Here is a 144,179-nt window from a genome sequence, read left to right as displayed (position 1 = left end):
AGTTTTTTTGAAATGAACAATGATAATGATGAGTCTAAGTACCTTATTCAACCTTTTACTTGGGAGGAATTCGTTATAAGTTTGAAATCTAGGAAAAATACTACCCCAGGCTTGGATGATATACCATATTTGCTTATAAAAAAACTACATATTAACGGTCAAAAAGTTTTATTAACAATTATGAATTTACTTTGGTTACAAGGAAAAATACCCCAATCTTGGAAAACGCAGTGTGTAATACCGATTTTAAAACCAGACAAACCACCTAGTGAGGCAAATTCATATAGGCCAATTTCTCTATCTTCATGTGTTGGTAAAGTTTTTGAGAATATGATTAAAACTAGACTTGATTGGTATGTGGAGGCCAACAACATATTGCCTTCATTTCAAAATGGATTTCGACGAGGTAGAAGCTGTTCTGACAGCTTTATATCTCTTATATCGGACTTAAAACTAGCAAATTACAACAAGTCACATGCTGTTTGCATATTTTTAGATGTACAAGGAGCATTTGATAATGTTGACCCTACAATTTTAGTAAAAGTTCTGTCCAATTTTAATATCCCAGGGAAACTTTGCGAATGGATTTTTAATTTCTTAGATAATAGAGAGCTGTATGTTAAATTTAATAACATATTACACGGACCACGACAAGTCTTCAAAGGCACTATGCAAGGAGCAACGCTGTCTCCTCTACTGTATAATTTATACACTAGTGAGATTAACTCATTTGTAAATACTTCTAATGTTAATATACTGCAATTTGCAGATGATCTTGTAATATATTCTATTAATTCAAATTTAGATGTAGCTAAAGCTCATATTAATGATGCGTTAAATCAACTTTATGTTTATTACAACAATTACTTACATTTAAAAATAAATCCAGACAAAAGCAAGTTATTAATATTGAGCAAAGATACATCAAATGTAAATATTGTATATAATAATGAGATAATTAGAGAAGTTCCATCCCATAAGTTTTTAGGTGTAGTCATAGATAATCATTTAAATTTTAGTTTACATGCTAAACATATAATGTCTAATTCCATTAAAGGTTTAAATGTTATGAGATGTCTTGCAGGTATATCTTGGGGCGCTGACCCTCAAGTACTGTCTTTACTATATAAAACCCTTGTCAGAAGTCATTTCGACTATAGTTTTCTTGTACATATGAATACCTGTCATACACATAAGTTAGAAATAATTCAAAATAAAGCAATGCGAATAATATCAGGGGCAATGTGTTCAACCCCAATAAGAGCAATGGAAGTAGAGACCAAAACAATGCCTCTACCAGTCAGATGGGTGCTGTTAGCTTACAGATTTTTAATTAAGATATATGCTAAAAACAATCAGAGTATAATTAAAAGAATAAAGAGTCATCCCCAACTCACTAAGCTAACAACAATACTCTTACAGGTGGAAGCTAAATTTTCTAATGTATATAAAAATGAAATCTGGCCATGTTATGAAGATAATTTTAATAGTAAAGTTATAAACATAACGGTATGTACTAAGTCTATCAATAATAATACTGACTTCCTAAATTTCTTATCGCTAATTCCTAATTATTACAAACTTTACACAGATGGTAGTAAAACTGAATCTCATGTGCGAAGTGCAGTGTATGATCCGCAAACTAAATTTGTACAGAGCTTTAGGTTGCACGATTTATGTTCCATATTCACAGCTGAAGCTTATGCAGTATTTGAGGCCCTGAAAGTTATAATGAGAGTGTCAGAATATAAACATTTCTTTATTTTTACTGATTCACTTAGCTTAATTTATGGATTGCAAAATAATCAGTTGCATTACAAGGATAACTTTATTTTGTACAAAATTAAAATGATGCTATTACAGTTCAAAAATGAAAATGTACATATAAATTTTATGTGGATTCCTTCCCACACCGGTATAACAGGGAATGAAATTGCTGACAAAGCTGCTTACTCAGGGATCCATGAATTGGATATTAGATGTGTCACTAGAGTTCCCCTGACGGATTGTCAGGCCTCTGTTAAAACTGATGCTGTTGATATATGGATGGAATTATGGACCAGAGACAGGGAAACAAAAGGAAGATGGTATGCTAGTATTCAATCTGAATTACCTGGAAAACCTTGGTATGAGAAGATGAAGATGGGAAGTCGAAGTTTTATAAGCACCATAAACAGATTAAGGTTTGGTCACAATCGTGCACCAGCGCACTTAGCCAGATTTTCAATAATAGCCGATGGTACATGTCCTCACTGCCAGAATGGTAGTATTGCAGATGTGGAGCACCTTATATTTAAATGTCAAATGTTTGCATTTGAAAGACTTATCCTCGCAAGTGAATTAAGTGAAGTGTTTAATAATAATGTCCCCCGCCGCCTTGCCGACATTCTCAAAAACGTTGACAGTTACGTTCCGTTGTACAAGTATATTAAAAATACCGCGCTGAAGATTTAAACAAGTGAAGTGGTTTAAAACAAATTATTAGTGCATAATATGCCATAAAACTGTTTAAACAAAGTGCTTTAAACACAATAAAACAAAGACTTGGCTTAAAGGACTCGCATCCAGGCCATAATATTAAAAAAAAAAAAAAAAAAATCGAAAACAACATTTTCTGACGTTTTAAGTATGAAGGCATAAAGTTCAATATGTCAGTGATTGTTTTGACATGCAGTAAGGTTCGAATTCGATGACGTCACTGCCTCGCTGACAGCGTTTTCGGTAGCCAAAATAAATAAAAAATTACATACATTTTTAATCGAAAATACGTAGTCATACGCTTTTAATACACAAAATCTATACTTAAATTTTGTTTATTTTTATGTCAAATGCTACAGAAGACAATCATTTATCGACATCAAACGGGTATCGAGTGTCTCGATGTCTCTGCCCAACAGATAGACAGAGTTCAAACATCTTGGTCTGGCAAAATAACGTAATTTGTTGGTCACGGTTGCCTGTCAAAATAATGTCGCAATTTGAATTTGTTTTCTTGGAATTTGTACGAAATTGAGTATATTATTGTTTTTTGGATAGGAATATTAAATAATGGCAGTTTTTGTCAAAGCACTGTTTTAGTAATTTTCCTTATGACGATGCGATGAGATATTTACCAAAATTGTGCTACTTCGTTTGATTATTATGAGTCATTAGAACCGAAAGCGCCCAACTTTGATTATAGATATATCTATAGTGTTAATGTTAATATCCACAGCAGCGAAAAATGGTGACTACTTTTACACAAAAAAATGTCATGTGACGTCGTCTCCTTTTCTCTTAATGTATTGATCAACTTGACAGACGCATACATGTATAAAATGACTATACAAATAAGTATTCCAGAGACATACTTACATATGGATAAGACATTATAATTTTGCTTTATTCTGGTCGATGAAGAAGTTGGTAAATGAAAAAATGAAATGAAAATGAAAATCGTTTATTGGTCACAGATATTGTGTTACAAGGTAAGAAAGGGTTGGGACCTCCTATTAAGTATATCAATACTTGTAGCAGGAGACCCCGCTCTTCCAGCGGCAAGGTAGGGGTCTACAAACCAATACAAAACTCGTTAAATTACGTTAGGTACAGAAAAATTAAGTTAAAAGTATAATATTTCTCAATAGTGAGACAGTCTAAAGTCTAGGCGAAATAACTTTCTTACTACATGTTGGTAATAACTAATACTTAACATAGGAAAAACAAAAATGGCTATTTACATGTGTATATAATATAAGGAACAAATTATAAGTGTATAAGTAGTGTGTATTAGATATATTATGTGTGTGTGTATGTGTGCGTGTGTGTGTGTGTGTGTGTGTGTGTGTGTGTGTGTGTGTGTGTGTGTGTGTGTGTGTGTGTGTGTGTGTGTGTGTGTGTGTGTGTGTGTGTGTGTGTGTTTGAGTGTGTTTGTGTGTATGTGTGTTTGTGCATTCATGCGATACAGATTGAGTTTAGAGCAAAATATATGATGATTACCTAGTACAGCAATTTAATAATGACTCTGTTTGCTCATAGTCTAAATTATGTATCCAATCCCGAACAATTTTTTTACATTTCACTGTTGTAAGTGGATGGATAGAAAGTTTGGCATCAACTACGTTATACAAGTGAGCTGCTTGTGCAATATATTGCCGCTTTGCGAACACCGAGTTTAGCTTTGGAATGGGGGCAACTTTGGGTTTTCTCCTACGTGTTGTTTTAGGTGGTTTGAATTTGAGAGATTTGTGTAATTTCAATATGGTATTTAATATATACAATTTGCGCATAGAAAGAAGATTTGATATTTGATAAAGCTCAGAAGTGGGAAATCTGTATGGTTTTGAGTACATGACTTTAAGTAAACACCTTTGTCCTCGTTCGACGTTAATGAATTTAGTTTTACATGAACCTCCCCAGGTAGTAATACAGTATGTCATAATAGATTCTGCTAAAGTAATATATATTTGTTTTAATAATTTATGAGACGCGATTTGTTTTAATTTCTTAAATAACCAGGTTAATTTTCTTATTCTACCGTTAACATATTCCACGTGGCCATACCATGAGAGACGCTGATCTAGAATAACTCCAAGATATAATGGATTCAACCTTTTCAATGCTATTACAGTGACAAGGTTGAGTATCTGTTAGGTTACATTCGTGAACTCTTAGTACTAAGTTGTTAGATGGTTGCGTGTTATTGTATTTAGTAAAGCTTTAGATTCATTTAGTGTAAGTAAATTAGATCTTAGCCAAGTATTTATCTTATGTAGTCCTTTTTCTGCCTTTGCATACACTGTGTCCCAAGTGACTCCACTAAAAACAACAACAGTGTCATCTGCATATGAAATTATGCTACCTCCATCAATTTCAAGATTGGTTAAGTCATTGATGTATGCCAAAAATAATGTGGGACCAAGAACACTTCCCTGAGGAACTCCATACGAAATAGACTTCTCATCACTAAGGTAAGAACTAATCTTGACTTTCTGGGTACGACCATTGAGATAGCTATTTAATAGGTCAAGTGGTTTTCCCCTGATTCCCATAAGCTCAAGCTTGCGAACGAGAGTGGGGAGAGAGACGGTGTCAAATGCCTTTTTTAAATCAAGGAAAATAGTTAAGCATTTACGATTTTTATCAACAGTTTCCGTTATCATCGTCGTTAACGTCATAACCGCATCCTCCGTAGATTTGCCTTGTCGAAACCCAAACTGATTTTTAGATAAAATTTCAAATTTGTTAAAATAATTAGTAAGTCGCGTGTTTATTAATTTTTCGATTATTTTTGAAATAGCTGGAAGTATAGAAATGGGCCGGAAGTTATTGACATCATCCCTCTCCCCACCCTTGTGCACAGGAACAACAATAGCTTGCTTAAGTAGTCGTGGAAATACTCCCTGAGCGAAGCTAAGATTTGCAAGCCTGCTTATAATCGGGACAACAATGTTTCTAGCCAGCTTTAAAAAGCGAGTAGGAATATCATCCCATCCAGAAGCACTATTCGATTTTAAATTCATAAGTATACTATCTACTTCGGATTCATCAGTATCAAGCCAAACGAAAGAAGACGGATTAAAGTTGTGTGTTATGTTAGGAGTATCATTCTGAGCTGGATTTGTTAAAATTTTCTCCGCGAGGTTTTTACCCATGTTAGAAAAAAACTCATTTAAATTGTTGACAACACCCAAGGGGGTTTGGTCTGAATTGAAGAGCGCCGATGTCTGATTATTTGATGTTTTATAATAAGTTATGTTTCTTATGGAAAATAAATTTAAATAATTTTGATTGATACGCAATATTTCCTATTTCCTATAAGTATACCGTATCAGTCCTAACTAGGAATCCTAATCACCACTAGGCACCATGTGTTACGCGACACAAAAAGTGCTTCTACACGCTCTCTGGATATGTTACTGTGAAACCTCGAATACAGCAGTTCTAGGTTTGCCTAGTCATACCTATCTAGTTAATTCTCAATTTTGACATGTCTTCTTAGTGTGCGTTTATGATAATTTGAGCCATAAAACAATTATTTTGTCTCTGCTGCATTTTATTTCCAATAATGACAATAATTAAGTAATCCGCTCTTTTGCTTTCTATATCACAAAAAAATCTAGCATTCGCAGATCCAGGGGGGCTCTGAGGGTTATACCCCCCCTCCTCACCCCTTCCCCGCCTGCAGCCCAGGTTGACCATACAAATTGACTACACACATGTGATCCCTGAGTGAAATAATAAATAAATAAATATTGAGGACACCTTACACAGATCAACTTAGCCCCAAACTAAGCAAAGCTTGTACTATAGGTGCTAAGCGACGATATACGAGTACATACTTAAATAGATAAATACATACTTATATACATAGAAAACATCCATGACTCAGGAACAAATATCTGTGCTCATCACACAAATAAATGCCCTTAGCGGGATTCAAACCCAGGACCGCGGCTCAGCAGGCAGGGTCACTACCGACTGAGCCACACCGGTCGTCAAATCTAGACAAACCTATGAACACGACAACTTCACTGTTCAACAGCAGCAGATTTAACTCTTACAGGAGCTATAAGCCACAATGGGCAAAAACTACGTCAATTACTGCGCTTCGATATCGCTGACTCAATCGGCAGGACGGTACGGCTTATGACTACACAATTACAATCCATTATATTCCCTGAGACCTTTTACGGGACGACTAACCAGCTAAGTTGGTGCGCTCCACTGGAATCCATCCTACATTTCTGATGGTTCTTCTACCTTTTATAGGACACTCTTGAATTTTATACTTTTGAAATTATTACCCTCTTTTTTTTCTTATGCAAAATCTATAGTCTAGCCAGCGAGATGATGTCAGTAGAATGACATCAACGGGGCAGGCTATTACAGAGATTGTGGTATGACCTGAATAGCTACCTAAACAACTGGCCGGAGGGAACACCAAATCGGGAGTCATGGAAATCAAGGGGAGAAGACTTTAGTCAGCATTCATCATATCAATATCAACCCTTTATCGCCCACTGCTGAGGACAGGCCTCTCCTATATTACGCCACTTCTCATTGCTCAGCATTCAGACACTAGAATACGAGTAGGCTAGGACCTAAGTATTTCAGTACTTTAAGAGTAGTTTGTATAGGTATCTCTAGTTCTAACTGATAAAGCTATCTATTAAGAATTTAAAAAAAACTTTGCTTAATAGGTACATATTTACATGAATTATGCTTGTGTAGTAAACGGAAACCATTCGACTCTCGGAGACTACGAGAAATGAGCCTAATTATACCGGTATGTAAGTTTATATGCATACCATATTAGCAAGATTGCAATGTTACACAGTTCTTGATTAGTTTACCGCAATCGGCAATGTAAGGCTGAGCCTAGTATTAGTTTTTTTCTCAGCTAAATAACAAGCCTTAAGGCAAGGCATGTCGACCTAACCATAAATTATCTTGACAAAAACAACCGCTGTTCTAGGTAAAAACTTAGGCTAATGATATTGTTACGAAAGAAGGTAAATACTTAGGTACAGAGCGATTATGCATATTAGACTTTTGGACGAGCAAGCGCAAGCCATACCGCCCTAAGTCGACTTGGCGTCGGTCTCAGCAAGAGTTCAGGGTGCATAGGGATGGGATGGGAGGAGGTTACCCAAACTGCCCAAGACCGGAGTAAATGGAGAAATATGATTCGAGCCCTACACCCCAGCAGAGGGTAACAGGGTAACAGAGATGCATGAATCTACCAAATCGAGAATCTAGACGTATGACGCCGTGGCTTGCTTGGACGACGGTCGCGCGACCGTCGCCGTGGCGTCGCCTATCATCGATAGTTTATCGACGTCGCTCACCACATTTCTATAGAGATCGAAGGTTTGATTTCGTCGCGTCGCATCGCAGTCATGCGCCCGTCGTCCACGCAAACCAAGGCGTGACACTACAGTGATTCACATTGCACATCTTCTGTCACATGCAAGACTGTGTAACCTAATCCGTTAATCCTTAATTATTTATTAAATTCCAGTCATTTAATGCAAATCCTATACCAATATTTGGCGAGCTGAACTACAGGATCGTAACGGAGCACACCAGCAGATAACAGAAATGCGTCGGCTGACTCCTGCAACAGAGGAGTCGGTGTCGTTACAGCCCGGCCCGGCGCAGCATTATGTCCCGCCGCCAGCATTGTTTGTCACTCACGCACTACACCGACAAATGGCCCAGCGAGGAATGAACACGCCATCAGAACACAACACAAAAACTGGTGCATTTCTCAACCCAAACGCCATCAACAAGATCTCGCACCGTGACTGATCGAGAGTCAATAAAATTTCACATTAAACACCATATCGGTGCTACCCAAATCGTGTATGCAAAAGTGAGTGTAAAACGAATCAACTTCTGTGAAATTAGACCGATGTAAAAGTGTATCAAATGGCAAACAAACGCATCACTATAAATAAACTCTATCGGGGCCGCACGCTTTTCGTCCCGTCATAAGTAATATTTTTTATACAAACACTCTGGGAGAACGCTTAAAGATAATAAAAACATCAACGTCCCAGATGTGACGAAAATGTGCGATACGTTTTACGGTAATTAGTTACAACGATATGCCTTTGAAGTTGTCGATTAGGGCGGCCGTGGCCATTAAGTTATCAGTACAGCCAGTCGTCATGCTCGTTTAAATGTAGGACTTGATAACAGCAAAGCAAAACAAAGGCTTAAGTAGGTGCCGCGAAATTACGCCGCTTAAAAATAACTCAGTGTGACTCAATTAAGATGTAACAGACCCTATTCAAGTAAAACATTCTAAATAGCTCTGACCAATTGTTAGGCAATAAACTGTAGCGATTTGCAGCCTAAAAGGCAGAGCGAGTGCGTACCGAATTGCGTCCAATTTCCCCTCACAATTGCTGGATTAAGGCTGAATTTATATGTCTGGCTTTTTCAAATTAGACGGTTATTCCCCGGCTTAATTCTGTCTGAGGACACTGCGCTGTTTGTCGCCTAAACTGGCCCTATTACTAACAATTGGTCGCCCTAAGCCTGCCGTAAAAGACTACATCCGATTACGCTTGGCGACTTTTGATTACTCATTTGCCACTTACCTAATGAAGTCGCATTTCACGTGGATTCTGCAGATTAAAAAACGTGTCTACTCGAATTAAGAGGATGATAACCTCTATCTTAACTGTGTAATTATTGGAGATAACATTTTCTAAGACTAATGTCTATCTCTGCATTAATATCACACGTTTCAAAATAAGCTTTATCTAGAGGAGTTGGGCTCTATGTTGGAATGCGGTCGAAGCCGAGTCTGTCAAGTTTCGCTCGACCCGGCGTCTTCGTATCGGTCTATAATTAAGAAATAAGTTAAGATACGGTTTTTTAGCCAAGTTTTTTTTATTAGGCATCGTGCGAGGCGCAATTAACTTGCCTCGTAAATTGAATGTTTGCTTTGTAGTGATTAGCAATCAAGTTCGTTTTTTTGTGAAGTAAGTACTTGGCTTATTCGCCGTTGGAAAAGTGAAGCGTTCGGTTAATAATTACTATCAAGCTGTACTGTTCCAGTGGAATGGGTACGAGGTATTTTTATTTATAGACGATCATTGAATAATAACTTGTGACTTCTTGCATGTGCACATTTATTACAATAATGAAGACGTTAATGAACTAATTTTGCTTTTGGTGCAAAAAAGCTTAGAAAGGTTTTATAATTATAAATAATAGAATCATAATAATATCTATAGCGGGAATCCATTAAAAAGGCAGTATAGCAACCCAAATGACCACGACTACTCTGAAAAAGGAATACAATTAAAAAGAAGATCACTATATCTGTTTTCTGGAACTTACGACGGTTTAAATGCTCCTCGACATATAGCAAAAATACTGCGTTTCTTGACAGTTCTCAACTTCTCACCATTAACGCTACCCATACTCGTAATACTAGTTTTTGATCTTCTCCGTAGAAATCTCATCTTGAGTTTATATTTACGGTTCTATTGAAACTATAAACGCCATCACTAGTATCTAGGGTACAGTCAGTCAAGAAAGTGGTTTACCACTTTTCGACTATTTGAAACACATATGGTCGAAAAGTGGTAAACCACTTTTTTGGCTAACTGTACCTAGCCAACGTTAAACTTGGGTAGCTTAATTCATACTCGGGTGAATTTATTCTGATTTAAGGTTGATTATTAAGTACATATAAAAAAATATCTGAAAGATAATTAACTTTATAGCAGAATGGAAATTACCCGAGTTTGAGGTTAAGCGACACAATTGCTTACGATAATATCATTGTCTCTATCGCGCCGCGCCAATAAGAGTGATAGAAAGAGAGCTAGTTACGATAACAATGGTAAGGTTGGCTAGGTACAGTCGGCCAGGAAAGTGGTCTACCACTTTTGACAAAAGTTTCTGCGAACTCTAACGATCGCTAAGATTGACTTGACACATGGCATGTCGTAAGTATCATATATAGAGAGAGAGAGAGCAATTGTCACTCACATAATATATTTGCAAGGGGAAATCGACCTTGTTGTCTCATGACGTTCAAACGAATCTCAACCGTAGGGTGGTAAACCACATTTTTGGTCGACTGTACCCCGGGAGTTTTACTGTAAACTATCGCTTCGCAGCGATTCACGAAGCACATATTTCACAAGCGCAGCTAATAGCTGCAGTCGGAAGATCTGTCGAACACAATAATCCCGGGCGGCTCTGTTTGTTTAAGGTTGCCGTACATTTCTTCACATTTTGCGGACATTAGATTCCATGGCAGCTAGATCCACTTTTGTGCATGTTGAAAGTTTATAGGATTGCGTTATTTCCACATTTACATACATACATACAATCACGCCTGTTTCACATAAAAGGGTAGGCAGAGCACAGGAAACTGCTTAAGTTACAGTGCCACTCTTGGCAAATAAGGGGTTGAAAGAAAACGAAACTGTGACATTGCAGTGACAGGTTGCCAGCCTCTCGCCTACACCACAATTTACCCCATATCCCACAGTCGCCTTCTACGACACCCACGGGGAGAAGGGGGGTGGTGAAATTCTTAACCCGTCACCACACGGGCGACATTAAAATGTCAGAAGTGATATTTGAGTAAATATACCAAGATTGATGAGTACCAATAATGTAATTTTGACACTGACAGTTTGGTATCGAGCTGCAGCGACATCTATTGCTTACATGCACACATCTGTGTTTTTTTATATCTAGGTATGTAATACACTTGACAGTGGCAAAGGCCCACGAGGCTGCCATACTAAACAAATAAATACAATATATGACATCTCGTTACTTATAATATAAAGCTTATAATACTTATATTACTAGAGTTTACAATCATGTGAAGGTAGCAAGGAAGTTTTAAAAAAAGTTTAAAGATGTCGGGAAATCCATCCACAGTAATAATTTTTTTTAATGGAATATACCTATAAGTTGTGCAAAAACTTATTACTAGTTTAAAAAAAGTAACATGTGGAAAATGTCTTAATTTTCTTTGCAAACTTTCTGTAAGGACATCAATAAGTGAGCGCCAACCCTAATCCACCCGGCTCCATTTATTTATTTATGGAGATTATTATCGTGCGTAATAATTCACTAAGTTTCAATTGCATAATGACGGCGGACAGGCTACCAGTTGACTTGAGGACGAAAAACGGCATAAGTGCAGTAAAAGTGTATGAATTTACTGCGTTTTATAGAAGTTTGTAGTACTAGATAGCTGCGCTGTGGACGTGTTGGTAGGGCAGTGGAATTCGAGTAAACTGCAATGAAACTGCAATAGATCGAGAACTTTGCAGAGTTTCTTAATTAATTCTAAGGTATAAAATGTCTGAAGATAACAATATGAAATAATAATGTATGATGCTACTAAGTTTAATTTTGAGACACAGGACGCTGATATGAGAGCAAGACTAGAGAGCGACGTATGATGGTACGGTGAATCCATACATGTATGTCTTGAATGTATTTTGACGCGGAATCAGCAAAATCCATTTTAAAAACCTTTAAAATATTTATACGCAATAAAACCGAAAAAGACGTCATCTCGTCGGCAGACGTCGAGCGACGCAACTGAGCCGAACGACGTCATTTTGAATGAATGAATGAATGAATGAATGATTATTTTATTTGCATAAAACAAGCGTATATACATAGGTGTTCAAAAAGAATATCCACAGCACGATTCTTGTTTTGCCCCGACAGGCGTACAAATATTGTTTACTTATGAACTAACAAAACTTAACTAACTATATACAAGATGTATACACTATAATTATTCATGCAGTTCTGTACATAAAACATTTCCAAAACAGCATAGCTCGCAACAGTGACAATAAATTAATTATATATAAACATTTAATTTGAATTTACAATAAATAATTAGTATTAAATAATTGATTATAACGACGATTTCGTGACGTTTTATTGCGTAGATTTGCTTTTATCTATGGGCTGGCTATTGCCGATTCAGCATCGATATGTGTGGGGTGTGGGGGCTCCGTTACACCTTTTATGGTTTCAGTTAGAGTTTGCCTTTATAAATATACGATGGATTCAAACTTATTACGATCCACCGGGGCAATTTTGACTGGGGGACAATTCCAACTAAGCAAAATATTTTTCACATTTAAACTCTTAACTAGAGTGTCAAATGTGTCTCCCTGGTCACTTAAGGGACGCGTGTTTAGTGGACACATTTCAATTAAGGTACAGCGGGACAAATCTCGACTGGGGGGCAATTGTAACTAATCCATTTTTTCCATTATTACACTATGATGTTGAGTTCTACATGTATCCACTGAACACGCCTACCATATATAACCGGTGGACACTCTATTTAATAATGCAAACATTGTAAAACAGAAAAGATGGACCAGTTACATTTGCCCCCCAGTCGAGATTTGTCTCGCTGTACTTAGTAGAAATTCACCTACCATCAGAAAATTAGCGTTGGATTTGTCATGATCAAAAATGAAGTTTTTAAGAGGAATCTTTACTTCTTACGGCTTCGCTCGCGTTAGAAAGAGACAAACCGTAGCCTATGTCACTCTCCATCCCTTCAACTATGTATCTCCAATTAAAAAATCACGTCAATTCGTCGCTCCGTTTTGCCGTGAAATACGGACAAACAAACAGTCTTTCCCATTTATAATATTAGTATGGATAGTCCAGACTTAATAATTTTACAGTTTTGACGCACTTATACTATAAAAGTTGGTCTTCATCTTCTCTCACGTCAGTGGTTTATTAGCAGAATAAGGCGGTAGATAATCTAGCGAGGACTGTTATTAAACGGAGGGCTGTCAGAGGCCCTAGGCCTCCTAGCGAGCAGCCCGCAGACATAACCTACTACTTTTAGACACACTAGAAAAAAAAACGTTAACGTACTTAATAATAATAATATGTCGTGTGAGTGTGTAGAGAGAATTATATGCTACTAGATTTTTCCCGCGGCTTCGCTCGCGTTAGAAAGGGACAAAATGTAGCCTATGTCACTCTCCATCCCTTCAACTATCTCCACTTAAAAAATCACGACAATTCGTCGCTCCGTTTTGCCGTGAAGGACGGACAAACAAACAGACACACACACTTATCCCATTTATAATATTAGTATAGATATAAACCTGTCACTGCAGTATCACAATTTAAGCTTTCTATCTACCCCATTAAAAGTAGCTATGAGTGCTACTCTTTAGATTCGGTCAAGTTTTTATGAGCATTATTTCTTTCATTGACAACTTTTTTCTAAAATGTATACTTTCTCCAAAATTAAAAAATAAACTGAATTTTGGGACTAAACTCAGGGTAAAAGGGGTGTTGCGTCAGGTGTCGGGGGTGGGACGCAAAGCAGTAGTGTGCGCAAAGCACCTTACCCTAAGGTATCAAACCGCATTTCTTTTTATTTGGTTTTTTTTTTTTCAAAAAACAGTTTGACCCAATCATTTATCTACTCTCTATCTAATTGTCTATGTTTGAAATAACAGTCCTAGGTCATCATGACGCACACATACATACTTTGACACTTACTGCAGCGCCATCTTGTCTTCTTGTTTACAACCATTCGAAAACCTTTTTTTTTTTTTGATAGGTTTAGTAATTATAATGTGATGATGATATTACGATACAGCGAGGACCTGTCACCAGCATCCTTGATACAATGCCTCAAGGGTCTATTTTAGATATTAGCTAGGTTTAAAGTTTAGTCTCAGTTTCTTACATAAGTATATTTTTTTATTATTATGAATGGGCTTACTCTTGACCACAGTTCGTGTAAATAATAGTTATTTGTTATACAAGGGGGCAAAGTTGTATTTTAACGCCGAGTGTGGAATTGAAAAACGAGCAAGTGAAAGGATTCTATAGTTAAACCACGAGCGAAGCGAGTGGTTCGAGAATAGAATCCTGAACTTGCGAGTTTTTTAACACACGAGAAGTAAAATACATTTGCACCCGAGTGTAACACAAAACTTTTCCCCTCACTAATAGCGAGGAAACTACAACGCAAAAAATGCGTTTATCACTGCTTCCAGTAGTTCCACAGGTGGTAAATCATCTTTATTACTAGATTCACCTTCTTTTATCAATTTTAAAGCAGTTAATTTGACTTATTCAAGGTCAAATTACTTTACCCACTAGTGGATAAAATGCGTTTTTACCCGCTGGTATTAAAGGACAAAACACGTGTTTCCGAGCTAGTGAGGGGAAAATAATATTTAACAGATGGCAGTATTAAGTTATTTCTTTTTGAAGGTTTGAAGGTCATATCGAACTACACCATAGGCGCCAGCTCATTCCACAGTTTACCCACAATAACAGCATACATAACGCCTACAAAGCATTTATGAGTAACGTCGTACCATAAATATGTAAACCTGGGTATTGTTATTGAAATCGCTGACAAACTCGATCGATTATTACCGCAATACGAAAGATAAACGATATTCTGTAAGTGAATTTTCGCTGGATAAGCTCGCCTGCAATAGATCAGGGGATGTGTTGAGAAATTATAATAATGACAATATAATTCCAATCAAATACCGATTTGACGTCAGAGGGTGGAGCCAAGTATCAATCTTTTATAGAGAATTTATTTTTATATTACGTATGGAATCGTTAGCATTTTTTCACACGCAAAGCAAAAAGAGATGTTGGAAACTTGACACATTTTGCAGCGACTAGCAGAAGCTTGGTCCGAACAGTGATATTCATCTTGAATAAATGAGAACGATTTTAAGGATTACTTTGTGTCGATTTGTTAATTCATATTAGAACAGGGAATTATCAGGTTAATCAATTTATATCGACCTAGGACTATAAAGTATGATTAAAATTTCTTTGAGTAGGCCAAGACTGATCGATGCAGCATCGCAAGTCCTGGCCATACATTGTTTAAGCAAACCTTGTCACGAGAAAAGAAGAAGAAGGAATCAATTTGATAACTGGAGATAGGTATTCGTGCAGCATTATGCGTTCGAAATAGAGATGCACCGAATATTCGGTTACTATTCGGTATCCGGCCTATTCGGCTCTTATTTTAATATTTGGCCGGATACCGGATAGTGACGTACTATCCGGCCGGATACCGGATGTGCTACTTTTGATTGAAATATTTTGGGGTAAACAAATTAAATGTAAAAAAAAACAGTTACGGTTATAATACTTATAATCATAGCCCTTTATTATTAAAAAAATAAACATTTAAACAAAAACGGACTCCGCGCGAAGTTCACTACGAAACAAGTCAAAACCCTGCTTAAATTGTAGGTATTGTAAGTAAAATTCTGCTGTCAGAATATTCGGCGTCCGGATACCGAATATTCGGCCGATGGTTGGGCCGAATATTCGGTATCCGGTATCCGGCCAAAGAACTATACGTTGCATCCCTAGTTCGAAAGCTACGAGTAAGTTACATAATATTATGTGCGTAAATTGATGTTATATTCTTTATTTCCGAATATGCTCCCAGTCAGTCAACCACGAGGAACAACGGGTTTCTTACTAAGAATTCTTTGCTGTGCATTTAAGGTCATTGAATATGCCTATCTAGCTTACCTAGCCTCACATAGTCATAGTAAAGTTTTACTCAAAAACATTTTTTGATCTATCCATCCATTTTTCACTACAAAAGAAGTACATGACTTTCATACGGATCTAGTACATATCGTCACTACTTTAAAAAAAATCTCGTATCTCACGCTGTTGCTCAAAGTTAAAACGCAGTAAGTCTAAATGCATTCCATACATACATACGTAAGTACAATTTTCTTTTCATTGACAGACGAAGATACAAGTTTTTTTAAAAGTAGTGACGATATTTGTGTAGGTTTACGTAAGCTACCTACCAATTAGATATGTTGGCAACTGATTTTTTTCAACAAATACAATCGAAAGTCGTTTCCAACTGTTCCAAGCATTCCATTTCGCCACCGACTCCGATGCTGTAACAATCGTTCATTTACCCCACAATTCGAATCGATCCAAAAACAAAACCATTCGGATCCACTGGTTAATCCGTGACAAATCTATTATATCGAGGAACGCGTAAAACTCGCCATTACACGGAACAAAGAACAATACCGGAACAAGAACGTTATTGTTCTGGACTGCCGCTTTAATTTACTCCGCTGTAGAACAATCGGACGGCAAACAGAGCTTGCAACTGGGACATGTCTTATGCATTCGGACAAGTCGGTATGGCAAGTGTGTAGCTTGCGAACTTGGCAGAATGAACTTGGCGTTAGAACAAATTGTATTAATAAGTTGCTCTTATGAGAGGGAATATATTCCAGAAACTAGACCTCTTATTTCTTTTAATATTCTGGCAACTATATTAACCTCAGCTCAATATACCCAGACAGACTTTGACATTAGAAAAAGGTGCAACAAGGTTCTTGGGGTCCAACCATGCGCGCTTATATTTTTGACAGAAAAGACGATAAAAGTGCAAATCTCATACTCGTATACATGTAACCCCCAAAAGATAACATAGCTAACTTTTGTGAACCAACAAGAAATTAATTAACTCTTAAGTTACTACATGTTACCGTGTAGCAGTGTTGCTCTACACAAGTTAACTGCGGCATTTTAATATTTAGCATCCGCGAGCTGGTAACAGTACAAGTGTGATGTGGACGCGCTAAACTTAACGCATAAATCCACAGGGGGGCTAAAACGTGGGAGGCAGAATGTGGCTTCTTAGCATAATCACTAATCTTTGACACCAGCGAATAGCCAACAATCTACAAACCTGACTAATGACGTTGTAAACGTCCCGCGCTAATTAAAATCTTTGACGCAGTAAACCGTGCAACAATACGCGATGTTTTCACAGCTTTTTGCGATTTCTAATCAACATTCTCGACATTTTATAGTTGCCTCCTGAAGGAACCATTAGGTGACGAACAATAGGTGGCATTTCCCAGCGTCAATACTAACATTTACTCAATCTAAAAGAGCTTAAGTGACTAAGAATGTTTGAGTATGTTATCCCTTTTTGAGTAAGCGGGTCACAAAATTAGTCGACCTCTCTCGAACGGGACCGTTAGCCAAACAGATATTAATCATAATTTTCACTGATGCGGCCTCAACAGTTTTAGATGATGGTTATTAGCTGTTTTCGGTTCTAAACGCGTTGCGTGGGCGCAGCTACTGGAAAATTGCCGTGTGACAAGTCCGGGTAATGGATTTAAAACTACGAGACACCTAGGAGCAGCAAAATAATCACTTCCTGGCCTATTACGGTTGACGACGTTGATTTAAAACTTTCTGCGTGACATTGATGCTGATTCTTTATGAGTTTCTAGTTTTGGATGACACGCAAGACATAAGTAGGTAAGTACGATTTCGACTAAAACTTTGATGCTTTGATTGCGGCATCTTGTAAAACTCGCTGATTTGAAATCAAAAGACGAACAACTGATTGATTTTTATTCTTAACTATTGCCAATTTCTTAGATCAATCGGGTTTAAGTTTGATTAGGTAATAATTTGTAGGAGCAATCTTTATTTATATTATGGAATATAACGGAATATAGACATACCTACAAACAACCCTCCAACGTACTGATCCAGAGCTCATTCGAGCGAGCTCAGTTTCGCTTTCTGTAAAGTGCAAGACAATTAACGACTTTTGGACGAGACAAACGACAGACACGTAAAAAAGCAGTCAAGTAAATTAGAACAAAAGCCAAAGACTATAAATAGACCCAGAGCCCAGGCCCGCCAGACCTTCCTCAAATTCTCAAGGATGAAACTTTGGGACAATGTAGAGTTCATATCGGCGGTTAATGTGTGCATATTTTCTAGTTCGGCCCATCGGCCAATTTTTTGCTATCAAGTGATGAAGGTGAAAAAAAAAAGTGCTTACTTTCCTTAAATTCTCAAGGCTGATTTTTATATATGTGTTAGAGCACGTTGTTAGAAATTGGTTATCATCAATGCCAGACCGTTTCCGCCGGCCATAACTTTTACCAGACGCGACAAAGTTGGCAAAAAACGACTCTAACTTACCTCATTTTCTCAAGCCTGATTTTGATATATGATACGCAGGGACCTGTAACTAGACCGTTTGTAAGCAGCCAGACCAATCGGATGGACCCAACCATCCGCCAGACGGACTTAAAGTTTCGATATGAGCATAGTAGATTTGAAATATTCCGGGTCTATAAAAGCTAAAAACTTGAATTTTCTACATTAAGCTACGTGTATATTGTATACTTGACGTAATAAGCGACTTTCAAAAATTTTACTTCTAAGGAAATAAAAAAATGAAAGTTTATATGTGGTGCAAGATTAATTTTAAGCTATGAATTTTATTTACACTGCGTAAGTACATGTGTATTTTATTATAAATATAACTTTTACCAGACGCGACAAAGTTGGCAAAAAACAACTCTAACTTACCTCATTTTCTCAAGCCTGATTTTGGTATATGATACGCAGGGACCTGTAACCAGACCGTTTGTAAGCAGCCAGACCAATCGGATGGACCCAACCATCCGCCAGACCGACTTAAAGTTTCGATATGAGCATTAGTAGAATTGAAATATTCTGGGTCTATAAAAGCTAAAAACTTGAATTTTCTACATTAAGCTACGTGTATATTGTATACTTGACGTAATAAGCGACTTTTAAAAATTTTACTTCTAAGGAAATAAAGAAAAGAAAGTTTATATGTGGTGCAAGATTAATTTTAAGCTATGAATTTTATTTACACTGCGTAAGTATATGTATATTTTATTATAAATATAACTTTTACCAGACGAGACAAAGTTGGCAAAAAACGACTCTAACTTACCTCATTTTCTCAAGCCTGATTTTGATATATGATACGCCCCTGCGTCATTTTTTTATTTCCTTAGAAGTAAAATTTTTGAAAGTCGCTTATTACGTCAAGTATACAATATACACGTAGCTTAATGTAGAAAATTCAAGTTTTTAGCTTTTATAGACCCGGAATATTTCAATTCTACTAATGCTCATATCGAAACTTTAAGTCGGTCTGGCGGATGGTTGGGTCCATCCGATTGGTCTGGCTGCTTACAAACGGTCTAGTTATAGGTCCCTGCGTATCATATATCAAAATCAGGCTTGAGAAAATGAGGTAAGTTAGAGTCGTTTTTTGCCATCTTTGTCGCGTCTGGTAAAAGTTATGGCCGGCGGAAACGGTCTGGCATTGATGATAACCAATTTCTAACAACGTGCTCTAACACATATATAAAAATCAGCCTTGAGAATTTAAGGAAAGTAAGCACTTTTTTTTTTCACCTTCATCACTTGATAGCAAAAAATTGGCCGATGGGCCGAACTAGAAAATATGCACACATTACACGCCGATGTGAACTCTACATTGTCCCAAAGTTTCATCCTTGAGAATTTGAGGAAGGTCTGGCGGGCCTGGGCTCTTGATCTAAAAGAGACGACGCTGTTGATCAAGACACTTAACACGCTAATTCGAACTTACACCAACATCAGAACGATATCTGAAAGATGTTATTCAGTCATGTCGTTTTCCTCGCACCAATACAGCTATGGGCAGGCACAAGCGAGATGTAAGATATCCGAATGACATCCTTCAGTTGTTCTTGTGGTATCAGTGTAAGAATTGTCCTGTTGATCGATGCCGATTGTAAACGAGTCTCGTTTGACTCGACGATTGCCAGATTTGTTCGGGGGCAATTACACTGAGGTTGACATCCTTAAACTGTTTCAATTGCTACTACCGGCCGGATTCAAAATGTCATATGTAGCACCTGCACATAAGAATTCGAAATAATAGGTCCGTAGATAAAATGTCAATCGCTCACGTTCTGGGGCGTAGGTACTAAACGCAACTGTTGATATGGAAACGCTATTAATATGGAAAAATGATTGAGAGGGATTCATTGTAAAAGCGACAGTTTTTGTGACCGTGGCTATGCCAGTAGCATAGATATATATAAATTGTAACAATGACATTATTACATTAAACAATCTGTTTGTTCTAATCATCATACATTTATATTGTATTGTAGTTAATTAGAAATTATTATTGACGTGTAAATTGGTTTTACAAATAAATTATTATGATTATTATGATTATGATTATTGCAAAACACGTCAATTCACATCAGAAAATCACCTTAGGAAGTAAGGATCTATGAGAGTTTTCTCAACTATGGCGGGTGACGGCTGTATAACTAGGACTCCATTACCACCAATTATGGAATTTTGTAAATATTTTATACGTGATAATAGCAAGTAAGGAGCATTAAAAAGGCACTTATTGAGCATTTGAACTTCGAGCACCCGCCTTTCATAACTTCGAGTAAGTACTGGCCTTTTTTTTATTAGGTACATATTATGAACTCACTCTTGACCACAGACTAGCCAAAGGCAAAAACGTGGCCTACGATGGAGTGAGCTCGCCCAGAAGATTTCAACAAACCCTATCAACCGGCCAGTACGGTAAGTATTTATAAATTTCAAAAACCATGACATTTTCATTTAGGTCAAATTCGCTTAACCCCTCAACTACCTTGTTCCAGATCTGTCCCAGACAATTTAAACTGTAATTAACAGATTGAAGGTTATTAATTCAGTAGCAAATTTTTGACAACGGCGTTCCAGGGGTTAATGTGATAGCTGATGAGATATCTTATCACGGCTCTTCATTTTGGCGTTGGTTTTATTTAGGGACAGCCGGTATAGGTAATCTTAGGTATTAAATCACATCAGTCACATCACATTTGAAGTACTTTTTAAAGTCCCTATTCCATCAGCCTTTTCAGAACCAAAGACGATCCATCTGAGCGGAATGGCCCGATGTGACCACTTGATTTAATTGAGACAATTTGCGGTCAGTGGCGATCCTGTTTCGTTTCTTGTTGCCGGTGGATGGGAAGAAATTAGATAGTTAAAGGGTAATGGTCGGACAGACAGACGTTCGTTAGGCGAGGACATGATTGCTGATGGTCCGAGCGTTTATTGCTTCTGAGAGTTCTGGGGAATGGTGGCAGGGTACAGAACAAGTGAAGGTTCCAAGTAATTTGTTTAGGTTTGAAGACCGGTCTGGATTAATGAATCCAATGGCCCCATGCTCGAATCCCGGTAAGTACATTACACGCGCAATTAAAAATAAAATAAGTTAGTAAACAACCGTCTATCCTTTGCATGTGGCGAGGTTAGGTTGACAATTCCCAAGACTACGAAATCTTTAAAAAGAGATGACCCAAGTAAAACTTTCAGAAGCAGAAAATTCGGCCAGACCAGTCGGGTCCATTGTGTATTGAGAAAAAAACGCTTGACGATGTATTTGATAAAATTAAATTATTAGGTACTGGCGTCGTCATCGTCATTAAATTACTATTCATTAAAATGTGCACATAAGAGGCATAGTAAACCACCATCGTGCATCTGAATATTCTGAGTAATATGTTACAAATAGTCTTGCAAAATAACACTTCTAAGAACACTGCCTCTGCGCGTTTCATGAGAAATATGTGATATTCCATATCTAAAGGCTCCTTAAAAACCTTATGCTTCAAATTATAAAAAGGTCCTTTCTGTACCAAATTAAATACATAAATAAGTGGGACATTCTTACACAGACTGACTGAGTCCCACGGTAAGCTCAAGAAGGCAGATGTTGTGGGTACCCAGACAACGATATAGGTACCAGTGACCGCTGGTGAAAATTTCTGCTAGGCAACACTGAGCAAAAGGAAACCTACCTTAACATTAGGTACTTTACTAGTAATCAATTTTAGGCAAGCCGCTGGGAATCGGCTTGTATGGACCAGCCGCTGCTGATAGGTACATAATATACAAATACGTAAACAAATAGAAAACATCCATGACAGAAAAACAAATACCTGTGCTCATCACACAAATAAATGCCCTTAGCAGGTTTCGAACAAAGGACTGTGGCTTTTTGAAAAGAAATCCTGTCAAAATAGTCCTGCGTATGTATCAAAAGGACCCTACAGACATAGAAAGCCACATAGCGCCGTAAAACCTGCCAGAGATAGTTTATGAATTACAAAACGAATTAGCGAGCCAACAATGCGCCGCGTCGCGCCCTAGGCCGTAAACCTCCCAATTTACGTCTCCAATTGTCCTTTCAATATTAATCGCGGGCCGACAAAGCTGCCCTTACTGTACTAGTAATATTAGTACGAGACACGAGCTATTGTTTTTGTTTTTTACAGCATCCAGGAAAATGGATGTGACGTTTTAAATTCTTTACAAGTAAAAGTTACACAATGTTTACGCGAAGTCGTAAAGAGATGTAACTTATTTCACTTAAGCTTTTTCGTGATTTATTTAGAGGTTTGTATTGCTTAGAGTAAATCATCATCATCAGCAGCATTTCAGCCGTTAATCGCTCGCTGCTGAGAATATGCCTTCGTGTACACCACTTATCCCGGTCCTGGGTAAATGCATGCTGGGCGAATGGCACAAACGCTCACGAAACGAAACGCTCGTAGATATCTATCTCCATCGCTCTTGCATATTGGCGCGACAGAGCTAGACTACCTTTCGCGGCGTTTCGTTTTCGTTTCGCGTCGTAGAAATGCCATTCGGCTACGGGGGCTGGAATATTCTCATCCAGAGGTGCCCCGCAGATTTTCGAATCCACCCAACGAGCCAACTTAAGGTAAGTGCCTTACCCATAACCGTCTATAACCTATTTTTTGAGTAATGAGGTAAAACATTTTTAGGATTTTATTAGGATTCCTCACGGATTCCTACGTTGCTCTTACCGCGAGTAAAATCTTATATAATACCTTTAAACGAGCAATTCTTGTATTTTATTTATTTATATATGTATACCGACGATCTCGGAAACCGCTCTAACGATTTCGCTGAAATTTTTACACAAACGCGTATTTTCGAGTTTTCATGCGTTTTTCTTTCGCGTTAGTAAACGTAAAATATGGTCGTTAATTTCGCCGACCGCGCGTCGGTTCCGCGTAGCTCAATCGTACGAGGTCGGTCTAATGTTCGCAGACAGATCGCTAGTGGTCAGGGTTTAGAATCCCGGACAATAATAAGTTTTTTTTTGTTTTTTTTATTTGTATTTATAAGAGTTTTTTTTATCTATAACGTGATATAATAAATATGTAGAACCGAGCGAAGCTCGGTCGCCCAGATATTGAACTATAGTATGTCTAATAGTCTTGTCTCTTGTCTTAACCCACCACTATTATTTTATTTATTTAGCGGTAGGTTTCACTAACTCCACTCTTGAAATAATTTAAAAGAACCCAGTGAAATAAATAAAAATTAATAAAGGCCGGCAATCATCGTGCATATAAACATTTGTGGCGGATAAGTCTATTGCCCGCTGTTAGTTTTTTAATTTCCCCGCGGCTAATGCTCGCCGAGGCAGCTGCTATGATAATTGTAACCTTTGAGACCATTGAATTATTTATAACTTCGTAAGAACCTGGCATACGAGCAAAAATAGTACCAGCAGCATAGCAGTGAGACAGCGATGTGCACGAATGCGAGCCAAGCTTCTTCCATTGGGGGCCAATATTTGAAGGAATTTTAGAAGAGCCAGATTCACACCAAAAATGCACTCTTGGTACAGTGCTGGCCATATCACGCACTATTTTGATGGTCCGGTGATGGCGGCTCGATAACATCCTTTCGCGGGCCAGAGTTGACCCGCAGGCCGTAATTTGCCCACCACTATGAGACCACTCGCGCAAATCACATTAACTCATCAACCACATTTCGCGATCCACATTTGGGGACACGCAGTCAACGTATTCATCAATCAATGTTGTAGCATTCCGCCAAGGTGCAAACGAGAACGTTCATTCGAAATTATATCATCTGCCATATCCTTACTTTGAAAATCTTTGCTTGCGGCGGTAAAATGTAAGAAATCACTTAGGCATATGCATGTTTCAAGACTTTGAAGCAAACATTGTAATACTTTTCTACAATAATAGTTTTAGACATGAGAAAGAGGCCAGGGGCCCGTTTCTCGAAAGGTACAAGCCTTGTATTACAAGTGCGCGAACTGTCAAAACGTATGGGTTGTCATGGAAACACACTTGTAATACAATACTTGTACCTTTCGAGAAATGGGCCACTGGTTGCAGAAAAAAAATACTTATGTAATATGTATCTACAGTCAGCAACCAAGCTGTGAATACAGACAAAGCGACAATATACATCATCATCGTCCTTGTTATCCCGGCATTTGCCATGGCTCATGGGAGCCTGGGGTCCGCTGTGACAACTAATCCCAAGATTTGGCGTAGGCGCTAGTTTGACGAGAGCGACTGCCATCTGACCTTCCAACCCGAAGGGTAACTCTAACTAGGCCTTATTGGAACACACAATACACCTTGATGTACACAGGCAATAAAGTTCTGTATATGTCTGGCACTTTGGGCTGTATTCATAGCTTGTACAATGATTTTCTATTTATTCCCTGGTATAATTTTGTGGTTAACGTTAGTAAACTATTGTTTCCTTTTACTTACCCACATAATTCACGATTTTGCAGTGACAGTCACCAAACTTTAACCTATATCCCTGCTTCTACGACACCAACCGGGGGAAAGGGGGTGGTAAAATTCTTAAGCCGACACCACACGGTCAATCTTTTATATATGTAATAAAAAGCTAATAATTGACTGTCAACTAGTTTAAAATCGAAATAAGTTGTCATATATTAAACAAAAAAACCTACTGCTTGCCCTGAGAGTTGGTCAAAGACGCCTAGTCTTACAAAGATGACATATAGAAGAGAAATTTCGACAGCTTCCGCTGTGACGGGGTGGCCTAGGGGTTCATGGCGTTAGCCCGGATTGCTAAAGACGCCGGTTCGAATCCGGCCTTCGCCACTGGTGGTATCCATCATTTTTTCTTTAATATATGACAACTTATTTCGATTTTTAATTTATATATAGTAGTGTGACTACTTCAAAACACAAATCAAAATATCTGTTAAAATAATTTGATTTGTTCCCATAGTTGCGAGTTGCGAGTCAACTATGTAGTTGTTCAGCCTTGACTTCGTCATAAAGCTAGTAGGTTTCATGTTTCACCTAACTTGTTAAAAATCGCAAAACAAAATGTCCCCTCAAACTACCTCGTATATTAGTTTTACAGGCATGTAAACTAGCAAAAAATATGGATAAATTAAAACGTCAGAGAAATAATTAGAGATGCGAATATTCGGAAACGTTTCGGTATTCGGCCTGTTCGGCTAATTTTGCGGAATATTCGGTATTGGGCCGAAAATTTCATACTGCATATACTAAAGAAAAAGAAAAAATATAACAAGTACTTTCGCATGCGCAATCAATACTAAATTTAATATTTAAAAAGTATTTGTGATAATTTGTGTTGTGACATAATAAGACCCTGTTTCTAAATTAAGTACAAAGAATTTTATTTTTATCATGGTAATGATTTGATTGAGTCTTTCATGCGCTAAATCTGAGCAACAAAATTTAAATCATACCAAACGCTGTGCTAATATTGGCAAACAGTTTTCATAATAAATGTGACTCCATATCTATCAACATATACACCGTGTTTCACTTAACACTAAAAACCTGAAAACTGTTTGTTCAGAATCGAGAGTAGAATCGATTGAGGTATATCTTGATGGGGGTAATATTTTTTGTTTTAATTTGTATTATTAGTTATTGTTTACGTGCCCATTCTACAAATTCGTAATACAACATTGTGCAATGTGCATATCATATTTTTAGAGGTTGTATACCTTTTTCAGTATTTAAGGGTATTAATACTGGCTGGTTACTTGGACGATTTTTTTTTCTGCTACGAAATAGACGTTGTGCGTCAGTTTAAATTTAAAAGTTATCATACGTCATCACAAACTGAACTCGTACCTAATTACAACCTTGTCATTTTGAATTTTAGGTTTAAATTTGCTTACTGAGTCACCTGTCCAATTTGAAGTTTACTGTGAGACAGGTTAAAGTGCTTTACATTGCCATAGCTGTCTATTGGTAAACCTTGTGTCGTTGCAGTAACGTACACAATTAAACAGTTTGAAGGCTTATGATGGTAGCTAGCAATTATTTTATTGAGTGTAGAGTTAAAAGCCGAGTAGAGCTGCACAGAAAATTAAAAATTCTATTTAAACAAATAATAATCATCAGATTAAAAAATGAACATTCTAGATACGTTTAAAAAAATAAAAATCAGTTGGGGTGTCTGAGGTTTTGAGTGATACCGGAAACACGGTGTATTATTCGACCGCCAAATACATAGGTATGTGGTATTAATATATACTAGATACCGAATATTCGGTATCCGGCCAAAACAATTCGTGGCATCTCTAGCAATAATGAGTAAATAAAGGACGCATTAATCCTAACACACGTATCCGTTGGGATCTTAAGCGCGGCCGATAAAAACATTACTCAACGCGGCCAATAAATACACATTACTGTCCCGAAGCATTCTGGTTTACATTCCGTGCGGTTGCGACGGGTTTTGTAAAGCTGCGTGTGCGCCAGACCGCTGACACGAGACTCCGCATGGGGGGAATTGTAGGTGAAAAGTTTGCGGGCACTTTCGCACGGTTTGTCTATGTCGGTCGGAACGGAACGTTATTTAGTAGAGTCGATGATCAATGCCAAATTTCTTGGAAAACATGACACTTTTACTAGTATGAGACTTCCTTAGTCGTTATCTTCAAGTCGGTGCAAATTAGCATAAACGAACTACGAGTACCTAGGTATAATGATACCTCCTACAGTTCTAGTCAAACTTTTACGGCTAGAGTAAGCAATAAAAGTATAGTTTGAAATACATGTATACATATATTTATTGTTACTCTTAATCTATTCTTTTGTTTAGCTGCTAGACAAGAAGTTTTGACGCGTACTCTGACGATCGAACTCTGCGCCAATACTATTGATGCTGATATTGCTGATTGTACTACATATATACGTATTTATTGATTTACTTTAAATACGTTAAACAGCTTAACAGTAGAAACCAAAGCACTATGAAACTAAACATACGGAATAAAAACACAAAAATAAGAAAAAATAAAAAAAAACCGGCCAAGTGCGAGTCGGACTCGCGCACCGAGGGTTCCGTACAAACCTGCAAGGTTTACAAAGTTCGTTTTTTTTTTTCGTAACTGAAAATTTAAGGTTTTCGGAATTTTTCCTTTATGTGTGCTATAAAACGTTGCTTCATGCCAAATTTCAAGATTCTAGGTCGACTGGAAGTACCCTTTAGGTTTTGATTCCCTTGCGAGTACTTGCGAGTTTCAAAATATGCAGCTTAAATTGCTGTTTCTTTTGATTGCGTTGACATAGAAGTTTGATTTTGTTACAGCTTAAAGGTATTATAGACCTGAGTATTTGGTATGAATTTCAATTTAATACCTCTACGCGTTTATGAGGAAATGGGTAGTAAGGTTAAAATTATTAAAAAAAAATATATTATGTGATGTAACTAAAAATTTATGGTTTTCGTAATTTTTCCTTTATCTATGCTATAAGACGTTGCTTCGTACCAAATTTCAAGATTCTGAGTCTGTAGGTTTTGATTCCCTTGCAAGTGTCGAAAATTTGCGGCATAAACGGCTGTATCTTTTGATTGCGTTGGCTTAGAAGTTTGATTTTTTCACAGCTTCAAGGGACAGTAGACCTGAGTAATTGATATAAATTTCAGCTTCATACCTCCACGCGTTCCTGAGAAAAAGGGTCTTGACAGACGGACGGACGGACAGACGGACAACAAAGTGATCCTATAAGGGTTCCGTTTTTTCCTTTTGAGGTACGGAACCCTAAAAAAGAGATTAGGTGACAACGTATCGTCGAGGCTTCGTTTCGTCGTCTGTCCCGGCGTAGAATTCGAGAGGTTGCCCCGGAACCGTCGAAAGACCCTTCGGCCAGAAGCCTGCGCTTGCGATGGCGTCCTGCAGCGGCCGCGGCACGCGCACCACATACGAGCTGAAGTAGTACGTAACGCGACTGCAGCTGACGTATGTAGACGTGAGCGAGACTGCAATTTCTCCCGCACTTCACCTGGTAAAGTGATCTGCGTGAGGCCCGCACACGCAATTACAAGCGCAGAGTAGTGCTACAATCAATATTTATTCACTTGTGAGAGAATGCGCGATATATTAACTATACATCGCTCGGACTCCGGAGCGAATCGCCATTTTGTGAGCGACCTAGTCCTCAATGCAAGTGCAAAGTGTGCATAAACTACCCACTGTGCACTTAAAAGTATCTGTTTAAATATAAAAAATATGTATGGTTTTGATACGACCCCAGACGTCTGCGTGGTTGCATGGTTGTCAGAAGCATTTCCGACAATCCAATATTACCGGTCACATATAGGCCTTAGCGTCTATTTCAGACGATTTATGGTGCAATGTCCGCGAAACATCGCTTTTGGTGGCTATAGACCTATGCGAGAGCGACATACTTTTCCACATAGCTGACAAGGGAAGCTTGCAACCGATTGCGACGTTTCGCTATGGTGTCTTCTTTCCCTTTTTTTTGCAAGTGCCAGGTCTGATCGACAAACTTGCGACCACCTCCAATGCACTTACACCACTCCATTTTCGTTACGTCATAATGTTTGGTCGATTGACCGGATATATTGTATTAGGAATGAAAATGACAATTCTTGAACTTTGTAACCCGATACAGAAGAACCGCAACACATTTGCAGCTTGCAAGATAACTGACTGCACGACAACTGTAGGCCCGAAACGTCGGCGTGCATACCATACAGTCCGTCTGTGGCCTCACTGTGGGTAAACTACCTCTCCCAAAATTACCAAGTCAAAAGTTTGTTAGATTGCGTTGCAATAGACGCTTTACGCTGGCGTAAGACTCGTCAGGATATTCGAACGAGATGCCAGATGAAACGACATTGCATAATGGTGCTACTACACTAGCTGTTATAAATGTTATATAATACATGTGACAAGGACAACGTAATATCAGGGCCATCGCGCTGTCCCTGATAAACAATGTTAATATAACATTTATAACAACCAATGTGCACCTTAACCACAGAATATATAATAGTACAAGTACAGAAGGCTCACTCCTTTGATGTTCACAAAATGCCGCCATTCTAAATTCTTACCTACATTAACAAACGGACCGCACGCGAGCAGCCGACATTGAATTCTAATGCGCGGCGCTAAGGTTGTCACCACTGAATGCTCGGCGAAAAAATCGCGGAGTGAGCCGCCCCTGCCTTAACGCAAGCAATATCGTGTCAAAACCACAAAAGTTTTCAAGATCTGAATACAGCTCCAAGTTAATGATATTGCGCATCGACTGGCATCGAGTCATTTCAAATCACCTATTTCACATTTCAAATCTAGTCCGATGGGAATCGATAACGGACAATCGTGCGGTTTATAGTCGATAAAGGGCGGCTTTAATTTCATGTTTTATGACTTGACATGAACAAATGCAACCAGTCATATTTTTTACACCCTGGGTGCGTAGCCGAATGGAACAAACGCTCACGAAACGCTCACGAAACGCTCACGAAACGCTCACGAAACAAAACGCTCGTAGATATCTATCTATATCGCTCTTGCGTATTGGCGCGACAGAGCCAGACTAACTTTCGCGGCGTTTCGTTTTCGTTTCGCGTTATAGAAATGCCATTCGGCTACGGGGCCCGGTTTGTCTGTAGAAAAAGCAAATAAAACAATCAAAATATTTCATCTTTTTGGAGAAAAAACAGTTTCCATGAGCTTTCGAACCTTCCCCTTCTGGGACCTTCGGGATCATGTCTTTGTCTACATCACATTACTCATTAGGTTTTAGGCACAAAAAAGCGGCACATATTGCAACCCTTCGAGCTAGTCAAGACCCAAAGATTCTGGAATGTCCTAATACCTATTTGCGGGCATTAGTGTTTAGGGCATCTTTAAACTTGGTTGATGTGTCTCTCAAACAACACCACACGTGCGTATAAAGTAGGATTGCACAATGCATAATTGCATTTGTCTTCACATCATCAACCTTGGACTCAAATACTCAACGCCCTATATTTCTATTATATATAGCCTATAGGGAAAGCAGGCATGTAGCGTAGTCAAAAAGCAACACATATTGTAAACCTTTGAGGTACATTCAGGACTCGAAGATTCTGGCATGTCCTAAAAGCGGGCATTAGTAATGAAACGCCACACGTACCTATACAGGAGGAGTGCACAATGCTCAGTAGGTCCTCAGTCCTCACATCATTGACCTTGGACTCAAATACTCTGCACCCACCTATATTTCTAATACAAGCCTATAGATAAAGCAGGAGTCGAGTGCGCATGCGCACGTATGTCCTAACATGCTCGTCCTTGGCCTCGCATGCGCTGCGCCCGCTCAAAGGGCCGCCATGTTTGCGTTGCATCGCAACCTGTGTTTAAGTTGACTCGGGAATTATATCGCCGATTAGCGTAATAACTGGTTGGATGGGAGGCTTTTTCTCGTTTCAGGCCGTATTGTCAGTCTGCGCCAATTCGCAGGGACCGGCTGACCAGTCTAAGTGCTTTTGAATATTGGTTTTATGGGTACCGTCCCAACTTCTGACAGACTTCAACTGTGTGACAGATTATGGTCACCTTGAAAGGGTGGGTGCATGATCGAGTAGGTATTTAGTCAAAAGAGCCTACTTGGGAAGACCGAATGGACGCCGTCCGGCTGGTCACCCAAAATATCGTTGGCAGACCTACGTGAGCTCGGCGTCGGCGAAAACTGGCGCAATACCGCTCAAGACCGAGCGAAGTGGCGTGCTCTTGTATTGATGTTGCAGGCCAAAACCCAAAACTCATTTTGTGAATTAAATGGCATAAAAGTAAAACATCACTTTCAGACGAAGGTTCACTTTCAATTTTTCAGGTATATTCTTCTCTGTCTCTTACGATAGAATTCTAGTTCAAATGACAGCAAATACACATTAAACTAAAGCTCACATGCCTCTAACTCGGCAAGCGCTGGCAACACACGAGCGCTTTCACTCGCGCATCGTTCGATTGTTCTGCCTCATTGTTTCCGCGCTATAAAACTCGCCGTGATTTTACGATTGGTTTTGTTTAACTCGTGCGGGCTGCACAAGCTTGTGGCTAAAATGACGTTAGAGATGAAGAAACTGAAATTATAAATATAAGATTTTTTAAATAATTTTATGAACATTGGCGGAGAAACTCTTAAAGTCCATCACATCAGTACTAATATAATTAAGTACATATTTTTACTGGAGTACCTAACTGATGCCAACTGACATTTGAATTTCCAACCCAGAGGAAAATAAATCCTGTTTGTATAAAGTAGGAAATCTTGGATTGTTAAACAAAATGTTAGCCATAACCCTAACCGCATTTTTTTTGGATTAGTGACCTAATACATAAAATATAATTTTATCAGAATAGTCGCAATTAAATTCGCAATAGACCTGATAAAATCATTCAATACATCAGACGTATGTATGTGAAAATGCATTTTATTTTCATCTTCAAATTTATTTCTTGCCAGCTCTCCTGCACAGCCCTATCCTCACGCACTGGATGTCCTTGCATCTTCAGTCTAATTGTAGCTATACTTTCTACTAACGTATATTTAGTTTAGTTTTTAAGTTATTACTAACATAATATGGATGTATTGTTGTCCGAAATAAATGCTTTCATTTCATTTCATTTCTCCATCACTTCCATTAAAAAAGTCTAAAACAACAGAACAAAAAGCTTTTAGCGCACGTTGAGAATCACGAACAAATCAAACCGCTCACAACATAATAAAGAGAATAAATAAGCGGCTATCTTGAAATAGTTATCTTAACGACAGGAGGACAAAACGCTCGAGCGCCCACGCCGGGGTTCAAACTAAAGGGCTTAACGTAGTACTGGTTTCGTTGGCGCTTATGTCGTTTTGTAATGTGCGCGTGCGCTGTTCCATCAAACTGTAGTCGCGCTTTATCGTTTTCGCGCCGGTATTGTAAATGTAAGGGTTGCGAACGGTTGAGAGGACCAGTGGAAATGTGACCTCTTTATAAAATTAACATACATACAATCGAACCTGTATAGTAACTTATTATTGTTAATCTGTGCCTGTATCCTATAAAGGGGTAGGCAGAGCATATAAAACTACTCAAGTTTCAGTGCCACTCTTGGCAGATAAAGGGTTGCAAGAAAACAAAACATTGTGACATTGCAGTGACAGGTTGCCAGCGTCTCTCCTATTAGGTACGCCACAATTTAACCCATATCCCACAGTCGACTTCTATGACACCCAAGGGAAGAAAGGGTTTGGTTTATAGAATTAAATAACACTAAAACGGATAAGTGTGCCTGGAGGGGCTCAATTCTCTTCCAGAACCAGATCAGATAAAGTAAACTGATCCAATCAGTAAATGCAAGTCAGATCTTTCTTCCATGCAACCCGATGGTTGAGCAAATTCCAGAAGTATAGAACCAAGCAGCATTTTTTCTGTATGGCCATTTGACTCGAACCCCCACTTTACATATAAACGCGCTTGGAGCCAAATCAGAAAAGAGAAGCTTCTGCCGCGCTGTCCTGTGGTTATCAGGTTCACCTGTTCGACTAACCGCTCAGCTCTTCAGGCGGATGGAACACCTCCCAGAACAAAACGGCCCGGAACTTAAGATAAGATATATGCGTTTTTTGTTACAAGAAGAATCGAGAAGATAACGAGTAAGCTTAAGTGCGACATTCGCGATCCGAACACTCGCGTTAATGATCCTATATCCATAATGGATAATTAATTGGATGGGGTAGCTTTGTTTATTTGTTTAAATATTTATTGCAAACAATAATGGTTAATTGTACTACATACATATAGATTAAATAGGTATTTCGTATTTTCTATACATTACTGCAGTTTCACATTATGTCGATATTTGCAGCGTTGAAAAATTCATGATAATTACTTATTTTATAGAAATAGAAATAGATTTTTTTTTTATTCATGGCATAACATTGACAAAAGATATACAGTTACACGTACAGAAAGAACAACAGAAAATTATTTACAAAAAAAAGTTCAAGTTGGTAGATATATATTTGCCACGAAATGGTCCTGACTCAGCATGGTGTTAGCCTGGGAGGGTCAACGCTGATTTGCCGTCAGGGCCATATCGAGTGAAAGCGCGGAAAGCGCACACATTACAAAGAAATTATATATGAGATAGTCAAGATAATACAATTCTAAATAAATAAAATCAGACTTAATAATAAAACATATATAATTCATATTGAAAACTTTTGTGTTTACTTACTACTTGTAGTATTTATCATGAACTTTTGAACATGATCTCTTGAGACATGTCTCAGTATTCTGGACTGACAGCATTACAGATATAAACAAGCTTGGCACAATAATAAAAGCGCAAAATTCAAATTTTCCATGGAAATTCAACTTTTAGTACATATTCAATAAAATTTTAAGTTCATTGAAAATGTAGGGGATACATTATAAAGACTATTGACCGGTGAAACCTACATTCAAAGACGCCTTTTTAGTGCCATGATTTTGTTGAACGTCTATTAATTTAACTTTTTGTAACATTCGTATACTGTCGATGCTGACTCTATTAAGTCTTAAAATTCTCGTTCAGTCTAGACTTGTGCCTAATAATGCCAGCACTGTAATCACTATCATACCTCACTCATGAAGATTGTCAGTTTACTGAATTTACTGTTATTACCACCATTCCCCGTTGTGCATTCATTCAGATTCAAACAAATAGCCTTTATAAATACTGAATTCCTACTTGTCCTGTCTTATATAATTGCATCTTGGGAATGTCATTACTGTCCAAAACAGAATATCATCTATTAAACCGGCAATTAAAAATGGTGTATCTTGAAATTATTTATATGTATTTTAATGTATGACAGGAGGCAAACGAGCAGAAAAATTGGCAATGAATTACAGGCGCTTAAGGACATCTGCAACTTGATTAGTTGCAGTACATTGTCAGCCCTTAAAATAGGGGTAGGTAAGTTCTTTTCTCGGAGGTTTGAAATCGGTCAAAACTACCTCGTGCTGTCATTACAGTTTTTCCACGGTGTAGCTGTTCGTAGGTTCCTTTCTAGAAACCCAGTTGCGAGCTGCTAATTAAGTGGTGAAGATGGAAATGTCACCCAATGTGGAAGCGGAAAAAGCGGTAATTTCTCCTATACGATATACTTAAAATGAAAACCTATAAACACCTATTACCTATAAAAACTAAGACTGACAACAAAGATGGACAAGATCTCATACATTTTGTTTGAGAGAAAGCTTATGGTTGTTTTTGTAGGAATCTTTAAGGAAGCGAAGCCATTTAAACCAGCATCGGACTTTCCAATACATTGACGATGGGATTAAAACTTACTGAGAAAGGTAGTTGAAGTACGACTCTAAAAGTAAGATTCCACGTCGTAAATGACTTACATTGCTCAACACTAACCTACTTTACCCGAACTCAGATTATTACGGAATATTTGTGACACATAGCCTATAAGATGACATTTATGGACATTCTGATACCACAATATTTATTGGCTTAGAGCAAATTAAAATCGTCTATTAATTTAAATGTTAAGCTTAAAACCACTATTATTCTGACACCAAAGTACCAAAGCTCGTTTCTTATTGGTCGGACCTATTCGTATTCGAGTCACCCGGTGTGAATTTAAATGAATTTTACCTTTCAAAGCGTCTGTTTCAAGTCTATTCAAATCAAAATAGTTTATAATACGAGCTTAGTTCGTTTTATGATTAAAATTATAATACAAATTTAATTGTAAATTGCATGGAATGGTAAAGCCGTTGGATTATAACTCCCAAATGGCAATAAAACCGTAATCAATTGGAGTTGAGGTTGTGAGATTTGAATACAAATAACCTATAAGTTAAACATAATCGAGATTAGACTATGACAACATTGCTACTTCAGAGTGATGTCATGTTATAAATCTACTGCGCTAACAAAACTAGTCAATATTAGTCACGTATTGTTAAAAAAATGTAAACAAATCATAAGAATAGGTACTCTAACAAAACATCACCAGGCAAATTCATCTGCAAAACAGTGACGTAACACATACAAACTAACATGCTATCCTAAACGGATTATATAAACCATTCAAGTATTTAGAGTGTGACACAAGCCATCCACGATTTGCCCCAAATGGGACGAGTGAAGATTCGCTAAGCTGTCATGATGCAACTGCTAACGAGTGCACACTGTACAGTTGAAGTTTTTTTTAACACGTAACACACCTTTCCCTATTAGTTGAACTTTTTGTGCTTAATGTCGCAAACGTGATGTAGCATTTGCGCAAATAGTGAACTCTTTTTACTGTTACACCAGGAAGCCGATGTTTCGCATTTCGTGCGTGATTTCGGCACTCGAAAGTTTTTTGGAAATGGCGAACTTCTATTATTGAAATACCGAATACTGCTAATACTGCACTCACTCATTTCGAAGTTTTTGCAAAATGGCGAAATTCTATTGTGATATGTAATTGCAACCACTAAATAAAACCTACGTTACGAGTATCCTTATGTTAAAGTGATTCTGTACCTACTGCGTAGTATGTACTTACGTAAGACTCATATTTTCTTGGTTGCAATGTCTTTTCTTTCTTTCTTTCCTATTATTGAAATAAGTAGCATAGGAAATGGGGATCTAGGGGTATTGACTTAACTACACCTTTCCCATCCTAATTATTAGTAGAATAAAAATTCCTATATCAATGATATATAAGTGGTACCTATTACTGAAGAGAGACACTGACATAAAATAGAACGCTCGCAATCAAAAATACTTACCGGCGCCAAAAGGACGAGGTAATTCTCTAAGTAACCCTTTTTACCATTTACGATAATAGTAAGAAATGAAGAGCAAAGATGCTGTACAGCCGCCCTAGCCGAATGGCAATATTGGCAATCGTTGACTAGATGCTGATCGAATCGATCGCCAATCATTATTAAGAGACAGCTGGCTACGATCACGATATTATCGTCACCGTTTGTGTATTTCCCTACGTACACAGTACAGATATAAAATCAAAGAACCAAACCCGGTTAAATGTTCCCCTAACGAAGACTGTCGGAGCCTCGCTGTGCGGACAAATGGGCCTCCGTACCTCGATAAAAGGTCTCATCCCGGGACCTCCTAGTGTCGAGACGTTAAAAATTAGGTAATTACACGTACGCTTTTAAGGGCCGCTGTTAAAGGATACCATGATTCGTTTAACCCCCCACAAGGAGGGACAACCCATGTTTGAAAGGGTAACCCTGAAAGACAGATACAACAGACTTATGGCCTTTTAAGCGGTTCTGAGCCTGTATCATGAGTTTATGAAGTTTTTAAAGACGTTACTGGCTAGCGTAAACATCATGGAAAAGGTAGTAGACCAAAAGTAACAAAACACTGAACAAAATCGACAGTCTTCTTTGGACATAAAATTATCAGTTTTGGTTGATTACTGGGTGTACCCGAACTATCACAAGTGCAACACACAAGCAAAGTAACAATCGAATTAAATAAAAATTTTGTAATTTAATTCGAAATTGGTTTATTGAGAAATCGTCCATATAACCATATAACGCATAATCCAGAAAAACAAACTTGTTTTAAACGCCTTTGCGTACAATGTTCATTGTAAGTATGCAAAAGGTAAACAACCCCCAAACAACAAACATGCATGAATAAATCAATCATTTCATATCAATTCAAATCAAATCATATCATTTGAAATGGTTACTTCCTCCAACGAAAAATTACATTATATTTTTCCGTGCCAGTTAGCCCGTTGTCACATTATCCAATCCGATATCGGATGTCGGAAGGATTTCTATTAAAAAAATCCAAGATGGCGCCTGTAATGTATAGGATATAAAAACCCGTGGTAGCAGCTCTGTGCACCAAATATTTCACCTGCATATTAAATGTCATTGCTCGTATAAATTGCTATCCGTAATTGGCCTGCGATCTTACACGATTCAGCTGATTCAGCAAAAAGATAAGTATTTCGCAATTATCTTGAGTATACATTGTCATGGATTATTTTTTTAGTAATTTATGGCTGAAATTAAATTAAATTGGTGGTTCTTTTAATAGTTCTGTCGGCCGCTATTAAGAATTCCTTGCTTGTGTTTTTTTATCTTTGAAATAGTGGTAGCGTCAAAACATAAAAAAAATAAAGACTTTGAACTTTTTTCTAGATCTTTTACGAGTAAAAAAATATAAACCATATTATTTTAGCAATAACGTCAAGTTGTTAATACTTGTAAATAAAAAAAAATTGTTTTTGTGAAAAAAGTATGACGAGTTCTTTTAGACCTAAGTATTGGACTGTCGTCGCAGAAATGTCGTCTAGCTCTGTCGCACCAATACGCACGAGCGATAGAGATAGATAGCTACAAAAGAGATATTATCGTGATTTGTGCATTCGGCTACGCACACTGAACTCCACTACTTACGCAAGAAAACCTAACACACACGTCCTACCAGCCGGGTGTTGTATCGCCAACACCCTCTCGTGGCGACATCCGGCACTAGCTCGCCGCTGAAGCCTGAAAGCTCGTTCATTAGTTACAGCTCTGCTGAAGTTTCAGCGCTCCAGCGTTCTTGTGCGTTAATTTCTAAAGACTTATCAAGGGCAACACGGTTCGTATGTTCGTGAATGGAATACTGACTCTGAGCGAATTCTTATTTTATTCAACATTTTTGCAATTACTATTCGAGCTATGTTAACTGTAATTTTAACAAGACAAGTGTACTTAAACCTATGCAAAACAGCTATCGAAGTCGCTGTTAAAGTCAATCAATCTTGGTGCAAGTCTAAACTAAGTGCATTGGATAAGCTTCTATCCACCGTTGTGCACGCTACAGAACTTTTACTAAACTTATAGAAAGGTAGGTTTTTTTTTTGAACCGGCCTAGGGTAAATAAAAATCGTTGTGCAATTATTTACTAGATTACGCATTACTAAATCTAAAGTGGGTTTGTTAACTTTGTTATAAATGTGCTTTGTTGAAGTATTATAATAACGTATCCTTATAGATACGATAGATAGACGAGTTTGGGCAATATACTATACTACATTTCCGCTTTCAATATAAATATTTTGAATAAACGAATGTTTATCAATGAATATTATAGAACTGCTATTCTAAACCTCAAATATATGACATTTTAAACGTTTACGGAACAAAAACATCAGAAGATTCTCACATCAATGCACAATATTGAACAATTGAATGTAGAACCAAAAGCGCAATGTTTCTGCAAAAAAAAACTTATTCATTGGCCGCTTCTGAACGCTAACTTAATACTAAAAGGGCGTACAAACCAGTGTTATTCATACACGTTTAATGCCTACTTCGACGGAGTGTTAAGTACGATATACAGGTGGGTCTCTCCGAGGTCTCAAGTTACACCCGATTGTGATTTGTGATTCACCACGGAGCCTTTCCGGTCGGAACTCCAACACGCCCATTCTAATCCATTGTGCTCGAGCAATACCGAGCATTAATTGGCCCCAGCCGCAGTCATTTAATATCCCTTAATACGTACAAAAAACCCCAAAAGAGCGCCCCATAATCTCCCGAACTCTGAACATCCGCGATATAAAGAACGTAATGTGATATTTTTAAGCGCGATTTGTACAGTTTTCTTTAGAAATATCGGAGCACTCGCGGTGCTCAAAATCTGATCACGCACTCTAATACCTTAACAATAGAGACGTACTCAGATACATATGAGCACTTCGGGCGCTTAGATATATCTGATGCCAATTGCAAGTAAGTCGCAGATGGGAGTCCTCAAACAGGAAACGACAACTTGTTACTGCATTTGTTTATTCTCGTTCAGTGTTATTTGTCGTTGTAACGCGATACTCTGCGTATCTACTTATTAAGTTTGATGAGGACCGTGCGAGTTGTTGAATGCTGCAATTCATTGTTCATTCAGGAACAGACAGTTTTAGACGTATGGTTTAATGTATAATATGAAAAGAAGCAACGCATAGTACATTGTTTCCAGAAAATCCTACAGGCATATCTAAAATCGGTAAGTAAATAATAATGAGAAGTAATGATTTTAATGATGTTACATTGAATTATAAAAAATCTAGTTGAGAGTTACCTATTAATGATATTCAGTTGCTTACATGATGAATGGTGTCAGTGTGTGACAATAGGTTGCTAATAATAATATTTCTTTAACATATTGAAAATGCTACAGATATTTCTAAAATTAGCAAGTTAATAATCATGACAAGTCAAGACTTTCATGATTACGTTAGGTTTAATTTACCTACAGTTGATAACATTTTTTTAATGATATTAGTTCGTTTTCTTTCAACCCCTTATTTGCCAAGAGTGGCACTGAAGCTTTAGTAGTTTCATGTGTTCTGCCTACCCCTTTATGGGATACAGGCGTGATTGTATGTATGTTGTATGTATGTATGTATTAGTTTAGTTATACATGAATATGTGACAATAGGTTGGTAATGAAGCTACCTACTCGATTACGCGTCACATGGCGATCGTATTTCTGCAAGCTACTGGGAATTAGAATCATTCGCTGCATAAATAAATAGAGTGTATTTCTGTAAAATTAAATGGCAGCATTCTTAGAAAAATATATCACTTAGCTCACGTTTATATTGATACATAACTTATCAAAACGAAATGAAGAATTTATTTAAATATTTATAATTTAATTTTAAATATTTTAATCGACAGTGGCAACAAAAAATGGGGTATAAGACTTTTAAGTTAAGCTATTATTTTATTTCATCTTTATTTATATTTTATCTGAATTGCAGTTAACCCTAACTAGGTATCTGACATGGCTCACAAAAGTCACAATTTTTTTTCTTCGTTGATTTTTGAAATGAAGGTGACGCAATGATTTCATGTTTATTTAGATTTTTAGCTGAACTGCACTAAATCTACCTAGATGCAAAGGTAGCATGGCTCACAAAAATCATAGACAACAAAGATTTTTCACTAAATAACGGAAAAAACGAGAGTGCAGTCTACAGAGAGGGTGGCTTGTCTATGTCTACCCTCCACTCTCCAGTGACTAAGAAACTTAATACCAAAAGTATGAAAAAACCCCCGAGCTTAACGTGCCAACAGAACGGTACTAAAAGCCAATGTGTCAACATTAAAAATGTAAATCCACACTTAAAACTATTTCCGTCTATTTATTTTAACGGAACAAATTCCTACTGTCTCCAACTTAACAGGTAAGATATTTTTTCAGTAACAGAAATATTTTTTCAACCGTTCCCTTCGTGCCGAGGGCACACGTTGCGGGATTATTATTTGTAACATCTGTACATGCTCTAACTAGATACTAATAGATAACCGCGGATGCTTTTTATGTTCGTTTTTTATCCTTTTGTTACCAAATGTGCACTTTATTTATGGGATAAAGAATTGGGGTGCCGTACGCACAATAATAACATGTTTGTACGAAGGTCGCGCGCGGGACGGGACAGAACGGCGATCGCTAATGGGGTTAGCGGGTTGATAAGTCCTTTTGCGCTGAACGGTGAGCCTTGGCCACTTGTTATTAATTGATTTTTTACTGGGGCCGGCAAGTGCACGCAATTAAATACTGGCTGATAACCGAACCAATTTTTTATTAATACGGCAGTAACTTTTCGTAAAGGTCACAACGGGAACGCTACAAAATTGGGGTTGTTAACGCACTAACGACATACGTGACGAATAAATATTTCAGTGGGGCAGTGCTTAATCAAAGGTTCGGAGCTAATTAGTGGCACGACGCCCTCTTACTCTCGATCCGCAGATTTGAGCTCGATCACAATGAGGTTGAACATTTATTTGAGTTCGAGAGAGTTAATGAGAGCGTAACCATTTACGAAGAATGTCTGTTTTCACCAAGAAACATGCATTTTAATTATACATTTTTCTTTATTTATAACATACACACATATTAACCGCAATAACTTAACCTTCTTTACACCTTTTCGTAAAAGAAATAAAATGTTAGGTGTCTTTCTGGAAAATGCCTCATGGTAAAACCGGTTGAATACCCACGTAAAGCGAAATATCAAACAGATACATCTACATTTTCACCTATAAAGAGAATAATATATTACTCATGAATTATATTAGTTGGCCCTTTATCACAAAGTGACAGGTTACCCCTTAGAGCCGAAAAACCTCTAATTACGTAATTCAAGGACCGTAACCAACGTAGTACCTAAGCGTAACCGTAAAATCGAGGGCTGGACACATTGGCATAATATTACTGTAGTGTTTGGCTCGAAGGCATTATAAGAAAGGTATTCAAATATTATAAAATTGTCATGTACTTCACGAATTAAGAAAATTTGTCAGATTGGTAATGCAGGTAATTTAAATTAGCCCTTGAACAGTGCAGCTTCATATCGTTGCAAAATTACAAGTATTAGCAATCTAAGCAATTGCTTAGAGCAGGGGCCCATTTCTCGAAGCTACAAGTTACACTTTAAAAGCGGTTGTCAATGTCTAATATGACAAGTTGGAAAAAGACTTCCGCTTGTAACTTGTTACTTTGCGTTTTGAAAAATGGCCCCCAGGACAAAGGAAAAACCTAGAACCAATTAAAACGTATAACACGACACGAAGCAAGCCTAACGTCATAAAGAAATGAGAAAAGGCTTTCCATTAGGACTACACAACCCGAATAATAATTGTAACAAGGCTAATATGAACTCCCTGCGAAGGGACCGCTTCCTAACAAAATTAACATAATTATATACATTCGTAACAAAGAAGGGCCAAATTATGACAGAAGTACAACAAATATACTTCCTAAACGTATTATTATCACATCATGAGACGTCAGAAGTCAGAACCGCCATTAAATTCACTGGAGTGTGACGAGCCGCTTCGAGATCTAAGTCGAAAATTAAAAGTACGTCGTTCACGTAATAAACTTATCCTGACAAAATTTATGCGAGGTGGGTTGAGGACGGTTTGTAACTTTGTAAGTTGAGTCAGATTGTCTATTTAGAGAAAAATTCATTTATTTAGAAAAGGAAAAAAACAATAATTATGATATTTACAGTAAGTTTCTTCAATTAAACAAATGGAACAGACGTAATATAAATTCTACACAATAGAAAATTACTTCAAAACACTACATACCAATAGGTGTGAATATATTTTTTCCCCTCACTAGCTCGGAAACACGTGTTTTGTCGTTTAATACCAGCGGGTAAAATAAAAACGCATTTTATCCACTAGTGGGTAAAGTAATTTGACCTTGAATAAAGTCAAATTAACTGCTTCAAAATAGATAAAAGAAAGTGAACCTAGTAATAAAGATGATTTACCACCTGTGGAACTAATGGAAGCAGTGATAAACGCATTTTTTTGCTTTGTAGTATCCTCGCTTTAGTGAGGGGAAAAGTTTTGTGTTACGGTGCAAATGTATTTTACTTCTCGTGTGTTAAAAAGCTCGCAAGATCAGGATTCTATTATCGAACCACTCGCTTCGCTCGTGGTTCAACTATAGAATCCTTTCACTTGCTCGTTTTCAATTCCACACTCGGCGTTAAAATACAACTTTGTCCCCTTGTATAACAAATAACAATTATCTTATCTACCCAGTTTTATCTAAAGCTTATTCTAAGAGGTCCATTTCAGTTTTTTATTTCATGTCTAGGTACTACTTACGTACTTACGTTATTAATTCCTTCATTAACTTATCATTTCTACATATTTTCTTATCTTTTTACATATGGCCATTTGATGTTAATAATTAGCTCTAATAAGTTACAAGAAATAAACTTATGAAATGTTTTTCTGTTATATAAATAACATAAGTCAAATACATTCCTGTATGTATAATCAAACCTGTGTTTACTATTATAGTCCTAACGTTACTCTTACCTATTTGGTAATCATGACATACCGTCCGAAACAATTTTCGATCAAAAACCCAACCCCAAAATGTCTTTTAATATTAGGTTCCTTGCCTTAATCTTAGGGTCATTTTAATGAACTATTGTATAACGAGAGGGGCACGTATCAGCATAATATTTAATTCAAGCCAATTATTATTTTTTGACAAGTGCAACCCCAGCCGCATATGGCGGGGTTTCTCTGTCCTTTTTATTGTGGCTTGTTAGGACGAGTGGTGCCTTAAAATAGTATTGTATTGTTGAGGGCCACATGTCAGATTTTCTCATTACTCCTCCTTTTTTGCTACTTGATATCTATTTGTAACAAGTGAAGAATTTTTATTTACTTCATTTAATTAAAGAGCAAAAAGTATACCATACATACACATACATACAATCACGCCTGTATCCCATAAAGGGGTAGGCAGAGCACATGAAACTACTAAAGCTTCAGTGCCACTCTTGGCAAATAAGGGGTTGAAAGAAAACGAAACTGTGACATTGCAGTGACAGGTTGCCAGCCTCTCGCCTACGCCACAATTTAACCCATATCCCACAGTCGCCAAAAAGTATACCATGTATAAAAATTATCTTCGTAGGCCAAGACGTACAATTTTTTGTAGCACTTGCTTGCTTGTTGCTTTTGAACTACATAAAACCATTTGAATCCTTATATTCTGAGGTAAGTACCCCTACTAAATATTGTACTATACCCACCGTTGCAACTTACCACAATAGAATCAGCTTAATAATAACAAGCACTTTAGTTCAAAATTAGATGTAAATCAAAAAATATAAATACACAATTTACAATTTGTCTATCGAGTAACATAGATTACGTAAAACATGGTAGTAGACCATATGCGCCCCCAAGGGCCCCAAGCAGTTACTTAGTTAATTACTAGAACCAAAATTTCAAGGTACATTTTAATGAAAGTATTATCATCAAGACCACATGCTTAGCTCGGTTAGTTTTGAAGAGAACCTGTGCTGTAATGTAATAATTATGCACTCGGCAGGGAATATTAATTTGTTGTACTCAGCGGTGCACCAGAACAGCTTTCCCCGAGGTTGAGCATCTTGCTGACCGGTTAACACTGCTAACCTATATTCTTAGGTAGTTACAGTCAAAGAATTTAGTTTAACATCTTTTCACAATAGTATGAGGTTTCTTGATCTTCATATTGATTGTTATGATCTGAATTATACTCACTCGGTAAGAAGTAATAAAAAGTTGAATGACCGATCTGTCTTATCTAACTACGATTAGGTACGTCAATTGACGCCGTTATTTATCTCAACGACAGTATCTTTAGAGATTAAGATTAAAGCGCATATTTTATAAATATGAACTACAGAACAGCAATCATCATACACGTCTCATAATTATAATAATAATTGAGCCTATATATACGTCCCACTGCTGGGCACAGGCCTTTTCTCAGGTATGAGAGGGCTCGGGCTGTAAAAAGTACTCTATTCAGCCACAAAGTACATATAAATAGTAAAACGGTTTCTCGTTACGAGTTCAAAAATGCAATGTAATATTGATCGTCATTGCGCAAATTAAAGCGAATATTTGAAGACCTCTAGGTCGCTCCCGTCGCCGTAGTTATCCTTGAAGCTTTGCGTTTAGTTCCAACAGTCTCCATGCTAGCCCAATGAGGATTAGGGATTTCACATACACCATTGAATTTCTTGGGAGATTTCAGGTTCCCTCACGATGTTTTTCCTTCACCGAAAAGCTAGTGGTAAATGTTAAATTACATTTCATACATTAGTTCCGACAAACTCATTGGTACGAGCCAGAAATTGAACCCGCGACCTCCGGATTGAGTCAGGCGTCACGTTCATAAACATAGCTATTAAAAAACCGGTTAAAAATACCTGCGCAAAACCCGAGTTACCCACACCCCTTAAACCAAAGATAAAAATTCCTCCTTAATGCCAGGATTTGTATGACTAATGGCCGCCAGATGTTCCCGTATAAAAACGTATTAAAATTAGAAATTAGGGGTTTCAAGCTCACTGATCAATGATAACAATTAAAAAGAAATCGCTTATCAATTCCATCTCTAGAACCACCCAAGAGGGTTGCGCTGGATTAATTGACCAAATCTAGAGGTTGAGAATAGACCTGCCAAAACAGACGTGTTTGGTGATCATTATTTTTAATTAGCATCTGAGAAAATAATGTTAATTAAAAAGATTCCGTTATTGCATGCCGGAGCAGTGAAGATGCGAAAACAGAGAGGTATAAATGAAGAATTTGTGTTTGACTTTCGTTTGAAAACTGAACTCAGAACTTTACTGTTCCTTTTATTTAGCACAATAACAAAAAGAGCAGACAAAACTATAAGTATAAACAAAACTTTTAGATTTTTTTAAAAACAAGAACAGTGTCCATTTTTGGCACTGAAGGTCTAATGAAATGGACCATATAGTGGACACGTAACTTAACTGAATCAATATTAGTCCAAGTCCAGACGCGACCGGTCACCCGGCTCCCATTCACAGTTATAGCACCAAACACAAGAAAGATAACATTTGTCACCTGTGTGTCTACCGTGAGTCTTAAGTGCGTTACTCGATAGCCTAAACGTCACGGAAAAGGACATTCATTGTAAGGTAGGAGTACCAGTGCTCGACACGCTAATGCCCAAGCAATGACTTAATATTGAAAGTGGCATCTACTGGGATACTGTCGAACCGGTACTTACTTTTACCTTCTGGAGAAAATAAACCGTACCCACAAACGGCTACTTGCTGGAATAAAAAAATCACATCTTTTTTCATAGCAGTCAGCCTGTCACAGATAACATTTAATTTTGTCACCTGACAGCAGTCACTTGGTAACTTTTGGTGCGTTTCGTATGAATGACACCTAAGGGAGGCAGGTGATCCTCTATCTGATTTCCGAAATCGACAAAAACCGCAACCTAAACAGTTCATTACGACATATGCGCTACATTCCTCGCCCTCAACACATCCCTACCGGCCAGCCTAGACAAATGACAATCGTTGACGCCGATCGAAACGCAGTCTGACTCTGTCGCGCCAGTACAGAAGAGCGATAGAGATAGCTAGCTACGATAACGATAATATCGTGAGCGTTATGCATTTGGTTATACGTACCCTGGTGAATTTAAATTTGTAATCCCTCGACCAATAACAGCAGAACATTTATTTAAAAAAGCCAAGCCCCGCCCCCGACGGAAGCAGCTGCGGACTAATAATTACAAACCTTGCCTATACCCAGCAACTTGACTCGTAGAATACGGTATTCGCCATCTTTGCATCGATAATAACATATGAGGAACAAGGACATAAGGAAAGTCACTCTAAAATGGTGAACAAATATTATATGACACCTGATACCTAAGCGTTGGCCTTTGATGGTAATCTTTGGATAAGAAAGGAATCGCAAATGTGGAGTAAATAAATCGATATAATTTTACAAATGATAGTCCTAAGTCAACATAGATATCAGTTTTCCAACTGATCCTAATACAATTGAAACCAGAGCCCCTAACCCATGTATAGTTAGAGTAAATCCGTGAAATATGATCTCGTGAAGTACGCTTATGATTCCATCAATTTCCACCTAGTCACATCAACAGAAATTCACAGCTTTATTTCTTTTAACAATAGATTTACACCCAAACGCCATCGCATCGGAAATGTCTCAATTAAACGTGAACATTATCGCCCTAGGGCCAGAATATCGAATGTCGTGTAGTTTGGCCGGGTTCTAAATCCACCGGTGCCCGACCGTGTCCCTACATGCAGGCCATCCATTTGCGCCAACACTCTCCTCAGTCGAACACTCATCACCTTTTTTCTCCGTGTAACATGATACCCGATCGTTTATAGGCGTCGACTATCCACAACCAGTTCTAAATCGATTCGAGATTTGAAAAGGTGGGAAATCCTTGTGACAATTGATTATATCTGTCCTTAAGACAAAAGTGGACGGTCGATTAGTTTTGTCGCGAGCGTAGGCTTCGGGACAATAGGTTTGGTTTATGATTCTAAAACGTTTATGTCCCTATAAACAGCGTTTTGGCTCTCCGCGGAGTATGGAGTGATGTTATCGGGACGGGTTTATTGCCGCGTTGATGGCCTTTATGAAAATGAATAAAGATATCATAGGCAATAAACATACGGTGTTAAAATTTCGCATTCCTAACGGCTCTTTTATTACAAAAACTTTTTATACCCAAAACACCTACCGGGCGAGTAAATATGTATATCCCTATTGACAAACTTATTTGAGTTATGACAGCGTAAAATTTATTGTTAAACTAATTTTATAACGTAATTCAATAGGCAATTAAATTATCGATGTTGACTTCTAAACTTCGTAATAACGACAATATTGATATCCGATCCGTAAACAAATTGTTATGTTTCTTTTTACAATCTAGCGTAGGTGCACATCATAAACGATTGTAATAAAAAAAAAAACCCTGATGGCTTTATCTGAAACTTAAATTGTGTGGTTTAAGTTTCTGACGGTCAGAACACCCGGACAGCTGACAAGAGGCTTATTGCTTATTACAAAGTAATTATAATAATTAAATTCCGTTTGTGGTAACAGAGCAAATCAAATTATAGGCAACTACACAGGTGAACCAATAAACATTCCTGGTTCAAGTAAACAGCCAATGGCCTGAGATTGGTAATTAGTACTAGTTGACCTAGATAGTGCAAGCCAATTGACTGTAGTCAAATAATAGTCCTGTGGCTACTGGTAAATTGGTAGTTGTGATGGTGAACCAATCTTTTGATGGAGTGTCAAAACGAAAAATAAGCGGTTAGATCCTTCGAAGATTAGGCTTAGGAGTTGGTGTTGGCACAACACTGATTATGAGATCATAAGCAAATCGTCGTGTATAGTAATAGAAAAATGCACTTCAAGCTAGTTGCAACTACAAGGAAAAATAAATTATAGTTTCAGAAATCCCTTTGTGTGTCTTTGTATGTTGCAATCCATCATTCCAAAGCATGAATATTCTTTACAAAAAATAACGTTTAGACCCACTTGCACCAACCACTTAACTCAGGGTTAGTGGGCTGACATCTGTCAAATTCCATATAAATTGGTGGGTTAACCCTACATTTTCATTGGTGCAAGTGGCCCTTAGAAAATACAGCAAAGACTCCTGACCTAAAACTATTTCATTATTAAAGACTTGTTTTTTTTTTATACTTACCTACTACGAGTATAACATAAGTAGGTAAAACTAATTCAAGATCACCGATCAAACCATCCCGTACAACTTTAAAAACAATATTTAACTCTAACCATCATCACATAAATGGGATGCGCTGTGGTAGGTCGAGACCGAGTTAAGAAATTGATAAGCCTCATTACTAAATTATACGATCTTCGCGCAGCCATGTTACTTCGAAGCTTCACGTATAAACTTACATGAGGAAATCAACACATGCTGAGATGTGATATGTCACACTTCCCGCGTTTCTTATTAAATTGTGAATCAAGCACTTGAAAGACGGACATAGGTACTCGTAGTTTTAAGGTTCTGTGTGGTTCTGTTGTGCTCCGGTTCTGCAGAAAGTTCAGGTATCTATAAGTATATCCTTACAAGTATGAAGATTGAGGAAATCAACACATACTTATTGAGATAGTGTGATGTGTCGCTACAGGCATTTCTTATAAAATTGTGAATCAAACACTTAAAAGACGGACATAGTCTTAAGGTTCTCTATCTTTATCATGAATCGATCAGTTGTTCTCCTGTTTCGAGGTAATGATGAAGAGACATCGTACCTACTCAAAAGTCTATACATATTACTTAAAAGGTTTACGTGTAGTGTGTATGTACTTATGGGCATATTTTTATTTTGTTGTCGATTTCACGTTTTTTTATTTCTGGAAATTTTTGCACTTTTTCTACTCACAATCTACTAGGAGAAAAAAAATGTCCCAAAATGTTCATACATTTTTTGTCTTCCTCTGAGTTACGATCAAACAAGTTGTATGAGAAATTGTAACTCAGGGGAAAAAAATTGTGAGACATTTTTTTCACCGAAATCGAAAGAGCTCATGATTCTGAGTAGAAAAAGTACGAAATTTCCACATTTGGAAGAAAAAGTAAAACAGACAAGAAAATAAAAATTTGCCCATATATCCTTACATGAGGAAATCAACACTTGTTAAGGTAGTATGATATATCGCACGTGAAGTATTTCTTATTAAATAGTGAAGCGCGGAAACAGTTTTAAGGTTCTCGCTCTATCTTGATCGTGAATCAGTCGGTGCTCCAGTTTCGAGGTAACGATGAAGAGACATACTCAAAAGTCAATTAAAATGCTGTTTATTCATCCGTCTTGGGTCAGATGATTTATAGTTGCGCAGCGGGCCGCGGCCGGCGCGAGCGCTGTCGCGCCCGCTTTTTAAATTAAAATCGTACCGGCCAGCATGACTGTTCACAAAACAGCTTCTACTCGTGTATGGACTAATATCTAGTCTAGTTTGACCTCTAGATGCATACTTACTATCTATAATATCAGGCGAAGTTCAAGCTGGTGTGAAACTCGTGAACAACCGGGCAGGGCGTGATCTTATCCAGCTCGATCACTTTAGATAAAAATAAATATTTATACATTTGTCTGTGGATGGGCGAACAAAGCGATTCGGTAAATTGATTAGCTATGCCGATGAGGTTTTTTGAGACTCTATTCAATCATCTCCGCTGATGCTAGATAAAGTTATGGACTTAACAAACGTATATGTTTATTATTAGTTAATTCGGAATGCTATGTCGTCACATCGTTAGGAGAGATATGAATTTCAAGAAACTGCCTCATAAACAAAAAGGAAATGAGCGCTTATTGAAATATCTTCGCGGACGGGATGTTATCAATCAAATACGGAGAATTAGATAAAATATCGTTTTATTTATACTCTGCGATTGGAAGCGTAATAAATACGAAAATTTTCATAGTCTAGCTAAAAATTACATCACAAATTATGTACTTATTTCTATAAAAGTAGCTATTTACAATTGACTAGGGTACAGTTCAGTTCTTTAACAACTCTGGTTGCATTGTTTCATACATACCGTCTACAAACACTTCAGTCATAAATTTCTGTATCTTCCCATAACATTCTATATACAATTATGTTTGAAACAATCCAACCACACACCTAAAACTATTTATACATTCTCGTTATGCTACAACACTCGTCTCACTTGATTTCGTAGTCTTCCACATTAGAATAAGTACCTAACATTATCACAAATATCGTTACAACCTGTTTCTTATACCAGGATTAAATTAATCAGGAACCTTAAAATACCAGTTACGATCATTACATTACCAGTTACAAACATTATTCAATACAAAGACAGGAATGTTAGGCTCGACAATAAAAATGGTTTTTCGATGTTGAGGAAATAAAGCTGACAGGTACAAATACATTTATAAATGCGACAAATCGGTACGATTAAATTTTCCCGTCATTCCGTTACCACAACTATTAAGCCGAGAGAAACAATTTTATAATGGTCGCTTATAGTTTTATACAGCACCAACATTTGCTAACTAAAATGTATACAGCTTAGGTACTTCAATTAATCGTCCGTTATTTTAAATATTTTACAAACTATATTTACAAATTTACATGATTCCTATGTATAAATAGTTAAACAAAGTAAGTCTTTCTCATGTTGTTAGGCCTAGTGTTAGACATGGGTATTTGTTGCAGGGGCCTGAGGGGCCGCTCCTCGCACTGGTGGTTGTCGATGGAGACGTAGCTGTGGTGGTGCGGCAGGCCGTCGGGGCGGCCGTCGCTGCTCGCCACCGAACACGTCTCGTCCTCCGTGCTGCGCGCAGACACCTCCGCGCTCGCGCTCGTCGAGTGCATCGGGCTCGACATCATCAGCACCGGCGGCGCCATCCCGTACTTGTACCACGGGTCCTGCGACGTCGGCGGCGCCGTGTACCGCAGGTTCCCGTGCCGCCCGAAACCTTCCCGGTTCCCCGTTTTCATATTATTAGCGTTATGAAGTGTCCGATTCGGCAAAGTCACGTCCACATCCGGTAACCGAAAATTTAGCTTTTCCCAACAATTTCTCTCCCCCCACACGATCACTGTACACGTTTTGAGCAACACTTTTAGGTCCGGATCTATGTTTATGGCACTTAAGTCCGTCGTCACTAGGAATATTATTTTTTGACGCCGATGTCTAACGTTCACTGAGTTTATAGCACTTTGTACGGCCGCTCTCGACTCGCCCGCGTACCACTCCTGCTGTAAAAAGTTTATCGATAACACTATTATTAGTCTCTTGGAACTTTCCGATGCACTCACTAAACTATCGCCGGAGCGTCTTTCAATTAACTGCAAGTCCCTGTGCTGTAGACACAACGAGTGTCCGGAGTTTTCTAACTCGGAACTAACTGCGCGAGTCACGAAATCCTCGTCCCGCGGATTGTACACAAAGAAAGCGTCGAAGCGCTTGTTTTTGTTGTCGTTCATGTCTTTGGGCGTGGAACTGAACACTCGCACGCCGTACCTCGAGTGCATCCATAACTTAAAGTCCTCTCGGAACATGAACAGCAGAGCGCACATTAGTAAAAGAATAATTGCTATTATGAGTACCACCGCGATATATGGAATGTAATTTTCTACACCGTCATTCGAGTCAATGAATAATCGCTTTAGGGTCTCGGTCTCTGTTTCTTCGGTAGCGGTTTCTGATACGCATTCCTTCGCTACAGTCGCTATAGTTTTGTTCATAGGCTGGCCGTGAGCGAAGTAGCACATCATGGTTTCGGTGTCTTTAGACTTTTTTATAAGCCATTGATTAAGTTGAGCGACGTCTTTGCAATCGCAGAGCCAATTGTTCCCGTCGACAGAGACGCGAGTGCGCGGGTTGTTCTCGGTAATGACTCGCCACGGCATGTAATCAACGTACCCGTTATTGTCAAGGTTCAGAAGCTCCAGCGACGGCAGGTAATTAAACGTATCATTTTCTATGACTTTGATTTTGTTGTCGCTTAAGTAAAGCTCATTCAAATTCTGTAGGCGCGTGAACTGCGTGTTCCTCAAAACCTCCAAGTTGTTGTTTTCCAAGTGGAGCACTCTTAAAGACTCGATCCCGTTAAATGTTCTATTTTGTATTGTGTTAATGTTGCTGTTATTGAGATACAGAACTTGGAGCCGTTTTTTACCAATGAAAACGTGATTGCCTAATTCCTTTAGATCGTTTCCATCCAAGTATATTTCGGTCGCGTCCATCGGTATTCGGTCCGGCACGTGATCGTAGTCGGCGGCCGAACAATCGACCACGTTGGAGTTCCAAGTGAGATCATGATAACACGAGCACCTATCTGGACAAGTCATCTTGCAATCACAGGCGTCAAAGTCACAACAATGGCACAACGTGAAACAGTGTGAATCATACTCGCACAGAAACTCTGAAGATTTGACCTCGAGTAGAAGCACGTCCATTTTTGCTCTTGAATGAGTTAAAGAGCACCTTACACTTTCTAAATCCATTACTCGCGGGCGCTGCCGCAGGTCACTTAATTGGTTAATTCTCTGGAGCCACTCCATTGTGCAGTCGCACACGAATGGGTTCTCGCTGATATAGAACTCGGGCAAATCTTTCTCCTCGGGAACAGCTGATATCGCAAAAGCGCCGACTTCGAGTGTTTTTATCTTATTTGAATAAATCATGACTTTGTTGAGGTTGTACTTTTGAAGGAAAGTGCCGGGATTTATTTTTTCGATATGATTATTATTCAAAACGAGCGTCTCAATACTGCTCGGGAATGAGAATTCGTCGATACTTCTTATTTTATTGTGACTGACGTCGAGCATCTTCACGTTACAAGACTCCTTCACGCCGTAAGTGTCCTCCAATTTCTCTATCTTGTTCTCGTGCATGTCGAGCCACTCGAGATTCGAGGGAATGTGGCTGTAGTCGAACCAAAGCAACTCATTATTTGATACGTTAAGCCAAACAAGGGGCTGAGTATTTGTAAATATCCCTTTTAAATCCACTAATTTGTTTCCATCTAATCCGATAGCTTTCAGTTGTTGGTTCGACGCAAAAGCTCCGTCGTCGATCTGATCAATGTTATTTGAGGCCAAGTTCAATATTTGTAGAGACGGCAAGGCAACAAAAGTGTCTTTTGATATCTTCTCAATTTTATTTCCCACAAGTCGTAAGCCGTATAAATCGTCTAGGCCCTCAAATTGCGTGGTAGTAACTTTAGTAATTCTATTCATGCCTAAGTCCAGAGATGTCAAGAATCTCAACGTCTTTATGGCTTCCGGTACTTCGGATAACTGGTTTCCACTGAGGCCTAAATCGTGGAGCTTCGTTATGTTTTCGAACGAGCGTAGGTCCACTTTTGTTATTCGGTTCCCGTCCAGGAATAATTGATTCAGTACATACAGATTCGAAAAATGGCTGCTGTCCACTTCGATAATGTTGTTATGAGCCAACGAGAGCGAGTGAAGATTTTTCAAATTAGAAAACGCGCCATCTGCGATCCGTGCAATGTTGTTGTACTCCAAACTTAGAAACTGTAAGTTATTCAAATCTTGAAATAGTAGCGCATCAATTTTAGTTATTCTGTTATGGGATAAGTTCAGAACTATAAGGCGAACTAATCCTGAGAAAGTGTCTCTGTTTACCCACTCGCTAGTCAACTCGTTTACGGACAAATCCAATATCTGTAGTTGATCTAATCCCTCCAGGAGTCCAGGTGCGAGCACACTCAGTGAGTTATTGTTCAAATATATCTGTTTAATGTCTCTCGAGGACTGGAACATTTCTGGCGGTAATCCAGTCAAGGCGTTTGTAGACAAATTCAGTATTTGCAAATCACTCAAACCGACGAAGGCACGATCTGCGACGTTAGATATTCTATTGTTTTGCAAGAACAGCTTTTGAAGAGCGCGCAGGCTCGATAAGCCGTTATCTGGCAGCGCGCTAATTTCGTTGTGCGACATTTCCAGCGTTTCCAATACAGTATTGCACGACTTCCCGGGGGCGGTGGGCCCGTTACCCCAGTCCGAGAATCCCAGGTTAGAGATGTCTTGCAACCTGTTCTGTGTCACATTCAACTCTTTCAAGTTGTACAGCGGGCAGAATATCTCTGACGGCAACACCCAAATGTTATTATCACCCAAGTCCAACGATCTGAGATCGGTCAGTCCGCGAAACGTGTCCCGATGGAATTCCATTGACATCGCAGACCAATCCGTATTATGAGTCCGTATGCTCAACGCACGTAAACCACTTAGCGGAGAAAGCACTGCCGACGGAACGTATCGTATTTTACAGGATTCTATTCTCAGTTCTTTCAAGTTGTGGAACCGGGAGAGGAGTTCGGTTCCTTCCTCTTTTCTTCTGCCGACGTCGAGCGAGCTCTCGAAGAAGAGCGTGTCGGTGCAGTGGAGATCGAGCGCGGTGATGCGCTGCGCCTGCGAGGAGCTGAGGCCGGCCAGCAGGTCGGTGGCGCCGGCGGCCGTGCGCAGCGAGCACGCCAGCTGCACGCGCGTGGGCTCGCCGGGCCCGCCCGACACGCGCTGCCACTCGCACTCCTGCGGCGCCTCCGCCACCCGGCTCGTCAGCGAGGCCCCGCCGGCTCCCACCCAACTCCAACTCCATACGGCCACCGCCAATAATCCCATTGACAACATTTTTAACACTTTTCAACTGTCACTCAATTCAAATCGTCACTTGTTTTGTTGACGCGCACATTTTCCGAGTTCACGAGTTTCCCGTCAAACTTGTTACGAAGTAGACATAACGGGCCGTGCGGAGAAGCGTGGCGACCGCTCCCGACGGCGAGTGGGCATCGACTGAGGCCGGCGTGCGGCGAGTTGAGCGACCGGCTCCCCGCTCGCTCGCTCCTCCCCCGACAGAGAGGTCCGATGCGGCCTCTCGTTTGTCTTCAAAGTTCACAACGGCAACAAGTTGCCGGCCGCAAGATTGGCATGAACAGAAGCGAGCTTCGCGAGCTTTTATAAACATGGCGGTACTTTGTTTGTATTGCTTTAATCAAAATTTCAATAGAGTCGCCACTGAAAAGTGTGGACAATGGGTTGTTTTCTTAAGTCGTGATTAGCTGTATGTGGTTTCGCATGATGCTCTTTTCCTTTTTGTAAAACTGGTTTGACTAGTTCTAGTACAAATAGAGCAACATCAAATAATGCAGCAGGCAGTTAATCACTAACTTTTGGTTCATTATTTTATTATTTACGTAGGTAAAATTATGGAAGGTACGAGTATTTATAATGGTAAGTAATATTAGTACGAGACGAAGAGTACCTAGGTACGCTTGGGTTGCGATTCTCACGGATTTTTATACTAATTAAAAACTATAGAAGCAGGTATTTAGATGCCTAGTTGTTCAGGTTCCTAGTTGTTCACTTCTTGTAGGTACCTGAGACATTAAATTAATAAACTCATAAACTTAATACATAATACATTAACAGGCTCATTATTGAAACCGACAACGGGGACAATATTATCTAACCAGTCAACTTCATTTAATGTACCCTTTATGTCATAAAACATAATTATACATAATTATAGTGATAGTCCCATGTTTCTTGATACAGTATAATGGATTGCTTCTGGTCTGGTATACCAGTACCTACCTACAAGAGAGGTAATATTAATAATTAATATAGATATTTGATATTTAATAAACGACACTTTTCTGCACTTCTAGACATTTCTTGTTCAAAAATGTGCAGTGTTAGAAGCCTAGCGTAGTTTAGATTTTGTTTCAAAAGAGACATTGATTCTTCTAGCAGAATATCCATGTCACATTTCCCTAAATAGGCCATGGAGATTGAAAAGTGATGAAAATTTTTCTCAAGTACAACATTCTGTAAACATCCAGTATGTGTGTAATTTCCAAAAAACTATCATAGATAAAGTTGATTCACTCTTATCAGTCACCAGAATATTGCACGCGATGACACAACGCACGGAAGTTCATAATCCTTTGCGTGCGATCCTCGCCTAGCGCCAGATTATTTCTTATCTGTGCTTTGTTCGTCTACCTGCAGATAAGGCTTATCTGCGGACCTGACTGTTACACACTATGACGTCATCGCTTAAATACCTCGTTAGGGTAATGTGTTGGCGCTGGTACTTATTAAACCCCTACTATGAATTTTTGAGTAATCTAGAAAATATGATTAAATCCCAAAAATGTTACCAATATGTCGTTTTCATTTTGCGAAATTACATTAATGTTGATATTGTGACATTCGGCCATCTTTAATAGGTTTTTTTATTTGGAATTTAAAAAAATGCGCTTTTCGATAGCGGCGTTTAAACTATCAAAAACGTACTGTACAACGTCTAAAACTCAATAATTAAATAATAGGCTTATTGTTATAATTGAAATTGTTAACAGTTCTGCATTCACATCCAAGAATTTCTATTTTACCATAATATGGCTGACTGGTAGAGAACCGCTTAAAATTTTAAGTCCGCCATTTGTACTGCATTTTGTTTTTTAGCAAATCCGTACTAATATTATAAATGGGAAAGTGTGTGTGACTGATGGTTTGTCCGTCTTTTACGGCAAAACTGAGCGACGAATTGCCGTGATTTTTTAAGTGGAGATAGTTGAAGGGATGGAGAGTGACATTAGCTATTTTTTGTCTCCTTCTAACGCGATCGAATCCGCGGGCAAAAGCTAGTAATAAATAAAATCTCATGGTAGAGTTTCTGTAGGTACATGTTGGTACATGCTGGTGATAATGGTTTGACCATTTGTTAATGAAAGGTACCTACTAATGGATAGATAGCAAAATTCATTGACGACTTGTCATGACGTGACACGTTAGGACAGCTTTTGTATGAAAGGGTCAAAATTCTTTACATAACAAGTGTCCAGTCTGTCACAATCCTTCCTTTTGTTATGAAATAATTTGTTAATGGACGATTCATTCAATATAGCTTATCTTATCAGGGTACTTAATCAAGCGATGTAAATGCCTCTGTTATAGTAAAATGCTTTTTTATATATGTGCTAAAATAGTTTTATGGTGAATCAAAATAACATTAAACATAAGTAATAAAATGTTATTTGATCTGTGCTATGGGATTAAGTATCTGTACTAGTATTTTTTCATCTGTGGTTAAAACTAAATAAAATACAAGCACTTGAACTTTAGGTACATACTTTCAGATCAGCAAGTTTATAATAAATTATTTATAAGGTTTATAATAAATAAATTACGTATAAATATCTTTGGCAAAAAAAATATAGGTCTTTAACTGACCATCTTAAATTATAATACTCATAATCAATAATTATGTGTGTATGTATGTAAACACTTTATTGTACATAAGACAAGTTAGGACATAGAAATACAGCATAGTTATGGAGTACAAAGGCGAACTTATCCCTATAAGGGATCTCTTCCAGTCAACCTTTGAGCGAATTGAGAGGAAAAAACTAATAAAAACATGATAGACAAACGAACACTATGTACAGAAAAGAAAAAATTATAGTTCAATTATTACCCCAGTAATAATTAGAACCTAAGTATTAAGTTGTTTTCGGTCGCGTTTACTAAATAGTGACTACGATCGAATCGAACCCGCATCCGATGTTCGGATAGTCTGAATGTGTCACATCATTAATCATTTGTCATGACACTTAAGTTACCTACAGTTATTTTATTAATGGATTTTATTCAAAATGTTTTGACTTCCTGTACTTAATAAAATACGTTTCTAAGGATATTGTCAGAAACCACTTCCCTCTGGGGATATGACTAAATATGTAGAAAGAGAATTTTGGTTTTGTAATAAGAAATATTTCCATTATTATGAATTATTATTATGAAATATCTTGACTAGTCGGAATAATTAAGTCCAAACAAAGATAGGTATTTAAAATCGAAAATAAATATAGCTGGTTAATTGAATACACCAGCACTATGTACTTATATCTATTGTACTAAATACGCAAGTACATTTTTGCAAACATCTATAAAAAATTGCACATTCAGAAATTAAAAGTTTAGATACCTACTAACCTCCTTAATCATAACCCCTTCTATCACACCAATACGTCGGAAAATAACAAACCAGCAATTCCCGTCAACTTTGTACAAAAATTAAGGGAAAAGTTAAATTTGTTTTTATTAATTCCTATAAGGGGGTAAGTGAGTTATTCTAACTTACAATTATTCAGACACACGCGTATTTAAATAACAAACTGTTTATTATAACTCAACCCAAATATTTCTAAGAAACAAATATCATTTTTCAACATGTCACAGGTCGCGGCGTCCGCTGTAATTCTACTAATTACAAGTATAAGTGTTCCTAGTAACCTCAGTTTATCATCAATGTTTTGACTGAGATAACCTCTAAATAAAATAATACCGCATTTAGTAATGACCTAATTTGTTATTCAGTAGACATTTGCTTACTTAGAATATGGATTCACTAATGAATATCAATAATAATTAGAGTGGCTGTATTTTCATAAATCGTTAGGTGAATAAGTAATGTGCTGTTATTATCAGCAATAAAGCATAATTTAGAATTTTGTAACTAGAATTCAAATGTTTAATTAATTACCTATTTGGTTTTTATTTTTTTCCTTTCAGTTTATTCGGTTGTAATATAAAAGGCGCAGAATATAAAATAGGTTTATAGGTATACACCTACTTACGCAAAACATGTAGGTATGTACAATAATAGGTAACACAACACTGGTACATCCTAATTTTCATGAATATAAATGACCATAATTGTGTAAGTATTATGGGGAAATGTTACAAAATGCAACCAAATAGTCCCACAAAAAGCTCAATAAGGCTTACATTGTGGGGTTAAATGTCACATCAAATCTCTACTTACACATTCACATCACGCACATTTCTGAACAAGATGATCTTTTAAACCGCAGAACCAACATCCGGCTTACTGGCAAATAACTTCAGTTCAAAGTGCATTTCATTTTTTAAAAGATATAAATCAGTCACTAAAAGTACGATTATCAAAAAGGGCGGGGAACTTGAAAGCTCTTTATTGGCTTTCTCGCAAAAATTACGATCATTTTTAGGGTAAAGACAAATGTCTATAGGTTTGGAAAGAACTTGCGACTTTTCTCTTTTGGTGCGAGTTTTGCTCTTTGGAAATGCCGCCAGTCTGTGCAATGCATTCTTGTGTGAATATTTTATTTGTTATACGGATTAGGTATGTAGGTAAATATTTTATTACTGAATGTCGGCAGTCTCTACTGTTATTTCCCTTCTGGCTTACTGACTGTAAGTATAACTACTTACATCTAGAGGTAAGGAAAGCTACCGAAGATCTTCTCTAACCTATACGAGTAATAAAAGTAAATAAAATACCGTTTCTTAATTATGAAAACATGGAAAAAAACCGAGCATCTTTTTTTTTCTAGGTACATTTTGTCTAATTAGGTAATCTCCACCTCGTCTAATAAGTTAGTGACTGAAAATAAATCGATGGAAAATACTTATAAGGCTAATTAACAAGAATTTTATTAAAATTATACTAGCTATTTGAGTGTGGTTTTTAAAGGGTATTATTTTTAGATTAACATTGCAAAGTGATTAAATGTTTTCCGATTACAATTTAACTACTGTATACAAATGTTTGTATTAAAATTTTACTGGAGATGCCGCTATTGCCCTATGAGGTATATTACTGTAACAGTATTCTATAATTATAAGTGACCACCTTAAAAATAATATAAAGCTGTGTCATAGTTAATAAGTTAGTCTAAGTACAGACATGGATCTTATTGCATAATAAAATACAAGCTGATACTATTAGTTGTCCATTTGTATGTAAACTCACCAATCGTATTATCTTGCAGGTATTTTATTGCGCAACCCTGCAGGTTACTACTTCGCCTGAATCCACAGTACTATTATTTAATTCTCCATTCTCCGCCATAAATTATCTTCCGAACTTACACACATTCCCGCAGTCATTGTCCGAAACACTAAAACGTACGTAAATCTCCTATGTGTCAGTATGTGCCAATCTTATGTGCTATTTACCGAGGTCGTACGAGTCGTGAAAGGAGCTCAACCAGTGTAGGCAAGTCCCCTGTAAAAATGTTTTCACATCTTTGTTGCGCTCCTACCACCACAAAACTTTCATTTTGCCATCCTTCTTATATCCGATATCATATCGTCGTCAACGTCGTCACCCAACAGCTTAACAGTCAGGAATCTAGTAAATACAGACATATATAGATGCTAAGGTCCTTACACTGGTTTTTCTCAAGACAACTCAACTGCGCTCAACCAGCAACACACACATTTGTCTTTGACCTCCCCTGGTCTTTACAATCCTAAGAAATAACACAAGAAACACTCAACAGCTTATAGACGTACATAGATGCCAAAGTCCTTACACTGGTTTTCTTAAGACTCAACTCAACTACGCTGACAAGCAACACATACACTTGTTTTTAACCTCCCCTGGTCTTAACAATCCTAAGAAATAACCTTAAGAAACACCCAACAGCTTAAAACAATAAATATAGATATATATAGATGCCAAAGACTTTACACTGGTTTTTCTCAAGACTCAACTCAACTGCGCTCACAAGCAACAGCCACACATGGCCAGCGCCATCAAACGTCCTCTGACTTAAAATCTGACCTCTTCTGGACTTGACAATCCTTACAAATAACATAAGATTCTCCAAACAGCTTGAGGCAGTCAGGGATCTAATAAATACAGAAGTATATAGATGCCAAGGTCTTTCTCAAGACTCAACTCAACTGTGCTCAACAAGCAACACACACACTTGTTTTTGACCTCCCCTGATCTTTGCAATCCTAAGAAATAACCTTAAGAAACACCCAGCAGCTTAGAACAGAGATACTTATATATAGATGCCAAGGACCTTTACACTGGTTTTTCTCAAGACTCAACTCAACTGCGCTCAAGCAACAGCCACACATGGCCAGCGCCATCAAACGCGCCAACACCGCCAAGCAACGCCCGCGCACTCAGGAAGTTATAAATCACAATACCACGACTCGTCAACCGATTCTTACTGCTCACCACTCCAATCTGACCTCTTCTGGCCTTCTTGGCCCAAGGAATTACATATAAAACACTCAACCATCAGAGTTCAAGTAAAACTGGAACTGAATACACTGAAGATGTTAAATCTAAGTTTTACTGCTGAAACTTCCTTGATATCTGATGGAAATATTTTTCGTCTGTCGCGTATGTGTCCAAATTAATCACTTAGTCACCTACCAAAGAGATCTAAATGTTATCTTATTGAGATAAAAGGACTACCGATTTGGGATATTTCTCATTCTTGACGGAGACTAAACAAAGCAGTGTTTCTGGCATGATTGTTATCTTTGGATGTCGTTGGTTTGTCGAAGAAGATTGATTATTTGGACATGTTACATAATCAATTTGTTAATCACTATGACAGTCTGTTAATTCTTAACGCAACATGATTTTGGTACTCGTATATTGGATTCTTTTTGCTAATGTATGTATTTCGATCCCACAGTCAAACCGTGAAAACTGTTTTGTGGGACACTGTTCTATGTAAACTGTTTATTTGTGTGTTAATAAATAAATAATAAATAAAATAAATAATTTGTTAGCGATGTTATTCCCAATTTATACACACCGTTTTTTGTACCCACTTATGTAAGCTCTATTGAGATAAGTACCTACTACATATTTACTAAAAAATATTCTTGTAACACTAGAATAAAGTGTTACAATTATTACTAGATAATCCCATAACATTAGTACGCCATTAAAACCAGAAACTCCGAGTGAATCGGACATGACATGTGATTCTGATCACCATAGCTAACCGCATTACCAAATGACTCGATTCCCGCCAAATGTTCAACCACCATTATCGACAGATAAATAGACTCTATTGTTAGAAAAAAAAACATAAATCGAATCGATCTTCCTAGCTGTCTACTCGCTTTGTCACACACACACACATATACAGTCGGGCTTTTCACATCCCCAAGGACCCATACATATTTTGTCGCCGTAAATGTCAAAATATTTTGTATCAGTTGTGCTAATGGCCACACTTTGTAAGGTTGGCATTAATTCATAATTGTGGCTTTATACGGGGATATTGTGGCCAAATGTGCATCTTTTTGCAATGTTTTTCATCGCAGTCCCAGTTTTATTTCTGGAATGTTACATATTTGAAAAATATAAATAACAGAAAACTACGCCTTAGCTTATCTTTTTAAATAAAATCGAGTAAATGTGTATATATATATATATATTGAAAATGTTCATAAAAGCTCTTCATTTTATGTGTGAAGTAACAACACATCTGTTTAAAATTACCTAGGTATTCGTAATTATTTCACATATCCATATCCTAAATACTTAAATTCAGGAAGCGACTAAGAATATTATAGACATATCTACGTTTGAAAATGGAAATCTCCTTTCAAGTCGTTAAAACTCGGCTAACATGATTAGACCATTTCGAAACGTGATTAGCGAAATCATTTTAATTTTCCAATTAGCAGACACAATCGCTCAGATTGAATTAGACGTTCGCGATGAAAAAACCCAGGACGCTCGTCGCGGGACAAGAAAAAAATGAAGAGAATTCGGGACCGATCCTCGGATACTTGACGAAATCCGGGGAATGAATGTAATGCCATTATGATTAGCATTATTCGGAGGGGCTGCGGATTCCGGTTTACCGGATAAAGAGAATTTTGACAACACAAAGACCACTTTTTCAATGACGCTTTTTAATTTACCCCAAGCATCTGGGCCTCGGCGTTCTTAATCGTATTTGTTACGCCACATGTTATTAATACTTCAATGACTTGTTTATATATTTTGGTGATATCAAAAGACGCTTTATCTAGCTAGACTTTAGATTTATGTACGGATTTTAATACGTAATTGTGACCCGATGAGTAAACAGTCAGCTGAAACTTTTATTTATGACCACATTTGTATTTTGGAGGTCTTGTTAATCCGTTCGGCTACGGGTTTGCCGCACTAAATACGAATATTTATGCTTTAACGTTGACATTAATCACAAAAGAGTTCGTGATTTATACCACAACACCGACGAATAGTCGTTTAGTCTACGCTACGTGGACGCTCCCGTTTCACAAAAAGAAACAATAGTTGCACTGTTTTTATTTTTAAATTTTAAGTGGGTTTAGACACGTGAGCACTTAGTTTAATGCCGTAAGTGTAGAACAAGGCACGAATGCTACTTTACATGTTTTGCATGCTGTTGCAAAGTTGCTCATAAAGTCCGCTTTTTAATGTGGGCTTGAATAAACATGGGGTATAAAATGATCGCTAAGAGGCCAATTGCAATATTGTAAATAAGGTTTACCATAAAATTAAAGAAGCGAATCGTCCCGAGCATAAACACGGTAACGATGGAAATTATGAGCTCCATATGAAATCAGAAGTATCGCTTTGTCGGCAGCTTCGTCATCAAATCGTATAATTAAAACTCAGATGGAAATATTCGATGCATCTGTGTCAGTGACCAGTGAATGTTTTTTTGTGTTTCGATTTGTGGGTTCTCGCTTTGTGATAGAAAATTAATGATTTTTGGTCAGTGCGCGGTGCTGCACTGCCTTCCTCCTTCTGAAGGCCGTAAGCGACAATGAGAGTAGTAAAGAGTTACGGCGTTTTAGGTTAGGATGTGTGTACAATGGCGAGGTGGACAATGGTGTCCCGCTGTCTACGATATCGACGGAAGGTCTGCTGCGCTCACGCCGCTACCTACGCTCCCGCTCGCCCTACATCCCTTTGTCAAGAATTCCACGTCATCTTCCAAACAAACTCCTGTTTTTCTTACCCTCTTATCTCCTTTTACCTACATTCTGAACTAACCTTTATTTTAACTGACTTACGTTGAAATTTATTTTAAAACAGACGAAGATAGGAGAAAAGAAAAGTAAGCAGTCAGAATGGAAGCTCATGAGAGCGGGATATTTTATAAAATTATTCCCTAATTATGAATGGTGAAGCAGGAATGCATCGTTTGTTATTATCAATTTGTTGGCATTGTTCGAGAGGGGTGGAAGGCGAAAGGCGGAGATTTTTGGTAGTCACGCTAAACTTACAACAATGGAGTTAAAAAAAAGTAGAACCCACTATTAAGTCAGAAAGTCAGGTGTGATGCATGAACTTTCATATTAGCCTTGTAAAAAAGACAATCTTTTTTTTTCTCGAACGCTTGCTGTAAAAAAAATCATCAGCCTACACACGCGTTCCTCGAAATATCTATCAAAGGGCAAGCAATAATGCAACCTATACCATACATTACCATTAATAAAAGTGAAAACGAAAAGGCGCGTGTGGTCAAATATTGACTCTTATTTATTCAGTACAGTTTACTCTAATAAATTACGTCACATTTTGTGACCAAAACATCTTGCCGGGCGCAATTGTCCGCGCCCAAACATTAAGGGTGGTCGGTTGTTGCCGCTATAAAACCCGAATACGATCCATTGTAAACGCTGCACTAGCTCCAATTTGGCCCATCATTGTGGTCACCCTGCTCGCCATTGTCACTTTAATTTATAGCAATTCAATATAATTTCATTAGCACCAAAACTGTTTATAAATCTGTATAGGTCCCACACTGTCGACAGATATAATACTAGCTTAAAACGACGTAAGTTGGTTTAGCTTTACGCGCGTTACGTCGTTTATTGGTAGCAATATTGTTGTTATGGCCAATAAATAAGAGGATTATACTGTCCATGAACTGTGATTAGGTGCTACGAATGAAGTTTGAGGGAAAGTCGAAAATGAAATCGTTTAAGCCTGTTTAATGGCGATCATACGGTGGATGACAAATGGGAGTCGGTCGTAAACGAGGTAGTGGACAATGCGATGGCTACGGGAAATGGGTTAGTTTAATTACTAGTAATATCCTTGCTATTAGGGCAATTAATTGTGGTATAACATGTCTGTGTGGTTAAATGGCCATGTACAATTGCTGTCAATGACAATAATTCACTTAGAATATATTATATACTAAATTAACATTTAAGTCTATTTTAATACAGTCATCAGGAATAATACGAGTATGTTTTGCAAAAAAGGCAGCCAAAATATCTAACGTGATCTTATTTTATTTTGTAGATGTATAAGAGCGCAATCTACATTACATTTTTTATACGTAGAGAGGATATTTTTGCCGGTGACCGTACATCATCAAAATTCGTTTTTAATTTACAATTAAAATAGCTGTCATCTAGAAAACTAAAGAAATATAACAGGTACAGGCCTGGAGAAGTCATATCCTGTTACGTGTAAATGTTTTGCTCAATTCAGCTGACTGAAGTAGAATTGAGTGAAAGTGAAAACTGTGTGACAATACATAATTATGTAGAGATCAAAGGAAATCGACTCTTAAACTCCACTATACCCGGGCCCGGGCGGGGGAGGCCCGGCACTATAGGAACGGCATCGCAAGGCACGACTGCCAAGATATACCTCAGCAGTCCTCGGTAGCGTAAACCCTTACCTTAAGGCATACTTAAGGACGCCTCGGCATACCTCGGTCGACTTCGGTAGTGTAAGGCACACTTAACAATCCCTTGGTATACCTGAGAATTCTTCGGCATCGTAAGACATACCTAAGGTCGCCTCGGCATAGCCCGGAAGTCTTCGGTAGCATACGGCATACCTAAAGATGTAACAATCGGCTACTTTCGGCAGGCTTCGGGAGCTCCAAAGCGGGAACCTCGCGAGTCTCGCGACGCGCTCGGCGCCGTTTTGCATTTGTTTGATTTGAGACAGAGCGACAGAGCTCCTCAGCATCACTGAGAATTCCTCGGCAATCCTAAGCAGACTTCGGGGTGCCCGAGAACTCCTTGGCAATAATTAACGTCAGTGTGCGTCGAATTTATTTTATTTCAGATCTGGGTTATCAATAGCGTGACAATGACATAATGTATGGTTAATTTAATCATTCAGCCGACTTAGCCAGAGGTACAATCGCTATCATTTCGACAACGAAACGCTGTGTACCACTCTGCTATTATGCTATAAGTATCAATGCAACATCGGCAATGACAATTGTGTTTCGATCGCTACGGAGATTAATTGACCGTTGGTTAGGCATCCAGCACGCCTAGCTGAAATGAAATGACAATCGTTGACGCTAAACGCCGATCGAAAGACAGACTCTGTCGCGCCAATATGGAAGAGCGATAGAGACAGCTAGCTACGAAAACGATATTATCGTAAGAGTTTGTGCATTTGGCTACGTACACAGTTCAACAGTCTGCAACAAAATAGCTTAAGCAGGCAAGGCACACGATCAGTCCGAAGCTCTTATTCTTAACATACTCGTAGTAACTACCTTCTTTAGTTCCAAATTAAAATGTTAACGCGATCGTTTGCCCAAAACCGGCCAAATCGGTAAGTATCGGTAAACAATTCTCATAATTCATTGGGATTCGTGTGGCGTCTAACAGGATATACTGAAATGACCAATCACGGACGTGCCCGGCCTGCGAAGCTCCGATATTTACCTCTATTGTGGGTGCTGGCTGTCACACCGAAGTTCGTTCCCTTGCCGAAGGAAGTAGTATCTCTGAAAAATATAATTTTCATTTATGATGTTGAGCATAGATTTTGTTCCTGAGTCATGAATATTTTCAATGTGTATGAGTAGGTATTTTTATATGAGGTATATCGTTGTGTGAGTAAACACAACACAAGCCTTCTTGAAATTACCGTGGACCTCAGTCAATATGTGTAAGAAAGTCCTATGATATTTATTATTCGTAACCAACTGTTTAAATAACTACTTAGATATAAATATAGAATTTATAGATTAATACCTTTATTGAATAAAAATACCTACAATGTAAACGAGCGACAACGGCGGCAGATAAACCGTTAGCGGTTTTCGCTCGCTGTTCAAATGTAATAAAATAGTATATAAGTGTTTTTAGATAAATAAATTAAAAAAAAAAAAATCATATCTATCGAGGCTATCGATTCTAAAAGCATAGTAAAATATTGCAGTAGATAAGTAACATTCGTAATAAACTCTAGGTCCTCGGAAAGCATCCAAGGATTATTTGCACATGGTCCCTCTTAATAATAAGATGTAAACTTACCCTCGAAACTCATATCAAAAACAATATCGACGATCACTCACAAACATATATTTATAACTAATATTACTATTATCCTATCACAAACTAGGGACGATTTATTTCATTCACACTAGACATTGGCACTGACAACACAAACATGACAGCCATATGACAGCATTAGTCAAAAAAACAATAAACAATAAATATACATTTTATAATACTGAAATTGCTAACATTGAAACCTTTTCAGATCAAAATAGTTATTTGTTTTACAAGGGGGCAAAGTTGTTGTTTAACCGCTCGTGCCAATATTGATACCCGAGCAAGCGAAAGATTCCAATATTGAACCGCGAGCGTAGCGAGTGGTTCAAAAAGTGAAATCTTGAGCGCTGCGAGGGTTTCAAGGCACGAAGGTTAAACAAACTTTGCCACCGAGTGAAACACAAAAATTTTCACCACACCAACACAATCAGAATACTGACTTTAAAACATCAAACTAAGTCACATCCATCAATCTATTCAATAAATTATGATTTAAAATCATTCATCATAATTTATCAATTTATTGGTAAATTCTACCAGCCAGCTAATGACATCAAGTTAAAATTTGTATAAAATTACTTTGCACTCTTGTGGATAAAATGCAATTTTACTATCTGTTTTCGAATAGCAAAGTAAGCCTTTACCAGTTGATGTGGTGAAAACCTTTTTACTTATCATCAGTCGATTCATGTTCTCATTTGTCTCTTAAATAATAAAAAATAGGTTTTAATAAATTTGCATTGATAAGGTAACTGTACACTATTCCGGGATAGTAAAATGTGGTACATTATTCCGGTATACTTTGGTTTTTGTCGCAAAATAAGGAAACTATCAGTAAAATCTTAATTTAATGCAGTATTTTATTAACTATATATCAAATAGAACCGAAAAAGTCGATTTTCGAATATGTATCATATCTTTTGAAGCCGTGAGGTACCTCCAAACGCATCAGTCGCAACCACGCAGTGGTTTGTATGGGCGTGTTTGACGGTGAGCTTAACGCGGCAGCGGAACTTCGTAAGGGTTTGCTGTGATGCTGGTAAGTTTATTTATATTAAATTTGTATCATAATTGTCTTATAGATATTAAAAAACATTTATATCATCGTATCAAGTTAATTTGAAGCATATTTTAATTAAAATAATCGCTCCCGGAATAATGTACACCATTTTGACAAGGTGTACATAATTGTGGGAGTATCACGGAATAACGGAAACACAGTCAATAATGTTTTTTTATGTTTTATTACTATTTTCGGTCAAGTATATTTATATATTTGATGTAAATATATTAAGTAAAGATTACAGATAGTAGTGACATAATTACGGCATATATAATATTTAGACTTAAATCTAATAATTGAGTACGAAATGTGTACTCGTTGAGTAATACGTGCGAAATATTGGAGTGAGGCATCGACATTAAATTTGTTTTATTTTATAAAATTAAAGCACCAAGGTTTATTTCGATGTTTTGAGTATAATTGTTATATAATCTTCCACTATAATAAGAAAAAAATCTTGTTTGTCTTTTAATATAGCCTTTGTTTTGACTGCCGTAATTAAGTACACGACTTTATATGATATCATCTTATTCCGGTATACATGTATATAATATATTAAAATATAAAAACATAAAATAACGTATAGAGACCCGGCTATTATGTTTTTAAACTTCCTTAGTTAGCTAAAAATCTTTATACAGCATATTGATTTGTCCGTCAGTCAGTCTGTCCGTCTAAGATTTAGCTCAATCATTATTAGTAGTTATTCTAGAAAGCTAAAATTTACATGAGGGCAATACATAATAGAATAGACATATATAAATATAACATAATACATATTAGTCGGACAGTCAATCTGTGTAAGAACGGCCTATAATATTTATTTATTGATATATACACATATTGAATAACTTATCACCACTATTTACATGTATACGGTGTAGCAAAAAACTGAAATTTTCATGAGTATGCAATTTTTATAACCGCAATAGCTTTTGGACTATAAAATGAAATTTTGGAGAAACCCCCGACATTGTAAACCGATTTTCATCAAACATGGCTAAGAACACTCTCGACTAATTCAGCTTTCAGACGAAAAAAAACTAATCTAAATCGGTTCATCCATTCGAAAGCGATGCCTTAGACAGACAGACAGTAAAACTTATAACACCCTGTCGTTATATCATAAAATCGTTATACCATAAAATATCATATTTCCCATCCCACCCCAACCCATCAAAACATTGCCAATTATAAAATAATCTATATTTATGTAAACAATATTTTTAATTCGTTTTTTTTACACTATGCTTCAACGAAGTGGACTTTAAAGATATCCCGTAATTACGTACAACGACTCCCGGAATTAAAGCCATACCAAAATCGTATCCCGGAATAATGGGCAAACTAAGGGTTTAGTAAAACAACTGTAATTTCTGTAAATAAAAAGTTACGATGCTAAATAGTGTCTTAAATCCATCGTAGAAGACTTATCCTTAAAATAAAATAGTTAACACGACTAGAAACTTCGTATTTTTTTTTTCAATCCTCACTCAAAGTAGGAAACGTCTTAAGTTCCCGTAATATGGTACAGTTACCTTACAAAAAAATCGCGTCGGTGTAACACACACACGATTCCCTAAGTTCCATTCGATACTTACATTTGCTCCCAAATCGACCATTTCTATGTCCATTACCTAACTTTAATGTGATTTCGATTTCGAAGCAAGCAAAACAGTAGGTATTCTCACGTTGATCCTAGTTAATACGGGTAAAATGGACACTCGTGGTGGAATAATTATGTAAGGTTATTAGGTAAGCATTATTTTTAAATTTTACGCTGATTTTATAAGTTTCCTATGTTAAGCAAAAAATCAGATATATATATAATGTAGTGGTATTCGGGCTAAATTTGTATGTCAGATTATTCAGATCTGAAATCTAGACGATAGAGTTAAAGATAAATTGGCAAAGATTTTTATAGCCTGTTCGCCTATGCCAGGGTTAAGGAAACGTCATAATATCATAGAAATTTGACATTTAATTAACATTTGCACCGGCGAGGCAGTGAAAATCGTTGCCTCATCTTAGATCTACTCTAGAAAATCAATATACAGTGCCTCGTACGACGTGTTTTATTTTATCGCCACTCGTTTCGCACTTCCTTTTTTTCGCACTTGTATCGAAATGTACTATTATCGCCACTCGTTTCGAACTTCCTCTTTTTCGCACTTGTATCGTAATGTTCTATTTCGGAATGAATTATCCCTTATATCAATTAACAGTGACAATAGTGATCCTGTCTAAAATGTGGAAAATGTAAACCGACGGTAGGTACAAATTAAGTTTTATGTGCCTACTTACTACTTAGTTAAATACCTCAAGTCGTTAAGGATACTTTTTGGTGGCCATCCACTAATCGCTCCACATTACACTTTAAAAGACGCTTGTACCTTTTTGTATCGTTAAAACACTCCTTTCTAGACCAGAAAGATTTAAGGTTACACCAACAACAACGCTAGTTCGTGTCATTAACGATGGCGAGCAGATTTAACAATTTAAACCTTTAGTTTCATGATCTTACGCATCAAAGAAGGTGTCTTTACGAATGGCACTATCTGTATCTGAGGTTTTATTTGTCAAAGCTGTAATTACCGTGAGTCAGACCATCTTATTTTATTTAATATGTCGTTAAATTTAACAACAATCGCCTTTTAGTGACGGTCTTTTATGTTTATATGTAAGATTAGAGGTTCTTATACGGACGTATGTACGTAAAAACGAAAAAGGTCATAAATACAGTAAAAGGTTCATAGGTACGGTGTTCTTTTTTTGAACACAGTATCGCCGCATTACCATAACTCACGGTTTCACCGCTATCGTTACAGTAAATTGTGAGATTGGTGCAGCTAAGTATGCGAGAAAGTACTAGCTTTATAACCTACTTGGATATAAAATAGTTAAGGTAAATGGTCCGTTTCTCTTACAACGTCAACACTACTTTAACAATAACTTTTTATTGCATGTTTGCATGACCACAAAATATTGTACAACAGAAATGGTAGACTGCGGAAAAGATACGATTATTATTATTTTTGACATCTTTTATATTTTTTTTCTACTCCCGAACTGTTATTCGTCATTTACAGGGTCGTGCATAGATCTCTTTTAAACCCTACATAAAGGTCTATTCCCCAAAGCCAGCGTCCGCCGGCTTTCCGCGCATGCGCGCAGTATCGAAAAAACTGAAAACGCATTGTTTGGCTCTGCTGTAACCATGGCAACGCCTTATAACGACACTGCGCGCGTGCGCGGGAAGGCTTTGGGCAGCCGAGCTGACAAAGCAAACCTTTGCGTCAAAATACAGGAAACAGTGTGAATTTCACGAAAGTTATTCAAGAAAACTATTAAAAACTAAGTGCATGGTCGTAGAAAAAGTATTGTATGCAACGGTGTTTAACTGAGTCAAAAAATCCTCGTGGCGTCTCTATAACAATTTTCGGCTTCGCCTCAAATTGTTACCCACGCCACTCGTCTTTTTTGACCTCCTTTAAACGCCTGTTGCATAAAATACTATTACCTGTAGTCTGACAATAAATCATTTCATTTCAACTTAACTTCACTTAAGTAGATCCTTTCTTAACTTAGGTATTTATTAGGGAACTTGACTGTACTTTAAATAAAATATTTTTCAGAAGTGGTTCATTATTTCATTTCATCATCATTCAGGTCGAAACTTCGGAGGGTCATCTGTACTGAAAAACGTCGTACGATACACGTTTTATTTGATTTTGATTTAGATTTTGATAGACCGAAGCCTCCATCGGTGCAAATGTTATTTTAAACGTCAAATTTATATAAAATTATGACGTTTTTTTAACCCTTTCAAGGGACAGGACTATTAATAGTTATTTGTTATACAAGGGGGCAAAGTTGTATTTTAACGCCGAGTGTGGAATTGAAAAACGAGCAAGTGAAAGGATTCTATAGTTGAACCACGAGCGAAGCGAGTGGTTCGAGAATAGAATCCTGAACTTGCGAGTTTTTTAACACACGAGAAGTAAAATACATTTGCACCCGAGTGTAACACAAAACTTTTCCCCTTACTGTAGCGAGGAAACTACAACGCAAAAAATGCGTTTATCACTGCATCCAGTAGTTCCACAGGTGGTAAATCATCTTTATTACTAGATTCACCTACTTTTATCAATTTTAAAGCAGTTAATTTGACTTTATTCAAGGTCAAATTACTTACCCACTAGTGGATAAAATGCGTTTTTACCCGCTGGTTGGTGGACAAAACGCGTGTTTCCGAGCTAGTGAGGGGAAAAGACTATTAAATTGTGACCAACTTATCTTGGCCTGACTCTAATTTCGTCAGGTTCCAGCATCCTGGCTAAATAATTACCTGCACTAGGGTCCAAAAGCGTCTGTGTCAAAATAGTATATTTCGATTTTCGATACAAGTGCGAAAAAGAGGAAGTTCGAAACGAGTGACAAGAAATTAAAACACGACCGAAGGCAGTGTTTAAATCGACACGAGTTACGAATTTCCTTTTCGCTCGTGTATCGAACGACGTTTTCAGTACAGATGGCACTAAAAAGTTTCAACCCGACAAGAAATGAACCACTTCTCGCACTAGTGCGTAAAAAACCACCATCTGTACTGAAAAAAAAATACTTTAAAATGGAATATCTACACATAATTAACATTTCTACTATAACATTTTGAAACAAAAAGGTCTAGACTCCCAGATATAAGAGAAGGGCGTTACAGCACACCTTTCCGTCTGTGGTCTTATTACACCAACACATTAATAAAGGTCCGTCCTACCACAAAACTCCATAATTGATATTTTTTCCCAACCAGGTGTGTTACAGTAAACAGTTTTTGACTTTCCACGCAACAAAGGCGACCACACAAAACCGTCTTACCACCAAGAATCCGCCATTGTCATTGTCAAAACAAGATCGGTTACAATAAATCTTATTATACCACACGACCACTTACTCACTTCTAAAAGGGCCTAAGTACCAGTACAACTACGGACCATATAATACTGTACAGCTGAACGGCGCTTAGGACTTTCTTGAGGATAAAAAGGAGTCCATTCATTGCTTTGATATAGGCGAAGAATAAGTTTGTTTACAGTGAGTCTAAGGCGCAAATCTTTTGTGCCAATAGCATCTGCTCTACCTGATATTTTGCTAATCGAGGAATTATTAAAACCTCGTATCTTACTCCGTTTCAAAGCGGAGAATTATACTATATTATGTATTTATTAAGGTATAATTTGAAATGTTTGTCTTACAATAACTTTTGCATAAGAGTTTTTTATAGTCGTTATTTAGGCCTAGTAATTTTCTTATATTTGACATTTGTCGTCTAATGGTATAAATAATTTGATAGTCGCCTTTTATACGGCCGGGGTGGTCAGACCTCCTAGGGCTTTAGTTTCGTACGTGCTACGGATTCCTATACCTTTGGCATCAGACTTATACTATTATTTAGATTTTAGATTATCGGACCAACTGGAAAACTTATTACTTATTTCAAAATTAGTCAGCAGTGTTTTTAACACATTCACTGCCGGGGGCATGATTTTGTATGACGGTGGACAGATTATTATGGCTATGGCGCTGGCAGTGAGCATGATAAAGAACTTTTCCCCTCACTAGCTCGGAAACACGTGTTTTGTCCTTTAATACCAGCGGGTAAAAACGCATTTTATCCACTAGTGGGTAAAGTAATTTGACCTTGAATAAAGTCAAATTAACTGCTTTAAAATTGCTAAAAGTAGGTGAATCTAGTAATAAAGACTTCTCGTGTGTTAAAAAACTCGCAAGTTCAGGATTCTATTCTCGAACCACTCGCTTCGCTCGTGGTTCAACTATAGAATCCTTCCACTTGCTCGTTTTTCAATTCCACACTCAGCGTTAAAATACAACATTGCCCCCTTGTATAACAAATAACTATTACCACGCATACATATTCACAGGCTAAACTAACTCTGCAGTGTGTTTGATATTGCGCAGAGTGTGAAAGTGTTGTTAATCAAATCACAAACGTCTACGTTCTATAATATTATGACTATTCAAACTACTATCAAACTAGATGTAGGTATGTTAACCCTTAAATGCATGGTGATGTATATATGCATCATATATTTGATGGCCCGTGGCTCGATATGTAGCTATCCACAATCACATTTATCGCTTAATTATTATTCATTATTTATTACTATTTAATAAACAATAAAATAAATTAAATAATATAATGATTTACTATTTATTATATAAGGATTAAGATGAAATGGCGGAAAAGTGTAAAAAAAAACAGGATGATGGCGATTTTTAGTATGTGATTTAGGCTGATTTTTTTGAAGTTAGTAATTACTTTATGTTTAAACATTTTATCATAGGGGTTTCACAAATAGTGTGTCTTTTTAATAGTTACGCGACTCTAAATATAATGATGTCAGAGACCTATTTATACGAATTTTATAATGGCAGATGTACAAAAGATCTAAATCAGAATTTAAATATCTAGCGAAGGTAGATAGGAATAGTACAGTAGAGATGGGCCAAATATTCGGTATTCGGCATATTCGGCAAGTTTTTAATTATTCGTATTCGGCCGAATTATTCGGTTGCTTTGCCGAATATTTACCGAATAAACAAAGTAAATAATTAATGAAGATCTTACGTATTCCATTGGATAATAAGCTCCTGTTTTAGTAGTTTTTTAAGGAACTGCTAAAAAAGAGAAACCCATGCATCAATTGTTTTTAAAAAAGTAAAAAAAAACCGTAGCTTAAGAGTTGAGAAGAATTCAGAGTTGTTGTCAGAGTTTTAGGTATCCACAAAATCATAAAAACATAGTTGTAGTGACATATGTAACGATTATCAATCAGTTTTAATTAATCCCCTTAAAAAATATGGCGTAACCGAATATTCGGCCGAATGTTCGGTTCGGTAAGAGCTGAAGCGAATGTTCGGCCGAATATTCGTATTCGGCAAAGTCCATATTCGGCCCATCTCTAGTACAGAGGATAAAGGGATGGCTTAAGTTAAAGAATAATAAACAAGGACATTATAATAAAATTGCTTTATTTGGAAATGTAAAGATTTATCATAAAATAAGGTTATCATCCAATTACAGCCTAAAATATATAATTCTACTAAAATTATTGCATTTCTCGCGTATAAAAAATTACTAACAATTTTGTTTATTTTCTGCGATAAAAATAATACAATGTCTTTCTAGAGATATAAAGTTAATCATCATTGTATGAGATTTAAAACTGTTTAAAAGAGTAAACGAGTGATTTATGATTTATCGCGACTCATCTCGCTCTCGATCTCGATCTCTCGCATCTCGATCTCGGATATCATCTCGCTCGAATCTAGAGCAGAGCCCAACTGGGGTAGTACCTCCGCCTTACAGAAGACCGCAGCCAAATAGCACTAGACCCTACTCATAGTGTTGGGTTCCTGCCGGTGAGTAAGGCTGCCAGAGCTCAACGAGGGTGCGGTGCGCTGATGACGGGAGGACTTACGGAACTGACTTATTCCGTCTATTGTCCTTTGAGTCGTCGGCAACCCGAACCCTCCTTGGAACTTGTGCACTCCTTTTTACTGTGTATTTAACACAGCAAAAGGGAATGTACAAGTTTCTGGGGTGGCAACGCGCATGTGACACTCTTTGAGTTGCAGGCGTCCATAGGTTACGGTGACCGCTTTCCATCAGGCGGGCCGTACGCTTGTTTGCCACCGACGTAGTATTAAAAAAAACTCTTCTGGATAGCTTATGGCTTACTCGCTTTTGTTTTATTTCTGCGACGCCAGACGCCGAAAGAAATGCAGTCTGGCTCTGTCGCGCTAATACGCAAGAGCGATAGAGATAGATAGCTACGAAAGAGATATCGTGAGCGTTTGTGCATTCCGCTACGCACACAGACCGGTGCCTTAGTATAGTCATAGATTAAATATAAGAAGATCATACCACCCCAAACATTAAGATGCGACCGCCTAAGAACGCGGATACACTACACCACACATAGATGGCGCCACAAAAAAAATGTCTTGTAGCTTTCGATTAGGCACTGGTCCCACGGCGAGCTAGCAAACTATGAGCTATCGGCTATTTGTGCGACAAAAGATAGTCGCTCCCGTGTAAATAAAAGTGACAGATGTAGACTATTTTATAGTTCATCGCTCAGCTATAATACATCTCTTTCTTTTGTTTACACGGCAACGACTATCTTTTGTCGCATAAATAGCCGATAGCACATCGCTTTACTAGCTAGTGGTGGGACCAGTGCCTAATACATGTAGATAGCGTTAAGTGTCACTTTTTGAAATAGATTTATGTCTCGAATAGAGATGTGTCAACCCGGTTTGCCAACCCGGTTCAAACCGAGTTAGGCTCAACTCGGCCCGACTCGGTTTGACAGTTCACCAAACCGGTTCCAACGAGCAGACGGAACGCAGCCGAACGAACGTACCGATCGGTCCCACTCCCACATGACATGACTCAACTCGAAAATGTTGATAACGAAACCGGCAATATCGGTATCGGAACTGCAAACCAGCGAGTGCAAGCAGCTGTACTTTCGCGCGGAAGTGGCGCCACGGCCAGAATCTGAAACACGCTCGCGGTCCGCCCGACCGTGCTCGCTTTGGTTGGAAATCAATTATAACAGATGGTGCTCTTTTTCCTAATAATAAATGGGGAAATATAACAGTTTACAACTGTAATTAAATGCTCCCGCTATTCTGCCGTTGCCGCCCTTGCCGATATTCTGTGTATTCTGTCTCCGTTACGAATATTTTGATGAAATGAAATGAAATATATTTATTTGCATTAATTTAGTTTCAGTTTAGCTCGTTCAAACACAACTTTAATTTTAAATAAATAAAAAAAACACACGTTTATATCATGTGTTTCGGGCATAACTTGACTCAACCCGGTCGGGTTGATTCGTGTTCAATTTTGACGAATCGCTTCACACGGGCCAAACCTAACCGCTACATTAATACGCTAAGGACCGTCGTAGCAACTCGGTTTGGTCAAACCGGGTTGAAACCGGTTTACGTAGAAAATCAAACCGTTCATCAGCCCGGTTTGCGATATTTTCGGTTTGGCACATCTCTAGTCTCGAAAGTGACACTTAACGCCAATCTACAAATAATCGATGGCAACAAGGCATTTTTGTAGCGCCATCTATGTGTGGTGTAGTGTATGCGCGTTCTTAGGCGGTCGCATTTTAATGTATGGGTATAGTATGATCTTCTTATATTTAATCTATGGTATAGTTTGACAGAATTTTGAAACAGGCAAGAAACTGTATAATACTAGTAACACTCCCAATAAACAGTTTCAAAACGATTCCTTAATACATTAAAGATTGATTTTTAAAAATGTGTAAAATTAGGAACAGATATCAAATGCAAATTTGAGCATCGCATAATTCTTACATAAAATTATTATAAAAAATGTTATTAATTGTTCGTTCACAGTAGTCCATATAAAAATAGAACACATTATAATCTGACATGGCTTCCTACAACAAAACTTACATTATTATGTTATTATATAGCACCATACATAATTATGTTCAAGATTAAAATTAGATTACAATAGTATGTACATAATTGGAGATCCAAAGCGGACTACATCACATTATATAAACTATGTTCTTATTTACATCCGACCAATAAAATGGCACTTTTCTTTTACATGCTAGAAAGTAATAGTACAAATATATAGATGATTTCAATAAGGGTTTTCTGAATCGTCTTTTTTTTCGCCAGGCGACGATATTGAGGCAGACCTTCCTTCAAAATCCACCAATCATCAAATTAATGTCACCGCCCGGCGAACAAAACGATCAAAATACCCTTAAGTTTCTTCAAAACTCACATTGATATTACAGATTTTTTTACAAAATGTGAGTTGATGTCGGTAAACATGAAGTAAGTATTTTTGTGTTAAGACATAGACCAATCAGCCCCTCTAGCACAACTTGCCTTGTCGCGCGCGAGTCCATACTTGAAGTCGCGCTTGATGTATGAACTCGCGCGCGACAAGGCAAGTTGTGCTAAAGGTATAAACTTCAGCTGCCGTGGTCTACAAAAACGTCATTGATCTGGACGTACAAAATATTCCGTGCAACCCAAGAAACACTTCAAAAATCAAATGACATAGTAATATGATCACAGAAATTAATTTCAATAAATGGACGCCAAAATTTTGTCTAAATTTGTAATACTTTTTATTTCGTTAATTGAGCAATATTTAACTTATAGAAATTTTAAACAAATCATAATTAATTATCTGATTAAAAATAAATTTGCCTACTTTCAACTTTGTATTGTTGTAAACATAAGATTGACTAAATCACCATAAAAAAAGGACCAAGGAGGAACGAAACACATTTGCCAATTTTTCCCACATTTTATCAATTTCAGTCCAGCCATTTTATAACTATCCAAAAAATTAACACAGTTTTTACAATAATAATGCGATGAAGCCTTCGAAGAGGTTTCACATTTATCTATATTTATATTAATCTAGTGATAATTAATAAAATTGAGATACAATTGAACCACTCAGCAAAGAAAGTACATAATATAATGGTACCAGCCTAGGAGATATTTACAGTACTGCATAAAATAATATATGTATTTTGAGACCTAAAAACTCTCTCTTATAAATGTATTCTTGAAACTAGGAAGTTACAATGCTAGGCGATAAAATTCAGATTTTAAAAAAAATCTAATTATAAAGAGAAGTTCCGAAATTGTTCTGTTGCTCTAATATTTTATGCAACATACATTTTTAGTAATTTAGCACAACTAGATGAAAATGTCATTTTTTATTTGATCTTTTCATATCATATCTGATCTGAATAGTATATCATTTTAACTAGTTCAATCTAGGATAGGACTGACAATCCATATAGATTTGTAAAATCGTAATAAAGAAATAACTACAACATGATAAAATTACGTAGGTACTGTATAAAAATTTTGAGACGGCACTGTTAGCGGTTTGCTAACTACAACTAAAAGTTAGTAACACAGTATTTTAACCTATGATATTGGTTATTTTACCCTTATACACTGAGTTTTCTTGATCATGCCTTTTTTGGTAAAGTTATAGAATATTGATCGATTAATTGATTATTAAATTAGATGAAAAACCAACTTATTTGTTTGCATTTATTAATTCGCCTGACGACTGAAAGGAAAAGACATTTTTAGCTCATAAACTTACCCGGAATCATCCAAAAATACGCAATGCATAAACGCTACTTACTGTATATTATGTTAAATAAAACAATGTACGTATATATTTATGACAGAACGTGGTGGGATTGAACACATGGTAAATCTCATCGGTGAACCACACTAACCATCGTAATCTCAATATTTTGGCTATTGCAATGTTGTCAACCATTAGAATTATGCTTACAAGTTAGATTGTCTATAAAATTGTACAATAACAAATGTGCGAAGACAATCAAGAACGGCCTAGCCGAAGGGACAATGGTCGGCGCTACTTGCCGGTCGAAACGCAGGCTGGCTCTGTTGCGCCACTATAGAAGAGCAATAGAGAGAGATACTTACACCTTTCAAATCGTTCACTGTTAAAAAAAACAACTACAACATAGAGACAACACAATTTTGGTTAGACTTCGCACTTTTTCCTGTCCAATATATTTAGTATAAAAGACTGACCAAACCTTAATTATAAAAATGCTTATTTTAACAACCGACGTACTTATATTACGTATTGTGCGCTTGACCTTTACGCTATGATTTTGTTCATAATATCACCATATAGTGAGCATAATTTTCGTTGTAAAATATAAGAATGTATAAAATTATCTTAATCGTAATATTTACGTAGACGAAGAGGCGGACAGTTTAAATTCATAACCATAGTAAATAGCTACGAAAATTTTAAATAGTATCAAAAGCGAATGGACTTCAACGGTGCATTAAATAAGCGAGTGAATTATTTACAAGATCTGGGTATCTGAATAGAGAGTCATTGAAAATGAATAATCTAAGCGCACGGCAGTGCGCAGGCCAAGTTCCAGCAATAGGCCGCGCGCATGCCGTGTGTAATCTACACAATCACACAAAAAAAAAATGAGCTAAAGAACCGCTTTGAGACAATTATTTTCTAACCATGATTAGATTAAAACTTCGCTCCAGTTAAAATTGACTAAAAATTACTAAAATCACTTTAACGTAATGGCGAATCGTATACATTTATGAACCTAGTAGAAAATTAAGATTAACATAAACATTTGAAATGCATTGGAAGAACTGGCGTATCACCATTGAAATTAACTAGTAAAATAAGTAAATAATGTGTACGCAATACATAGTTATAATTAATTAAAAATCTATTGAACAATATCTTAATTGACTTCGGTTACCGCGATAGTTACTCATGAAATAAAACTATGGACAGATAGGATCAGCCACATCTTGAAACGGGCTTCTATTAAAACTTATTTCAAGCCTATGAAGAAGATGTCCCAATTCCTGAGGCCTGTGAAATGTCAAACTCCTCTACAAAGCGCGGGAGTGTACAGGCTAGACTGTGAGTGCGGCCTGTCATATGTGGGACAGACGAAACGAAGCATTTCCACACGGGTGAAGGAACACATAGCGGATGTCAAGCACCGTCGGCAAAGGTTTGCAGTCTCTGAACATGTCATGGATAAAGTTTGACAAGCCTCTGGTTCTCGCTAAGGAGAAGCGATATATACCCAGAATGTTGCGAGAGGCCATTGAGATCAAGAAATATCCAAACTTTAATAGAGAGGATGGCTTTACTTTACCACCGGCTTGGGATCCAGTAGTACATCTGATAATGGAACAAGCACGACGAAGGCTGTGAGGCATTTGTGTTGTATGGTGTTGGACATTTGCAGTTTGTTTCTTTGTCAATTTTGTGTAGATTAATTGGTTAATTATTTTTTAACAGAGTAATGGTAAAATTTTTTGAATATTGTATAACTAGCTTTATTAATAGTGTGTGAACCTGCCTTAGAAATCTATATTATTTGTGGTCATGGTTCGTTAATATTTCTTGTAAGTGGGTAGCTTTTGCACATTTTAATTTTTCCTCAGTCACCCGTTGACCACGAACGCTGTAAAGAGTTCGAAACGTCGGGATGTATTTTTAAATTCATTATACGCGATTTAATCCGTTTCCATAGTTTTATTTCATGAATATCTTAATTGCCCAAAAGGCTGCCATTTCTGTTACTCGTGAGTACATTTTTGTGTTTATTTCCGCATATCAAACATTATTATCTACCTAAACCACTAGAAAAGCTTTTAAAATATCAAAATATTTCCATGTGCGGATATCGTTGTAAATGAATTTATCCAGCGACGAAAAAAAAAGATAAGAATAAATGTCGCATATAGGCAGCAAAATGTAAAATATTGACTACATCTTTTATCGCGTTCCCCTGATAACTTGGCCAGCGAATTCATAAGTAAATGACAGAGCTACTTGCATTTTTCCTAGCTAGATAAATTAACTGGCCAAATTAAAATATAACATTTGATTTCACATACCAATGCACCCATAACATCGAGTGGCAGCCCTAGCTAGCAGGCGGCAGTTTCGTTGCTACGACATAACGTTCATAATGTGGATGTGGCCAGGGTTGTCCACGGTCACGAAGCAAGAGAACTTCTCGTCGAAACACAGCTTTTTCGCGTTCATACCCGACAACTTGATACATGCTAGAATGTCTTTTCTTCTTGAGCCCTCTTTATACCTGAAAGAGACAGAAATATTGAAAATTAATAAGTGATCAGTATGCAGTTTTTCGCTAATTTTAAGAACTATTTTCACGACTTCATGTCATATATGCATTAAAATGAGTCATAATTTCTATGTCAAATATTGCGTAACATAAAAATGTATCGTTACGACCTAAATCAACCGATGATTCGTACGGCTTTAAACAATATTCATATTCAAGACGCAACACCGGCGTTATGCACCATGTTAATCTTTCGTGGCGGCGGTTTATTATTTGTAACATACATACTACACATAGTAACTTAATATAAGTTATATTCATCCAAGGTCACCAGACTATCTTGAACCGCTATTTTAAAGCCTATTACTAAAGGTGCCTAATAAGAATAATATATAATTCTTACGTCTTTTTCCTCCAAATCTCTCTCCAACAATTCACTCCCCCGCCCCCAAAGTAGAAGTTATTAGACCTAATATTCATATTCCCAACAGCCGATGTGATCTCCCGTGGACTTAAAACCAGCGGCCTTACTACATTTGTCTGCCTCGGCGCTGGCTTATTATTTATAACATAGTCGCTATTATAAAGCCTCACTCTAAGGCCGTTTTCACATTATCCGATCCGATATCGGATGTCGGAAGGATTTCAACGGAAAAAAATCCGAGATAGTGCCTGTAATGTATGGGATATCGACCCGACATCCGATATCGGATCGGATAATGTGAAAACGCACTAAAGGTACTTAATAAGATTACTTACGTCTTTTTCTTCCAAATCTCTCTCCAACAATTCACTCCCCCGCCCCCAAAGAAGAAATTACTCGACCCAATATTCATATTTCCAACCGCAGAAGTAATTTCTCTTGGACTTAAAACCAGCGGAGTAACTACATTTATCTTCCTAGGCGGTGGTTTATTATTTATAACATATGTGATGTTCCACCAGACGATCTCGGTTGCCATGGTGACGAGTACCAGCGGCGGTTGGTTGTCGTCGGTGGGGGTGGTGGGGGAGTGCGGCGCGGGGTAGACGCGCTCGGGGAGGGGGGAGAAGGCGCACCACTGGACTTTGGCTTTGTGGTGTTTTAGGAGACGGAGTTGGCGTTTGCCTTGCACGTTCCATAGCTGGAAAAAAAAAACAATCAATTGTAAGTTTTCAAAAAAACAATCAAGTAAAAAATGACTTTAGCAGCATTCTAAGTAAGAGCAAAAATTTGTATTTCAGTTTTGATTCTAGAAAAAAAAAGTGATAGTTTAACGAGTATAAGGTTTACCAATAAACGTTATTCAACCATAACAACAATGTTTAAAACCTTTTTCTACTCCCGTGTTGTTATTCGTCATTCAGTGTCGTGCATAGATCGTTAAAACCCTACATAAAAGATGCCCGACCCCGCCCGGCGCACCCACGCATATGATATAGCTCTTAAAGCATTGTTAGGAAGCCTTTAAGGGATATAGCGGGCCGGGGGCTGGCGGCGGCGGCGCGGGGGAGTGCGGGCGGCGGGGTGAGGCAGGAACAGAGGGGAGGCCGACAAGTCAAAATACATGAAATAGTGCGAATTTCACGAAAGTTATTCTAGAAAACTATTAAAAACTAAGTGCATGGTCGTAGAAAAAGTATTGTATGCAACGGTGTTTAACTGAGTCAAAAAAAACTCGTGGGGTCTTTATTAACAATTTTCGGCTTCGCCTCAAATTGTTACTCACGCCACTCGTCTTTTTTGACCTCACTTAAACGCCAGTTGCATAAAATACTATTTCTGATGCACACTTAACAGTATCGTATGCATTTAACGCATTATTTATTTTAACTAAGGGAACTACGATACATCACACAGTACTTATTAAAACACTCGCTTTTTACGAATCGACGATAGTCGATAACACAACCAAGAGATGAATCATTCTGACATAAGCAAGATCACATCACTCAGATGCAGGCATCCCAAATTTAATTTTTAAATTCATAATAATTACCACAACATCGCCCGAATCGAGGCCCATAGCCAGTATAAGCCCGTCGGACGTAAGATCGCACGACACAATCTTGTTGTTCAGTCTATACTCCTGGATCTTGTGCAGTTCCATTTGTTTCCCCTCTCGCAGTTCGAACGTCTAAAAACAAATGACAATCAGTGTGTGACACACAATACAAATTCTAAAATGACGAAAATTCTAAAGTAATTACGAAAGTATACACTTTTCAAACTAATATTACATAAGGAAACGTGAGCGCGTAATTTTAACCCAAGAGCAACTATCACTAGCAAGATTTTAACCCTTTTTCAAACAGTATGTCTATCGTGCTAGGGGGGGTTACCATGACGTGCTAAAGCCGTTCAGTTTAGGTTGAGAGAGAGGGACGGAGCTATGTAACTGCTATAGCTGTGTCCCTTTCTCTCAACCTAAACTGAACGTCTTTAGTACATCATGGTAACCCCCCAGTTCCCTTGTCAGAATGCGTAAGTATGTATTTAGAGGATACCTACTTACGCATTCAGAGAGGACATCTTTGGTAGTTAAAGGCCTCGCAATAAAAAAAACACAATAATAAGAGAAACTGGCTCACTTGCGAGGAAAAATGAGTATTGATAAAAAAAGATATTCGTCATAGTCTGCGAAATTATATAAATAAATAAATATTGGGGGACACCTTACACAGATCAACCTAGCCCCAAACATAGCAGCTCTGTATTCATTCTAATTTAATTTAAATTTAATCTGAGAAATAGTTACATAATATAACACCCCGTCCAACTCGGCCATAAACTTACCTGAAACTTCTTATTATAATCATCACAGACAACCAGCACATTCTTCCTGAACACCGCGCAACTGACTTGGACATCATTCTGCCTTCCGTTTAGCACCTCAGCCCGCCAGTGTAGCTCATCCCATAGTTTAACAGTGGCGTTATACTCCACTGTTAGGAGTCCTTTAGTGACCCAGAAACAGTCGACTAGCGTGCTCTCGCTGAGACAGCCTCGCGTGCCGGGGAACTGGCGGTCTTTGGAGCTGAGGCTGCTCTCGCTGCTTGAGTTGGATAGGCGGTCGGGTTGGCCGTTTTTCTTTTTTATTCCTGCAAAAATATAATAGTTTAGGCTTTTGAGGGTTCCGTAGTCAACTAGGAACTGGGACTAGGACTGTCTGTCCGTCCGTCCGTCTGCGGATAATCTCAGTGAGCGTTAGCGATAGAAAGCTGAAATTTAGTAATTATTTTGAACTTTATAGGTTGACCAGTTTTTGAAAAAAATACGGGAAACTACGGAACTCTACACTGAGCGTGGCCCGACATGCTCTTGGCGGGTTTTTTTAACTTATAATTACAGAAAGTAATAAAACTTATGGAACCTTTGCTTTTCTCTGGTCATCCGGAAACCCGTATCTGAACTCGCCTTTTGGCGTGTGCAATTTGAAGCGTTCTCAAGCGAAAGATACGTGCAAATTTCGCCTACAGTAAGAGACAATGTGATGGGACAACCTTCTACTTGAAAACATCAAATTTCGACACAATTGAGTTGAGTATATTTAGAAAGACAAAACAAAATATTTTGATTACAAAGTGGTGAAATATATTTCAGTTTCGTTTTTTTTTTCAACCCCTAATTGAAACTTGAGTAGTTTCATGTGCTCTGCCTACCCCTTTTATGGGACACAGGCGTGATTGACGATACGTACATAGTTTTTTTTTGTATTCTTCTTGCATGTGTATGTATGCGATTGTGACAAATACTTACAATCTCCATAAAGATAAAAGTATATTGTAAATAACACATGCTTACCTTCCATGTCATTCAAGATCTCCTGCGAACCCAAATAACTGTTTCCCTTCTGCAGCATCTCGGGCATCCATGTACCGTCAGTGGTCAGCCGGTACGCCATCAGACACCGGTTCTTACCGGCCGCCACCAATAATGTGGAGTTCACGATGTTTATGCTTACCTACCATCATCATCATCCTCCTTGCGTTATCCCGGCAATGCCACGGCTCATGAGAGCCTGGGATCCGCTTTGACAACTAATTCCAAGATTTGGCGTAGACTCTAGTTTGACTGCCATCCGACCTTCCAACCCGAAGGGTAACTAGGCCTTATCGGGATTAGTCCGGTTTCCTCGCGATGTTTTCCTTCACCGAAAAGCGACTGGCAAATATCAAATGACTTTTCGCACATAAGTTCCGAAAAACTCATTGGTACGAGCCGGGGTTCGAATTCGAACCCGCGACCTCATGCTTACCTTCCATATCGTTCAAGATCTCCTGCGAGCCCAAATAACTGTTTCCCTTCTGTAGCATCTCGGGCATCCATGCACCGTCAGTGGTCAGCCGGTACGCCATCAGGCACCGGTTCTTACCGGCCGCCACCAATAATGTAGAGTTCACGAAGTTCAGGTACTGGAAATAAAAAAATGCATATAAAATGTCATCATATCAGCCGGTCTAGCCAAATGAAAATCGTTGACGAAATACAGTCTAGCTCTGTCGCGCCAATATGAAAGAGCGATAGAGATAGATGGCTACGATAACGATATTATCGTGAGCGTTTGTGCATTTGGCCAAATGCACAAACGCTGATACGCAATAATTTGTCCCACATGCATTTTGCAATAAGATGTCAACTAAAAAAATTGACGATTAAAGTTGACATTTTATTGTAAAACTCATGTGGAATAACACATTATTGCGTATCAGCAATATCAGCATCCAAATAGTGCTTTAGGGACGGTCAGATGTTTTATCATTTATCACGCGACCATACTTGCCTGCCAGATGTCTTCACTGAAAGTTGTCTAAACTATATGCGTTTACATTTTTTCGATTTGATAGGTCTCGGATATCGGATACGTCTACAGAGGCAAAAGTGCCGTTTATATTTCTATGTTCATTTCAAAATGGTTTCTTTAAAAATGCAATAATGTAAATAGAAGAACTTGATGCTAAATGGTATTTTTAGCAGTTGCTTTTCTTCAAGAGTCGTCCGACAGCCGATATTGGATGGAACAATATGTAAAACGTCTTAGGCGGAAAATAATTCCCTAAAATGGAATATTTATATATACCGATAATTAAATATAAAATTTCAACAAAAATATTGTTTTTGTGTAAATTACATAAACTTTAAGCGATAATCTACATTCAGAATGTGAAAAAAGTAAATTTTTAGACAAATTTTATGCTTAATTGTCGTCACAAAACTGACAGTGAGTTAATTTTTGCTAACAACTTTTGCTAATTGGGGGGACCCAAATTCTGGAAATGCTCACATACCTGAACTAAAATGGTTCGTCTATCATTCAAATTAGGCTTACTACATATATCTTGGTTCCTTTTCGGACAACTTGTGGGCCAAGATAACCACGGAGTGGGAGCCCCACGAGTCAAACCGGGGATCCGGCAGACCACACCGGCGATGGCGGGATAACCTGGACTCATTTTTGATTGGCTGGCCAGAAATAGCACTAGACAGAGAAGATTGGAAAAAGAGGGGGAGGCTTTTGCTCAGCAGTGGGACACAGTACTGCACATACCTGAACTGCGCTCTTCACATCTAGTATAATTTTGGTCTCTTTGGTCCGCAGCGCGTACTTCTGCACCCTTCCTGATCGTAGACCGTAGATGATGTACTGGTTGCAAGGCGAGATTTTTAGAGCGGTTATCCTTTCGTCTGCCTTCGTTATTATTTCTGTGAGCATTTTTGTTCCACGGATTATCTGTGGAAGAAATAAACACGTGTGAAAAGTCTTGAAGAATTCTTCAATGGCAATCGGAAACTTTTCTACACTTTCTGAGGTAGAAACAATCATGGTATAAGAGTACTCGCAGCGCACTTTAAAGTAATATTAAAATATCCATTTCCGACTATCTAAGATGTACTAGTATTATATCAGGGTCACATGAACACGTAAATGAACTCGACATGAAACGAATTTATTATACTTTCAACTGTTGCGGCACACCTCTCTCAAATGACGATCAAATATATGGAAAAAGCGCGTTCCTATGCAGACAGTCTAAGATCGTGTAGGCGAACGTGTACCAAGCTTGTATGTGTGAGATATGATATGACGAGTCAACTGGTTGCATTTTTGACAGACGGTAACTGTGAGGTAACCGAGAGCGGGTGGGCGGCACTTTCAGCGGAAAGCTTGGAGTGGCCATACTGTACGATACTACTGGCCTTAGCGTCTATTTCAGACGAATTATGGTGCAATGTCGCTTTTGATGACTAAAGAGACCCATGCGAGAGCGACATATTTTGCCATACTGTACGATAGTTGAGGTTGCAAATAGACAAAAAACAAATGTTTTTTTTTTTTCAGAATTATGAAATAAAACGAAAAAAAACCGAGCACCGTTGTTTTTTTTCTAAATATGTTTTTTTTTTTATCAGATGAAGAAATAATTCTACAATAACGGTTTTTCGTGAGTTGTAACGTGTTTCAATAACAATAACGTATATTTTAATTCGATTAACATTCACTATACAAACGTTTATTGGGGAATCCCCGATGCGGCGTGCAGCGTGGAGAAGCGGTGGTGTTGCCAACAGCAAATAGTGATAACTACCAACTACAGATTTCGTAAATGTTACTTTTATAAGACCAGAAATTAAAGTTATTTGGTTAAATTCGTTTAATAGTTAACACTAAGTCTAAAACAACCGCATACAAGTAGTATTAGTAACAACAGGCCTTTGCATCTATAACAGATGATTCAAGCAGCATCTTTTCGACACTTACGTTCGTGGCTGTACAGCCCAATTCGAGAGACGTTCCCTCGTCCGCATACAAGTATTAACTGCTTTGTAAATTTTGACATTTCGTACTTTAGAAACAAAACGTACTACAGAAAAAAAAACAGTTTTTTTTTTCACGGTTTTTTTTTCATGTTGTTTCTTCGAGCCAGAAAAAAAAACGTTTTTTTTGCAACCCTAACGATAGTACTCTTTATTATACTGCGATTGCGATGTCTTAAAGTTTATACCTGTATGTTGTTCTTGTCGTCCAGTACGGCCAACAGGGGTTGTGCTCCGCTGTCGTTGTTGCATATTCCCTTGAGATTGAGTGCGAGGCAGGGCTTGGAGTGGCGGTCGAGGCTCATGGTGCCTTTGAGCGGTGGCTTCTTTCTTTCCTCCTATCATTTTAGCAAACTGAACATGTAGTTGAGAATATAAAATACAAATAGTAGATAGGTTTAAATACAGTATGTAAACTAACGAAAACCATTTACTGTAACCCGTAAATGTCCAGGTGATACTGAGAAACTTTTACTATGGGATCAACCCCGAAATCACGAAAATATCTTCTGACAGTTTCATAGGTAGTTTTATTTTATAGTAAGTATTTCCTATGGGAGAGTAAATTTTTATTTCGCGTTTTGGGTGTTGGTCCCATAGTAAAAGTTTCTCAGTATCACCTGGACATTTACGGGTTACAGTAAATGGTTTTCGTTAGTTTACATACTGTATATATAAGCACAAGAAAAACTCAGCCAAAATAGGTCTATGGTCATCGTAAGAACTAGTCAGGAGCTATAGCGGCCTCTTACGATCGCAGATGAGTTACGGAAAGTAGTCAAAACTTTAAAAAGTTCTAATAAAACGGGGTTATAGTTATTCATGTTATTAATGAATTCTTATTAGATTATGTTTTTAGAAAAAAGGACATTTTCTACTCCAGAAGAAACTGACAACAGTCAGTCTGTAAATTAATACAATTTTGAAAAAAACCCCCACCGTGACATAGGTAGTAGACCGATTTTCATGAAACATGGCTAAGAACACTCCCGACTAACTGAGCTTTCAGACAAAAAAAAACAAAATCTAAATCGGTTAATCCGTTCGGGAGCTACGATGCCACAGACAGACACACACATAGACAGACAGACAGACAGACAGGCACGTCAAACTTATAACGTCGTTTTTGCGTCGGGTGTTAAAATTCGAAATCAATTCTAAATCGAAATTTCTGTAGTGCTAACATGATAAATAAAACACAGAAATATTGTAATATTTGTAATGTAAGTAATATTCTCGGTTAAGCACATACTAGTAAGTATGAAATGTGATATAGTGGAGATAAAACTGGATTAGCTGATATTTTGTGATTACCTCAGAGTGTAAAGCGAAGGACTTGTTCCTTTTCGGCGTGGCATGGACGCTATGGCTGCCGTTACCCGTCGGCGTATGTGGCGACACAGCTTCGACAAAACTCACGTCGAACTTTGTCGTCAGCCGCACTTTCCTGGGTAAAATAAACGTTGATAACAACTAAGGAACAAAATATTGTCTTCGGTTACCGCGATAGTTACTCATGAAATAAAACTATGGAAACGGATTAAATCGCGTATAATTGTATGTGGGTAGCTTTTGCACATTGTAATTTTTCCTCAGTCACCCGTTGACCACGAACGCTGTAAAGAGTTCGAAATCGAAACGTCGGGATGAATTTTAAATTATTTATACGCGATTTAATCCGTTTCCATAGTTTTATTTCATAACTAGGGAAGAAATCAAATTATTTTATTGAATATTTTTTGATTTGTATTTTTTTTCAAGTAGTCACACTAGTATATATAAATAAATAAAATAAATTGAAATAGATATCATACACGTAAGAAAAAACGACAAGGCCCACTGGTGGCCGAGCAGGGAATCGAACCCGAGTCTTCAGCTTACGGTAAAGATGTTAGCCGCGTAAGCTGAAGACCCGGGGTTCTATTCCCGGCTCGGCGTTTTTTCTTTTGTGTATGATATCTATTTCAATTTATAAACGTTGATAAGTTTTCATATATGCTTCGGACTAGTTGGCTAAAAAAGAGCTGCGAATTCTTCAACACATAAATTTAATATCGAATTCCATTGGGTCATTTTCTTTAAAGAAGTAAATGTTTGTTCCTTACCCATTCCTCTGAGTATTTTGTGCCACATAAGAAGGGTCGAGCTGCCACACTTTGGCGCAGTTTTCTATCGTGCCCGTCCCTGTTAGCAGCACATCTGGACCTGGCAGGATGTCGTGCCACACTTCGCTTACAGCCATGGACATGACGTTACTGAAATGTTAACAGATATTAGTAAAAATCATAGATATGGGGTTATAAAAAAAACTATACGCCGATTCTGTAACAATCGCAGAGTAATTGAACGTTACACACGGAGGGTGAGTCTAGAGTATAAATGGGCCATTTTTTTTTTCAAAGTTGTCTACCCACTTTTGTTTGGAATTTAGTTTTTTTTTTATGTCTTTTCCACTCAGAATCGCGAGCTCTTTCAATCCTGATAGGAGAAAAAAGTGTCTCAAAGTTATTTTCCCCATTCCGTTACCATTTTTTCATGCATTTTGTATTTTGTAACGGAATGGAAGGTTTGAAAGATGTAGGAAATCTTGGGACATTTTTTTCTCCTATCAGGATCGAAAGACCTCGCGATTTTGACTATGAATCGCGTAAAAAATACCCATGTTACAAAAAAAGTGGGGTGGACGACTTTGAAAAAACGACGGGAATAATAGGTTAGTTAAGTAACAAGAACATTCTGGACTCACCCACTCCGATTCTCCATATCGATGATCCTCGCTAAGTTGTTAAGGTCGACGCATATAATGCGACTGTCATCGGTGGATATGAACAACAGCCAGTCTTGTTGACCGCCAACGATAAGAATGTTATCTCAGTTATCTAGTCTATAGAGAGAACATGACTTACCCCCTCCGATTCTCCAAATCAAAAATCCTCGCCAAGTTGTTAAGGTCGACGCATATGATGCGACTGTCATCGGTGGATATGAACAACAGGGAGCCAGTCTTGTTGACCGCCAACGATAAGAATGTTATCTCAGTTATCTAGTCTATAGAGAGAACATGACTTACCCCCTCCGATTCTCCAAATCAAAAATCCTCGCCAAGTTGTTAAGGTCGACGCATATGATGCGACTGTCATCGGTGGATATGAACAACAGGGAGCCAGTCTTGTTGACCGCCAACGATAAGAATGTTATCTCAGTTATCTAGTCTATAGAGAGAACATGACTTACCCTCCGATTCTCCAAATCAAAAATCCTCGCCAAGTTGTTAAGGTCGACGCATATGATGCGACTGTCATCGGTGGATATGAACAACAGGGAGCCAGTCTTGTTGACCGCCAACGATAAGAATGTTAGCTCGGCCCGCACCGCATCGCCTGAAATGAAAAAAGTTGTAATTTGGACAAAGTAGTAGTCTTCTTGATCTCCGAAAGGTAGCACTTGGGGTATTCCACGCCAAGCGGGCAGGTAAAAAAGTTGATGTCCCCGATTTCGATAATTTTTGGTGATACCCTTCTTGAGCTTACCGTGGAGGCTTAGTCAATCTGTGTAAGAATTTCCTATAATATTTATTTATTTAAAGAAACTTCCAAATTCAAAACTACAAAGTGGTGTGTCATATGAGGATATTGTTTTTACCTGTGATGATGGAGCGAGTGCGGCAGATGCCGAAGTTGTTCTGGTGTCCGTTCAGTTCTAGTTCATGCTCTATTACTTCTCTAGGTGTTAAGATTATTATTCGGTGGGTGCCTGAAATTCGTGATTTTATCAAATATTGGTGCATATAAAAGTGTTTGTAGTGAGGTGCAGTAAAACAAATATGCCACATTAACAAACTTTTAGTATTAATATAAACTCCAAAGGTTATACCGTTATTTTACCGGGGGGTTTTGTAAACTCGTGTCTATAACCCTCTGCAGCCTGCGGCTGTCGCGAGTTATTAACACTCGTCGACAAAATCCCCCTTACCTCCCTTGTTGCACAATATACTATTATGGGTCGGTTGCACCAATTCTCTTTTTTCTTTTCCATTCATTAGTCAAGTCAATTGTGGTTGGGGCAACAGACCCAAGATTGACATTAGATTATCATTTTTCAACTTTAAGTCCAGATCAAAGTTAAATCCAAAATAAAACAGTATTAAACAATCATTATGTGAGTGCTATAAGTTTAGGCATTAAAGCATACTTCATACCTGGCACAGTAATGATATCCAGTACGGTATCATTCTCTTCTAGTGAGAGAACTTTTTCTTTCGTCTTCAGATCCACTACATCCACGTAGTTCTTGTTGCTATTGGCCAACGCCATTATCAAATACCTGTAATCAAAAAACTTCCATGAATAAGTGTTCAACTCCATCTGCCTGAAATGATGGTCATAGTGATGATGATTTATAAAAAGCTAAAGTATTTCAAATAAGTAACTGAAAAGCTTCCTTAATAATTGGCCCGAAACTGCCCCGAGATCGGGAAGATTAGGAAAAGAGGGGGGAGGCCTTTGCCCAGCAGTGGGACATAACAGGCTCCGAATAATAATAATAAAATAGGTCCCTGTATGTGTGTCTCGGGGCGCCTTGCGTCTCTTACAACACTATAATCTTGTATAATGTACACACCTGTCATCATAACTGGGCACACAGCACAAAAGCTCCCTGTCCCGTTCCACAAGGTCCGTGTATGTATGTCTCGGGGCGCCTTACGTCTGTTACAACACTATAATCTTGTATAATGTACACACCTGTCATCATAACTGGGCACACAGCACAACAGCTCCCTGTCCCGTTCCACAAGGTCCGTGTATGTATGTCTCGGGGCGCCTTGCGCCTCTTACAACACTATAATCTTGTATAATGTACACACCTGTCATCATAACTAGGCACACAGCACAACAGCTCCCTGTCCCGTTCCACAAGGTCCGTGTATGTGTGTCTCGGGGCGCCTTGCGGGTCGTACAGGACTATAATCTTGTATAATGTACACACCTGTCATCATAACTAGGCACACAGCACAACAGCTCCCTGTCCCGTTCCACAAGGTCCGTGTATGTATGTCTAGGGGCGCCTTGCGGATCATACAATGCTATAATCTTGTATAATGTACACACCTGTCATCATAACTAGGCACACAGCACAACAGCTCCCTGTCCCGTTCCACAAGGTCCGTGTATGTGTGTGTGGTCTCGGGGCGCCTTGCGTCTCTTACAACACTATAATCTTGTATAATGTACACACCTGTCATCATAACTAGGCACTAGGCACACAGCACAACAGCTCCCTGTCCCGTTCCACAAGGTCCGTATATGTATGTCTCGGGGCGCCCTGCGGGTCGTACAGGACTATAATCTTGTATAATGTACACACCTGTCATCATAACTGGGCACACAGCACAACAGCTCCCTGTCCCGTTCCACAAGGTCCGTGTATGTATGTCTAGGGGCGCCTTGCGTCTCTTACAACACTATAATCTTGTATAATGTACACACCTGTCATCATAACTGGGCACGCAGCACAACAGCTCCCTGTCCCGTTCCACAAGGTCCGTGTATGTGTGTCTCGGGGCGCCCTGCGGGTCGTACAGGACTATAATCTTGGCGGTGTGGACGATGAGGATTTCGGAGTCGTTGAGCCAGCGGCAGCCGATGTAGGGGCCCATTTTGGGTGTGATTATTAGGTTCCCGGGGTAGTTGTTGTTGTATAGCTCTTCGGAGTCTGTGGACAAGCGAATAAGTGTATTATAATAATAATAATATAAGCCTTTTATTCAGACAAATTGTTTTGTACAAATTACTTACATTTCTTTTACAGTTTATAAAATTTTAGTTTTACATTTAATATTCATACTTTGGTTTCAGACAACATCGGTTTGGTCTGTTTGCCGTTTGGCAAAGGCCTCTTCCATCCCTTTCCATTTTTCCCTATCTCTCGCCAATCTGGTCCAGAGTCTCCCCGCGAACTTTACTATTTCATCTTCCCATCTCATTTTTGGTGGTCCTTGCTTTCTTTTTCGGCCTTTTAGGAACCACCATATGATTCTTTTGCTCCACTTTTCTTTGCTCCTGATCATATGTCCAGTCCACCTCCATTTTAGTGTTTTAACTTTAATGGTCACGTCTTCCACGCGTGTTTTTGATCTGATAAGCTTATTTCTTATCCTGTCTTTTAGTTTGACTCCAATCATGCTTCTTTCCATGGACCGTTGACAAACTTGTAGTTTATTTAAATTTCTTTTCGTTAGAGTCCACGTTTGGCATCCGTAAGTTAAGACCGGTAGAATGCATGTGTTGAACAATTTCCTCTTTGAAGCTAAACTGATTTCTTTGTTCTTCATTACTTCTCTCATAGACCAGTACCGTCTCCATGCATTTGTAGTTCTTCTAGCAACCTCTTTGTCCATCTGGTTCTCCATGGATATTGTTTGACCCAAGTATATGTATTCGTCTACATATTCAATTGTTTCTTGGTTTACTCTTATTGGTATCTTGATAGAGTTCGTCATTGTTTTAGTTTTTTCTGCATTCATTGTCAGTCCCATTTCCTCACTCTCATGAGTTAGTTCTTTGAGCATGCTTTGCAGGTGTTCGGCTCGTCTTGCTATCAACACTAGGTCGTCTGCGAAACGTAGATGTGTTAGAGTGGTACCATTTATTTTTAGTCCATATTTGGGATTGCTATCCCAATTGAGATTCCGAAATATTTCTTCGAGCACTGCGGAGAATATTTTTGGAGAAAGGGGATCCCCTTGTCGGACTCCTTTGTTTATTTTGATCTCTTCCCCCTTGCTTTCTAACTGTATTCTAGCAGTGCTGGCTTCGTATATTTTCCTTATTACTCTAATGTACTTCAGCATTACACCTTGCTCTTTCAGAGTTTCCCAAATTTTATTATGTATGAGCGAGTCGAAGGCTTTGCTGTAGTCAACATATGCTATGTAGAGTGGGATTCGAAATTCGTTGCACTTTTCTACTAGTTGCCGTACAGTAAAGATGTGATCCAAAACCGAAAAGTCGCGTCTAAACCCGGCCTGTTCCTCTGGTTGGTTTTCGTCGAGCACATTCGTTAGTCTATTTAGTATTATTTTAGCAAATATTTTATAGACATTTGACATCAAACTGATTGGTCTATAGTTGTTTATGTTATTAGGGTCACCTTTCTTGAATAACAATATAATGTTTGAGGTAGTCCATTGAGTAGGTATTATTTCTTTCGTGATTATTTCGTTGAAAAGCGACGTTAATACTGGAATCGTACTTTCTTTGGTAGCAATGATAAGCTCATTAGTTATGCCATCTGGTCCGGGAGATTTCTCCTTTTTTTGAGAGGTGGTGGCCCTTTCGACTTCGGTTTCTAATATAGGTGGTATTTCCTCTTCCTCGCCTTGTTCCAGGTTTACTCTATTCTGTCTGTCAGTCATTTCGTAAAGATCCCTGTAGAACGTTGTAGCTACTTTTAATATGTTTTGTCTCCTTGATTCGCAAACATCTGTGTGGTTGTTGTTTACTTTGGTAATCCAACTTTTTTTGTGGTCTAAGTCCTTCCATGCTTTTTTGATACCTCCATTTTTGCTAACATGTTCTTCTATAATACGTTCCCTGTACTTTTTTCTATCTTTTCTTAAATTTGCTTTTATTAGTTTACTTAGTGCCGCTATGTGGTTCCTTGTTTGTCCGCTCTTGTTAGTTTCCTTTATAAGATTTGCTCTTTTTTCTATTAATTTTCTTGTGTAATCTGTTATTTCTTCTGCTAATTTGTTATTTGTTTTTGTGAGATTATGTGTTGTTTGTTTTATTTTCCTTTCCCAAAGGTTGTATTTTTCTTGGATACTTAGATTTTTTGTTTCCAAGTTGAAGTTATTTAAGATATCCTTGCTTGCTTTATTAATCTGTTCGCACATGTTGCCAGATATCTTCAGTAGTTCTATAGTTGGATTTGGTCTTGTTTTCTTTTGTGGTTTCACTTTTAACTTAGCTCGTACCATCCTGTGATTTGTGTTAAAGTTGATGTTGCTCACAACGCCCGTATCGTCAAACTGTTTGGGCTGGTTAGTTAAGATGAAGTCGATTTCATTCTTGAAGCGTCCTCCTGGGGAAATCCAGGTCCATTTTCTCGATGCCCTCTTTTTGTACCTACTGTTTAATATAGTCAAGCCATGTTCAAAAGCGAAGTTGATAAGCTTTTGTCCGTTTCTGTTCCTTTTACCCTCTGTGTACTTGCCTAGAACATGTTCTTCACCATCTTTCCTTGAGCCTACTTTGGCGTTGAAATCACCTATGACCATGATGTGGTTATTTGAGTGTTTGTGTATTATGCTATTAAGTTTGTTGTAGAATTCGTTTATATCTTCTTTTTTGATTTCTGAGTAGGCGAGTACACTTGGACTATTGTCCATTCCTTGGAATAGTCTGGAAGTTTTATATTAAGGACTGCTATTCTTTCTGAAACTCCGACTATCTCCCTTATATTACTCTTCAGATGCTTTTTAATCAGAAATCCGACTCCGTTCCGCCCTGGGGTTTCTCCTATATGGTACATTATGAAGTCTTCATGTTCTTCTATCGCCTCTCCTAGTCTTCTGATCTCGCTTAGTCCTAAGATGTCCCATTTGATGGCTCTTAGGGCCAAGGTAAGCTCTGTTAGTCTTTCAGTGGTTCGTAGTGTCAGAACGTTTAGAGTTGATATGAAAATGTTTGTAATATCTTTCTTTTTGTTTGTTTTTTGGGGTTTGGTTGGGGTTTGGGTTGGAAGGTTTTGGTCAACTTTGTCCTCCACGGTGACCAACCGGCTTGGAGGTGTAGTACAGTTACTTTTAATTTCTTTGCGTTTGTTTTTGTTGCCGATGCTGTCTGCGTTTCCCTATGCCATATCTTTTCTCCATGGTGATGACCTCGCCGTCTCCCTTTGGAGTGTGTCTCCCTTCTGTATTTTCGCAGGTCCTTGATTGCTAGTTGATGTCTCATTGCTATCTTGCTGCGGGGACTGTGAGAGAGCCCTCTTCTTGCTATCATTCTTCTCTTTTACTACTAGTTTATTGTATCTTATATATGCTATATTCCCTTTTTTCTTTTCTTCGTCTAATTGTTCTTTAAGTTTTTTCCTTTCTTCTAATACCTCCTTGGGAAAATCTTCCGTAACATATACTTCGGGATTCTTTTGTTGTAGCATTTTCCTACTTTTCAGAATTTTAATTCTTTTCCATTGGGATGATAGACTGATCAGGATTGGGCTTTTGTTGGATTTACCTAATCTACGGCTAAACTGAATCTCGCTTCTTTCCAGAGTAATGCCCATGTCTCTATTCACAATTTCTATAACTTTTTCTTCCCTTTCCCAATTTTCTGCGGTAATGCCATGGAAAATGATATTTTTCAGTCTCTCCCTGTTTTCTATTTGCGAGATTTTATTTTCCAAGTGCTTGATTTTCTCCTCACTTTCTTCTTGTTTCTTTTGCATATCCATGAGCTCTTCATTTAGGGAATCTCTAAGCCTGTTATGAATAGTTTCAGTCTGCTGGTCCATCTCGTACCTCATTCTGACAAATATTTTTTCGAATGATGCTTCAGACAAATCCATTCTGTGCTAGTTTCCGAACGTACTCCTTGGCAAAATCGCTAGGATCTGATGAACAAATTATTTTTAGTGTGTGGCAACACTGTCTCTGTTGTGTCAATATTTTTTGAGACGGGTAGATATTGAATTTGCCAATCTTATGTCAATCACACTTTATTTAGCCTTAATTTTACTTCACCAGTTGTGTTCTCCAAGTAGATAACGTTTCCAGTGAATTTGCAGGTGGTTATCTTCCGTTCGGTGATTGTTTCAAACAAAATTATCACTTTTTACACTTATATGCCACTTAAAGTTGCGAGCAAGGTCTCACCCTGACAGTTGCTTTGACAGCACTCCAAGTGTATTAAATCTTTCAAAATATGTTTTATAAAGTCACACGTACTTTAAAATGCACTCAGTGTCTTTACGTGGTGGCTTCGACACCCGAAGGTCCGACACCATTGTTGTGTGATGAAGAGAACCATAATTATCAGCACGGCGAAGTCTTATAAAGTAAAATAAATACTCAAAAATCATTTATTGGAGAGTTCTGCTTAAGTTTTTCTGCACAACGTTTACTTGGCCCCTCATTACTACGCAAAAGAGAAATCCCTTGATCTCTTTGAGCATAGGCAGGTAGCATCCGTCGAATAGTATCTGCCTATGCGTAGTCGATGTAGTTACTACACTATGCCATAAGGAAGCCGTTATAACAGGCATTTTACGAGCTGATTTACCTTCTTCGACGATAGTATCGGTGTCTGCCTCCACATCATCGACGTACCACACAGTCACAACGCCATCAAAAGCAAGCGCAGCGACTACAGGTGGATTCACTGGGCAGGCTCCCACCCATTTGATGGGGGAACCGTTACCGGGGAGCTCTTTGGTTAGGTTGTTCGTTGATATGTTGAACATCTGTTGAAATATGAAGTTAGGTCAAGATCAAATACTGAATTCCCACAGGCAAAGTAGATATATGTGGTTTACAATCAATGGTATTAGTGGATTCCCGCTTGTCTCATCTTCGCGTCAATGAAAAGGATTGTGAATTATAGCGAAAAGAAATGGGAATAGCAAAGCTTTGTACGAAGGAATTATTTCCAGATGGCGCCACCATACCTTGCCCATTACATAATTGTGCCAAATTCTTGTTAGATTTAGAATATTTTTGCCTTAGATCGCTTCCCTTTGAGCTGAATTTCATGAAACAAACGTTCAGTCACGGCCAAGCTATTATGATGTCATATATGCTAATATTTGACAGTTTCCAATCCCGTTAAACTAAATATTAAATTATAAGTCATTCACTTAGAAATATTAAATGCAATCTTACCTTTATAGAGCCAGACAGGGTGCCTACTAGAACGTAGTCACCGAGAAAACCGACGCATCTTATGTTCTCCTCCTTAAGGTCTATTGTTGAATGTTTAATCTCTTCTACGTTTTGTTCGTGCCTGAAAAACATATTACAAATGAAGGCCTTTATTTTAGTTACAAAGATTACATCTGATTCTTGCTAATTGTATGTATCACATATGACCCAAAGACCAAATTTCGCGCCTGCATTTTTGACGTCGTTATCTACTGACAATGCAGGTTCCCCAGAGTATAGTAGGCCCGTCTTGTCTGAAATACTTATTTCGGGATTTAGGTTCTACAGGGTTTTAAATATTCATAAAATACTTGCCCGTGTGGTGACGGGTTAAGAATTTCACCACCCCCTTTCATCCCGTGGGTGTCGTAGAAGGCGACTGTGGGATATGGGTTAAATTGTGGCGTATTTGTGGCTGGCAACCTGTCACTGCAATGTCACAGTTTCGTTTTCTGTCAACCCCTTATTTGCCAAGAGTGGTACTGAAACTTGAGTAGTTTCATGTGCTCTGCCTACCCCTTCATAGGATACAGGCGTGATTGTATGTATGTAGGGTTGTAGGGGGTAGGGCATAGCGAATGATATTCCGCTTTGTGTGGTAGGGCACAGCACTGCGGATATCATCTCGCTCGAATCTAGAGCAGAGCCCAACTGGGGTAGTACCTCCGCCTTACAGAAGACCGCAGCCAAATAGCACTAGACCCTTGCTCAGTGTTGTGTTCCTGCCGGTGAGTAAGGCTGCCAGAGCTCAACGAGGGTGCGGTGTGCTGATGACGGGAGGACTTACGGACTGACTTATTCCGTCTATTGTCCTTTGAGTCGTCGGCAACCCGAACCCTCCTTGGAACTTGTGCACTCCTTTTTACTGTGTATTTAACACAGCAAAAGGGAATGTACAAGTTTCTAATGGGGTGGCAAAGCGCATGTGACACTCTTTGAGTTGCAGGCGTCCATAGGTTACGATGACCGCTTTCCATCAGGCGGGCCGTACGTTTGTTTGCCACCGACGTAGTATAATTTTTTTTATGTATATATAAAATACTTACAGAAACTCGAAGTAAAGCTCATTCTTAGCTGTATTTTGTTGTGCAACTGCCGCCGCCTTACTATAAAGTATGCCTTTGGTCTCGTGTTGCAATATGCTCTGTGCCAAGTCTGTGCACGGGTACCGGTAGAGATCTATGCCGTGGGTGCCTAGGAACATCTTCAGGGCTAGCAGCAGGTCTTTGTCTAGGTCCTGAAATATAAGAATGGTTTAATACACACGAGGATAGTTCAAACTTGTTACTTTGTATTTTTAAATTAACTCCGGACCTTAAGGACTCGAACCTGCGACCTCTGGCCTTGCCGGGGCCATCGCGCTTCCCACTGCGCCACGGAGGCCTGCTGGATGTGTGCGAATTTATCCATGCCTTCCCTCAATTCTCAACCGCCTTAGGGTGGCGTTATAGCAAACATCTACCCGTAAATAAATTAAATAAATATAAATTCGCACACATCCAGCAGGCCTCCGTGGCGCAGTTGGTAAGCGCGATGGCCCAGGTCGCAGATTCGAGTCCTGCCGGAGGTGTGAATTTTTCCATTTTTCCTTTAATTTAAAAATATGTAATATCGCTCGCAGACGTTTCTGCATGATAAAAAACAATTTTTTTTGTTACTTTGTAATATTTGATTGTTGAGCTCTACTCAAAAATGTTGCTACAATCAATTCTCATTTTTACATGTCTCTGTTTGTCCCTATGGATGATTTGTAGATAATGCCGTCAGGCATTAAGTCCGACATTTGTTTTATTTGTCCAGGTTTAAATAAATAAATAAAATATTCATAGGAGTTTTAGTGGTGGCTGAAAAATATTATCAAATAACGAAATATTTTTGGCCAAGAATGACTATTTAGAAACATGGGAGCAAGCAAAGTGCCCACAATGTTAACCATTTTAATAATGGTGATGAATAAACTTACATCTTCAACAATCAGTTCCTCATATTTCTGCAAATCCAATATAACATCCGCCGGCCCCGTCAACTTCACCTTGTTCCCCAAAAACTTCAGATCCAAAAACAACTTATGAAACAAACTCCACTTATTATTGGAATTCTTCGTTTTATAAATATGATAACCGATATAAAACGCTATATACCCATCATCGATTATATCCACCGGTGTAGTATTAATATTATCATAATTGTATCTTTTTAGGAACTCTGCGTGAGTTTTTTTCATTTCATCTTCGCTTAGGGAGGACCTTAGGCAGTTCATGATTAGGTCATGTATTTCGTAGACGTATATTCGTTCATCGTAATTATAGTCTTCTACGATGAGGCATTTTCTTCGGAGTTGTTTCATGATGGTTTCGACTTCTGTGTCGTTTTTGTCCCAGAGGCGGCCGATGACCTTGGCCGTGACCTTGGCGTTGTCGGGGAGGATGGCGAGCTTTTTGAAGAGGGGGAGCGTGGCCGAGTCGAGGGCGTTGATGCAGACTTTGATGGGGTTATCGTGGCGCGGTAAACTGGAAGGTTAGAGATAAAGTAAGAATGTGGTTACATTCTTTAGCGGCTCACACACTAGGGAGGATGGTGAATTTTCACACAAAAGTCCTTGTCACGGACTGTTATTTTGATGCTATTTACAAGATCTTTTTCATTTGCAACTTATTGGCGTTCCTTTTACAATATCGTGATTTTTTTACATTGCAACCATCAGATATGTAATGTTTTGACTTGACGTCAACGTGGAGAAAAAAATTGAGGAATACTTACAACAAAAATTCCTTCTTCTGCAACTTGTTTACATAGTAAGTCCATCTACTATCGTCATGGTTCAAACTCTGCCTATTCTCGGACAATATAGCTCCCAAAAGAGCGATATAAAATGGGTTCCTTTTACAAGTGTCATGTAACTTGTTGGCTTGACGCGATAATAAACTAACTGTACGTCGAGTCAAAAAGATACTTTTTTAAGAGAGGTAGGGCATAGCGAATGATATTCCGCTTTGTGTGGTAGGGCACAGCACAGCGGATATCGTCTCGCTCGAATCTAGAGCAGAGCCCAATTGGGGAAGTACCTCCGCCTTACAGAAGACCGCAGCCAAATAGCACTAGACCCTACTCATAGTGTTGTGTTCCTGCCGGTGAGTAAGGCTGCCAGAGCTCAACGAGGGTGCGGTGTGTTGATGACGGGAGGACTTACGGAACTAACTTGTTTCGTCTATTGTCTTTTGAGTCGTCGGCAACCCGAACCCTCCTTAGAACTTGCACACTCCTTTTTGCTGTGTACTTAACACAGCAAAAGGGAATGTACAAGTTTCTAATGGGGTGGCAACGCGCATGTGACACTGTTTGAGTTGCAGGCGTCTATAGGTTACGGTGACCGCTTTACATCAGGCGGGCCGTATGCTTGTTTGCCACCGACGTAGTATATAAATAAAATACTTCATGAAAATGAATGGTACTTACAATAAAAACTCCTTCTTCTGCAACTTATTCACATAATAAGTCCACCGACTGTTATCGTGGTTCAAACTCTGCCTATTTTCAGATAAAATAGCTCCCAATAGGGCGATATAGAAGGGGTTCCCTTTACAGATGTCGTGTAGTTTCTTGGCTTGACGAGGCAGCATGCTTACATCTACGTCTAAACAGGAGGCGAACAGTTCCAGGGATTCTTTCTCTTCAAAGTTGTTTCCGATCTGTAAGAGTAAACAAGTCTTAATAATAGGAAAAACTAATTTCTTTACTTATAATACGAGTTACATACTTTAACCAAAATCTAGGAGTAATTTTCTAGACGAAAGAAATTGGACCTCCTTTTGGGCAAACAATAACGATAGATAAACCACCAAGTATGCTAACATAAAACTATATCTAGTTACTAAGATGAGGAAGTCCTGTTTCTATATATTTAAAAGAAATCTGTAAAACAGTTTTTAAACCTGTTACCTGTTACACAAACATCGGTTATGAGCGTAACTGTTAATTATTATTAAACTGTTTTGCGTAGCAAAAACTAACGACTCTTTTTACAGCGCATGCACTTACAAAAAGTGATCTGCTGTAAAAAATATCTATCGCGGTCATAGTCAAACAACACTCTGACAAACATTACAGAACAAGACATTACGCTTTTACTTTATGATTTAGGGCCAATTGCACCAGATGGTTTGATGCAACCGGCCCTTAAAATGTTTCTTAACTTACCTTTATAATCTGGGCTTGGAAATTATCCACAACATCGGTGTCTCTCGTAGTGATGAGTATCTTGCACCCGATATCGAACGCCTCCAGATATCTCTTCTCGCTGACTTCATCTAGTACTAGTAAGGCGTCTTTTAGTACGTTTTCTGCGAACTGGGCTTTGAGTCTGTCTCTTAGTTCCTGTCAGTAAGAAAAATAAATGGTTAGTTAGAATAAAAATCATATCCAAAATATATTATATCGTCAGGCTGGCGCGGCGGCAGCTGCGCGACGAACTGCTGCAAGCTGCCCGGGTGCGGCGTAATTTCACCTTCACCGACGACAACCTGCCGGGCCCTCCACGTCGTGTCTTCGTGAACGAGCGCCTCACACGCACCAACCGCCTGTTATTCCACAAAGTGCGCGAGTTGTGTAGGCAGCATCAGTGGAAGTTCTCGTGGACGAGGCGGGGCCGCATTCATGTTCGGCAAGGTGAAGGAAAGCCTGCTATCCACATACGCTCTGAGACCGACTTAGTGCGTGTTTTTGGAGCCAGTCCCGTCTGAGGTCCGGGTGGTTATAGATTTAAGTAGGTTAAGTTTAATTGTTATTTGTTTTGCCTCTCTACTGTGGCACGGCAATTATTATTATTTTTATATGATAAATATGTCTGTCATTCTAAATATTTGTTATTTTATCATTCTGTGTCCTGTCAGCGTTGTGTCAATTGTCGGGTGGTCTGGTGTCTATAACTGTTTCAAGCATAAATAAAACGCTAAAAATTGGTTTGTACAATGCAGGTTCTCTTGGCACAAATCACGATAATTTTATAGCGGCTATTGCCCGGCAAGACGTTGATGTGTTGGCGATCAATGAATCATGGTTGAGGGCCGGTGAAGAGGGGCGAGCGCCAACTCTCCCTGATTACAGCTTTCGGCATATTCCTAGACCGCAGGGCGACCGGTCGCGTGGTGGGGGCGTGGGATTCTATGTCAAGCGTCACCTCAACGCGCGCACCTGGCGCCATCCCGTTGACCCATCGCATAGGCTGGTAGAGCAGATGTGGATCACTGTTACTCTCAACGGAAGGAAGCTGGCTATTGGTACGGCGTACCGACCACCTTGGATGGATGTTCAACTGTTTCTGGATGCTGTAAGTGACTCAATTAGTTCGATGCGTAGCTACGACAACTTAGTTGTATTAGGCGATTTTAACATTAATTTATTGAATGCGACTGACACTAAAACTACTCTACTTAATACCTTTACCACTTCTTTTGGCTTAACGCAATTAGTCTCTCAGCCTACACACTTCACTGAGACCAGCCAGACGCTGATTGATGTTGTATGTACTGACATGCAGGCCAAAAGTACAGCAATTGATCATGTGGGCTCCTTGTATGGTCATTGTCTAGTTGTTTGTGGTTTCAATGTGAAGCGTGAGAAACCGAGGCCTTTCTATGTTACTTACAGGCCTTTTAAAAATATCTGCGAAAAAGCTCTAGATGTGGACCTGCGGGGTGTGAGGTGGGACCTTATATCTAACCTTTGTGATGTCAATGACATGGTAACAGCTTTTAATCAACAAGTTATTGATCTCTTTGATGTGCATGCTCCTCTTAAAACAACTTTGATTAAAGCTCAATCATACCCCTGGATCACCGACACTGTCAAAATCATGATGAGGTTGCGTGACAGTGCTGCGTCAGATTTCCACAAAAACCGGACTGATATTACTAAAAAATATTACAAAGACCTTAAGTCAATTGTAAATAAGGCTCTATATTGTGAAAAGGTAGCTTACTTCAAATATAATATAAACAATAAAATTAATAACCCTCAAACTTTGTGGAAAAACTTAAAAAACACCGTGTTACCTAAAATAAATAAAGATTTACCAACTTCATTTAATAGTCCCGACACCATAAATAAACACTTTCTTAATCTGCCTGGAACTTCAGATGTTAACTTGTCACAGCTGACCTTTTTTGAGTTTCATAAGTTCAATGACTCTGTTTTCCACTTAGATACTATTAATTCAAATCAAGTGATCAAGCTGATTAAATGCATAAAATCTAATGCTGAAGGCATAGATAAGATAAATCTAAACATGCTCATTTTAACTTTTCCTTACTCAATTGAAGTCATTACAAATCTTATAAATACCTCCATTCTCACAGCAACCTTCCCCGATATCTGGAAGTTAGCAGTTGTGACTCCACTTCCTAAAGTATCTAACCCCACTACTCTTACTGATCTTAGGCCCATAAGCATACTACCTTGTATGTCTAAAATAATGGAAAAAGTTGTATGCTCACAGTTAACCGCCTACCTGGAAAACAACAATATTTTACCAGACGTCCAATCAGGCTTTCGAAAGGGTCGCAGCACTGTCACCGCATTACTTGATGTAACTGACAACATCTTGGATGCTCAAGATAAAGGTATGTGCACACTTTTAGTCCTCCTTGATTTCTCGAGGGCTTTCGATTGTTTGAATATAAACCTTCTTCTTTCCAAACTGAGCTACTACGGTTTTGATCACAATACTGTTAAGTGGTTTGATAGCTATTTAAGTAATCGGTCGCAAATTGTGAAAGTGGGTGGCAATGAGGGATCCTCACTTTTTTCTGAAAAGGCTGTAGTAACCAGGGGAGTTCCCCAAGGATCGGTGCTCGGTCCGCTCCTGTTTATACTTTACTCTGCAGATATAAGGTCACACATCACACATTGCAAATACCACATCTATGCAGACGACTTACAAGTGTATATATCATGCATGCCAGCAGACATTGACTCTGCTATTGAGAAACTAAACCAAGATCTAGCCACTATTGCTTCATGGGCCACAGAAAACTGTCTACTGCTTAATCCGAACAAAACCAAATACATTGTGTTTGGCAGCAGGCAGCAAGTGGCCGGTATCACTATTTCACAAGATGTTATGTTGTCAAACACTCCAGTTGAGAGGGTGTATGAAGCCCGCAATTTAGGACTTCTCATGGAATGTGGACTGCGTTATGAAAAGCATGTCGCTGAGTCTATCAGAAGTTGTTTTTATAAACTTAAGGTCCTATATAAAATTCGGCCATACATAAGTGAAGACCTACGCAGTCAGCTAGTTGAGTCACTTGTATTATCAAAATTGAATTATATGGATGTAGTGTTTGGACCTAGACTTCTTGCAAGAACAAAGAGACTCATACAACGTGTTCAAAATGCCTGTGCCCGCTTCTGTTTTGATATTCCGTTGAGAGCACACGTGACTCCTTTTCTGAACAGCCATCACATCCTTAAAATGAAGCACCGACGTAAATTTCACTTGGCTTGCTTGCTCTTTGGTGTGCTGAAGTATTAGTCACCCCCGTATCTCTTCAGCAAACTCTCTATCATCAAGCTTCGCGAACGCCGTAACGGGGGGATTCAATTGTTAACGCCGCGCCATATTTCTGCAGCTTTCCGAGGAAGTTATCGCTATTCTGCATCGCGTTGCTGGAATAATGTGCCCCCGCCTTTGAGGAACCTGCAAAGTATTCATAGTTTTAAAACCAAGCTCAAGCAGTATTTATTAAACCACCAACTTAGCCAAGAAAACTTGAGACTTGACACGAGCTGCCTATAGTTAAACATTCATTTCTTATCTTTACCACTTGTTTTTCGTTCCTTCTGCAGCATGATTATTTGCCGTTGATGTTATTTAATAATGTTCACCATCCTGTAAACTCGTACATTTGATATTTAGTAATTTAGTTATGGTTTCACACAAAATCACGTTTGTTATTGTCTTGTTATTGTCAAACCTGTCTTTTAGTTAGTGTAGCCACCGCTGGCGCTAGTTGCAACTAGCAATTGCCGCTTTAATGTACACCCATAGTATGGTTCGACCAAACGTTAAAACGCGGCGTGCGCGATCTGGTGTACGACTCTTTTTCTTTTTAATTAATTTGGTTTTTTCTGTTTATAATTATTCTTTTTATTCTATGTTTCGATCACAGTCTGTTGTTATTTTTCTTGTAACGTTTTCACTTTCATAACTGTTTGACCACGTTCTTGTATGTGTTTTGTATTTCTTCTGTCTGTTACCCTCCGTGAATCTTTCACACTTGATGGTCTCATCGGAAGATCAGCGCTGGAAGTCACCAGCAACACGCTGAGATGAGGCCATTTCGTGGCACTTCATTCCTTTCTGTCTTGTTGTTATTATGTGTATTTTGTCTTACCTGTGTTCACGAATAAACGTTTATTCTATTCTATTCTATTTTATTATTGGCTAAGTTTTATAAAAATGTGGAGTGTTAAAGCACGGTTTACTTTGCTTGAAGCAGAAAATGTTTCTCTTGTTCCAATATAACCATATTGTTTCAGTTGACGAAATTAAAATTTCATCCGGTTTTTCAATTGGTCGACGAATTTTATTTTTATGAATTTAAAACGACAAAACAGGCGCTCACCCCAGTCATAAAGAAATAATTACTAGTAGTTGTGTGACTGGTACTTTGTACTTCTGGGATCTGGGACGATACCGTACGTAATGTTGGTGACAAACGGTAAAGTTTTTTTCCACTATACCTGCCAGGTCCATTCATAGCTTGACAAGGATTGGCTGTCTGCGTTGGACCCGATGCTGGACATAGAGATAGAGGAATTCATGTAAGAGTTGTGCACGTACATTGACGACGACGCTTTGCGGTATAACCTGAAAGAGAGATAATTATTTAGAATAGAATATTTTTTATTCATAAACACAAACGAGACAAATTACGCATTATAACAGAAACGTAGAAGGAACGAAGCGTCACGGTCGTTTTATCTCAGCACGACGACTTGCAGCGCTGATCTTCCGATGAGACCATACAGTGAGAAAGAATGACGGAAGCTGCGGACTTTAACACTAACTTATTCTTTTTCTTAATATTATTTGTGAGAACATAAAACAGGGCGCCAATTTCTACGGTAGTCCGGACCACTAGCATACCTTAAAGAACCAAGATCAAAACTCACTTGTTCTGTAAGCTTAGGATGTCATCCTCAGTCTTGCAGTTCCCGAAGTTAAGCCAGAACACAGCTCCGTTGAAAGTAGTGTTGATGAGTTCGGGGTTGTACCGAAGAGCGCCAATAGCCACGGTAGTCTTCCCCAACCCCAACATACCATAGAGAACCAACTGTTGAAAACTCACTTGTTGTAACTGTTGAAAACTAAGGATGTTATTATGCCATAAAAACTCACTTGTTCTGTAAACTAAGTATATCATCCTCAGTTTTACAATTCCCGAAGTTCAGCCAGAACACAGCTCCGTTGAAAGTAGTGTTTATGAGGTCGGGATTATACCGCAGCGCGCCAATGGCCACGGAAGTCTTTCCGGAGCCCGGCATGCCGTGGAGAGCCAGGATTTTGTGTCGCGCGAGACTTCGGAGCTTGGTGACCACTTCATTTTCCTGTAAAGAAATGTACTGTTAGAATCAAATGATATTAATGCCAGTTTTTTTTTTTTTTTTTCAAAATAGATGATTAACTCTAATCTTTTAGCGATGAGATGTAATTTGAAAGGATTTTTTTTCTTATTGCATTTGTTACAAAACCCTAGCAACCGTAAAACTTTTCAGAATATCTCACGGTTTTAATTACGCACGCTGATTCCTCAGCCATTCTAGGGGTAAACTGATAAAATAACCGAGTCTTAACACCGCAACCCTCAGGACAGAATGATCAGGCAACCTCGGGACATCGCCTTTACTAAGGCTATCCTCGAAGCTGGAGTTAACCATTGGCTCATTCAAGTCTAACTGGAGTTTCTCCCTTAGCCAGTTGTGGTCTTTGAACAGACTCTTGATTCTTTAACCTGTGCCGTTCTAGAGACAAACTGATAAAGAACAAGAGACTTACCACAGCAACCCTCTGGACATAGTGATCCGGTAACCTCGGGACATCGCCTTTGCTAAGGCTATCCTCAAAACTGGCGTTCACCATTGGCTCATTAAGATCTAGCTGGAGTTTCTCCCATAGCCAGTTGTGGTCTTTGAACAGACTATCTACGAAGGCTTGGTAGGACGCGTTATTGCCATTCTGGAGGAGCGTGTCGATTAAGTAGCGGGTGCGGTCGACGCGGTTTGTCTGAAAAACAAAGACTATGTTAGTACAATTTGATAGATGCCTTCTAGCTCTTCGTGGGAATGGGAACCTATTGGTGTAAAATTACCAGGTTTGGTATGTGCTTCATGTAGTCATTGGTTACAATGACGGATCCAGCTTTAGCTGTCAGCTGGACGACTTTCGATGTTCTGTCGGAGCACACAAGTCGCGCGCGTTCAGAGCAAGGAATCTCCCTTGAAGTTACAAGAAGCGGGGCTAAAACGGCCAGGCGGTTTGACGTCCAGGTCTCGGACGATATCCTGCTAGAATCCCTTACCACCTGGCTTTCTGCAGTTCTTCGCTCCTAGTGGAAAGACTATAAAACTCACCAAGTTGGAAATATGCTCGATATCGTCGTTGGTGATCGCGTTCTCCTGGTACAGCTTGTCTATAATGTATGTGACGTCCAGGTCTCGGACGATATCCTTCTAGAATCCCTTACCACCTGGCTTTCTGCAGTTCTTCGCTCCTAGTGGAAAGACTATAAAACTCACCAAGTTGGAAATATGCTCGATATCGTCGTTGGTGATGGCGTTCTCCTGGTACAGCTTGTCTATAATGTATGTGACGTCCAAATCCCGGACGATATCGTGCTGGTGCAGTTGCAGCAGGGAGCGGTTTCTTTTGTCCATGGTGTTTGAGGCATCTGGAAACAATAAACGTATGTAATACCCCCTTATTCATAAAAAAGTTACTGAACTGTTTTGTCCCTTTCTGTCATGTTAACTTATGTATTTGTGAGAAAGGGACAAAACACTTTTTGAACTGATCAGTTCAGTACCATTTTTAAGAATAAGGGAGTGAGTCTGTAATGTTTTTTTTAAGGGAAAGATCGCGGAAGCTAATCTAAGTTACATTTTACATAGAACTAATAAGGAAAACCTGAGACTTTTTGGTTCTGAACTTAATACAGTCAGTCTTAAGTAATAGCCCACCCGTAGTTTATTTTAAAGTATTGTATATAACTAAGTCGTATATTAGGCAGTACAACTTAGGGCGCAGTCGCAGTGTTAGCATTACTTTTTTTCATCAAACTGTAGTAGAAAATTTAAATAACAACATAAAATACTCCATCATATTACGCACTATACATTTGCTTTAAAAGCTACATAAAGAGCCAGATACGGCCTATACGTCATGTCATCTCCCCGACCATATTATGAACTTTAGGTATGATCAAGTATGATTAACCGCAATCAATTGACTTTGTATTGTTTAGCTGTAAGTATCAATTGTACCAAATGCGTGTGAAAGGTGTTTGAAATGCTGGCCTGTAGTGTATCGAGTTAGTAATTTATAGATAAAAGTACCTATTTTTACATGTCATTAATTTCCAAAGAAAATAGCGATCTGATTGATCAACGTTTTAATGAAAATTAATGATTTCGGAGTTATCCTGAACATTAAAAATAAATTTTCAAGGTGGCCAGTTATTGGCAATTTACCCTACATTAAGGCTACTCTAGCTAAATATCACAGACATGTATAGAAATTTAAAAAAAGTATTGAATTGCAATTACTTATGGTTTTTCCCTGCGATCACGTATGGTCGTACGTCGCACGATTTAATCATCTAAGGACCAGTTGCATCAACCACATTTGACAGACACATCATCGTCACACAGTAGTCTATGGAAATTCCCATACGATAAAATTTAACGAATGCTTTAACGGTGACAGACGGTTTGGTGCAACCGGCCCTTAATCTTTGCTTTGTTACGATTACGACCCATAAACGCGATAATTACTAGGTTTAGGTTCGAGAGGCTACCTTTTCCTGACATTGATGATACAGTCTGTCTAGACTGTCAAGGACAACAATCAGGTAATTTACTCTAAAACCCATTAAATGCATTTTTACTATAAGACTAATGTTGTAGTGTCAAGATAGTGTAAGATTCTTTTCCCCTCACTAGCTCGGAAACACGTGTTTTGTCCTTTAATACCAGCGGGTAAAAACGCATTTTATCCACTAGTGGGTAAAGTAATTTGACCTTGAATAAAGTCAAATTAACTGTTTTAAAATTGATAAAAGTAGGTGAATCTAGTAATAAAGATGATTTACCACCTGTGGAACTACTGGAAGCAGTGATAAACGCATTTTTTTGCGTTGTAGTTTCCTCGCTATAGTGAGGGGAAAAGTTTTGTGTTACACTCGGGTGCAAATGTATTTTACTTCTCGTGTGTTAAAATACAACTTTGCCCCGTTGTATAACAAATAACTATTTCAGTACAGATAGTGCTTTTTTTACGCACTAGTGCGAGAAGTGGTCTATTTCTTGTCAGGTCGAAACTTCGGAGGGCCATCTGTACTGAAAAAAGTCGTACGATACACGTGCGAAAAGGGAATTAATATATCGCCACTCGTTTCGAACTTCCCTTTTTACGCACTTCTATCGTAATGTACTATTTCTCAAACATGCAATGAAATATTGTCTTTACGTTCCTTAAAATGGGCTGGGAAGTATCGCTTTTTGGGCGCAACAACTCGAGAGGACTGTAAAGGGATTTCATATTATTTTTAGGCCTAGGCCTGCAAAGTAACTTTTTTTTATAAAATATTGTCCTTTAGAGCATTTTTTATTTATTTCATTGTATGTTTGAGAAAAGCACTATACATGCCTCGGCGTGAAAACGGATTCCCGCCCTCGTATCCCTATATACCCACTTGGCCGGAAATCCTCATTTTCCCGGCCTCTGATGTAATGTACTATTATTTCATTTCCAGCCAGGTTATCAACTTTTATTAGAATGTTAGAAATTCAAGAGTCTAAACTAAAAGATAAAATTATAAATTAAACAAATTTTACTTCATTAACAGTAATTAAGTATAATTTACTTTGTAACTTTTGAACCTATAGAAAATTAAAGACAATCTTATGAACAGTGTTCCCTATCGCAATCCAGCAGTCTTTATTTATTGCTAACTACACAAACTGGTTCTTACAAACCCTGGTTGGCAAAAACAAAGTCCTAAAATAACCAAAACAAATCAACAAGTAGGTGCTTTTCCATAAACAGGACTAAAACTTGGCTATTCTCGGCAATAACTAGGATAGGAATATATACATATTGACATTTTAAATAATTTACCATATTTTTATTTTATTTTATCGCTTCATTTGACACTCTTATTGATTTTCTTATTATGTATTATTTCATAATTATTATTATTATTTTCGGTACATTTGAATTGTGATTTTGTGATATTTTTAAGTTAAAATCACTTTTATTATAAAATTACCATTAATTTTCAATACGCAAAAAAGAAAATCTAATCTAATCAATGCAGTTGCGATGCTTCGATCAGCAACCTATAATTTTAAAGTTTTGGAACCACAACACATTCCCACAACAAGAATTAAAAACAGAAAATACCACATGATTGGCATTTCATCAAGAACAAGTGCAGACTTGATTTTCACAGACGTTGCATTTGCAAGCTTACGGTTTCCGATAGCCGCAGATATCGATCACAGAAACTAAACAAAAACAAAAAAAAACGATTCACTCTTTCTCTAGGTCAAAAGTTCGCGATTCGCAATCTTAAACTACTGCAGGCTAAAACTGATGAACTTTTTAATAAAAGAAAAACTGTTTACTTTTACTTAGGTTCTTTTTCCTCAAAGACGCAATCGCAAGCTGCAGTTGTCGCGATTTCTTCGATCGGCGGGTCCGATCCTGATGACTCATCGAACGTGCTACCCAATCAGCGGTCGGCCAAAAACTGAGTAACTGACCTACTGTGCGTTATCCCTACCACTTCAGGTTCATGGAAGATGTTTAGGTAATCATTAAATTGCAACAAAAGCATTTTTGTAGTAGCGAGCGTAGCGAACTAGCGATGATTGTCGTAAGAGAAATGCACACTTTGAAAGTTTAGGTAGCAGGTATTAGGTAACTAATTTAGGTATGGGGTAACTAATTTAACTAGACAATGATCCGAAATCAAAATTGGTATTAAAGTAGGCTCATAATAGTAAAATAGGACGACACATGTTGCCACTTTTTATTATCTGCTCTTTTATTATAAAATTACCTTTGTTGTTATTTGTATACTCTGTCAACGTGTTAATCACATTCGTACGTAGCTGACTGAACACTTAGTTTAATTTTTCTACAGCACACTTGAAAAACAGGAATCTTCACAAATTACAACACACTCCCGATCACAACGGCTGCCAAGTTCAAACTACAAAATTATCACTTTAAAACATGCGTAAACACCCAAAACTACGGAGAGTTAAAATTACAAGAACAAACGCTGTATTTCAACAGCCAATTGTGCGCAAAATGAGCCTCAAAAGCCTCATTTTTCTTGCGACCTTCTTCGAGACGCCGCCTACATACTAAATACACTAATTTACTAAAATGTTGTCTCTAATACACACTATTTCCCAGTATATTTTGCCCCTCGAGACAGGTTAAAAACGTAGTCCTCTACAAATTATTTCCGATAATCGCACGCGATTTAGAATACATTGCGGAATTTAATCGATCGATTGAATTCGCTGCTGCTTCTAAGCTAACAATCATCAAGGAGCTTAAAATTTGTTCGTAGATCAAAATACACTGGTCCTACCAAAGCGATGTTGTTATAGAATGCCAAAGCGTATTCAAATGATTCGGCAGATCATTGCCAAGGACAGCTCAGATGCTGTGACGTAAGGTTCTGTCGTATTGATGTGTTCATCGTGAAGCTATTTATAATGAGAAGTGAATGACCTGTTAACAGTGACGGAGTTGCTAAGTGATAACATAGTAGAGATTCGCCTTATCAATACGAAAAAAAACGGTTAAACGTAGTTGGAAATAATATGTCGCTACACGTAGATAATTGAGAGGATGAATGAAAGCTAAGAGGACCCCGCATATTTAATAGATTGTAATGAAAGATGGATTCATAAATGAACATTATTTTCTCGAAAAATGTTCTTGGAACTTGGGAAAATCATATCAAGGTTGTCATAGAAAACAATGGACCTTAATAACAGCAAAATACGTGTATCTGCAACGTTGTAAATAGGAATTAGTAACCACTAATTGACCCCCTTGAGACAGACGTGATAACACACGTAATTATATCAAAGGATGACAAAGTCGATCGAGATAGCGTGACGTCATAGTTTTAATTTCTATAACTTGAAAATTGCAATGACGATAACCGATAACATGTCAGTGACGTCAGTCGTTGACGTGAAGAACTTAGTCCTTTTATTGTAGTTACACAGTTAGTTGGTTGAATGGTCAAATATACCAAAACAAACCGTTTGTAAACTGCTAATGGTAATAGATCATAATTATAAGGTAAAGATGTAGTAGGTACATAAGGTACTTATTTCCCTAATTCCCTACTTAAAATAAAATAAATATTATAGGACATTCTTACACAGATTGACTGAGACCCACGGTAAACTCAAGAAGGCTTGTGTTGTGGGTAACAACACTCAGACAACGATATGTATACAAATATGTACTTATACACATAGAAAACATCCATGACTTAGGAACAAATATCTGCGCTCATCACACAAATAAATGCCCTTACCGGGATTCGAACCCGGGACCGCGGCTTAGCATCAGGCAGGGACACCCGCTAGGCCAGACCAGTCGTCAAAATATCTTCTATATAAACAAACTCACTTCTAATTTTAATGACCTAAATATTTCATTGCACCAGGAGATCTGGCGTGCGGCCAATTTTTACGATCATCACAAACATAAACACGCACTTATTGTAGACAAACAACACTTGATTAGTTTTATTTGTTTGGTTGGTGTGATAACCGAATTATCAAAATGTTTGTAAAAACTAATTCCCACTGGTCCCGAATTTTAAAATAAGGGCATCTAATAAGTGCGACTGTGTTTGGTGGGAAAAACCGAATTATGGCCGGAAAATCTCGCAAATTGTGTCGTATAACTCGAATACCTATACTTATGGGTATTACCGGTTTTTATCTGAAGGGCATAGGTACCAAAAAAATGCTTGATAGACCACTAATAGTCGGGACTTCGTCCGCTTTCCGATTTCTGATTGAGTTCAAACTTAACTTGCCATATGCCTTATACAAATCAATCAGGAAACAAGGAAAATATATATATATGAAAATGGAGATGGGTGGCCATACAGTTGTTGTCTAGAAAATATATGTACAGTCAGCAATAAATGATTGAAACAAAAATGGAATTTAATAAAAACATTGATTTTAATCGAAATCTGCCTTTTTTCTACTCCTACTTTTTAGTTTTGTTATCATGTTGTCGACGTGTCGTAACTTCGTAAGATCATAGCTATATTACAAAGAGCATACGAAACTCTGTTTTGGTCCTAAGTCAAAACCCGAGGTAGCAGACCTTCCAAGCAAGGTGCCAATCAACTACCAAAGTTAGATCGACTGCTGTTTAAACCTCATAGGTCTACCAAAGATTTATGTAGTGTTTTCTATCTCTATAGTACTACAAAAGTCAACAACTCATTATCTGTCCCTGTCACTATGTCACGGCCACTTTATCAGTCTGACCGAGTAGGCAAATGGTGCCGACACCTGACCATGTAGGTATTTAAACTGGTCAAGAACATGCCTGGTTGCACGTGAAATAGATTCTGGAAAAAACTTATGAGTAATGTTTGTTTTATTCCATTTGTTATTTTATCCTAATTTAAATTATTTGTTTGATATAGACATGCAAAAAAAAGTATCTTCCTGGAAGGGTCCTATAGGAAAACGTCGCAGGGCACGAGCTCACACAAGATGGGTAGACGACATCATCAAAATCGCTGGCCCTTCGTGGATACAAGTGGCCCAAGACAGAGAGAGATGGAACCGTTTGGAGGAGGCCTATACCCAAACTGGGGTTCTTGCAACAGAACCGAACCATTAAAGAAAAAACTGTAACAGTAGATAAATTTATTTTTGCAAGAAATAAAAGGCTTTTTAACCGACTTCAAAAAAGGAGGAGGTTCTCAATTCGACTGAATGTTTTTTTTTTTTAATTTTTTTTTGTATGTATGTTACTCGATATCTCCGAGAATTGTGGACCGATTTTCAAAATTTTTTTTTGATCGAACGGGTATAACCCCGAGATGGTCCCATTGGCACCAAGTCGGGGTCTGATGATGGGATCTTGGAGAAATCGAGGGAACTCTTCAAATGTTATAGGCACATGTAATGTTTTTAATGTATTTTTCAAAGGTACACCAGTATTTACGCCTGATGGTAATAATTTTATGTGGCTGAGCTGATGATGGAAGGTCAACTCCTCAATGGTTAGGAGTTAAAGGATAATTCTTTCACTACTGTACATATATTCGGATTGATACATATAATATCAATAGGAACCACTAAAAATCAACAAATAAATAAACTTTTTAACAAAAAATAAAACCGCCTTCAAAAAAAGCGCGTTACAAAACACGTAGAAACTAAAAAGCAAAAAATAATAAACCTTTGAATTCTGATTTCTTATCGTATTGCAATAATCTAAACATCCAAATTATAAACAAATCAATTATTTTTGGAGTCGGGGCCAGCCTGAGTATGGTTGGGTGGGGCCAAACAGGCAATATAGCAAGGCGACGAACAGGTCTGGCACCGACTACAAAAATAATTGATTTGTTTATAATTTGGATGTTTAGATTATTGCAATCCGATAAGAAATCTGAATTCGAAGGTTTATTATTTTTGGCTTTTTAGTTTCTCCATGTTTTGTAACAAGCTTTTTTTTTGAAGGCGGTTTTATTTTTTGTTAAAAAGTTAATTTATTTGTTGATTTTTAGTGGTTCCTAGTGATATTATATGTATCAGTCCGAATATATGTTCAGTAGTGAAAGAATTGTCCTTTAATTCCTAACCATTGAGGAGTTGACCTTCCATCATCAGCTCAGCCACATAAAATTATTACCATCAGGCGCAAATACTGGTGCACCTTTGAAAAATACACAAAAAACATTATATGTGCCTATAACATTTGAAGAGTTCCCTCGATTTCTCCAAGATCCCATCATCAGACCACGACTTGGTGCCAATGGGACCATCTCGGGGTTATACCCGTTCGATCAAAAAAAAAATTTTGAAAATCGGTCTACGATTCTCGGAGATATCGAGTAACATACATACAAAAAAATAATAAAAAAAAAAAACATTCAGTCGAATTGAGAACCTCCTCCTTTTTTGAAGTCGGTTATTTATTTTATTTTTTATAGACATGCAAAAAGTTTTTGTTCAACCATTTTTTTTTTAATAATTTGCAGCAAAAGAGCAGACAAGCCGCCTGATGGGAAGCAGTCATCTCTGCCCATGGACAGAAGCAACATCAGGGGAGACACTTATACCTAAGAATACTAATATGGTCCTTCACTTCACAACTGCTTTTCTTGCTTCGGTGTTACATTTGCAACATTAACAACGTACCTATGCTAATAAAATACCTAATTGAATCCTTCTTTAATTTAAGAATAATAAAGTAGGTACATACCTTTTAAAATTGATTAAATTATAATTATACCTAGATATTTTTCTAGCACGAACGAAGTGACACTAGTGACTTCCTTCCGATATTTAGTTCATCGATAACTTACCTATACATTACAATATGTCATTAATTATTATAATTATGTCATTAATTATTGCCGTGGCACTGGATCTTGAGTAGTTTCATGTGCTCTGCCTACCCCGTTTAGGGAATATAGGCTTGAATTTAGGTGTATATAACATTATTGTTTTATACAAATGTCACATGTTTGAAAATAAATGGACAATAATAATAAAACGAACCATATTTTAATAGTTTACATAAGTTTTTAAATTGTTATTCAAGATTTTATAGGTTATTATTAGGGATAATTATTAACCTTATGTAAGGCTATTTTATCGATAAAAGGATTGTCGATGTTTTTATTTTGTCAAGCACTTACAACTTGACGTTCGTGCCAGAAAAATATCTAGGTATAATTATAATATAAAAACAAACAATTATTACAATTAATCACTTAAGGAAAAACTTGTAAAAACGAAACCTAATACTATTAGTAATTGTTTATCATTGTTTATAAACAACCACTATAGGATCAGCTGTCATTTACCCTGTCATCAATATAAATTCTAGAAACTCATTCAACAGAGATTCTATAGGTTCTTGTCAACTTTGTTTCCAACAAAATATAAATATTACAAATTTAATAATGTTGAACTAAACAGCTGACTACGAACGAACTATGCAATGAATGAATGGGCAACGAAGAATGGTGTGGAAGCCTGCTAATACCTGCGGTCGTGGCAAGCCGCCCCTCAGATAAAGAGGTGACATCTCATCTGCCAACTAGCTGGCGAGAACTGGATGCGGATGGCGTACCGACAAGCGTGGAGGAATGGAGAGGAGGCCTATGTCCGAAGATGGGCGCTTTAAAGGCTGCTATATGTAGATATATAGATAGAAACAGCTGGCTTGATATACACGGTGTAACATTGAGGGAACCGATAGATTTTAACTACCCATTTCAGAGGGCAAAATAAAGATAAAATGTTATATGAAGATAAAATGTTATAAAAAGAAAAAAAAAATTCTGTGTAATTTTTTTTGTTGTTTTGGAAGCATTTTCACATAAAAAGTAAATGTTATTCGTAAAACGTGAAACTGGCACTTCAAATAAAAATAACCATTTTTTTTCTAAAAAAATACTGTTTTGCAATGAGTAACTAGTTATTTTTTGACATCTATCAACGAGAATAGTTAGATTATATCCGATATTGGCATCATCGCCATCAAAATAGTGTTTTGTTCTGAGAAATAATAAGTAATTGTTATTTTTTTAATTACTTATAACTCTGAAAGTAGGAGAATTCCAGAAAAGTTTATATGACATTTTACTTTTCTAATATGACGAGGAATATGCTGTTAAAATTATTCCGTTTCCTTATGATACACTGTGTATATTTACTCAACCATAAAAATGCTGTATCTGACCTTTCCTTTCCTTAGCTGTATCTAAAATTCAATGTAGATCATTAACAAAAGTTGTAGACCACAATTAAAGCAAGTAAAAATTGAGTCAACTGTCCTCAACTAGTCATTATCATTAGCAAAATGATTGAAAGGACTAATGAGATTCAGATAATCATACAAGATTCAAGATTGTGCCTTGTTAATTTGGTTTCCTAATTGTTAAGTTCAAATGTGTCATTTTACAGCAAAACGTCCCACTTTGTTGCTTGCCATAAGAATGTTTTTACCGGTTACTCACATGACAATACAAGCAAATATCATCCTTATCTTAACAAAGAGGGATGTTTCACTAAACTCCTACACAAATGTAAGTTTAAATAATAAGCACCTGGTGATATGTTGACATTGAGTAATAAATAAGATCTAAGCGCTTTTCTTGAGTTCAAAATGATACTACAAGTCTTTGAATTTGTAGGACTTGGCGGAGAGCTGTCGTAGGTAGCAATCACAATAGATCAGGCGCAATGAAGCCTTACATAGCCCCTAGAAAAGAAAGAAGAAAAGCGCTTCTCCACCAAATAACTACATATCAGTTTGTGGAAGAAACACAACAGTATGCCTGATCACTTGAATCAAAGTTATATTTTTTTACAGTTTTATTATTTATTATACCATTTCCAACTGTCTATTTTATTTTTGAGGTCTATTTTTTTTACGACCGGTCTGGCTCAGTCGGTAGTGACCCTGCCTGCTAAGCCGCGGTCCTGGGTTCGAATCGCAGTAAGGGCATTTATTTGTGTGATGAGCACAGATATTTGTTCCTGAGTCATGGATGTTTTCTATGTATATAAGTATGTATTATCTATTTAAGTATGTATATCGTCGCTTAGCACCCATAGTACAAACTTTGCTTAGTTTGGGGCTAAGTTGATCTGTGTAAGGTGTCCCCAATATTTATTTATTATTTATTTAAACCAAGAATTTGCTTAAATGTTTGTTGTTATTCCTGCTTTGGTTTTAATTATTTTATATTTGATATATACAGATATGATTTGAATTGAGACCAGCCATAACATGACCATTTAACAGTATAAACATGACAAGTAAGGCCTTAAACTGATCCATGACTCATATTTTCTATTGTTGGGTTCCAAAACGGGTTTAATCTCTTTTTAGTCGCAATGCCTGACTCAAACTGATTTATTTTCTGTTATGAAACAAAGAAAATCTGTAAAATGTTGATTTCTTTGTGTTTTATTTTAAGTTAAATATGAATTATTAACTGACTACATTAAATTTTGTATTGTTAAACAATATTAAGCTTATAATTTAAGAGCAGCAATTCCTAGTAGTTCTGTTCTTTGTCAAGGAGTTAGAAATATTAAAGAAAACTTGGCTTATAAGTAGATACATTTGTATTGGATAACACATTTCCTGAAATGCCTTTGTTACAATAAAACATTTACAAGCTGAACAATTTTGTAAGTTGTTATCATGTAACAGTAATGATATCTTCATAAAGAACTTCCTATTTCATTCACGTTTTATCACGACTCGAATAAATAATTGCGACGTAAGAATTATTAGAGCAAAACTTCATAGGGGTGCAAAACATAGCATGACATGATTACACTTTGAAATGCAGCTTTTTATACACCAATGTTTCCGAGTTTTGATCTTACATAAAAGGGAAATTACTTCATGAATACATACTACATTATGTGATTAGTTTAGTGTTAAGTCCTTGTTGTAACCGTTCACAAAGTTTCAAATAAACAACAAAAACTTACCCCGCGATGGCAACCGCAATCCAGGACTTATTTATTTAGCTTGAAAACACATCACAACAAACGTTCCTGTAATCATCTAATGAAAGGGCTTAATTCAGCACTAAAAAAAACTAAGCAACACAAACAAACAAGTGTATTATTCGATGCATTCGTGGGTAATGCACATTTGTATTGTATCATATTGTATGCATCTTTTTCTTTTTCTAATGCACTTTTTCGTTCTCTAGTCTGTAAGTGTTGAAGCTGTCAAGAAATTTTTTGATTTTTATTGGTTGATAAACAAGAAGCCTCATTTGTGATTGGTTCTGATTAAATTTGATTTTCATAGATTCGTAAATGAAATATGGTCCTGTCTTGTTTGACTGATAGTTATTTTGCCATTTATAAATTTTATTGAATCTCATTGTAATTGAATTTCATCATAAACTGTATTTATTCGATTGCATTTTTGTCTCTTTTTGCTTAGTTTACCACAAAATTCGAGATAAGTTCAAAAGACATATTCATAGAAAAACAGATATAATACGATTCCCATATTTATTTGCGGTTGGCAATAATCTGTAAATGTCATTCGTTGGACAGCTGCTCTGATATGATTTTAAATTTTAACGGAACTCTGTTGCGTTAAATTCTAGTGTACTTTCTGAGTGCATATTTTACACAAATATTTTTATGCGTAAAGCGTTCTAATGTTAAGCGCATTATATAGTATTAGTGTTGTTATTAGCTAGCTTCTTGAAAAAATATTTGAGGCCAATAGTTACCGCTCGTGCTTTTGCGATCTGGAGAAAGCAATGGCACAGTTCAACTATCTCAATGAATTGAATAGTTTAGCTACTACCATGGACGGACCTATAACTCGAGGGCCTCCTCAGCGATGGGCTAAGAAGAGCAATAACGAGAACATGAATCCATCTTTGAGTGCTTCTTTTAAGAACTCTTCTAACGTAAATATAAGTTCGTGTAACCAGTCTATGCAGAAGTTGTCGATATCAGCCAATCAAAGCGTTAACAGCGGGCATTCCGGCAAGACCCCGACCAGAACTGAAAGTAAGAAAGGAAAGAAGACTCCTTCGAAGAATAAGTCGCCAGGTATTTTTTCAAAATTCTAGAGATTTGATTTTAACCCAATCTGATAGTCTATGGTGTGTTATGTTCAAGACTGAAAATTAGATTTTTTACTACTACAGATCATGAACAATGTCTTTTTCAGGGCGCTCAACAACTCCGACTCCAAATAAGGCCTCTAAAACTCCGAACAAAGCAGACAGGTTCATCCCCTCGAGAAGTAACTCCAACTATGACTTGTGCCATTACATGGTAAGCTAATAATTATGCAACTGGACAAAGAATCAGTGTGATGATGTCGTAGCCTGGTGGACAGCCAATGCATAGTTGCCATAAGGCATATTGGAGCAATCAAGGTGCTAACAATTATCTGCATGTTACGCCTCTATTGTTGAGGTGATAAGGCGTTTTTAGATATTATGGCGCTCTCCAGCTGATCAGATATGTCTGGGCCATTTTTTTCGAAGTTGTCCACCCCACTTTTTTTTTGATTTGGAAATTTGTATGTGGTTTCCACTGAGAATTGCGAGCTCTTTGAATCCTAATAGGAGAAAAACAGTGTCCCAAGGCTTTTTCCCCATTCTGTTACCATTTTTTCATACATTTTGTATGGCAATAACAGAATGGAAGGTTTGAAAAATGTATGGAAATCTTGTGACATTTTTTTTTCTCCTATCAGCATTAAAAGACCTCGCGATTCTGAGTCTGAATCGCGTAAATAATTCCCATGTTATAAAAGAAAGAGGTGGACAACTTGGAAAAAAACCGGCCAAGAGCGTGTCGGGCCACGCTCAGTGTAGGGTTCCGTAGTTTTCCGTATTTTTCTCAAAAACTACTAAACCTCTTCTTCTTCTTCTTCCTCCTACCCTTATCCCACGTTATGTGGGGTCGGTACAACATGTCTTTCTCTTCCATTCTCCCCTATCTTTCGTCATCTCAACACTCACATCTTTCTTTCTCATGTCCTCTTTCACACAATCCATCCATCGTTGTTTGGGTTTACCCCTCCCTCTCCATCCATCAACATTCATCTCCAACATTCTTTTGCCTATATGACACTCATCCCTCCTCATTACATGACCGTACCACGCCAACCTGCCACTCCTCATCTTTTCCGTTATAGGCGCAACTTTCAAACTTCCCCTAATATACTCATTCCTGATCCGATCCATTCTGGTCACTCCACACATCCATCTCAACATTCTCATTTCCGCTACGTGCAATCTCCTTTCATCCTCCACCTTTGTCGCCCAGCATTCAGATCCATACAATACAACAGGCCTCACAATCGTCTTATAGATTTTCCCCTTAAATTTAAGGGGCATCCGTCGATCGCATGTTGTCCCTGAGACCTGTCGCCATTTCATCCATCCCGCATTTATTCTATTTTTCACGTCACGGTCGATGCTTCCGTCATTTTGGAATAATGACCCAAGGTACCGGAAGTCGGAGCAGACTGGTAGGTATACACCATCTAAGGCAGTGTTTTTCAAAGTGTGGGTCGCGACCCCCAGGGGGGTCGCGGCATTTATCCAGGGGGGTCGCGAAGTTCAGCTTTAAGATAAACTAATGACAGGCTGGTATTTTTTTTTTAACTTAAAAAAATCTAATTCTTGAAAATTAAAACAACTCATTTTATGAGAAATAAATAAATTGTGATTATTTGTTGAAAACGTCAGCTCGCATAAATATGAAGTAGCAAATGGGATCAAAACTTTAAGGGCTTCTTTTACTAAAAATAATTCAGCCATTCTTTTAACCCAGAACGCATCAATTGAAATGGTGCTTCTTTCACCGAGGCGTTGAGATCGGCCAGCTCAACGGACTTAATATTTAAAAAAAATTATTCAAAATCCAACTTTCCATCACCAATCAATGTTTCAGTTGAGAAATAACTTTGGAGTTGGTTTTTTAAACTTTGCAAGCGCTCTACCATATCTGATGATATTTATTGAAGATTTTAGCCATGCAAGGGAAATAATCAAACTGCATACGCATACGCAAACTGCATGCTGTGTAAAAATGTTGTCACCAATTCAATTTTTGCTAGAAATCCGTTAACTTTATCTTTTTCTGTTATTATGTTTTCGTCCCTTTCTTTGCAGAATTGCGATCATAAAATTTAAAGTGGTCAAAGATACCGGCAAGATATGCTACTTTCAATATCGTAACATAGCAACCAACAATATTGTAAAAACATTAATAATTCTGATTTAAGCTCTATAACGCGTGTCAAAACCCTTCCTCTCGAAAGCCATCTCAACTCTGAGTGATAAGTGGTAAAGTACACCCATATTTACGCATACTATTCGCAATAGACGAGTTTGCAAATCTTTACCTTTGATCGAATTTACAACTTTTATTACATCTTTAAGCACTAAGTTATAGGTAATACTAGAAACGAGGTATGGGGGTCGCGAAAAAATTGAGAGGTTATAATGGGCCGTGGCACCAATAAGTTTGAAAAACACTGATCTAAGGCAATAGGGGAAAAACTGGATAGACCACCGAAATCGCAGAACATCTGTTCAGTTCCAACTACTAAACCTATCAAGTTCAAAACAATTTTCCTAGAAAGTCTTTATTAAGTTCTACTTTTGTGATTTTTTTTCATATTTTTTAAACTTAGGGTTCAAAAGTTAGAGGGGGGGGGACGCACTTTTTTTTCCTTTAGGAGCGATTATTTCCTAAAATATTAATACTATCAAAAAACGATCTTAGTAAACCCTTATTCATTTTTAAATACCTATCCAAAAATATATCACACGTTGGGGTTGGACTAAAAAAAAATATCAGCCCCCACTTCACATGTAGGGGGGGTACCCTAATACAACATTTTTTTCCATTTTTAGGGTTCCGTACCTCAAAGAGGAAAAACGGAACCCTTATAGGATCACTCGCGTGTCTGTCTGTCCCTCTGTCACAGCCGATTTCTCCGAAACTACTGCACCGATTTACTTGAAATTTGGCACACGTATGTAAACCTGTGGCCCAAAGACGGACATGTAATTTAATTAAATGAAATTTAATCACAGGGGTCACTTTTGGGGGGGTAAAATTGAAAATTAAAAATCAAAGTTATTAAAACTATATTGTGTTACATATCAAATGAAAGAGCATTTTATCAGCATCTGAAATATATTTTTTTTATATATTTTGTTTTGGTAATTTAGAAGTAATTTAAGAAAATAAGCAAAAAATTACCATTCCCCCCCTTATCTCCGAAACTACTTAGCGTAAAATTTTCAAAAAAATACACGAGATAGCCCTCTCCCTGTAGATTACAGGAAAACCTATTAGAAATCTACAGTCAAGCGTAAGTCGGACTTAAGAGAAAAAAACTCAGATTACGAATTTCACTCACTGCCGCTGCAAGTAGTTACTAAACGTCTTAAAATTGTCTAAGCGAGTTGGACAGGTATAAAGAAATTCATTTCTGTCTTTTTCTTTTTAGAACTTGTTCAATTTTTTTTTCATTTGTACAAAATGACTTAAGTTCCTACTAAAAAGGAGGCGCTTAAGACCGTTTATAAATTGACTGAGCAAAATTTTATTCAAATCGGTCCAAAAAAAGGTGTCTGTTGACGAAAACATAGAATTTGTGCCACCGAAGGCCCAAATCTGAAGTCCATTTTGCTCTATCTCTTATCGTTTCCGAGATATATACGTAAAGTCTTGAAAGTGCGAAACGTTAACTTTGCCATTATAGTCGTTCAGGCGCTCATGAGTTCTTTGTATGGAAAAGTCGAAAACCGACTCGCACTTGACCAATGTTCATAGAACGTTGTGGTTTTTTTTTATTAGCATAAATGACTTAAGCGCCTTCAGAAGTGCAGGTGCTTAAGACCGTTTGTAAGTTAAAGTTAGCTGTGATGGCTCAACGAAGAAAGAAGATTTCAATATCCTACTTATACATATTTTATTAATTTAACTATACAGTTTTTATTACTCAAGCCAAGCGTTACGTTAGCTATTGCTATTGAAAGGAAAACTTGTGTATAAAGCTTGAAACAAATTATGGGACGCGTCTGACGACCGATGGCTTGCGTGGGCGACGGTCGCGCGACGGCGATGCGACGCATACGAAATCAAACCTTATCGATATGGAAGTAGACGATGCGATGAGACGTGACGGCGACGGTCGCGCGACCGTCGCCCACGCAAGACACGGCGTAAGTGTGCACGCCAATTGCTTGCATTTGAAATTGAACTTTAATTACTAAGAAATAACGTTGTTTTTGTAAAAAAATGAAAGTAGTTTTTACTACATTGCGAAGTTTTCGTTTGTCAACTAGACGCACACATTTGCAACTAAGCGATCGGACTGTAGGTGACAGTGTAGATATCTACTCTAGCCTCGTGGCGCCGAATGTACTTTCTAAAGTACATAATGGTTTCAATGGAATTTTAACTCTCATGTAAACAAATAAAATATAATTTCTTTTGTTTCTAAAATGTTTCGAATAACTGAAATTGAATTCAATCTCAAGTACAATAAGAATCAAAATTCCCTAGCAAAAATTTTGTATGGTGGGCGCCACGAGGCTAGGGAAGTTTAAATCGATGTTATCGCATCGATCTACTGAGGGGGCGGTGCCTACAGCAGTTGTAGTTGTATGCATACCTAGCTCACGCACACAGACGCGTCCACTGGCGCCGCGCCGGTGTCCGCGTGCGCTCTCTGCAATGTCTCTGCAATATATGCAGAAACCACATGGTGGTCTGTGGCAGAAACTCAATAGACATTTTTAGGGTTTTTAAAATAACTAGGTACTTATTTAGTACGTGAAGTAACATGGTAAATTAAAAATTATCATTAGATACTTATTTGCGGAGGTGTAAACAATTTCCTTCGTTTTGCCATATATCAATAATTACTTATCTATATTAAATTCATTAATCCGTATACATTACATTTTTACAATTAAGTGTATTAATTATACTCATAGCTGGGCACCGTTAATCAAATAGTTAACTTCGATAATCGCTAATCCGTTACTATAAAAGTTAACTTCGTTAATCGTTAAAGCGATACATTTCAACAAATTTAACGGAAGTTAAAGTTAATCGATAATCCGTTAATCATGATAAAAAATAATTTTACTGTAGCTAGTTGCATCAGTTATCAACTATTAATTTTTTGGGTAAGTTTATTATGTTACTGTAAAAGACCGAAGTTCGCCAAAATCTCTTGAAAAATCCCAGCTGCCAATTGGTAATAGCGAAATGTTAATAAATATTGTTCTCTTTGGACTTACACCGACGTTGGTTCGGTAAATCCTAAATACAACAATAGATAATGTATTTACTAAATAATATTTATTTAGTAATTTCCCGCTAGAAACTTGCGTTATACTATTCTGTATACTTTTTCAGCTACCATAACCAAATTTGGATTAGATTAAAAAAACCTTTAAGTAAAACTTAGAACCTTTCAGATTGTTTTACTCACCCTTTCTGATGTTTACCATACTTACTTACCCCGTTATTCATAAACGTACACTAAAGTTATCAAGCCGATAAATTTCGTTTGTCCCTTTCCGACGTATCGGTGTGATAGAAAGGGACAATAGTTATTTGTTATACAAGGGGGCAAAGTTGTATTTTAACGCCGAGTGTGGAATTGAAAAACGAGCAAGTGAAAGGATTCTATAGTTGAACCACGAGCGAAGCGAGTGGTTCGAGAATAGAATCCTGAACTTGCGAGTGTTTTTAATACACGAGAAGTAAAATACATTTGCACCCGAGTGTAACACAAAACTTTTCCCCTCACTATAGCGAGGAAACTACAACGCAAAAAATGCGTTTATCACTACTTCCAGTAGTTCCACAGGTGGTAAATCATCTTTATTACTAGATTCACCTACTTTTATCAATTTTAATGCAGTTAATTTGACTTTATTCAAGGTCAAATTACTTTACTCACTAGTGGATATAATGCGTTTTTACCCGCTGGTATTAAAGGACAAAACATGTGTTTCCGAACTAGTGAGGGGAAAACGAACTTTATCGGCTGGATACTTTAGTGTACGTTTATGAATAAGGGTGTTGAAATTTATAGCTACGAAATTTTACATAAAACACCTACTTTAAAATAAAATAAAAATGTTGAATTTGGTTAACATTATAAAAGACTTCACGCAAGCTGTGCTAATTAGTTCGCGAATTCGTCGAGAGGTGGTGCTAAACACAATTATGCTCATTAGAGAACCTATACTTCTAGCCTAGCCCAGTCTTTAGAATTATGTGAGTAACGTAAAAGTTTTGTAGGTACGGAACCCTCTGTGGGCGAGTCCGACTCGCACTTGGCCGGTTTTTTTATTTTTTACTTTGTTGGCGTGATTAATATACATATTGGTACCAAATTTCAGCTTTCTAGTGCTGATGGTTACTGAGATTATCCGCGGACGGACGGACGGACGGACGGACAGACAGACATGGCGAAACTATAAGGGTTCCTAGTTGACTACGGAACCCTAAAAATTGCCTGTATGATGGCTGAGGAAGCTCCGTATTTTACACATTTTACATTGTCAAATCTAAAGTAAAAAATTGGTTTGCTACCCTATCTTACATTGACACAGAAGATATTTTAAACCAGTCTTATGCTTAGATCTAAGGCTGGCTAAACTTTAATTTACTCGCACCTAAAACAACACACACACACATACACAAACACACACACACAAACACTTGCACACCCAGAACTCATTGTCAGTCAATACTGTACACTTTTAAACAATAAAATATAGTACTCTATTATATAATAAATTTACTTATTTTAACTTAGGTACATGTTAAAATCTAAAATTATATAAAAATGTTAATTAGTCATTATCTTAATTACTTTTAATTAATTAACAAGTGTAAATGTAACACACGGTGGGCTGCAAGATACAGACCTAGCCTAGTTTGCAGTCCACCGGATAATGCCTGCGTGTAAAACTTTGTGTTTTTATTTAATTAATAAACTTCCTTTACTTTATTCAAATTGGCTATATTTTGCGTGATGGCATTACCTCACAATGCTGCTCTCTGTATGTACAGATGTAGTGCAAAAAGATTTTCTTTCGTATTTTTACGGAAAGCTATGGGAGTGTCATCCTATTTCAGTCAGCCTAAGTACAAGACGTACTGACACTTGTCTGAACTAGCATGAGAAATACTAATGTTTCCAGAAAAATATGAGGAAAAAGCTTTACGCCGTACATCTGTATGTCTTCACCGCACCCTTTTACGGGAGCGCAACCCCACACAGCCACCGCAGCGGAGACGCTTAAGTGGCCTTTCGCACCCAGATACCCGAGCAGGCGGGTTCTGCAGGGTTAGCACATGATTGCTTCGAGAGTATAATAATATATATATATATATATAGTATAATAATATATAATAGTATAATGAATACTACCCGTCCTTATGTCATTAATACAGTTAGAAAAAGACGTGTGATCTATCTCGCGGCGACATACTCTCGCGGCCATTATGTGCTAGGCCTCCTGAGGTGTCGAACTATCCATTCGTTTGTTCGTACATCTGTATGTCATAGTCTACTCTATTTCAATCTAAGAGTTTCTTCTCTTCATTTTTTAGATGAGCCGCGAAGACGACAAAGGCGAAGAGGTGGTGGCCCAAAAAGTGGCCGGCGAGGCCATAGGGCGGGCCCTCACTGACATGGAGCCCGGGCGCTTGCTGCAGTACACTTGCAAGGCACCGGCTGCACCTGAGGGCTATCAGAACAGACTACGGGTGGTTTATTCCCAGGTTAGTGTCAGCATTTTGTGTAAGTTTTTTTTTTTTTTTGACATTTTCAGTTAACTTCTCTGCTGCCAAGAGGATTAACAAGACACTGTTAATCAAGTTTGGCAATATTTAATTTGACATGAAAGTACAAGCTTTGAGTATCAACATACACATACAACAAACACCTGTATCCCATAAAGAGGTAGGCAGAGCACATGGAACTACTTAACTTTCAGTGTCACCACAGTATAATAAAGAGTACTATCGTCACTCCCGCTCCCCGCTGAAAGTGCCGCCCACCCCCTCTCGGTTACCTCACAGTAACCGCCTGTCAAAGACGCGAACAGTCGACCTGTCATATCTCGCTCATACAAGAATGGTACGTGTTCACCTACACGAGCTTAGAATGTGTGCTAGGAACGCGCCTCTTTCATGTATTTGATCGCCAGTGTCCGAGATGTGATGCCACTCTTGGTATTCTTCTTCTTCTTTAAATCCTGTTACCCTCTACTGGGGTATAGGGCTCACATCATATTTCTCTTGGCATTAAGGGATTTAAAAAAACAAACTAAAATAATCCAAACTTAATACTAAGGCCCTCTGAAACCTGAAAAAGTCAATCTATTTCCACATGTATTATGAGCAATGAATTTACTGTTTTTTCTTTATAGGCCAAGGTGCCGTCGTCAGTGAAGAATACTACACGATACATTCCACAAGCCCCGGACAGGATCCTAGATGCCCCTGAAATTCTTGATGATTATTGTGAGTGTTTTGTTCCTTGTTTTGAAATGGGGTTTGCAACTGTTAAATCCTATGTGGCACCTCTATTTATCTCATAAGTGCGTTTTCACATTATCCGATCCGATATCGGATGTCGGACCGATATCCCATACATTGCAGGCGCCATCTTGGATTTTTTCTATTGAAATCCTTCCGACATCCGATATCGGATCGGATAATGTGAAAACGGCCTTAGAATGACTATTCTCCAAAGAAATCTTATTAGCGCGATTTAGGATTTTAACTACATGGAACAGCGCCATCTACAATTTAACATTAATTTCGTAGGTCCAAGGGGTCATTCACCCAAGAAAAATCTTAATAGCGCGATTCAGGATTTTAACTACATGGAAAACGCCATCTACAGTTCAATATGTGAATTAAACAACTTCTCGACCGCTAGGGTGTCATTCCCCCAAGAAAAATCTTGATAGCGCGATTCAGGATTTTAGCTGCATGTAACAGCGCCATCTACAGTTACGATATGAAACAAACAAGCCCTACAGGAGTCCGAAAGTAAATTATACTTGTAATGTCTGTCCCCAGATTTAAACCTTGTGGACTGGAGTGCGTCGAACATCCTGGCCGTGGCTCTCGGCAACTCCGTGTACCTGTGGAACGCTGGCACCGGACAGATTGAACAGCTGATGACGTTGGAGGCTTCTGAGACGGTATTTCTAACATCTGCCACAGCTTCGTCATGTATGCGCGAAAAGATGAAATCCCATAGAAAATTAGTATTTTGCGCATTTTCTACTGGTAGTTTGAGTTGTTTAGTGTTTTTTTTTGGCAAAAAAACTTAAGCCCAAGTTTGAAGTCAACGTAGCCTATGCACGCCTGCAACTCCATAGTTTCAGTATAATAATATGGATGAACTGTGTGAGAGATAATATGAAGTGAAAGCAAGTGAATGATAAGAATACGGATGATATGGTATAGAAGGTATGGAAGCGTAAAAAATGCTACGCCGACCGCAAATGACTGGGATAAGGGCAAGATAATGATGAATATAGATTCGGCTATGTTTGCACAAAATTTCAAAAACTGTAGGGTATTTCCAAAACAAGATTTTTATTTTTAGGTATGCTCCGTACAATGGGTGCAAGGCGGAGGCTCGCATCTAGCCGTTGGAACGTCTGCGGCCACCGTCGAACTCTGGGACTGCGAGAAGATCAAACGACTTAGGGTAAGCCCTTAACTTCTGCTTAATAATTATATTCCATGAAATATGATATAGTCCATCACCTACTCATATTTTTACAAGGGGACAGTGTATAATTTCAAGTTATTATAAACACTTACAGACTCTAAAGGACTGGTACATGTACCCACGACGCAAAAACGACGCGGACCATTTCTGAACAAGTTTCGCATTTTAGTTTCTTCATGAAATAGAAGGCGCTAATTAAAATGTGAACCATTTTGTGAACAAGCTGTAGATATTCACTGTACTATGTATAATATATGTGCAAATGATTTATTTTCTGTTTACCTATGCAGATAATGGACGGGCACACAGGCCGTGTCGGCTCTCTCGCTTGGAACACATACGTAGTGTCAAGCGGTTCCCGAGACGGCACCATCATACACCACGACGTTCGGCAGCGGGAGCACGCAGTCGCCACATTGTCTGCACACACGCAAGAGGTTTGACAGTTTGTTACTATACTTGGTATAATGGACGGGCACACAGGCCGTGTCGGCTCTCTCGCTTGGGACACATACGTAGTGTCAAGCGGGACGTACGGCAGCGGGAGCATGCAGTCGCCACATAGTCAGCACACACGCAAGATGTTTGACAGTTTGTTACTATACTTGGTATAATGGACGGGCACACAGGCCGTGTCGGCTCTCTCGCTTGGGACACATACGTAGTGTCAAGCGGGACGTACGGCAGCGGGAGCATGCAGTCGCCACATTGTCGGCACACACGCAAGAGGTTTGACAGTTTACTAGTGCAGATAATGAACGGGCACACAGGCCGTGTCGGCTCACTCGCTTGGAACACATATGTAGTGTCAAGCGGTTCCCGAGACGGCACCATCATACACCACGACGTACGGCAGCGGGAGCATGCAGTCGCCACATTGTCAGCACACACGCAAGAGGTTTGACAGTTTGTTACTATACTTGGTATAATGGTCAGGCACACAGGCCGTGTCGGCTCACTCGCTTGGGACACATACGTAGTGTCAAGCGGGACGTACGGCAGCGGGAGCATGCAGTCGCCACATTGTCAGCACACACGCAAGAGGTTTGACAGTTTGTTACTATACTTGGTATAATGGACAGTTTACTAGTGCAGATAATGGACGGGCACACAGGCCGTGTCGGCTCACTCGCTTGGGACTTGGGACACATACGTAGTGTCAAGCGGGACGTACGGCAGCGGGAGCATGCAGTCGCCACATTGTCGGCACACACGCAAGAGGTTTGACAGTTTACTAGTGCAGATAATGGACGGGCACACAGGCCGTGTCGGCTCACTCGCTTGGAACACATATGTAGTGTCAAGCGGTTCCCGAGACGGCACCATCATACACCACGACGTACGGCAGCGGGAGCATGCAGTCGCCACATTGTCAGCACACACGCAAGAGGTTTGACAGTTTGTTACTATACTTGGTATAATGGTCAGGCACACAGGCCGTGTCGGCTCACTCGCTTGGGACACATACGTAGTGTCAAGCGGGACGTACGGCAGCGGGAGCATGCAGTCGCCACATTGTCAGCACACACGCAAGAGGTTTGACAGTTTGTTACTATACTTGGTATAATGGACAGTTTACTAGTGCAGATAATGGACGGGCACACAGGCCGTGTCGGCTCACTCGCTTGGGACTTGGGACACATACGTAGTGTCAAGCGGGACGTACGGCAGCGGGAGCATGCAGTCGCCACATTGTCGGCACACACGCAAGAGGTTTGACAGTTTACTAGTGCAGATCATGGACGGGCACACAGGCCGTGTCGGCTCTCTCGCTTGGAACACATACGTAGTGTCAAGCGGGACCACAGAGAACCTCCTATAGAGTAGCAATCTTGTATATTTTGTTCGCGATACGAGTCACCAGTGTTTGGGGTGCGAGGAGCGGGCGGGGAATGTGTTAAGCGCGCTGTGATTGGCCGTTTCAAGGACGGCGGGCAGTCGCGCCAGATGAAAAGGGACAGAAGTATGACTGTCCCTCTACTGACGCGTAAGTGGCCAATGTAAGTTGACCTATGCCGGCTCTGAATAAATTATAAATATGACTTATTTGTGGAATGTAATGCCGTCTGTTTTTAAATTTGAGCTTCTTGTTACCTTTCCACACCATTTCACACTACAGGTGGACATCTTTAAGGCATCAAAATACCCTTTTCCAATTTTTTAGTGCGAAAAACACGCGCTGCTTTCGGGTCTGTTACTTGGTCGATACTGATCAGGCACGGCGAGCGCCCGCGCTTATATCAGTGCAAATACAAGTAAGGCTGGCGACCGCGAGTCGTCTTGTAATGGATGTCTATAGGGGTTGGTCTGTGAGCGGGACGTACGGCAGCGGGAGCATGCAGTCGCCACATTGTCGGCACACACGCAAGAGGTTTGACAGTTTACAACTAGCAGACTCACTTTGATAAAACTTTCACATTCACTTATTCAAAAAAGAGTTTTTCCTTCTCTGCTTTTTAAGACAATATTTCGCAAGATAAATAAATGGATGTGATAAGCAATGTTTGTCGCATGGTAGCAAAATTATTTAATCCCTTATTACGCTCAGGATTCTTTTCTAGAATGCTATCCTCGCGTCGCGATTCAGTTATAGAATCCTTTTCGTTCAGGATTCATTTTTGCAAAGATGAATCAATCAATTTATGCTTGTTATTCAAATTAGCTCTATTTTATGACGTCGAATTGTGGAAACTAAGCCCACGAAAACCTTTGTTTGTTACTGGAACTGTCTTTTATAGATTTGCGGTCTCAAATGGTCCCCGGACGGCCGTTACCTAGCTTCTGGCGGTAACGACAACCTTCTCAACATCTGGCCCATCGTGCAAGGACAGCGGTATTCGCAGCCACAGTACCTGTACTCATTCAAGTAAGGACAAATTTAGTTAAAGAGTACCACGCCAGATGGCGCTTACCCGTTAAGAGAAAATGCTGAATCGCGCTATCAAGGCTCTTCTTGGGATAACGACTCTGCCCTGAACTTTTAGTTTAGTTCCAACATTTATTAGTAGATGTCGTTGTTCCATGTTGTCAAAAAGCTGAATCGCGCTATTAAAATTTTTCTTGAGATAACGACCCTCAGCTCTGAATTTTTAGTTTATTTTACACTTTAACCGATAGATGACGTTGTTCCGGAAAGTGAAATTGCTGAAGCGCGCTATTAAGATTTTCCTTGGGACGATGACCCCCTGCCCTGAACTTTTAATTTAGTTCACACATTGATTAATAGATGTCGCTGTTCCATGTAGTCAAAAAGCTGAATCGCGCTATTAAAATTTTTCTTGAGATAACGACCCCCAGCTCTGAATTTTTATTTTTACACTTTCACCGATAGATGACGTTGTTCCGGAAAGTGAAATTGCTGAATCGCGCTATTAAGAGCGTTATAACATTTCGGCGTCTGGCGAAATTAGGTATTTTACCCGCCGCGCGAGGCCAATATGCCGACCCTTTCTAGCACGTCTTATCACTCGCTCGCACTACAATAATGGACAAAACAATCTTGATCCTTTCTATGGAATTTTGATAACAACCACAATCTACTATCTCGATATAAACTTTTGATTTCTAATAAACATTATTTTGTACGAAAATATTAGAATGTAGCGCAAAATAATATCAATTATGTTAAAATTTATTTAAAAAATTAATTATAAAAGTAGATCCCATCCCAAATATTTGCTTTTGTTATATGAAAATTACTGTAATGCTGTATTATGATTACCTCTGTAATCCATTCCTTTGGAATCGGTATAATATAGATTCCTGTAATATGGATTCCTCGGTAATCAAGTACTTAAGTAATCTGAATTCCACTTTACTTCGATTCCAGGCTTATTACTTTACTTCTATATGTCACTCAAATTGTTTTTGGTTTACATGTCATTCCAGCATTTTCACTTTCACATTTCAAGTGCATATACCACGAGTATAGGTTTTCGGGTGTGCTGATTTAAAAATTAATGACCGATTTGGAATCTGACATTGCTGACTGTCACTTTGACACAAAAGTCGTCATGGGTGTCATAAAATAGGTTTTAGGGGTGCTGATTCCAAAATTAATGACCAATGTGAAATCTGACATTGCTGACTGTCACTTTGACACAAAAGTCGTCATGGGTGTCGTCAAATAGGTTTGCGGGGGTGCTGATTCCAAAATTAATGAACAATGTGGAATCTGACATTGCTGACTGTCACTTTGACACAAAAGTCGTCATGGGTGTCGTAAAATTGGTTTTAGGGGGTGCTGATTCCAAAATTAATGACCAATATGGAATCTAACATTGCCGACTGCCACTTTGACACAAAAGTCATCATGGGTGTCGTAAAATAGGTTTTAGGGAGTGCTGATTCCAAAAATAATGACCAATGTGGAATCTAACATTGCTGACTGTCACTTTGACACAAAAGTCGTCATGGGTGTCGTCAAATAGGTTTCCGGAGGTGCTGATTTGAAAATTAATGACCGATTTGGAATCTTGACATTGCTGACTGTCACTTTGACACAAAAGTCGTCATAGGTGTCGTCAAAAAGGTTTCCGGGGGTGCTGATTCCAAAATTAATAACTATTTTGGAATCTCACAGTGCTAATTGTCATTTTGACACAAAAGGAATCATGGGTGTAGTCAAATAGTTTTTAGGGGTACTGATTCCAAAATTAATGAAATGATTTAAAAAGTCATGACCGATTTGGAACCTGACATTGCACAGTACCCCTGGAAACCTATTTGACGACACCCATAACGACTTTTATGTCAAAGTGACAGTCAGCAATATCAGATTCCAAATTGATCATTAATATTGAGATCAGTACCCATGAAAACCTATTTGAATACACCCATGATCACTTTTGTGTCAAAGTGACAGTCAACAGTGTCAGATTCCAAATTGGTCATTAGTTTTCAAACACCCTCGGATACCTATTTGACGACACCCATGACGACTTTTGTGTCAAAGTGACAGTCAGCAATGTCAGATTCCAAATTGGTCATTAATTTTGGAATCAGCACCCCCTAAAACCTGATTTACGACACCCATGACGAATTTTGTGTCAGAGTGACAGTCAGCAACGTCAGATTGAACATTGGTCATTAATTTTGGAATCAGCACCCCTTAAAACCTATTTTACGACACCCATGACGACTTTGGTGTCAAAGTGACAGTCAGCAATGTCAGATTCCACATTGGTCATTAATTTTGGAATCAGCACCCCCTAAAACCTATTTTACGACACCCATGACGACTTTTGTGTCAAAGTGACAGTCAGCAATGTCAGATTCCAAATTGGTCATTAATTTTGGAATCAGCACCCCTAAAACCTATTTTACGACACCCATGACGACTTTTGTGTCAGAGTGACAGTCAGCAATGTCAGATTGAACATTGGTCATTAATTTTGGAATCAGCACCCCCTAAAACCTATTTTACGACACCCATGACGACTTTTGTGTCAAAGTGACAGTCAGCAATGTCAGATTCCACATTGGTCATTAATTTTGGAATCAGCACCCCCTAAAACCTATTTTACGACACCCATGATGACTTTTGTGTCAAAGTGACAGTCAGCAATCTGAGGTACTACATATTTGTAATCTGAAAGTAATCAAGTCAATAATTTCAGTTATTTTGAATCGACTATGATTCCGAATTATTGGTAATAGTAATTATTGTATAGATGATTAGTGATTCCTTTACATGTAATGGTAAATTTACCGTTTCACTTGATTACATTACAATTAATCTGACACCCAGTAGTGGATTACAAAGTAAAATCAAGTAATCGTGTAATCCGGAATCGATTACGATTTCCCCATCTCTGGGTTTAGTTATATGGTTCATTGGTACTGGTGACCACCATCTGGCTCCATCATCAGACCCTGAGTACCACCTCTTGTCAAAGGTCTTGTTGAGACGAACCCAACGAGCCTAAACACGAAGTCGTTTACTTACATGGTTCACTGGTACTGGTGACCACCTTCTGGCTCCATCATCAGATCCCGAGTACCATCTTGATGTGTCTTATCATCTTGACCGTATTGTATTTTTACATATTTATCATCATAACGTTGTAATACTTTAACATTCAAACATAACAAAATATTACAAAAGCAAATATTTACGGATCTAGGATCAAATTCGTTGGTCGCTGTTTACACACACACAATGCGAGGATAGCCCGTGTATAAACAAGGCGTCCGACCCACACAACGATAAATATTCTCGACGTTTGCGATCAAAACTCGGAGAGCGAAGTGACATACGTCTCACCCCTACGAGCTCCGGCGCGGCACTGAAATCGCAGGCGTCCGTCGCCGGTCAAATAGCGACAGGAAGGCTAGTTTTCAAAAAATTGGCAAAAAATAATTATATAATATTATAACGACAAATGGATAACAGCAATTTAAGCAGAATGTACAGATTATTTATATACTAAAATAACTTCGATAACATGTAGATTTTCGGAGAAATGATCACTTGTTTCAATGTATTTTCAAGACAAAATTGAGTTCGTTTTACTTTCAATTTCTCAATTTCAAAGGATTAAATGATAAATATTGTTTAATGGGCCTTAAGTACAAGATATTTGGAACTTAAATTTACCTCATTTATGGAGTGAGCTTATCAAATTGTAGATAATAAGAGCTCCGAATTCTGTGCTTCACGCGGTTTTTCCTAAACGAGCATCAGGAAAACAATCATTACTAATTGAAAAAGCTTTTTTTTCCATATGTTTTTTAATTAACCGACAGTTAATAAGATGTTCTAACTGAAACAAGTACTTTCACTGTCTTTTAGTATGAGTAAAGTGTACAATTTTGTCGATAAATATTGTGCATTTTACAATATATCGCCTTTTTTTGTCATAGCGCTCTTAAGATTTTTCTTGGGATGACGACCCCCTGACCTTAACTTTTATTTTAGTTCCCACATTGATTAATAGATGTCGCTGTTCCATGTAGTCAAAAATCTGAATCGCGCTTTTAAAATTTTTCTTGAGATAACGACCCCCAACTCTGAATTTTTAGTTTATTTTACACTTTCACCGGTAGATGGCGTTGTTCCGGAAAGTGAAAATGCTGAATCGCGCTATCAAGATTTTTCTTGAGATAACGACCCCCCCACCCCGAACTTTTAGTTTAATTCACACATTGAGCGATAGATGTCGTTGTTCCATGTAGAGGAAAAGCTGAATGGCGCTATTAAGATTGTTCTTGGGATAACGACCCCCTGACTGACATGAACTTTTAGTTTTGGTTCACATATTGAATGGTAGATGTCGTTGTTCCATGAAAGTAAAAAAAGCTGAATCGCGCTAAATATCTTAATATTAAGATTTTTCTTGAGATTCCCTTTCGCCCTTTAAGCGGGCCACAGACCCATTAGTTTTAACTGCACCGTTAAAACTGAACTAATGAAATTTCAACTTCTGATTAGCAGAAACGTCTGCAATCGATGCCATTAGGCTTAGAATAAATTTAAAAGTGGAAAATGTCTGCCTTGGGTGAGACTTGAACTCACGGCCTCTGGATCGATACTCCAGCGCTCTGCCAACTGAGCCACCAAGACTTCAACCAAGCCAGCGAAATTTTCCACCACTTAGGTCAATGGGACCCGTAGCGACATCTACCGTAAGAGTGTTAAACTTCTTAAACGGCAACCGGAGTTCCAAGTCATATTGGAAATTCACCAGTTACGATGCGCTAACCATGCTAAATTTTAACTTCTGATTAGCAGAAACGTCTGCAATCGATGCCATTAGGCTTAGAATAAATTTAAAAGTGGAAAATTAGGTGAGACTTGAACTCACCTATTCTAAGCCTAATGGCATCGATTGCAGACGTTTCTGCTAATCAGAAGTTAAAATTTAGCATGGTTAGCGCATCGTAACTGGTGAATTTCCAATATGACTTGGAACTCCGGTTGCCGTTTAAGAAGTTTAACACTCTTACGGTAGATGTCGCTACGGGTCCCATTGACCTAAGTGGTGGAAAATTTCGCTGGCTTGGTTGAAGTCTTGGTGGCTCAGTTGGCAGAGCGCTGGAGTATCGATCCAGAGGCCGTGAGTTCAAGTCTCACCCAAGGCAGACATTTTCCACTTTTAAATTTAATGAAATTTCGATTAGATCATCAGTTCATAGATTTGCCTACATATTACGTACGTTTTAACTGAACAGTTAAAACTGATGGTCTGTGGCCCGCATTACACATTGACCAGTTGATGGCATTGTTCTGTATAAGTGATAAATCCGAATCGCGCTATAAGATTTTTCTTGAGATAACGACCCCACACTCCACAGTGCAAGAGTTTGTTGTTTTAAGAAACTTTCTCTCGGGATTCAATAGGTATAATGTTGTTGAAAAAATTTTCTTTATTCGTCCAGCTGACCACCTAAATTGTAAAATTCGTCTACAGCCAACACTTAGCAGCCGTCAAAGGCCTCGCTTGGTGCCCATGGGCCGGCGGCATCCTGGCGTCGGGCGGCGGCACGGCGGACCGCACGATTCGAATTTGGAACGTCAACACCGGCGCCAATCTCAACACTGTCGACACCAAGTCGCAGGTCGGTATTCCGTACACCCTGCTGTGACGTTCTATTTTTCACCCCCGACGCAAAAGCGTAAGTTTGTCGTGTCTGTTTTGTTTTGTTTGAAAGCTGAATTAGTCGGGAGTGTTAGTCTTAGCTATGTTTCTTGAAAATCGGTCCACTATGTCGGGGGTTTTTTCAAAAAAATATTTTTTATCCCGTACGTTAACTCTAAAAATCTGCAATTTGGAGAAAAAAAATCCAAAAATTTGCCTAATTAAAACAATAAAGATACACACTATCGTACAAGGTCATACAAGTTGTAGAATTTTCCAAGATTGAACATAGCTTAACGAAAATAATGCAGGCTATTTGCACTCTTTTAACTAACCTAACACACACACAAACAGACAGACACGTCAAACTTATAACACCCCGTCGTTTTTGCGTCGGGGGTTAAATTATAAACCGTATATTGTACAGTTAACCAATTGGAACCCTAGGCCGTTCTGCAACCATGTCAAAATGACAAGCAGTAAGAGATTTCTTATAATCTGATTTATAACGTCACTATGACATAGTTCTACAGTGGCCTAGGATTCCAATTGGTTGACTACACAATTAGGTAACAAATAAAGAAAAATGTAAAACATTTGGTCGTCCAACAGGTCTGCTCTCTCCTCTGGAGCACCCACTACAAAGAGCTAATCTCCGGTCACGGGTACGCACAGAACCAGCTTGTGATTTGGAAGTACCCGCTGATGTCGCGCGTGGCCGAGCTCACCGGGCACATGGCGCGCGTCCTCCACCTGGCCTTATCGCCAGATGGCACCACCGTGCTCTCCGCTAGCGCCGACGAGACACTGCGGTAACTTGACACTTTACCATCCTCTAGAGCAAGATCTAGAAAAAATTGATCTACAGACACGTCTGCGCCAACTCGAGAAGTACCTTGGTACCCACAGCTTGGGTACCCACGATCTGGAGTGGCAAAAAGCAGAAAACAAGTAACAGTAGTTAAACACGAAATATTTTCTACTCAGTACGAGTATGTTCAATCGTGGATGATATCAGAAAGTCTCGCCAAGGACGTCAGCTTCGCCCATGCGATAGGTACTTCGAAAGTTCTGTTATGCTTAAAAAAATCGCGATCGCCTGGTGTTCGAGGCATATTTTTTTGTCGTCCGGTCTTCAATTGTTTCTACAAAAAGAGCTTTAATGCCCATATAGCACCTCAATAATAAGATATACTTTATTTTATTGGTTATGCAGTATCCTGAACCTGCTTTATTTTTATTTCAGTCTTTGGAAGTGCTTCATGCTAGACCCGGCGAAGAAGAAGGAGCCCACAGAATCAAAGGCGGCCAAGTCCTTGCTCAATATGAACTCTCTGATCAGATAACTGGTATATTTACAGCGCTAGAATTAATTTTATTGTAGGTCTACTTTTTACTTGCAATTTCGTTGTGATTATTTTGAGTCCGGTTAGTTTGCAGTGACATGTATTTCACATGTATTTAACGTAAAACAACTGAAATAATGTCGGTTGTTTTGAATTTTATTTTCCGTACTATTGGATGTGCAAAGGGTGGAGCGAAAAAACACTTTTCTGGAATTAGCAAACCTAATAGTTATCAATCAATGCCCCTTAGTCTATGAAGCCTTTGTGCAAATTTTCAGCCTTTTAAATCAACATCTTCTGCCTCCGCATTAGGTTTCAAATTTTGAAAATCTCATACAAACCTGAAAATTCAACTGTTAGATAAAAAATGTTTTTTGGCAGTATACATTATTGATACATATTATTACAATAAAGTACCAAAAATTGCGAAAATAGCGTTAAAAATCGCCAATTTTCAGTATTTTAGCGGCAATTTTGGCGAATGTACTGAAACTAGACAAACTTTGGCGATTCTTGACGCTATTTTCGCAACTTTTTGTAGTTTCTCATAATGATATGTATCAATAACATATACTAAACATAATACTGTCGAAATTTTTTTTTTATCTAAAAGTTGAATTTATAGGTTTGTATGAGATTTTCAAAATTTCAACCCTAATGCGGAGGCAGAAGATGTTGATTTAAAAAGCTGAAAATTTGCACAAAGGCTTCATAGACTAAAAGGCATTGATTGATAACTATTAGGTTTGCTAATTCCAGAAAAGTGTTTCTTCGCTCCACCCTTGCATAATGAGAACGAATGGAGGACGGTATTGCTTTAGGGAGTGTTCGTGTAGCGTACTGTAGGGGGCAGTGCTCTCTGCTTAGTGCTTACCAGTATTTGCAAAAAGTAACAAAGTCAAGTTCAAGGAAGACCATCTAACGCGTACAGTCACCCCTAGGCCACTCTACAGCCATATCAAAATGACAAGATTTCTTACAATCTGATTTATAACATCCCTATTACATACTTCTACAGTGGCCTAGCGTTCCAATTGGTTGACTGTACGGTCCTTATAGCAAAACGAATAATTCCAAGTTTTTTTTTTACTACGTTCACACTAGACTGAGTAAGTCACAAAGTATACAGCACAACGGTAAATATTATAAGTCGTACCACATTGCGACCCGCTAGGCGGGATCAGTGTTAGTTACCGCTGTTTGCTACAGCCCATAACACCTTCCAGGTTGAAAAACAGAGAACGCGCCTAGCTGGTCGCTGGCAAAGACCATGTCAAATATATTTCACTGCAAATATAGC

General features: G+C 38.2%; 3 protein-coding genes across 6 annotated transcripts; 1 reads left to right on the top strand and 2 right to left on the bottom strand.

Annotated features, from left to right (window-relative positions):
* Positions 1 to 50,319: 50,319 nt before the first annotated feature.
* Positions 50,320 to 55,274, bottom strand: LOC125229531 (toll-like receptor 6). Its single transcript, XM_048134393.1, has one exon. It carries the CDS (start codon positions 55,102 to 55,104, stop codon positions 51,088 to 51,090), a length of 4,017 nt encoding a protein of 1,338 aa, XP_047990350.1. The 5' UTR covers positions 55,105 to 55,274; the 3' UTR covers positions 50,320 to 51,087.
* A 26,596-nt stretch (positions 55,275 to 81,870) lies between these two features.
* On the bottom strand, positions 81,871 to 122,289 carry LOC125229389. Of its 3 annotated transcripts, none has more exons than XM_048134210.1 (25): positions 122,154 to 122,289; positions 110,913 to 111,064; positions 110,173 to 110,400; positions 109,516 to 109,724; positions 108,858 to 108,984; positions 104,313 to 104,489; positions 103,572 to 103,804; positions 102,079 to 102,625; positions 101,162 to 101,352; positions 100,077 to 100,197; positions 99,478 to 99,658; positions 94,681 to 94,906; positions 93,393 to 93,517; positions 92,837 to 92,947; positions 92,550 to 92,574; positions 92,265 to 92,387; positions 91,300 to 91,449; positions 90,509 to 90,641; positions 89,383 to 89,532; positions 87,927 to 88,109; positions 86,637 to 86,793; positions 85,175 to 85,479; positions 84,378 to 84,515; positions 83,158 to 83,522; positions 81,871 to 82,410 (listed from the first exon to the last, which is right to left on the bottom strand). In XM_048134210.1, exons 2-25 carry the CDS (start codon positions 111,048 to 111,050, stop codon positions 82,260 to 82,262), a joined length of 4,494 nt encoding a protein of 1,497 aa, XP_047990167.1. In that variant the 5' UTR covers positions 111,051 to 111,064; positions 122,154 to 122,289; the 3' UTR covers positions 81,871 to 82,259. The 3 variants fall into 3 exon arrangements, with proteins under 3 accessions (XP_047990167.1, XP_047990169.1, XP_047990166.1); XM_048134212.1 differs by lacking the exon at positions 122,154 to 122,289 and adding an exon at positions 114,458 to 114,580; XM_048134209.1 differs by lacking the exon at positions 122,154 to 122,289 and adding an exon at positions 114,021 to 114,131.
* Positions 122,290 to 122,763: 474 nt separating this feature from the next.
* On the top strand, positions 122,764 to 143,055 carry LOC125229378 (cell division cycle protein 20 homolog). Of its 2 annotated transcripts, none has more exons than XM_048134201.1 (11): positions 122,764 to 123,245; positions 123,367 to 123,473; positions 130,812 to 130,982; positions 131,633 to 131,726; positions 132,291 to 132,415; positions 132,826 to 132,930; positions 134,198 to 134,344; positions 135,693 to 135,820; positions 141,366 to 141,513; positions 142,146 to 142,345; positions 142,780 to 143,055. In XM_048134201.1, the coding sequence occupies exons 1-11, from the start codon at positions 122,948 to 122,950 to the stop codon at positions 142,877 to 142,879; spliced, it is 1,623 nt and encodes a 540-aa protein (XP_047990158.1). In that variant the 5' UTR covers positions 122,764 to 122,947; the 3' UTR covers positions 142,880 to 143,055. The 2 variants fall into 2 exon arrangements, with proteins under 2 accessions (XP_047990158.1, XP_047990157.1); XM_048134200.1 differs by lacking the exon at positions 134,198 to 134,344 and adding an exon at positions 133,245 to 133,391.
* Positions 143,056 to 144,179: the final 1,124 nt, after the last annotated feature.

This window comes from Leguminivora glycinivorella, chromosome 9 (assembly GCF_023078275.1).
Source record: "Leguminivora glycinivorella isolate SPB_JAAS2020 chromosome 9, LegGlyc_1.1, whole genome shotgun sequence".
Taxonomy (NCBI): Eukaryota; Metazoa; Arthropoda; class Insecta; order Lepidoptera; family Tortricidae; genus Leguminivora; species Leguminivora glycinivorella.
This window is presented reverse-complemented; position numbering and strand designations above follow the sequence as displayed.

Excerpts from the sequence above, each read along its gene's own strand:
- LOC125229531 (XM_048134393.1), bottom strand. The coding sequence starts at position 55,104 with ATGTTGTCAATGGGATTATTGGCGGTGGCCGTATGGAGTTGGAGTTGG.
- LOC125229389 (XM_048134209.1), bottom strand. The coding sequence starts at position 114,111 with ATGAGTCATCAGGATCGGACCCGCCGATCGAAGAAATCGCGACAACTG. Across the intron at positions 99,659-100,076 it reads CCCTGTCTGGCTCTATAAAG|ATGTTCAACATATCAACGAA; the intron begins GTAAGATTGCAT and ends ATATTTCAACAG. Across the intron at positions 92,948-93,392 it reads GGATATCATTACTGTGCCAG|GCACCCACCGAATAATAATC; the intron begins GTATGAAGTATG and ends CACGAATTTCAG.
- LOC125229378 (XM_048134201.1), top strand. The coding sequence starts at position 122,948 with ATGGCACAGTTCAACTATCTCAATGAATTGAATAGTTTAGCTACTACC. Across the intron at positions 130,983-131,632 it reads TACGGGTGGTTTATTCCCAG|GCCAAGGTGCCGTCGTCAGT; the intron begins GTTAGTGTCAGC and ends TTTTCTTTATAG. Across the intron at positions 142,346-142,779 it reads AGCGCCGACGAGACACTGCG|TCTTTGGAAGTGCTTCATGC; the intron begins GTAACTTGACAC and ends TTTTTATTTCAG.